Here is a 120,597-nt window from a genome sequence, read left to right as displayed (position 1 = left end):
TTCACAGCAGGCGCGGGTGAGAGGCCTCTGTGGGACACTCGCCCCGGGCACCCCCCCCCCCTCCCCGCAGTGGTGTGACCCCGTGGGAAAGTGCCCTCCCCGCTGAGGGGTCCCGCCCGCGGGGGCTTTTCCGCAGGGCTTGAGGCGTTGCCTAGCGCCCCGGGGCTGGAGAGGCACTTGGCCTCCACGCACCGCCTATAGCCCAAACACCAGAAAAAAACTATTTGTAACCCATGCACCCTTCCTGTCCCCTCTCTGTACTGGGGAAGTTGTGGGGCCCGGACCCCGAAGGGCAGCTCTGGGGCCCCTGGCGGAGGCATCGTCCGCATTAGGAGGCACTCCTGGGCGTTGCTCTGCAGCAAAGACGAATCTTTCCATTTCCGGGATTCGGCCTTCTGAGGAGACTCATTCCTGCACCTGTGTTTAGTGCTTGGAATCAGGAGGGACTTTGTTTGTTTGTTTGTTGGCTTTTTGGGTCACACCCGGTGGGTTACTACTGGATCTGCACTCAGGAATTACTCCTGGCTCGGGGCACCGTATGGGATGCCAGGAATCGAACCTGGGTTGGCCATGTGCCAGGCAAATGTCCTACCTGCTGTGCTATCATCATTCTGGCCCCCAGGGACTTCAGTTTTAATCAATTTATTTTCTCTATTTTCTTTTCTCTTTCTTTCTTTCTTTCTTTCTTTCTTTCTTTCTTTCTTTCTTTCTTTCTTTCTTTCTTTCTTTCTTTCTTTCTTTCTTTCTTTCTTTCTTTCTTCCTTTCTTTTTTTTTTTGCTTTTTGGGTCACACCCAGCGATGCACAGGGGTCACTCCTGGCTCTGCACTCAGGAATTACCCCTGGCAGTGCTCAGGGGACCATATGGAATGCTGATAATTGAACCTGGGTCGGCAGCGTGCAAGGCAAACACCCTACCCGCTGTGCTATCACTCCAGCCCCTCATTCTATAAGTTTTAAGTAAAATATATATTTTTGATGGTGGGGAGTGTTCCTAAGGAGTGCTCAGAAGTCTGGGGCCCCAGCAGCAATATTCAGCCAATTGGGCTGACAGTTCAGCGTGAGGGTCAGCAGATTCGGAGCTGCTTGGACCCCCACAGTGTTGAATATTACCTGGGATACCCCAGTGGTGCTAGAGGGATCAGGTAGTGCCAGGAATTGAACCCAGGCCGGGCATGTGGCAGGCATCAGCTCTCACCACCGAGTCAGCTCCCGACTTCTACATGATTTTTTTTTTTTGGCTTTTTTGGGTCACACCCAGCGATGCTCAGGGGTTACTCCTGACTCTGCACTCAGGAATTTCTCCTGGCGGTGCTTGGGGGACCCTATGGGATGCTGGGAATTGAACCTGGGTTGGCCGTGTGCAAGGCAGATGCCCTCTCCGCTGTGCTATCACTCCAGCCCCTTCTACATGATTTTTTTTTTTTTTTTTTTTTTTTTTGCTTTTTGGGTCACACCTGGCGATGCACAGGGGTTACTCCTGGCTCTGCACTCAGGAATTACCCCTGGCCGTGCTCAGGGGACCATATGGGATGCTGGGATTTGAACCCGGGTCGGCCGCGTGCAAGGCAAACGCCCTACCCGCTGTGCTATCTCTCCAGCCCCCTCTACATGATTTTTAACAAAAACATTTCATCACTCTGACACACACACGTGACAGTTCCTAGGTAAACTGCTATGAGGGCAGGATTCGGGGCTGGGAAGCCCCGGCGTGCACACCTGCCGCCACTGTCCATTGCTGGTGTTTTCTCGTCACCCCAAAGAAGCTGTGTCCTCAGCAGGTATGAGTTCCTGTTCTCCTCCCGTGCCCGGGCACCGCCCTCCGCCCTCTGGCTCTGTGGGTCTGACCGTGGGTGCCTCGTGAGGGCCACCAGACCAAGCCTCCACGTCTGGGCTTTCGTGTCTGGCTTATTGCATTTAGCAAGCACGTTCAAGTACTTTTAAATGTTTAGAAAGAACATTTAAAAATCTTTTTATAGTTGGCCTGCCCAACCCGGAGGGGTGAGCTAGAGGACACGCCCCCCTGGCGGTCAACCCAGCCCCATCCTCCGCCTTCCCAGTAACACTTGCTTGTTGTTTGGGGACCACACTCAGGGCTGCTCAGGGGTCACCCCTGGCAGGGCTGGGGGACCATACAGTTCTAGGGGCCGAACCCGGGTCTCCTGTAGGCAGAGGTCTCCTGCACGCCAGCCTGTTCAGCCACCTCTCCAGCCCCTTGATTTTTCCTTTTTGGGTCACACCCAGCGATGCTCAGGGGTCACTCCTTGCTCTGCACTCAGAAATTACTCCTGGCGGTGCTCAGGGGACCTCACGGGATGCTGGGCCCTACCCACTGTACTGTCGCTCCAGCCCCTTTTTTTTACTTTTCAGGAGAAAATGCACCAACCAGGTTTCAGGAAGTACAAAGCACCTGGCCTATGTTCTCACTGACCCCTGCAGCCTGGAGCCAGAGTCTCCTCAGGGGCAGATGCGGGCAGGGGTGAGGCGGTCCATCCAGCAGCCAGCAGGGAAGGGCCCGGAGCGCTCACACCTGGGCAGCTTTGGGGTCTCCATAGGCAGTGGGCAGGAGACAGCAGGAAGGGCCAGGAGGGTCCAGCAGCCAGGGACAGCTGTGCAGGGCAGGATGAGGCGGGCTGCCGTGGGCCTCCCAAGCCCCTGGCTGTGCCTCCTGGCCCTCAGGGACATCTGCGAACGCCAGAGACCCTTCCAGAACAGGCTTGCATTGGGGTGACAGTGATGAGCAGAGTGACATTCCATGGGAAATAGTCCCGTCACAGCTGCCGGGCTGCTGGGCGCATTCTCTGAGCGATTTGAGTGGGGCCAGGGCAGGGCACAGGGGTTAAGCACTTGTTCTGCTGGCAGCTGACCCCAGTTCAATCCCCAGCATCACATAGGGACCCCCTATCCCACCAGGAGTCACCCCTGAGCTCGGAGCCCCGAGCATAGCTGGCTGTGGCCCCCAGACAAAACAAGACCGAGAGAACTGGGGAGCCGGGAGAGAGGCCTCTGGTCTGAACCCGAAGTTCCTGCAAACCAGAACCAGGAGCATCAATGTCCAGGGACAGGAGGAGGACGGCAGGGCGCAGGGTGAGACGCCACCTGGGCCGCGGGTTTGCTCTGCGCAGGCTCTCCTCGGCCGCCCCTCGAACCCGATTCCTCCCGGAAAGGCTGACTCCTCAGCTCCGGGCCTCCCCTGGCCCGGTCAAGCCGACGCGGGCAGTGACCCTCCCATCCTCCCCTTTTCCCTTGAAGGCGCTGACTCCGGCTTCCCCCGTGGATGGCTGTCCTGGTTCCAGATGGGGCTGTCACCCGCTGTCCCAAACAGGCCCCCAGGGCTGTCTCACTGCGCGTCTGCGTCTTGGAGGACTCGCCGAGGACAAGGCACAAACATCAGGCTGGAGGGAAAACTGCGGAAAGCCAGAGAAGGTGGGAACAAAGCTGAGGTCTCTGGTGAAGACTCTAGGTCATCGAGGAGGCACGGGGAGGGCGAGGGGGCCCCAGGTCCCGGCAGAGGGCCCCGGAGGGGATGACGCTGTGGCGTGCTGGTATAGAACCGTACTGCAAATGATTGCTACGGCGCAACGAAAAGAACCGATGATGTTTTCCAAAAGCCGTGTCCTAAGGCCAGGATGCAGCCAGGGAGAGAGCACAGCCCCCACCCTCCGAAGGAGTGATACGGAGACACAGAGGAAGCCCCCCCCCCCCCCCCCCCCGCCTCCCCAGACTGCCTTCCCCCCCCAGAGCTGCCTTCCCTGCTCGAGCATTCCGGGAGGCTTCAGCCCTGCTGCTCCAGGTTGGCGAACAAAGCGGCTTCGCGCACAAAGAGAACAATAGGACGGTGCCGGCAGCCGGCTGGGTGGCGGGCCGGGAGCAGGAGGGAGCCGGCGGCGGGCGCCCGCCCTGCAGGGCTGGTCCTGTCGGGGCAGCGCTGCTGGCCGGCGGGGGTCTTCTCCCAGCTGCAGGGGACCGCGCTGACCCCTTGCACCATCTGCCACCGGCCTGGCACCGCGGCATGTGGCCGCGGCGTCACCTGGGTGGGCGCAGTTTGAATCTCTCGCTTGCCTTAACTGGGGGGAGCTCCTGGCCAGACCCTGCACCAGGGACCCCGGCCGGGGTGGGGGGGGGGCGGCTTGCTCATTACACTTCCCTGGGGAGGCAGGAATTTAGCTCCTGGGTAACCTGAAGTGACGAGGCGAGAGGAAGATAGAATGTCCCGAGCGAAGAGCTGGGATTCTTAATATATTTTTGAAGTGTTTGGGTCCCGCCAGGCAGTGTGAGGGGCTACTCCTGGCTCTGTGCCCAGCAGTCAGCCCTGGCAGTGCTTGAGGGAGCTCGTGGTGCTGGGGATCAAAGCTGGGTCGTCAGTACGTGCTCAGACTGTTGGATTCTCTCCCCAACCCCCTAGGCACTTCTTTTTACTTTGTTTTATTTTATTTATTTTTGGCGACACCTGGAGATGCTCGGGGGTGACTCCTGACTTTGCACTCAGGAATTATTCCTGCCGGTGCTCAGGGGACCATATGGGATGCCGGGGGATCGAACTCAGGTCAGCCACGTGCAAAGTAAGTGCCCGACCCGCTGTATTATCGCTCCGACCTCTCTTATTTATTTTAGTCTGGGCCACACCTGGTGGTGCTCAGAGCTTACTCCTGGCGGCACTCAGGGCCCTTACGCGATGCTGGGGACAGGACCCAGGTGAGCTGCGTGCGAGGCAGGTGTCTCATCTGCTGTGCTATCTCTCTGGCCCCGGATTCCTTGCTGGCAGGGGCCACTGCTAGTGACGCACCTGTGGGTTCAAGGCTGGGGGACAGGACGTTCAGCGGATTGAAGTCACCTCTCTGCCGCCCGAGTTATCGTCTGTCCTCAGGCGTTTCTGTTTGGGGGGAGCACCCCCAGCAGTGCTCAGGGGCTGCTCCTGGTTTGTGTTCAGGGGTCACTCCTGACGGTGCTTGGGGGTCCACAGGCAGTGCTAGCCGGAAGCGCCTTATCCCTGGACCATCTCTCCAGCCCTCGGGCGCTTCTAGAGAAGTTGCCCAGCAGTGCTGGGGGGGCCACAAGGGGGCCAAGGCCTGGGGCCATCTCCCCCCCTGAAAATTCTGACCTTCCAGGGACCGAGCTGCTCCCGTGACAGCCACCCTGGTCCAGGCTCAAGCTCCCCAGTCACCACGCACAGAGGAAGATCCCAAGCCGTGCGCCTGGAGTCCCACAGGGAAACAGTCTTCTTTGGAAAACAGCACCAGCACTGCAAAGACAGAGCCGACCTCCCCAGGGCACGCTCGAGGCGCAGCCCTGCACCCCCTTGCCCCCAGCAAGCGCTGCCTGTGGCCCCCAAACACAGATTCCTCCCTCCCACCCCCCTCCGCCCCCAGCTTTCCATTTTCCAGCCCTGGCTGCTGAGGACAGACGGAAGGGAACCGACAGTTCCCGGACACTGCTGGAGGGCGAGGGGTGTAGCAGGTGCCGGGCGGAGGGGGGGTGAGGTGCCAGTGGTGACTCAGGACACCCCACCTCTGCTTCTTCCAAGGTCCCGTCCTGGGGCTGGGGGGGCGGGCGAAGCTCTCACAGAAGACGTCCCGGGCGGCAGCAAGAGCAGGGGGGAGTGGGTGGAGCGATAGCACAGCGGGGAGGGCGTTTGCCTTGCACACGGCCGACCCGGGTTCGATTCCCAGCATCCCATATAGTCCCCCGAGCACCGCCAGGGGTAATTCCTGAGTGTAGAGCCAGGAGTAACCCTGTGCATTGCTGGGTGTGAACTAAAAAGCTTAAAAAAAAAAAAGAGCAAAGAGGGGGCAGTGGACTGGGGTGTCCGGAACAGGCTCAGCCCCGCCCAGGCCCCCCAGACACCCTTGAGGGTCCCCCCCCACAGGCCCCACAGGCGGGTGGTGCAGGAAAAGGAGCGGGATTGGGGGGGGAGGGAGCAATGGCCCCGGGGCGGCCTCAGTGGCCGAGTCACAGCTGGGGCCGAGGGGAAGGTGCAGGACCCAGGGCAGAGTTTGAGGAGGCAGCCTGGGACCAGTGAGTGTCCTGACGCTCACGCGTGCACGTCAGGAGCCGAGTTTGTCTGGGCCGGGCGAGCTGAGGCCTGCGCGGTGACCGCCCTCCAGTGTCCCTGCCCGCTGACGCCCTGTGGGCGAGGGGAGGCGGGTTCTCCATGCGCGGGGAGCGGCCCGTGGCCTGGCACCCTCACAGCTCTCCTGCCAACTCACCTGCTGTGCGGAGAAAGGCGAGTTGGGGGCACCTGGCAGCCCCTCGGTGAGTCACTGTCTCCTGGGGAATGTTCCAGAAACCACAGTGGGGATGACTTTGAAACTCCTCCTGGCCCAGAAAGAAAGGCAGAGGGGCCCGAGAGACAGCACAGCAGGGAGGACGCTAGCCTCGCAGGCAGCCGGCCTGGGTTCGATCCCCGGCATCTCATAGGGTTCCCTGAACCCCACCAGGAGGGATCCCGGAGCACAGACCGGGAATCGGGCCCGAGCACTGCCAGGTGTGCTCCAAAACAAACAGAATTACCCCAGTGGGACAGGAAGATAACATGTGGGAGGCATGTGGGAGGCATGTGGGAGGCCCGGATTCTGTCCCCGGCACCGCATGCCCCGGGAGCACTGCTGGTGTAGCCTGGAGGCGCCCCAGGCTGAGCTAAGCGCTGGGCTAAACAGGCTAGAGTGCCCCCCGCCGTTAGTGGGGGCTGCATATCCAACACTATGCCTGGGGATGGGCAGCAGGGGCAGAGGCCAGGCCAGGCCTGCGTGAGTCCCGGCCCTGAGCACGGCAACAGCAGGAACCGCCCTGAGACTCCTCAGAGGCAAAACTCCCAGCATGGGAGACTGTCCCGGGGGCCGGCCTGCCGTGCCGCCCCCCTGCAGGTCACCCTCAGAAAGACCAAGTGGAGGGTGCAGAAGATTTGCAAGAAGAAGGAGGTGCCGCCCCCCACAGAGACGCGTGAGCGTGGAGGTGCAGCTGCCCACAGCAGGAGCGCCTGGTCCGAAGCTCCTTTCCTTCCTCGGACCCCACAGCCGGCCCTTTCCCACACCTGCTGCATCCCGAGCGCATCCACCGCAGAGTGGCGAGAGACGGCCCCTTCTCTGCAATGCCGAGGAAGCCCTTCCCACTCCTTCTTTTGAGGTGAGGCTCAATATTAATCCCTTTTTTTTTTTTTTGCTTTCTAGGTCACACCTGGTGATGTTCAGGTGTTTATCCTGGCTCTGCACTCAGGAATTATCCCTGGTGGTGCTTGGGGGCCCATATGGGATGCTGGGGATCGAACCCCGGTCGGCCGCGTGCAAGGCAAATGCCCTCCCCTACATGTTCACATAGTTTTTTTTTTTTTTTTTCTTTTTGGGTCACACCTGGCGATGCACAGGGGTTACTCCTGGCTCTGCACTCAGGAATCACTCCTGGCGGTGCTCAGGGGACCATATGGGATGCTGGGAATCGAACCCGGGTCAGCCGCGTGCAAGGCAAACGCCCTACCCGCTGTGCTATTGCTCCAGCCCCTCACATAGTGTATTTATGTGTTTTGTGTGCAAAGTTACTATACTGTCGCTCTATCACTCCGGTCAATCACTTTGTTTGTTTGGGTTCTTGAGTCGCCTCCTTGCTGTTCAGGGATCACAGCTGGCTCTGGGCCCCAGGACCCCTCCTGGTCGCTCTGCAGGGAGGTGTGGGAGGGCTTTCTAGTCCCCTGCTACGCCAGGCATGCACACCCGCCCTCCAGCTATCTCCCAGTTTCATTTTTTTGGCAGTGCTTGGGGCTTACTCTTGGCTCGAGGCTCGGGGATCACTCCTGGCCGAGCGGCGGGGACTATGTGGGATGCTGGGGAACGGACGTGGATGGGTCACGTGCAAGCCCTACCCACGTTTCTCTACTGTGACTCAGTGGTCCTGCACACGCGCACGAAGTTGGGCAACACGGCCTCTGGATGTGCATGTCTGGGAACTTGTAGAACTGGGATCATGTGTTCGATCTTTTGCAACTCGCTTTCTGCTCCACTGCCGCCCACGCGGTTCATCTGGGTCGAAGGTTGCCCGCACGTAACCCGGTTCACTGGTTTCGCCGCTGCATCGCATGCCACTGCAGTTCCCAAGTGATCCTTTCTCCTGGCAGGAACTGGCCAGGCACCCGAAGCCCGTCTCCTTGTGCTTCTCATGCAGCTTCTCCGGGACAGCAGCCCGTCACAGGCCGAGCACTGTCCTGGGCGGAGAGTGGACTTCAGCGACCGAGACACCATGAGGTAGCTAGGGGCATCTGTTAACCAGCCGCTAAGGCACCCGAGCCTCAGTCTGGATCATGGTGCTGATTACTGTCTATTTTCATTTTTATTTATTTCTTTTTGGGTCACACCCAGCAATGCATAGGGGTTACCTCCTGGCTTTGCACTCAGGAATTACTCCTGGCGGTGCTTAAGGGACCACATGGGATACTGGGAATCGAACCCGGGCTTGCTGTATGCAAGGCAAACGTCCTACCCATTGTGCTATTGCTCCAGCCTCTACTTTTTATTATTTATTTACTTATTTATTTGCTTTTTTGGGTCACACCCGGCAATGCTCAGGGGTTACTCCTGGCTTTGCACTGAGGAATCACTCCTGGCAGTGCTAGGGGACCATATGGGATGCTGGGAATTGAACCCGGTTGGCCGCATGCAAGGCAAACGTCCTACCCGCTGTGCTATCGCTCCAGCCCCTTCTTTTTATTTTTTGAGGGGGGCTGTCACACTGGCAGTCCCTAGGGACCACTCCTGTGGGACCAGGTGGTATCAGGGACTGAACCCTGAGCTCCCACATGCAAAACACGGGCCGCAGGTCTTTGAGGCACCTCCCTGCCCCACGCTGCTGATTCCTGCCTCAATGTCCCTGCTACGCTCTCCCCACACGAACGCCCTCGCCCCAGGCCAGCCCCTTGTGTCTGACACGGGAGCAAAGATCTGCCGGCCTGTCTGAGGCCACAGAGACACAAGCTCACGGCCAGCAGGGCTGAGGCTGGTGTTGGGTCACCGGGCAGCCACGCTCCAGGTGTCCTTGTAGTAATGAGTCTGTGCACAAAAAATTGCATCTGACAGTAATTTTGGATCTGCGTTGCCTACGAAAAACATGTTACAGCTGGAAAAAAAACCAAGCAAACCAAACACCCAAAAGAAGACTTTGCAGAAAGGTCTGAGTCAGGAGCCCTGAGCTCTCCGGTAAGCATGCGTGCGTGCATGCGTGCATGTGTGTGTGTGTGTGTGTGTATGTGTGTGTGTGTCACTGGAACCTCCTCCCTCGCGCCTTGAAATCAGGCTTAATCTCAAAGAGGGAGGGGACACAGCCCACGCGGCACCACCTCATCGCCAGGCCTGTTGGAACAAGGCTGAGGGGGTTGAGGTGAGGCCGGCCCCTCCCTGCCCCTCACAGGGGCAAGGCCATTTCGGGGCCAGGGTGCCACTGCTGTTCTCTGTGGCGACCGCAGGCAGCTTTGCTTCCGTCCCCCTCCCCCCGCCCTGTGCCACTGTCCTTGCCAGGGTGATCCTCTCACACAGTCGGGGGGCCTGGAAGGGGCCCCAGTCTGGCTCCACCCGCAGGCACGCTCCTCCACTGAAGGGAGAAGGGGCCGAGGAGACGCCCCCCGGGAGCCCAGCAGCCGGCTCTCCCTGTACCCGTCTGAGGACGCAGCAAGAGCTGCTGCCTTTGGCCGCGCCCAGCGATGCTCCGGGCTGACTCCTGGCCCTGAGCTCCGGGATCACGCCTGGCAGTGCTGGGACTGGACCTGGGTTGGTCGCGGGCAAGGAAAGCGCCTCGCCCGTTGTTCTCTGGCTCCAGTCCCCCAGCTAAGGGCTTCTGACGCCCACCGGGAGTCCCTGTCTGGAGCCCCGCCCCCTGGTCCTCGCGGTGTCAGCCCGCTTAGAAAGGCCAGGGGTGAGGCCCGAGCACAGCACCTGCGAGGCCTTGGGGTCGGTCCGTGGCACCAGGAAGAAGAAACAAAACCAACACCCCCCACCAAAGAAAAATAAAACCCAAACTAAGCCCCCCCAACCCCAACCCAGTTGCCAGGCTGGATGACGACGGGCTGAATCAGCTGCAGCACTGCGTGGCCGAGTGGGTGACCAGCGCCCCCAGCACCCACAGCAGACGGTCCCCCCAACAAGGCCGAGCCACTGCAGGGAGCCGAGGACCCGACGCCGGGGCTGCTCCAACCCCCCCAGCTCCTCATCCCGTCCTGGCCAGCCCGTTCGACTTGGGGCCTCCAGGGCCTCAGGCCACTGAGCTACCCACTGACCCTTTGTCATCTGGGGTACTGGCCTCGTCCTCCTCGGTGGCTGACGGGGTGGGGGGGGGGCCTGCCCCGAGACTCGACGCGGGGCTCCTGAGGAGGGGAGCTCGCGAGGAGACACGGAGCAGCTGGCCTCCTGCCCTGCCCGACGCTCAGCCCCGTTTTCTTTTCGGTAATGAGAAGGGAACAGATGCCCTGGAAATCCGACACAGCCCTCTGGGACAAGGAAGACAAAGACGGATGGACGGCAGGGGCAAGGCCAGGAAACCCCTCACTCCATCCCACCTCGGCAGGGCACCAGGAAGCCCCTGGGCCACCCTTCCTGTCCCTTGGGGTGTTGGGGCCACGGGAGTAGGAGCTACATGGTTTTTTTTGGCTACTCCCAGGGGTGCTCAAGGCTGACTCCTGGCCCTTGCTCAGGGAATATTATTGTGCATGCTGGGGGACCCCAGGGGGTGCTGGGGATGGCACCCGGGTCAGCCATGTGCAAGGCGAGTGCTCTGCCTGCTGTCCTACTGCACGCCCCAGCGGCTCCTGTTTCTGGGAGTGTGTGCTTGATGAGGCTCATGTGAAGGTGCTGCTGCTTTTCTTTTCTTTTCTTTTCTTTTCTTTTTTTTTAAATTTTTTGGGTCACGTCTGGTGCTCAGGGTCCTTGGATTACTGTCAGTGCTCTGGAGACCACATGGGATGCTGGGGACCGACCTCAGTTAGCCACATGCAAGGCAGCCGCCCTCCCCACTGTACACGCCCTCCCCTCCGGCCCCAGAAGGTGGGTCGGTCTCCTGTGACTCCCCCGCATCGCAGCCCAGCCCAGCCCGGCGGCTCTGGGGGCAATCCCGAGGCTTTCCCGAGGCAGGCCAGACTGGCTGAGAGCAGGTCTCCGAGGGCACAAACAGGAGGCAGGGCCGGGGGCGGGTCACACTTGCCCCAGTGCCCCAGGCTGCCCCTTTGCTAAACATCGGGTCTCCGCATTGGGGGTGCTGCCCTTTCCCCCATCCTTGGCAGCTGGTGGGGGGGCCCCAAGCACCTCCGGGCCTCTGAAAGTGGCCACCGACGGGGAGCCCAGCAGCTTGTGCCCAGAATGTCTCCCACCGGCTCCTTGGTCTGACCAGAAGTGAGGAGGCCAGAGGCGGCGTGTCCTGCCGTCAGGGACGCCGTTCAGTCCACACCCATCCAGCACCTTCTGGACTGTGGAAGCAGGAGCCGGGGGCAGCAGAACCCGACAGTGGTCCCGCGACCTCCCTGGCTGCTGCCAGATCTCCGGGGCAGGAGTGAGGCCGAGTGAGGCCCCTCGACTCCCTCGCTCCCGCCTGCAGCACCTGCGTGCCCCTCACTGGGCGACTCGCCAACACGCGGCCTCCAGCCCCATCTCAACCGCCCCTTCCCTCTGGGGTCGTTTTATTATTTTTTAAATTTTTGCTTTTTGGGTCACACCCAGCGATGCACAGGGGTCACTCCTGGCTCTGCACTCAAGAATTACCCCTGGTGGTGCTCAGGGTACCATATGGGATGCTGGGAATCAACCCAGGCCGGCCGCTTGCAAGGCAAACGCCCTACCTGCTGTGCTATCACTCCAGCCCCCCCTCTGGGGTCATTTTAAAAAATGGAAGCTCTTGCTGGGCTGGAACTGCTGGCTGGTGGGCAGAGCAATGCCAGGCCGCCTCCTGCCCTGCCAGGGAGGGGCGGTCAGCAGGGAGAGGACGCGTGGGCGTGCACATGTATGCACACACGTGCAAAGGTCGGAGACAGGGGAAGCTGCTTCAGCAGGAAGAGGGACTTAGTTCAACACGGGGGGGGGGGGGCTGGTTTGTTTCCGGGCTGCACTGGGGGTCCTCAGGGGCGCTGCCTGGCCCAGGGCTGGGAGGGTCAAGCCCTGCTGGGAACCAAACAGGTTCCCACAGGCAAGGCCTGTGCCCCAGCCCTTTGGACCTGCCCCCTAACACGAGACTTCTGTATCACTCTGGGGGTCCCCCGAGCCCTGCCGACCATACGGAGTGCCGGGGATCAATCCCAGGTTGGTTGCGTGCACGGCCAGCGCCTTGCCCGCTGTGGTATCTCCTCAGCCCTATTTAAACATGTCGGTGAAGGAAGCAGAAGTCAGGACAAATGCCAGTGGAACACGCCACGGACTGGGGGCATGGAGGGCGACCAGTGACGAGGATGGGGGCACGCTGTCCGTCCATCCTGTGGGTGGGGCCCAATGAGGTTTTTCTCAGCGTGTGGTGGCCGGCCAAGCCCAGGGCCTCCTAAGTCAAGCGACAGGCCCTTAGGCGAGAGCCGGCGGCTCCTCAGGCTGGACAGGCGAGAGCGGAGCCCTGAGCTTCCGCGAGGCAGCGGGAGGCAGGGCTGTGGAAGGGGGAGCTGGGGCCAGAGGAACCTGCCACACTCGGGCAGCCAACAACGGACGAGGGGCCCAGAGCCCCCACGGCGCGGCTGGCCTCATGCCCGGGGGCCTGGGGCCTTGGTCCCTTAGCACCTGGCCGGCGAGGCTGAAGAATGAGTCACCGCAGCACCCGGCCACTGTCCTGGGGCCGACGGCCAGAATCCCGTCAGCGCGTGTGGGCGAGGCGCGAGGGGAGCTCCTGTACTACTGCTCTGGGCGACCAGAAACAGGCAGGTGATGACCGGGACGCGGCGGCCATGAACTTCTGACCATTCTCAGGGGCTGCCCTGACCGAGCGTCTGTCATTAGCTCAGCTCAACCCCGAGGCGCTGGTGTCACACAGCAAGTGACCGTGCTGGACGTGACCTCAGTCAAGGTCAGGCGAGCGGCACACTGGGTCCCAGCCTTCAGGACCTGCTTTCCCTAAACCCGCTGCTGCTGCCTCGGGACACGACCTCACACATATTGGGAATAGTTCCTGCTCCAACAGCCTGAAGGTTTGTAAACTTGCTTTTTTTGCGGGGAGAGGTGGTGGGGGTCCGTTAGGCAGTGCTCGGGGATGACTCCCGGCGGACTCACTACAGCCTTCCCTGCTTTACTGTCCCCTGGTAAATGTTCTTAAGGGGTATCAATAGAAAAGTGCCCTTCAGTGCCACCTCAAAGTGCAGGAGATGTGCGACAGCACCTCAAGCTGCTTTGAATGTGCTGAAGAGGAAGGAGGAGGAAGGGCGAATAGCCCTTCAGCGGGGAGCTGACTCTCCCTTCCAGGGCCCTTAGGACCCTGGGCAGGAGGTTCCCACAGGACTGCGCCCCAGACAGGCTGCCTGGGCCGGTGTACCAGCAGAAATGCTGTGAGTGACGCCCGCCCCTCTAAGAACCAAACTTTTGGTTTTTATTTATTTTTGCTTTTTTTTTTTGTCACACCCAGTGATGCTCAGGGGTTACTCCTGGCTCTACACTCAGGAATTACTCCTGGCAGTGCTGGGGACCGTATGGGATGCCGGGGATTGAACCTGGGTTGGCCGCGTGCAAGGCAAACACCTTCCCCGCTGTACTATCGCTCCAGCCCAACTTTTGGTTTTTACATTTTTTAATTTTTTTAAGGACAAACTTGTACAGTAAAATGAACAATGAACAAAATCAAGTAGAATCAAGATAAAAAGACAGAAATCCAACGTAGAAAACAAAGACCTTGCTGGGCAAGAGCTGGACACCTGCAGCTCCCACCGTCGGCAGGACGGACCCTGGCCGTCGCCTGCTCGCCGCGTCTCCGTCAGGGCTTCATCTTGCTCAGCCTGAGGTCGCGCTCGATTTCAAACTGCCTGTGATCCACCCGGTCGAGGAAAGCTTTCCGCTCAATGTACCTGAGGGAAAACGGAATCGGGGTTTGCAGGACCCAGCGTGAGAGAGCCTTCCCGCTTCCGGACCAGGAGTGACGGGCAGATGGGGAAGGCGAGGACCCAACAGCCGTGAGCACTGGAAACGCCGGTGGAGGACGGTGCCCCAAGCCCCTGGGGAAGGAGGCAGCACTAGACAGCTCCCGGCCAGCTGTGCCACACCCCGCCAGCTCTGGCCTCCTCTGCGGCACGGCAGTGCTGCCAGGCCCCCCGTCTCAGGTGTGCACCGGAGGTGGGGGAACGCTGCCCCCGCAAGCGGAAAACGAGGCCGGAAATCCTCCTTCAGAGCTAAGCGAGCAGGAGGTGACCCCTCCCAAGGGACCCGGGAGCCTTCAGCCCCTTCCGCCCCCACAGTCTCAGGACCCCTGAGGGACCCTGCTCCGCTCCCAAGGTTTCCCAGCGGCCTCTGAACCCTCTGCTCCCCAGGAAGCGGCCCCCATCTGCCGGGGGGCGGCATCTCTGCCGCTAATTAACCCACTGAGTGAGCAGCGCTGAACCTCGGCAGAAACCTTTCCTCTGCTGCCCGCGGGCGACGGGCACCTGCAGACAGGCAGAGCCCGTGCCCCTGCTGAGCTCAGGTCGGCCTTTCCCAGCGGCGTCCCATGGACGCAGGCCCCTCTCCCACACTGGAAGGGACCTTGGCTCTCCACCTTGCCGGGCGTGTGATAAGAGACACAGTGGGGAGCACGGGCCGCCCCGAGCCTGGCCCCAGAACCATCCCGCCCCGGATGGCGGGGGCAAGTGGGGGGAGCTCCCCGGAGCTTTGGATATCAGACGCCTTGGAGAACTGCGAAGTCCAAGCACCCAGAACCCCCTTTGCCGAGGAGCAGACACTGCCGTGGGGTGTGCACACGTGACACCCCGCCATGCTACCAGCTGAGTGCTGGGGTCTGTGAGGCGCTCTAGTGGCCCCTCGGTCCCAGGAGGCTTCCTGCGCTGTCCCCTGCTGCCGGGAGAGAGGAGTTAGGGTGTACTGCAAGGGCTATGGTGTTCCCCAGGTGGCAGGTTCCCGAAACTGGCCTCTGTGTGCAGCTGACCCGCAGACTAACGAGGTCAGGCCCGGGACGGCCGCAGGCAGCAAGGGACGCAGGTGCAGACTGGTGCGCTGGCCACGGCAGCCCAGACAAAGGCTGTCAGGACAGGTCTGGTGCTGCCCACCCGCTGCAGCTGCTGCACGGAGCCCGAGGAGAGCTGACCGGGCCTGGGCTGCTGCTGGACACCAGGGCCCCCACCACTGGGAGACGGTGGCCCCGACACTGGCTACGTGAGTGGCATGGAACGGGGGAATTTTCCATGCCTTTCCCTACAAAGCAGGAAGATCCAACGACACAACTGAGAGCTTTGCAAACAAGACCAGCAGTGAGGGGCACGGGAGGGGCTCTGCCTCTCAGGCCTGACCGACCGGGTCACTCAGAAGCCAGAGTCCGGGAGGGCTGCAGGAGAGGCCAGGACAAGCGCTCCGGCCCAAGGAGGTGCCTGTCACTGCCTGAGCAGGGGGCTTTCAGGCCGGAGCAGCCCCTCTGGGACCCAGCCTGATTCAGCCCAGTCCCCGGGGCGGGCAGGGCAGCTGCTTCTCACTCTCATTAATAAACCCTCTAACAGCCTCCGGGCCCAAGGGGCGGCTCCAGGCCTCCTTTCAGATCCAGGTTAAACACAACAGGCCGTGACATCTTTTTTGATCGTTCAACCCAAATTACTGCTCGGCCGGCCAGGAAGAAAGTGCTTTTCTCCGGACTCGCCTCACCTGGCGCCCGACTGCCGAGCAGCAGCCCAGAGCCAGGCCCTTCTCCCAGCACCCGGGGGCCTGGGACCCTGCAGCCCGGGGTGCCAAGGCACAGTGGTCAGGGGGAGCTTCCTGAGGGGCAGACTGACAAGAGATGGTGGCCAGGTGCAGGGAGGAGGGCTTGGCCGCAGCCTGGAAGAGTGGGCAGGGAGCCACCAGGAAGGGTGGAAGGAAAACCGCCACAAGCGAGTCAGTAAGGGCAGACGGTCAGCAAGGGCAGATGGAGCAACGTCTGTTACAAACGTGTGGGGCACGCGGCTCCTTGAATTCCCACAATGTCCGGGAGGGGCAGAGGAGAGGCAGCGTCCAGAGCGCGGGAGGGCGAGAGGGCAGGGCAGGGCAGGGCAGGTCAGGGCAGGATTGGCACCCACTGAGGGAGGATGCAGGCGACCAGGCAGGCGACCAGACAAGGCAAGCACCAAGCACGATGAAGGCAGCCACGTCGGCAGCTACGGTGGGGACCCTGCCTTGGCCGTGCCCACAGGCCCTGGCTCGCCCCTCCTGGCCTTTCAAGGTGCTGGTCCCACCTTAGTCTGCTCGGGCCGATTCCCGACCAGGACATATTCCATCTGTGCTGGGTGTAACCCCGACATTCACTTCTTTCACAAACCGACCTAACCGATACACAGGTCCTTTCGGTTTGTTTTTTTCCTTACATTTTTTTTTTGGTTTTTGGGCCACAACAGCTAAGAGTCAAGGCTTACTCCTGGCCCTGCTGAGGGGGACCATATGTGGTGCCAGAGATCGAGCCAGGGTTGGCCGAGTACCTTAACCCCATCCTATCTTTCGTGACCCTTAAGATCCCCCACCCCCAATCTTTTGTCACCAGGGATGTGTCCCAGTGATAGAGCACATGCTAAGTACATGCTAGGTCCTGGGACGTGTCATTTCTGACACTGTGAGGGCCCCCAGGCACTGTTGGTTACAGGCCGGGCGACAGTAGAGAGGAGACCCTTGGTTGTGGCGCCCCTGCAGGTGCCTGTTGGACCCCCAGGAATCCCGAAGGCTCTGAGAGTGACTGGCAGCTCCGCTCCTCAGACCCTGGTCCTGCAGGTCATTTCAAAAACGGGTCAATAGGACAGCGGGTACTACAGGGCGCTTAGTACCTGCACAGGGCCGACCCAGGTCAATGCCCTGGACCCCATATGGTCCCCTGAAGACTGTCAGGATGATTCCTGAGCAGAGGCAGGCGTTAACCGTGAGCAACGTGGGCGTGACCTCTTCTCTGTCACTCCCCCCATAAGTACAAAGGGTCGACCTCTGACCTGACACGTGTGCAGCACCACTGCGTGTAGCGCCAGGGAGCGGGGCCGCGGTAATTCCTCATCATTGCAGCCATGTGCCCACCGCAGGGAAGGGAGGGGGGAGAATGGAAGAGCCGGACAGGGGGCACCGTGGGAAGGTGCACGCCCGTACCTGAGCACGGCAGGGTGTGGCCAAGGAAAAGCAAAAGCTCGGAGAGGAAACCGCAGCCTCGGCCCCGCAGCAAGCCGCCACACTGCAGAGCGCTGCTGGAGGCACCGCCTGGCTTCTCAGAGGCGCTCTCCCCGCGCGGATGCCCGCGCCCTCTGGAGTCCCCTGCCCCAAGCAGAGCATCCAGACAGCGGCTCGCTCCCGCCAGGAAGTTTTTCTTTTTTTTTTCTTTTTCTTTTTGGGTCACACCTGGCGATGCACAGGGGTTACTCCTGGCTCTGCACTCAGGAATTACCCCTGGCGGTGCTCAGGGGACCATATGGGATGCTGGGGATCGAACCCGGTCGGCCACGTGCAAGGCAAACGCCCTACCCCCCGTGCTTTGCTCCAGCCCCGGCCCCGCCCAGAAGTGATGCCGGGGCAAACTGGACAGGTCACTGCTCCCAGCTCCCCGCAGGGTCAGGCCCATTCTATGTGAGGGCGTGTTTCCGCGCAGCTCACACCGCAGGGGCGGCGCTCTCATGCGCACTCCGGGTGAGACCCGAAGGCCTTCCCTGGGCTCGGCCGGACCTTAGACCTGTGCAGTGCGCTGTGGGGGGCCGGTGAGCAGGGCGAGCACAGAGCCCGGACCCTGCGGCCCTGCGGGGGCGTCCGCCAGAGGGAGGCGGAGTGGCGGGAAGCCCCTCCAAGGTGCCCCAGCCCAGCTGTGAGGCGTCCTCTGTCTGCAGATGGCCTTTCTGCCTTGTCTTCCCGGGACACCGTCTGGCCGCGCCCCGAGCGCCAACAGTACCACTCCTGTTCTAATCTCTTCTCCCCGGCAGAGCAAACACTGTCCAGCCCGTATAATCAACCCTCAGAGAAGCAGCCCGGCACAGAGAGGAGCGGTCGGGAGGCGGGGGTGACTCAGAGACTCGGGAGGTTTGGGGCCCAAGTTGGGGGCCCTGGAGATAACGCCAACCCCTGCCTGGCTCCCCACAGGGCTGCAGTGCTTCCGCCTCGCTCCTGGGCTGGGAGAGCCGGGAGAGCCTCAGCCAGAAGGCTGCTGAGCAAGCTCATAAAGTCATTTATCTATTGACTTTCGAGCACATCACAGCTGAGCCGAGGACTCTGACCCTGCAGGCGAGTCCCTCCCTCCGAGCGGCTGTGCTGAGGGGCTCGCGGGGGCCGGGCACTGCGCTCACGGGCACACACACAGGCCTGAGGCTTGGGGGCCTCACAGCCCGAGGGGGGGACCAGCCCCAGCTCCCCACGAAGGCGCTGAACCTCAGAAAGGCCTGTCTGTCAGCCGACCACAGACTTCCTGGCAGCCTGAGGGGAGGGGAGTGGCGGCCACCTCTGCAGCTAAGTCAGGCCTTCCTCCCCCGAGGCTTCCCTGCACCGCACCGTCTCTGGTGTCCCCAAAAAAGTTCAGGAACATCCTCTTTGCAGCCCCGGCGAGGAGGAAGGGGAGCAGGCCAGGACCCGGCAGCCAAGGGCCGGTGTGTCACGCAGCCCCACCCCGGGTTGATGACGGGACTGAAAACCCCAGCACGATGCCGAGAGTCTAGTGGGCTCTGTGTTTAAGTGCTTCGGCATGTCTGCCAAGGAACTGGCTGACACGGACAGCCAGAGGCGACACGTGGATTAACAAGGTGACTTGGAGTTCACGAGGCGTGTGTGTTCTGCTGGCATGAACCAGTGCCCGAGAGAAGGGCCGCGGCTGCCCCCGTCCTGCACCCCCGGCAGCTTCTCTGACAATTGATGGCCCAGTTTCCCTGTCACCAGGAAACGTGCCCCTGGTAGAGCGGGTGGCCTGTTCTGTGGCAAATGACTCCTGAGTCGCTCGGAGAGTTTTTGCAGGAAAGACATCGATTTCTTTCTTGGGTTTGTCCTTGGGCACGCCCAGGGGCCTCAGGGGCTACTCCCTGCAGAGTCGGGAGGGACCCGCCTCCCCGCACCCCTCCCCAGCTGGAGCCCGGCCCCTCTTACCCTTCCTTGCCCCGGTTGTGGATGGCCAGCTCTTCCCCGATGCCCTCTTCCTCCTTGAAGCTCTCCCAGTCCAGCTTGGACTTCTCTAGGGTGCTCAGCTTCTGCTTCTTGGCTCCAATTTTCCCCAGAAGGCTGCTCATGCCACTCGGTCTTTTCAATCTAGAAAAGGGAAAAACATGCCATGTGTGAAAATGATGATCTGACTGGCAGGGGGGCTCTTTAGATCACAGCCACTTATCTTAATGGGGATCTTGTTCCTATCAAGGGTCTTTCCTGCCTGGGGTGGCAAACACTGTAAGGAAATCAGAATTCGGTTCCACTTTTTCCTGCTTAGCAAAGCTCTCCAACGGTGGCGGCCCCGGGGGCAGGAAATCCTGAGACCTCGGTGGGCTGGAGGAGAGGCCAGTACCTGTGAGGCCCTGCGGACTGCAGGCCCGCCCTTATACTGGGTCTCCGGGTCAGCAGAGCCCATAGTGCCCGGCCGGGGAGAGGAGGGGTGGGGGGTGGGCGGTGAGCAGCGGCTGAATCACGGCCACCAGTGTGAAGGAAAGCCCCAGGGAGTCTCTGCAGAGAAACTGGATCCCAGCGCGGACGAGCGAGGAGTCACGGTCTCTTGGCGGGATCGGAACATCAGTTCCCTTTCAAGCCCTGTTGAGTCAGGGCCCTGGTTTTTCCCAGGAGGCGGCAATCCTCGCCCTGGAGGCAGGGAATGTACAGCCTGTGTCCGACTTGCCGATGATGCTATCGTGAGCTGGGGAGAAACCCTGAGAGACCAAGTTCAAGTCTAGGCAGGTCGACCGTTTCCAGAAAAGGCTGAAGGCAGGAGAGAAAGTAAGAGCCACTGGACGCAGTTCATCAGGCGAAGGTGGTACTCGGGGGAAAAACTGGGCAGGAAGCCGGCGGCTCTGGGTCTCTTGAAGATACTAAGTTCTATCAGCACACAGGAAGTGCTTGACTTTCTGTGTCATGGGTCAGGCAAGAGAGTGTCCCCTGAGCAGACACCACAGGCCTGCCCACGCGCTCCACGTGCACAGGTGCTGCTAGTTCCCAAGTGCTTGCAGAGCACTCTCGGCTTACTGTGGCCATGGGAAGGACCCACGCGCCTCAGGACAAAAGAGGAGGAACCTTCTAGTGCCTAGTCATACCAGTCCCTGGAGTCTCCCCGAGCACAGCGTCCTTCTGGCTGCGCTCCAGACCAACCCCCAGTCTGGGCAGGCATCGCCTCGCTTTGGTTGGACAAATAAACAGGTTTAGAAAGGTTAAGAGATACAACAAAGGCTGAAAATAGAAAATGCAGCGAGGATAAGACGCGGTTCCTCCAAATGCTAGCGGGGCCCGGGCTGGCTGTCTCCCATCCACAGCCAGACCGGACTTGAGGCAGTTCCTGGGAAATGTCACCTGCCAAGCTGGTATGGTATGGCTTTCTTTTGGGGGAATGTGTGAGTGTGTGTCTCTCTCTCTCTCTCTCTCTCTCTCTCTCTCTCTCTCTCTCGTGTGTGTGTGTGTGTGCGCGCGCGCGCCCCGCCACACCGAGCAGCGCTAAGGGCTGACTCCTGGCTCTGTGCTTAGGGGACCATTTGTGGTGCTGGGGTTTGAATCCAGGTTGGCAAATGCTTTAAGCTTCAAGCAATCTCTCCGGCCCCCCACGGCTTTCTAAGAGCTTCCAATTCACATCTCAAATTTTTCTTCCAGAAGACTCAATTCCTAGGACAGTTCCCCAACAACCCATCTGCCCACAATTTCACGAGGAGTGGAGTATGAGAGGAGAAAACAGAACGTTGTCTTTTCGCTTCTCAACTTCCTCACGGCCCGCTTCTCCTCATCCGGCTCATTCTCGTCTCCTCGTTCTGTCCACTCACTGGTCCCGTGGGCGTCTAGGGGGTCTTCTCTGAAGCACCAGGCCGCCCCAGCTTCCTGCTAAGACTCTGCTCCCCGACCTGCATGCTGCCTCCTGCCCTGGCGCCACCCTCCCCTGAGCACTGGGCTCTGTCCACCCTGGTCTCCACTTAGAAATCCCTCCCGGCCAGGGCCACTTGCCCTGGTTCTATCACAGCAGCTGCCTGAGGACGGGAACTGAAGCTGCTGCCACATTGGACAGTTCTATGCAAGCGCAGGGGTGCAGCCGCCACCCCGTGTCCTGTTTCTGGCTGCAGGGCCTGCTCTGACCAGGGGTGGGTCCTCTGAAGCGCCTCAGCAGTTCGGGGCGTGAGAAGTCTAAGGTGTTTCGGAGGAAACGATGCTCCTCGTGAATGAAGTCCCCTACGGACACGTAAGCCCCGTCTTCCTCCAGCACAGGGCACAGTGCCAGCCCCGCCCCCTCCGGCACTGTGTAGACACTGTGTAGAAAGACTCGGTTCCAGCAGACCACTCCCAGACGCTCTGGGTCCCGCTGCTTGTGCCTCAGAGGTCGACATTCTCTCCCTCGGCCCCCCGCGAGGCAGGGCTTGCTCACTCGCACCCAGTGCCCGCTGGGTGCCACTCCTTCGGTTGTGCCCACGCAGTCTCGTTCCAGTGCCCACTGTGTCACACTGCTAGCTGCTGGGGAATCACATGGACCCACGGCCCTTGAGAGGCAGCGGAGGCCGAGCTCGTGCCCTCGCGCGCCTGCACAACAGGAGGTCAGCCGACACAGCTCTGGGTTCGGGGAAAGTGCCTCTCCCTGGCTTGGTTCTGGGAATGCAACCCGGGGCTGCAGCACAGACGAGCCTGCTCGGCACTCGCTGAAGGTCTCCCTGCCTGAGAGGAGGGGAGGACGCAACAATCAGCCGAGAGAGGGCCTTAAGATCAGCCTCAGAAGCCAGAGAGCTGCCGGTCTGTGAGCACAATCATTTGCCCATAGTGCCTGTCCAACAGCGATGACACGGGAGTCACTGAGATGCCGTGACAGGAAGCGCAGACATGGGAGATGTGCACACCTCTGACCACACTCTCGCGGGCACAGAGGGGAGGGAGTGGCCGAGGGTTTGACATGACCTCCTTACTTCAGAGATGACTCAACCAAAGCCGCAGATGGCTCCAGCAGCAGGCCCGGGACTTGTGTGAGCTCTTTCACACGCTCCTGTCACCCTGCTGATGGTAACGGGGACATCAACACTGAGGGTGTGTGCGTGCACTTAATTTTCTCTACAGTCCAGTTCACGGTATGCGGGTGAGTCCTGCTTCACCCCCAGTGCAGCCCAAAGCCTTGCTGTCCACTTGCTCCGTGAACGCAATCCCTCTGATCTGGCAAGGAATCGGTCCCAGTGGCTTCCTCCTCCTAACTACAGATTCAACGCTACATCGGAACTGCCGGGCCAGGACGGGGCGCTGCCGAAGCGGAGCAAGTGTAGGTCCACATGCACGCCCAGAGCAGCACAGCCTTCCGCAGGGCTCCGCGCACACACCCTGGCCTGCACACGCTACGAACTTGCAGAACCACTAAAATGCAAATTATCTGGAACAAAGCTTCTTTGGCAAAGGCGTGTAGCTTCCTTAGCACTTGTCATTTGTTTACAGGGCAAGAGCGGGCTCTCTGGGCATGCAGAGTCACGGGATGGAGCTGAGGAACCGAAAACGGTCAGGGTGATTCTGCTGCCTGTCTGGGCGTTCTTTCCAGGAAATCTTTAGACTAGGCTGAAATTCGTAAAGAAGGAAGAGTAAAGCCCCAAACCTAGGGCCAGTTTCATAACTCCCCCTCGGCCCACAGATCTCGGAACTTGTCCAGACTACGAACTATGAGGAGCGTCTACACCCCAGCCATGGCCCCGCGCTGGCCCTATGCTACTCTAGGAACTACAGGACCCAGGAAGGTAGAAGAGCAGAAGATGAGAAGAGCCAGATAATCTTAAACATCTGTGGCCTGAAAAACTGTCAGTACTCTTACATTACTGAGGCTGACACAATCCCAGCAACATCAGCAACGACGACAACAACAAAGTGGCAACCATCAGCTAAAGGTGAAATAGAGGTGGGCTGACCCGGGTTTGATCCCGGCATGCCATATGGTCCGTGAGCCTGCCAGGAGTAATTCCTGAGCAAACTAAGTGTAGCCCAAAAACCAAATAAAATAAAATTTAGTTTAAAAAATAAAATGACGTGCTTGCTTCTCTGTCCACTGTTCTCACCCAGCAGTGTTCAAAGGGGGCAGCTGCATTTCTCCCTCACTTTCTAGCCCTGCCCTACACCTTTATACCACGGCTAGAAATCAGGCTAATTATTCCGGAGTGAAAGTCCTGAATCCCAATCTCTCTCTTTTTTTTTGCTTTTTGGGTCACACCTGGCAATGAACAGGGGTTACTCCTGGCTCTGCACTCAGAAATCACCGCTGGCGGTGCTCAAGGTACCATATGGGATGCTGGGAATCGAACCCGGGTCAGCCGCGTGCAAGGCAAACACCCTACCTGCTGTGCTATTGCTCCAGCCCCCCAATCTCTTCCGAAACAATAAATCTTGAAGAGCCCCTGGCAATGCCCGCTGCATCTCAAAAAGGTGCGAGGTCCTCTGAGAGAGACCAGGCAGGCTGCAAGCAGGATGCTTGCTTTGAAAGAAGGATCCAGGGTAAGGGGCTTTCAAACGTCTTTGGGAAAACTGGCTTGCTCTCTGGCACGAGATAACTGATGCTCGAGCGTCACTCTGGTCACCGCCTGGAGAAAGTTCACACCGTCTTCCACTGCCGTGCTGCTGTGCCGAACCAGTCACCCCGAGAACCCAGTCCCCTAGCACAAAGGGGAACTTTTGTCTATAACTGCTGTTCGTTTTTACTGATCTGCCTAGCTCTGAGCTTTCAGAGAGGTGTCTAAGTCAGACAAGGTGCAGACGAACAGGCCCACTAACGGGTAAGCAGCAGAGAGAAACGCTGTTGAAGATGCGAGGGCGTGTGCTGCTGTCTGGCCACGGAAGGTGAGGGTCCGAGCATTCATCTCACCCCTGCCTGAGGAATGTAACAGAACTGCAGAAGGGGACCATGGTGGGCTGGTGAGAAATTTCCCCCAGGTTTGGAGAAAACTCCTGGGTTTGGAGAAAAGCCAGAATGATAACAAATCTGAAAGCAGAGAACAACCATTATCTGAGTATTTTTTACTCTGATCCACCAACTGTTAACGTTTTGTTACATTCATAAATTTTCTTCTTTTAAGGGGTGTGGAGACATTTTCAATAAGCTGCAAGTATCTTGCCACTTTATGCCGAAATACGCTCTGAGAACATTCTCCTCCATCCACACATTCATGATTCCCAAGAACTGGGACACGATCTCGTGACGCAAGCTGCCATCCAATTCACACGCCAACACCCTCAGGGTCCCCCCGCACGGCCCAGATGTTGCTCCACTTCTTTGCCTCATGCACGTGTGACATTTCTCTAGTCTCCTTGAACCGTTTAATGGCGTGCGGTCTCCTGCCTCTTGTTTTGTTTTCTTTGTTTAGATCTGAGTCTTTGATGTCACTGCCAACTTCTGTCAGAGTCCAGGCTGGTTACACCGCTGTGAGAGCCCGTCTGTTTCTGACACAAGAGGCCTGGCACAAAGTTACGTGGGCCCACGACTCCGGGTGCCAAGTGTGGTCCCTGGGGAGTCCGGGTGGCTGCCACCAGCGCACCCTCCTCTCTGCAGTTAAAGCCTGTCACCCACTCTCCTGGCATCTCGCTCTTTAACGCCCTGGCTAAGAGCAGACTAGCGTGAATGAACAATACGGAATCTGACTTGGAGGACAAACATTCAGAAAACCCCAAGGGGACCATAAAGTTCTGAGTGGAAGACAATGTCTGAGTGAAAACAGTCCCTGGAGAAAGGCAACGTGGGAGTGGGGGCCCCAGAGCCCTGAGCTGCACAGGCCTCTGTGGCCTGCAAGAAACCCTCAGTCTCTTGCCAGGGCCCACGGCGTGGCATACAGAGGGCTGAGCGATCCCTCCGGCCTGCCCACCAGCCCACGGAAATGACTGCTCAGTTTCCCTCCGCCTGTGCCCATTCCCAGGAGGCTCCATCTCAGGCCCTGGGAAAGAGATAATGCCACATCCCTTCCCGCCGCCGCTCAGCAACTTCCTTCCTCCTCATGCCGGGGCGGCAGGGCAGGGCAGGGCAGGGCAGGGCGCGCCGCCGCTTCCCAGCAGCTGGGGCACGAAGGAGGCCGGGGGCGCTCTGGGCAGGAAATGTTTAGTTTAATGGGAAGGGGCCGGGGCGCTGCTCCCCCGAGGTGCAAACTGCTGCTGCTTTAATTTGGATGATCAGGCACAGCTGGGGAGAATAATTTATTGACCACACAAACAGACCATTTACACTTCTGAGACAGAATTTTAAAGGCATTAATGAATACTGCTTCTCACAAAGCCCATGACATTTTTCTTTATGCAGAACCCTGGGAGTTCAACTGAGCAGAGCACAGCTTGTTTTCCAGATACTGGTTCCATATGGGCTCCCAACCAGCCCCAGCTACAGACGCAAGTCAGAGCAGCGGCTGCCCCGGGCCCTGGCAGCTGACCCGCCAATGGCTCCGCTCCAGACGGCGAGGCTGGCTCCTCCCGTGACAGTGCCCAGCCAGTCCAGTGAGGGCAGCCTCGCCCTCGCACCCCCAGGAAGCATGGAGCATAAACAGCACATCTCCAGCTAGCCAGTGAGAGTGGGAGGCCAGAGCGCAGGAGAGCGCGTGCCAGGCTGGGGTTGGCATGAGTTCTTAACCCCAGCATCCCGCCGTCAAACGACTGCCCGCGCACCTCCTCAGCCAGACCTGGAATATCCACGCTGGCTCCAGCACAGACCCGGCCCTGCTGGTGGCAAGGAGGCTCTCAGTGGCATCTGTCTGAGCTGGCACAGCACCCACTGGGGAACAGCTCCCCTGGCCTCCTGAGCGTCTCACCGCTTCTGACGAAGGCTGAGAAATTCCAAAGTGGAAGGATGTGGACGCTCACCACAGCTGCCACTTCTCACACCCCCGAGCTGTCTCAGGCGGTTGTGTGCCTTATGGTCCCTCCGTCAGCTGAGCCGGGTGGGGTGGGAAAGGGCAGTTCTCGGCACTCGGTGCACGCCCGGGCCCGCCTCCCAGCCACAGCACAGCTAGCTCGCTCAGGCACCAGGATTCCTCTCTGGCATCCTGAAGGGTTCTGTCTGTCCACCTCAATGGACAATCCCAGGAGACACAGGCACTCCTTCCCCCAAGGCTCGGCCACATCACAATCAGCAATGCCAAATTCCCCAGCACCAAGCCCGTGCACAAGCGTGGTCAAAGCGGGTTTACTTCAGCTCAAACTCAGATGCTGCTACCTTGCGAAGGCATGACAATGGGTTTAAGCAAAGAAGTTATCAATTCCCAGGCAGTTTGGAGAGAAAACAGATTTTTTTTTAATTGCATGCAGGAAATGGCTTTCATAGATGCTAACCACAGCTGGGCAATCTGTATAACCACAACATAGTTTCTCTCTAATAAATGGAGGATTTTTACCCATTGCATCACTGGCCACAAAAGAAAAAAAGAAGAAAGAAAGAAAGAAAGAAAGAAAGAAAGAAAGAAAGAAAGAAAGAAAGAAAGAAAGGAAAAAGAGAAAGAAAAAAAGAACCCACTCTATCTCAAAAGGGCGCTGCTCTTCTGTTCCGAGCGGCCTCAAGCCCTGCAGTCGCGTGTCCTGGCCAGCACGGCGGCATGACCACCACCAGGGCTGATGCCAGGAGAAGGTCTCGCCGAAACAAAGCTGCCAGCCTGCCAGGTGAAGAGGAGCGTGTCTGGGGAGGAAGAAAAGGAGCCACTGCAGAACAAACGGCAGCCCGTGGGCTCTGGCCAACTCCGGGGACCCTGGCACCCTGCTCTCCCCGGCTCTGCAGCTGGCGCCGTGAGCCCGTGACTGCCCTGGGGCGGGGGCTTCAGGCCCTTCCAGCCCGGCAGACTCAGCTGGGAGCCGGCAGACTCAGCTGGGAGCCGGCAGACTCAGCTGGGAGCCGGCATGTTTGTGACTCCCTGCAGAGGTGCAAGGAGGAAACTCAGAGTTTAGGATCACAAACGGTTTTCCTGAATGATGTGAGTGAAAGGAGGAGCCCAACCCCCAACAAACCCCCAAAACTACTTAGTCAAACTGAAGTGTGAAGATGATGGAAACAATAACCAAACATGAATTCATGAAAGAATATTTGGAAACCTCTTAGCGCTTTCTTGGGGGCAAGGGGGGCGGGGATACAGGACATGGTCACCACAATCATTTTGGCTTACTCCTGACTGTGCCCAGGGGACCGAACCCTGTACTATCTCTCTAGCCTAAGCTTCGTTTTATTCTGTAGCGCTGAGGCTGAAGGCAGGGCCACACGCAGGCGATGCAGATGTCCTGCTGGGGCACTCCATTTCCAGCTCTGCAGCAGCTTCCAGCCAGGGCACACACTTGCCCCTGTCCTTGAAAGTCTTTTCTAAAAACCCCTGGGCGAGGTTTTTCTTTGAGCCTCAAGTAACCAATTAGCAAAAGAGGACAATAATCCTCAAAACGAGGGCGCTGCGGAAAGGAGGTGGGACTCGGCCCATTTACTCCAGGCCTTCACTGTGCGCTCCTGCCGGTCACGGGGGAGACACAGCCGTGCCAGGCAGCGCTCCCTGGCGAGGGCAGGAGGCCCCGGGTGTGAGCTGGTGGAGGCTTCAGAGGGGCAGGAGAGGCTGAGGCCTGGGGGGAGGGGGACTGCCAGGGGAAGTGAGGGCTGTCCCGGTGACAATGATGAGAGCCCATCAAGCTGCTCCCCAGCCCGGCCTTGCTTTAGCCAGTTATAACAGTACTGTTAGAGACACGGGGCTTCCAAGGGGTGCTGCCTGCTCTTTTTTGGGAAGGCTGATAAATCAAATCTTTTAGTTTTTATTTTATGTATTGAATGTTTGCAGTGCCAGGCCTCGACTGGATCAAGCATGTGCTCGGCTGCTGAGCCACACTGCCAGCCCAAAGTACCAAGTACATTTTAGCTTTGTTCCCCAGACAAGCATTTGCATTTTGAAAAATCCCAAACCAAGAAAAGGTGCCAGGTGCCCCTTCCCCCTTTGCTGGAGCCCAGCCTCTCTGCCTGCAGACTGGGACTTCCCCAGTGACTCTGCGGGGGCCCAAGGCTTCGATGTCGTAGCCTATGGCCCTGGACTCTGTTTATCTGTTTCAGGGCCACACGCGTTGGTGTTTGGAGGCTATTCTCAGTTCAGTGTGTGGGGGTGAAACTTCCCTGGCCAAGGTCCCTGAAATCATACCTTCCCAACCTTCCACATTAGGCGGGTGACAAGCCCGTTGGCACTGGCCTCTCAGAACACTCCTCACTCACTGCCTCAGGCAGCGCTTTGTCTCAAATCCCCAGAACCGTCCCACAAGCCTGCTTAGATCTTGGGATCCTAACGAGCCCTCTATCCACCCTGGATCCTGTCTGCTTTGCCCCACACCAATTAGCATTTTATTTATTCATTCTTTGTTTTGGGGTCACACTTGGTGACGCTCAGGGGTGACTCTTGGCTCTGCACTCAGGAGTTACTGTGGGTGGTGCTTGGGTGACCATACGGAATTCCGGGGATCAAACCCAGTTCGGCCAGGCGCAAGGCAAGCGCCCTCCCCGCTGTCCCCACCACCGCCTTCAGGACCCGCCCTGTAGTTCACTTATTATGCTTATTACGTGTCTCTCTACATGTGGACATTCCACAAGGACTGGAACCAAAGCTTTGCTCCTGGGTCTCCCCACCACCCGGGCACTTAGGTGAACACTGAACAGGCACTTGCTGAAAAGATGCTGGGATGTACCTGAGAGACAATTCGGGGATTAAGGCAGTTGGTTTGCAGGTAGTGACACACAGCTAGAACGCGGCACAGAGACAAAGTGAGTGTATGGCTGACGGGAAAATAGAACTTGCAGACGTGTTCCCCATAGGATTGCCCCAACCTTCCAGGTAGCATCACCCGCCAACCAAATCAGGGTCTAGGATTACAAAACTGAGATGAGCAAGTGCGCTGGGGGTTGGGGAAAGACGAAGAAGCTGACTGGAAGCAACGGTCCTGGCACCGTGTGGTGGGGAGGTGCAGTGACTGTACATCCAAGCCATAATTAACAGTGGCTAAACTCATACCCAAATTACAAGAGAAAAGCAGCACTTATGACGAGTACCACGTCAGAGCTCAGAGAAAGTCAGCGTGCCTGTGCTCACCTCAGCCCGGCTCGGTAATTGCAGAGGGAGGCCGGGCTCGCAGGGGTTCAGGCGCCCCCTCGCTTTCCCCAGGAGCCCACCTGCCTCTGTCCCTCAGGGCGCACATGCTGTCCGGAGCACCCGAGTCTGCTAGCAGGGAGCGCGGCCCCCCTCTGGAGAGCAGTCGCCCGCGCCAGAGACCCTGGCTCCTTCCTCCCCAGAACCGGGAGCGGGTAGGGGCGGCGAGAAAGAAGACGAATAATCCCTTTTCTTTGCCTCCCAAACAGACAAACAAATAATAAAGCTTCCTGTCATTTATGATGATTTACAGGTACTGGTTCTTAGTAGGACAACTCTGCTAGTTACTAAAATAGAATCCTAAGTCAATAAAGATACTGATACTCACTTTATGGGCATAACTGTCATGAATCAATTATTCAGAATCTAATCAACTGATAAAATCACATTTCAAGATCTGCAGACCTGAGAAATGACCCTTAAAAGAGGTAGTCTAACAACTCCGAGCCCTGCTCCAAATCACGGGACTCACCAAGAGAAAAATTATTTGAGAGAAGAAATAATTTCTGGTTAGTGAGGGATAATCTGATTTAGAGGAGACTGTTTCTTTCTCTTGGAAGTCAAAGAGAAGTCAGCTTCCTTTAATCAATGCTGGTTTAGTAACAGAAGAAAATATTCCTTTTCTCCGAACTCTAAAATGCTTACATTAGGCTTAAGTACTTGTGTTGTTTTTCTGTCCTGGGCCATGCCCAGTGGGGGTTAGCGCTTACCTCTGGCTCTGCACCCAGGGATCAGTCCTGGCAGGAGGCAGGGGTTCACATGTGGTGCTGGAGACCCAATTTGGGTCGGCTGCAAGGCAAGCACCCTGCCCCTGTACTATCTCTGGCCCTCAAATACTTATTTTGGTATTTGGGCCTGCGCTCAGGGATCACTCCTGGCAGGCTCAAGGGAACCTATGGGGTGCTAGGAATCGAACCTGCATCAGCCACATGCAAGGCAAATGCCCACCTGCCGTACTATGGCTCGGGCCTTGATAAATACTGTCTACTGAGAAGTCTTCATTACAAAACCCCATTGCCGTGAGGGTAAGCCACAAAAAGGCAATGTCACAAATATAAGGCTAATTTTATTAAGGCTCTGCAGTGGGAAGAAAATGCTTTCTGGATAAAATTTCTGTCTGCAAGTGATGTTAACAAGTTAAAAATTAAATATAAGCTCTCGGTAGACTCTGCTGCTCATCTCGCGCCTTTCGCTTCTCACCTGCTAGGCACGAGAGCGTTAACTCATAAACGAGAGGAACACTGGTTCAGCTCCACGGAAAGCTTTTAAGGAGAGGGTCAATGCAAGCCCCAGACTCTTCGTTAAGGCATTAAGAGACAGGTCACGGCGGCCTCGGGGCCCATTTATCAGCAGGAAAGCCTCGGCGGGTAATGGCTGGCTGCTTCCTGCGCGACCCACAACTCAGAATGGAGCCGTCCGTGGCATTGTGAGTCTGTTTCCTGACTTGAACGGAAAGAAAATATTTTCCTGATGACTCTTCTTCTCTCAGGCTGGTGTTACACTTGGCCCAGAGGCCCAGCGGGCAGGCGTGGAGCATCTCCTCTCGGAGCACTTTCTAGCTCTCCTGTTTTCCGTTAATTATGCTCTTAACGATCCTGAGCACTGTGCTGAGTTACCGGCAAGGCATTAGCTTTAAAATAAATTTTAACGTAAATGCGAGCAGCGGCCTCTCAAGCCTGCCACAGCGCTGCCTGCTGTTCCTGACTGCGAATTCCCCCTCAGAACCCAAACTGGAACCCAAGGCCCTTGCTGACCCGTGCGAACCCAGGCAGCTCTGCTGGACTGTTTGGGAAGGTTTTCTTTTATCCCTTTGGGCCACACCTGGTGGTGCTCAGGGATCTTGTGAGCACTGGAACCGGGGCTCAGGCGCAACTGCATGCTAAGCAAGCACTGCAACCTTAGGACCCCCCAAATACCTGACTGGGGAGATGAGGAGAGCAGAGCTCCCGGAACAAGCCCTCAGCAGGGCAATTAGAGGCAGAGTTCCTGTGTCTTTGCCATCCCCCCTGGGAAAGTTTCTTTGGCCTTACTGAAAACCGCAGGTTTTAGCAATGTTGAAGGACAAAGAGAGAGAGAGAGAGAGAGAGAGAGAAAGAGAGCGCAATTTTCCACTCTTCTCTCCCAGCCCTTACCCAGCAGTGCTGACACACTTTCCACAGTTCCAAGAAAAGAAAGGCAGCCAATATGTTTCTGGAAGAGGCAACGCTGCTTCGTGATTTCTTTCCTTCTGCACGTTTATTTGAGACTAAGTGCTCTAGGAGGGCGGGATCACAAGGTCTTCGGACTCTCTGGCCTTCTGCCTCTGAGCTTCCCCTAGTCTCTTTCACCGTAATACTCTGGTGGCATTTTTTCGCTTTTTCACATTTTACTAGCCCACACAGCAACTTAAACAAGCTGCGAGCTTACTACCTCAAACCCACCGCCAGGACCCATGTGCTGAGGCTCTGCTAGGGGTTTTACCTCTGCACATGCTTTTAGGAAGCCTCGGATTATTTTTCCAGGGAGGGGATACACCCAGCAGTGCTCAGGGGCTATTTGTGGCTCTATGAGCCCTGGAGTCAGTGTTTAGGAGACCATGTGTAGAAATAAGGATCCAAATTGGGGGGAGCTGCATGCAAGGCAAGTGTCTTCCCTTCTGCTGTCGTAACTCAGGCCCAGATTTTTGTTTTGCTTTTAAATGAACCCCCTGGTGGAGCTGGGGGGGGAGGGTAATACAGTGCCAGAGACCCAACCCAAGCCCCCAACAATGTGAAGGAAGCACCTCAGTCCCTTGGGGTCTCTCCCTGAACCTTTACTACATCCTTTTTTTTTTTTTGTGGGGGGAGTGGCGGGCAGGGGCAGGGTTGACTCCTGTCTCTGTGCTCAGGGATCACTCCTGGCAGTGCTGAGAGATTCCATGTGGGATGCCGGGGATAGAACCCAGCTGGCCCCATATCCCTGTTCCTGTACGGTTCCTCTGGCCCCTGTTCTGGTTTTTACTTCCTGTTTGGGTTGTTCAGGGGACCAATGTCTGCACGGGAACTGAAGCAGGGTGGGCCGCAAGCAGGGCAAGTACTATCTTGCCGGCATGCCCCTCCGCCCCCACAATGGTTTTGAAAAACTGTTGTTCACTAGTCATAAATGTTCGCTGCCACTCCCATGTCACTGGTGTCCCCTGCCCTCCAGGAGAAGAGCCGCACCAAGACCCCAGTGCACAAGACTCACGGTGTCTCTGCTTCTGAACAGCTTTGGTAAGACCGTTCTCACTAGCAGACTTTCAGGAATGACAGCAGCAGTTCACTGGGGTAAGAGGAGCGTGGGTGGGGTGGGGGCCGCTGGCTCTCTACCTCCCAGCCCCAAGCTGCCCAAACTACACCCAGTTCTCTTCTGATGGTCTCACGTCTATTGATACGCCAATGCCCGACCTGTCCTCGAGACAGACTAGGAATCCTTTCTTTAGGCCTTTTCCTGGGAGGAGATATAAGTACTTGGCAGTTAGTGGCTGGGTTCCTTCTGCTCAAAGGCTTGGAGCACACAGTCTGCAGGTGGGAGGCTCGAGTTTGATCCTACACGCTCCCCTGAGCACCACCAAGGAGTCACCTCCATGTACAGGGCTAGGGACAGCTCCAACACCAACAGGTGAGGCCTCACTGCCCCTCCCCCCCAAGGGACCCTCATGCTTTGTTTGGGGGATATCCAGTGACTGTCACCTTTTGGAGATTGACCCCAAAGGAACCTTTGCCATTAGCTGAGACACTTCTGGTTGTTAGAACTTAGGAGGGTTGAGGGTCTGACCAGCATCTGAACATCCTGTGACACACGGCCACGCCCCTCCAGGACAGTGAGCCACACAGGTCAAAGGCGCGGGCTGCAGAGGCTGAGAAGCCCGCCCTGAGCAAGACAGGCTCTGTGCCAAGGGGGCACCTGCAGAGCCCCCGGGGAGTAAAACAGCCAGATGGAAGTCAGGTCCACCTGGGAAGAACCCCCCAAAACTGGCTTGGTCCCTGAGAGAGAGGCAGTCATCTCAGCAGCCGGTTAATAAGAGAGTCAGAAAGTGACATGAAATACTTTTCAGCAAAAACCCTTGAACACATAAAACTGAAAGCAGGAGGTTCAAACTACAACAACAAAACTTAAAAATATGCCTGCCGAGGAGGCAGGCTGGGGGCGGGAGGGAAGCTGGGGACACGGGCGGGGGACTGCCCGAAACTCAACCACGAATAACTTCGTGAATCAGTGCCTTAAAAACAAAAACATACAAATGCTGCCCATGTCTGCTGGCCACAGAGCGGGTGTTTCCAGACGCAGCCGCCCCGTTGCGGACTGCCTTGCTCTCGTGTGTCGACTCTGTTCTGATCCAGCAAAATGAAAAAGAGCCGCTCTGCCTCAGGAAGCCGAGAAATAAATGCTCAGCAACTGTTTCCAAGGCGAAAAGATCTGAGAGAAAACCCATACGGATGGGAAATAGCTGATGCAATGCCCAGACTCCTCAGGGAGCAGGCGCCCGAGCACGCGAGGGAAGCCTGGGGAGGGCGTAGTTCCATCACTGCTTCGATTATCAGCGTTCTCTTTGGGGTCACACCTGGTTTACTTCTGCCCATGCTCAGGGGATCCAGCTAGGCTCAGCCACATGCATGGGAAGCACCTTTCCTCGCTGTGCTAGCTCTCTGGCTTCTGAGCACAGAACTAGGAGTAGTCTTTGAGCACTATTGTATGTGGCTGAACCCCTCCCCCCATCAATTTATGTATGTATACTCTTAAATGTGATAGAGAAAGAGAATATCGTGACTTAAAACTTTTTTTTTCTTTTTGGGTCACACCCGGCAATGCATAGGGGTTACTCCTGGCTCTGCACTCAGGAATTACTCCTGGCGGTGCTCAGGGGACCATATGGGATGCTGGGAATCGAACTCGGGTGGGCTGTGTGCAAGGCAAACATCCTACCTGCTATACTATCGCTCCAGCCCCTGTTGTGATTTAAAAACTTGCTACTGAAATGAAACTTTGCTTTGATTTCAACTCTGAAACAGAAAATAGACACTCACGAGAAAATAGGGAAAAATCAAATCAAGGTGAAAGAGAATCCTTTTCCTACTGCTGATTTCTAAACTTTGACAAAGTTGTCTCACAGCCATGGAAGGGGTTAATGTTAGAGGAAGCTTAGGACTAGAGAGACAGGGCAGCGGGTAGGGCACTTGCCTTACAAGCAGCCAATGTGGGTTTGATCCCTGGCATCCCATACAGTTCCTGGGTACCACCAGGAATAATCTGAATGCAGAGCCAGGAGTAATCCCTGAGCACTGCCAAGTATAGCCCCCAAACAAAAAACAAGCAAGGGAAGTTAGATTAAAGACATCTGGGAATTTTCTATCATTTTATTTTTTGGTTTCTGAGCCACACTGGATGGTGCTCCATACTTACTCTTGGCTCTTTGTGCAGGGATCACTTCTGGTGAGTTTGGGGGACCATATGGTGTGCCGAGGATCAAATTCAGATGTGACACATGCAAGGAAAATAACCTACCCACAGTACGATCACTTTGGCCTCTTCTCTATCATTTCTTGAATTACTCTATTCTGATTATTCAATGCAAAGTTATTCTCAGAATTTAGCTTCTATTGAAAAATAAGGCAGAGGGGCTAGAGCTATTGCACAGCGGGTAGGGCGTTTGCCTTGCACGTGGCCAACCCAGGTTCGATTCCCAGCATCCCATATGGTCCTCCGAGCACCGCCAGGAGTAATTCCTGAGTGCAGAGCCAGGAGTAACCCCTGAGGATCGCTGGGAGTGACCCAAAAAGAGAGAGAGAAAAAAAAGCAGAATCAACAGCTAAATGGGATTCATAACATAACTGTGTTTATATGAAGTGAAAATAATTTTATCTGAAATGGACTTATTAAATCTTGATTCTTAAATAGGTATCTTTTAATATTATTTATTAGATGGGAAATAAAGTACTCCTGCCAAGAGTGGTGGTCTCCAGGAAAAGCATTTGTGCAACTGAGCTGCAAGCAAAATTATCTGCTTTTTCCAGATAAACCATAGTTATTCATGTTTGAGTACTTGGCAGACATTTTCTCACTGCTCAAAAAAAATGAACCAAGTAATAAGTCTGTCACTTCAAGGAGAACAACTGACAGTATTTACTGCCAATGTTAAATTTCAGGCTCCAGAACTCTGGAAAACTTCTGTGTATCACCATTGTGAGCGGGACAGTCTTCCAACCCTTTGAAGACTTTCTGACATGATGTGTGGTGATATTAATGAAGGTGACTTCTTAATACTCTATACCAAAACCAGTCAGGTTTAAAAGAGATTTGTGTAATTCAGTGAACTGAATTAATTAGTGTTTTCCAAATGACTAACAGGTTCTACAAATCATACATATTGCTAAAAACAAAATTAATTCAACGTGCATGTGATAATGCACAAAAGGAAAAAGAGAGAGAGCAAGAAGGAAACTGCCTCCCATAGAAGGAAGCTGGGGGTAGGGAGTGGGGTGTTGGGAGGGAAACAGGGGACACTGGTGGTGGGAAATGTACTGGAGGAGGGATGGGTGTTGGATCATTGTATGACTGAAACCCAATTATGAACAGCTTTGTGATGGTCTATCTCACGGATATTCAATTAAAAAGGTTAAAAAAAAAGAAGTAACACGGGGTTCATGTCTAGTTCAATGAGCTTAATCAGTGGCTGAAAAAACAGCAGCACTCCTACATCAAAATAACAAGAAGGTGCATGTGAGACCCAATACCTTGTTGATATGGTTTCAAAGTCCATATTATAAACTAAAGATGGACCTAAGCAGGGCACGAGCGGCAGGGCGGGGATGGCGGAAGGCCGGCGTGCACACTTTGTCTGCAGGAGCCAGGCTCCATCCCTGACACCTCATGGTACCTGGGCACCACCAGAAGCAACCCCCTGAGCACTGCTAGATGTGGCCCAAAACCAAACCGTACCACAGAAAGAAAGAAACTGCCACCAGGGACCAGGAAGAAAACACAAAGAACTGGAGTGCATGAGTGGCACGCCTAAGGCGCCCTGAATTCTGTCCCCGAACAGTCCCCTTGAGCAGCACGGGGAGCGGCACTTTGCTCCCTTGACTACTGCTTGGCAGCCCCCTCCCCTGAAAGAAACCACCATCATTTATATTTTAGTGTTTTATCACAAAATTATATGAAAAATTATCCAAACAAAATTATTCTATAGAAAGAATTCTCTCTCCCATCTATGTATATAAGCGAGATTGAATTTTCTCCACATAATTCCACTAAAACAACCTGTCAGCAGCCAGAGCGATAGTACAGCAGGTAGGACGCTTGCCTTGCATGCAGCAGACTCTGGTTCGATCCCAGCGCTCCACATGGTTCCCCAAGCACTGCTGGGAATGATCCCTGAGCACAGAGATGGGTAAACCCTGAGCACCGCCAGGTGTGGCTCCCAAACCAAACAAAAATGCAGTTTGTCAGAACAGGAAGAAGAGAGCAGCAGAGAAATCCAGTTACCTTCAATTAAGCCAGATTTCAGAACAGATAAATTCATGCTATTCTTTTTTTTTTTTAAATACAATATACATATTATGATAATACATAATCGACTCATTTTGCTATTTGAAAATAAGTATTCTAACCTCTTGGTTTCGATTTGTTACACTATAAATGACAATTATAACCCAATCAAAAATTCTGAAAAGCACAGAGGTCTTGAGAGCAGCTCCAGAGCTGCTGAAGCAAACAGTGGAGATACTGTGCATAGGGGCTTTTGTCCAATGGGGGTTGGGGGGGAAACGCTTCTTATTAACAGGGAATAATTTACACCACTGGCTCCAAAATAGCAAAGCTCTGCAGAGCCTGAGAAGCTGTGAAATGGAGTAAGTGTTGAATTTTCAGTCTGTGCACTGATTTTTTTCCTCTCCAGCAAAGACACTGAATGAGCAAAAGCTAAGGCAGAATAAACCCCACGTGACCTCAAGCCTCTGCCTGCCAAACCATGAGGCAAAACCGCTGAGCTTCAGCCTGGAATGCCACAGCCGCCCCCATCACACCCCTGCGCCAGCACTACCCCCAGCCCCCCACCCATCACTGGCTCCATGGCGCACCAGCGAGCTGCTCGCCTAAGCCAGCAAGACTCACCATCCCAAGCTGGTGCCAGTATTTCCTAAGGGCCAGCTGAAGCTTTCAAGGTTTTGTTTGTGTGTCAAAACTCACATTTGCATTGCTGATATGATGCCCCAAAGAAAGATGAAAATGGAGAGACAAGTGAAATCCTGTATACTTTCTACCTTTTCAAATACCGATCTTTGAATAAAGTTTGGAGTACCCGTTTTGTGGCTGACCCATACGTAAAAACTGACATCTGGAAGACTGAGAATTAAGTATCAGGGTCCTCATGGTAGATACAAGACGGCATGAGACCCTAGGCTGGAAGGCAGGGAATGGGTGGTGACATGTCTTCAACAGTTCCTTGGGGCCTACGGCAGGGGGCAGGTGGGTGGGTGTGTTTGAGAGGAGTGAAAATCTAAATCCTGCCCAGGGAACAAGAGAAAAAAAATTCTATGACAATGGGGGCTGGAGAGATAGCACAGCGGGTAGGGCGTTTGCCTTGCACGCGGCCGACCCGGGTTCAAATCCCAGTATCCCATATGGTCCCCTGAGCACGGCCAGGGGTAATTCCTGAGTGCAGAGCTAGGAGTAACCCCTGTGTATCGCCAGGTGTGACCCAAAAAGCAAAAAAAAAAGAAAGAAAAAAAATTCTATGACAATGGAGATACAGAAGGCATAAACAATTTCTATTAACTTTTGCTTTATAGAAAAAATTAACTGGGCCAGAGACAATGCGTGGGGAAGCAGCGGCCCCAGGCCTGCACGCACAGCTCCAGCCCCCTGAGCTACCTCTCTGGCCTGCTCCTTAAGAGCAATTTACACATGCAGAATTATACCCAGCGACTATCAGTGGCATAACCAAACTATGTTCATCATAAGCACGGCCCATGAATCGCATCAGTTACCCAAGCACCCAAGAGTGTATAAGAAAAAAGTAAAAGGTGGGGAGGTGTGTGCAGGGCTGGCGGATGGCTAAAGCCTCCTGTTTTGCAAGCATGAGGTCCTAAATTGGATTCCCTTTTTTAAAAAAATTTTTTTATTTATTTATTTTTTTAAATGGTTGGCTTATCAATAGTTTTTTTATGTGATAAAGGGACTTTCCAGATATGACAAAGTCAAAGATCTTGAGGTGGGGATATTTGCCTGTCCTATCCAAATGGCCCGATCAAATCTTTCTATGATAGAGGCAGAAAATCAGAAAAAAAGAATTAAGTGTAACAACAGAAGTAAAAGGGGTGGTGTGACCATAAGCCAAGAATCCCAGCAGTAGCCTGAAGCTAGAAGCAAAATGAGATTCTCCTGGGTGTCCACAGAAGAAACTAGCTCTGTTCAAACAGTGGTTTTAGCTCCATGAGCTCTGACCTTTGTGTAGATGTTTGATGCCACATTGTGACAATCTGTTACAACAGTAATGGGAAATTAATAACCACTTTTTTTTTTAAAGTCAGCAGAGTCAAGCTATTTAGTGGAATTAGCCTGGAACAATGATTAATGTTACATAATAATAGGGATGAATAATTAGAATCCATTGAACAACATTCAAAAAGTGTTACTCTATACTTTATAATGTGACTTTGTAAAGTCCTTTTAAATGCTGCAGTGATGAACTTATTCAATCGTAACTGTCATAATATTATTTTGGATATTTATAATATTAATGTAGACATCACTGTTTTTATGTGTCTCACTATATTTTGGGCTTAATCTTGCATATGATCAATTCTCTGCCAGTTAAAAAATTTTTTAATTGAATCATAGTTAAGAGTTGTTCATGACTGATTTCAGCCATATCATGTCCAACACCCATCCTTTCACCCTTCACCAGTGTACATTCCCACCACCAATGTCCACAGTGGGCCCCCCCCATGACAGGCACTTTTCTTCTCTCCCTCTCCCTCCCTCCCCTCCCTCATCCCATCTTCTTTTTTTTGGGCATTATGGTTTACAACACAGATACTGAGGTTATCATATATATCCCTTTACCTACTTCCAACACACAGTTCTTGTCCAGCGCGATCATTTCCGACTACTGCTGTACTGGTCCCTCCTCTCCCCTGCTGCCCTGGACCCTGGGACAGGCAGCTCAATTGTCTGCGGGCCCAGGCATCACAGGAGAGAGCCACTCCCTGTGGCATGTGTGCAACCATCACAAGTCAAGTGTTCGAGCCTGGCGCACACCAAACAAAATATGTGCAAGCCCATCACTGTAACAATAGCAACAACCAAAAGGGAAGTGGGGAAAAGAGAAAAGACGGGGCTGGAGCATGGGGGGCACCTGCCTTGAAACCCTGTAACCCAGCACCACATACGGTCCCCTGCACCCTGCCGGGAGTGATGGCTGGGTGCGAGCCAGGAGTCAGCCCTGAGCACCCAAAACCAAAGCACTGCTGGGACCAACAATGACCTTAAAATATTTTTTATTTACCTTCTCATACAAAGAAAATAAACATCCCACTCCCTCCCTTCTTGAATATTCTTTTATTTTCAGTACGACGATCAAGCGCAGGCCTGAAACAGGCAAAGCACACGTCTGACTACAGAGGCACGCTGCACCCCCACTGCGCCCCCATTGCACCCTCCCCGTGTGCTCTGGGTGTATCTGCACACTTGGCGGCAGCGCCCACGGGGGTGCCGCCCTGCTTCTAGGGCTGCGAACTCCACCCTGCCTGCTTCCACGCTTGCTGGCAGCACCTTTGGCCATGGGTTTCATACATTTCACGCTGCGGTGCCAGCCAGGGGCACACACTTCAGCTGCAGTGTCTGCACACAACTGGCTGTGCACCAGAGGTCACAACAGTGCTGTGGCCCCAGGGATCCAGCCAGCAGGGACTGGGACCAGCCACTGGGCGAGGGCGAGTGGCAACGGGAATCCACTCTCAGAAGCAGAGCTTTCTGTCACTGAGCCATCCTGGGACGAGTTTTAGGAATTTCTGTTTCTGCGCCACAGCTGGCATGCAGTGCTCAGGGTAACATGTGCCAAAGACTGAACCTGGGCCTCCCACATGCAAAGCCAGTGCTCCGGCTCTCCACCAACCATCTCCCTGACCTCGCCTGCACATCCTGTTTCTGTGCCAGCTGTCAGTCTTCAGGGCAGCAAACCCGGGACCCTGCACACAGAGCACACACTCGTCTGCTGAGCCATCTCTCTGGCCCTCTTGACATTCTCCAGTGTTTATCAGATGTGTCCTTCCAGTTTCGTTTCTTCTGATTTCATAGAATACATACTCTGTACTCTGTCACATATCTTTAGCACATATTCTATACATAGAGGTATCTTGATGTACGGTAACTGATTTTGATAATTCTGCCACAAATGCAAGGCTGTAGGTCACACCAAAGTTTACCAAAGGTTGTGGAGAGAAGTGAGAGAAGAGGAGTCTCACCAAGAGAGCGGGTTAATTAGCTGTTCCTTCTATTGAGAAGTCCTCCTGAACCTTCTCACCAGCTATGCCCTCCCCAGACAACCCCAAATGGTTATAAACTCTGAAATCAAACGTATGCACATGCTTATGTGTAATTTATCTAAGGAAGAGGGCTCCTAATTCATCCCAGACTTTCAAAGTTTGAAGATCCAAGGAAAGTTCATTATATTTTATATTCAGATAAACATCTGAATATACTTTCTATTTAGATAAACTACTTTATATTTAGATAAACATCAAAATGCACTATAACACTAGACAAAACCAGCAACCCTGCCAGATAATCCAATCAGTGAGGGGGAAGTACAGGTGAGAGCTAGAGCCCAGGGCATATCACACGCACCAGCCTGGAGACTCTGAGATCAACAGGACTCTAAGCCTGCTCAATTCTGAAGATAAAGCAACATATTCCCAAAATGACATTTAAGCATACTCAAGATCCTGCAAACTCATGCTTCATTTTACAAAGCGCTCATTATAACCCAGTGCAGCATGAATCAATTTAGTGAGTCACAACTAGTATTTTTTTTTTTTTACAAAACAATGAAATGGAGTATTATACTTTCATCTCGTTACACCAAAGTATCACGTTTGACTTCATACACTGGTGAAACTCTTGTTGTAGCTGCATGTGCATACTGGCAACAGAGTGATAACATAGTCTTATCATGTGATCATGGCTAAAACACCCCCTAAAACAGTACCCTGGAGAGGGCAATCCCTTACACATGTACACAAGGAAATGTTCACAGCAACATTTTTCCAATAGAAAAAACTAGAAATAATACAGGAAAACACAAAGTTCATGAAATATTCATGAACACCAATGAAATACTCATAAATTGGAATAGTGAATTTGAATGAACTAAAGCTATTGCATCACCATGAATCAGAGCTTGTTAAGTGAAAAAAAGTCACAGAAAAGTGTACATAAGAGTATTTAATTCAAATTAAAAAACAATCAAAACTAAACAAGGACTGCTTATTGGCATTCAAGTATATGGGCATTTTTTTTATATATGAAATATTTTTTTTCTAAGAAGTATCTTGGGGCTGGGGTGATAGGACAGCGGGTAAGGCAGTTGTCTTGCACATGGCTGATCTGGGTTCAATCCCCGGCACCCCATATGGTCCCCTAAGACCAGAGAACTAATTCCTGAGAGTAGAGCCAGGAGTGACCCCTGAGCATTACTGGGTGTGACCCAAAAAATTGAAAAAAAAAAAAATTAAAAGAAATATCTTGTAATGAACAGGAAAACCAAGCTCCATTATAAAGTAAGCAGCACTTTTGCTGGTTGGCCCCACTCATGAGTTCCCCGAGTTCAGATCTAGCCCTCCAGTAGTATTCTGCCTGACAAGGAACTGGGGTTCCTCGGACGGGAGAGGACTCCCGTCGGTTGAGAGAGTAGCGGTGCTCCCTGAGGCAGCGCAGCCAGGCTGGCAGGCACTTTAAGACTGTCAGAACCGAAAGGACCAAGAGCTGCTCATACAGACAATAACCTTGGTCAGAAGGGAACAATTTGAACATCAAAAAAAAAAAAAATCACAGTGAACTGACATCTCCCCCCCTCAAAACAAAAACAAACAAAAAAAACAACCCTAATTTTTCACCCCCCAGGGCTGGGAGCGAGGTCCAGCATAGGCCCAACACTTCCGTGCATGTTTGAGGCTCTGGGCGCCATTCCTGGCACTACACAAATAAGACAGCAATTTAGCATCGTGAGCGCTATGCTCGGAGTCTAAAATGGCTCTGCTCGCATGGAAAGGAACAGCAGCCCTCCTCCCCATCTGCGCAATCCCAACTCGAGCATAAGGGAAAGATAGAAATGACATGTGTGGGCTGCGGAGCAAGCTCAAAGCGCTGGAACACATGTGTAGCACGTGGGGGGCCCTGTCCAATCCCTGTCACCACATGGCGCCCCGAGCACTACATTGGGGAATAGCTTCTGAGCATCACTGGGTGTGGCCCCAAAGCAAAGGAGACAGCAGCAACAAAACTGCAAGTCATGTGACAACAACCTCCAGAGCATAATTAAAATCCCATCTAGCTTCCTATTAACTGCGAAAAGCCACCGATTCATCCCCAAACCAGAGAGTAATAAGCTTTATAATAATATTCAGAAAGGGCAAGTCTCAGTAAATGCTAACGTGTGTTAAACATTGTGATCTGTGGAGTCGGGAGGGCACACTTCTGACCGCATCAGGGCCAGCTCCGGCGGGAGCCCTACCTGCTGGACTTTCACCCTGGCCCCCCAACATTAATTTCTTACAGACAAAAACTCAACTTCTTCAATTCTGGACGACATTTTCCTGCTTGTTTTGATTTAGGTGTGGTGGTGCTCAGGATCAGTCCTGGCTCGGGGCTCAGGGGACCATATGGGATGCCAGGGATCAAACCCAGGTTTGGTCACGTGCAAGGCCAGCACCCCCCTCGCCCCCCCACTGTATTATTGATCCAGCCCACTGGATCAAACTACTTACATTGTCAAACTACTTACAGTCCCAGAGATGCAGTTTCGAGACCAAATGCATACTGAGCATGGCCTTGAGCCTGACTCAACCACAAGCTCCCCCCACCACACCACCGGGAGTGGGCCGTGACCCTGAGCACCACCCTATGACAAAGAAATAATAAAACAACCATTGCTAGTTTTCTTTCTATAGCTGCTATTAATTTAGCGTTAATGTGGGTGCCTACTGGGGGGGAGGGGACAACACATCTGGTAGTGCTCAGGGCTGACCCCTGGCTCTGTGCTCAGAGCTCACTTCAGGTGGGTTTGGGGGCCATACGGGGTGCTAAGGTTTGAACCTGGGTCAGTCATGTGCAAGGTGACTGCCTTACCTGCCAAACTCTCCAGCCCCATTTTTTTGACACACATATTTTTTTAGGGGGGGAGGGCTTTGGGGGTCACTCCTGGCTCTGCATTCAGGAATCACTTGTGGTGGTGCTCAGGGACCATATGCGATGCCATGGCTCAAACTTGGGTCAGCTGTACGCAAGGCACCACTCTGTACTATCCCTCCAGCCCCTGGACACACTCTTGAAGGTTAGTAAAGAAAGGCTGGACTCCCTCTGTACCGAGCCTCTACCCGTACTCTGTAAGTGCAGTCCTGTACACAGCACACACCTCTACCCGGAGATGCGCACTTTCAGAGAGACTCTGGCTTTCCTCCAGACTCAAAGTCCCATCAACACCTCCCAGAATGCTCTTGCTATCAGCGTTACAGAACTGGTGGCTGAGAACAGAGGAGGTTCTCACCTCAAGACAGGACGCCAGGCAGCAAGGGCAAAGGGGAAGCTTTTCCCCATGGGGAAATAGAGGGGCCTGGGCCCGTGCTGGAGGGAAGTGGGTATCCTGGTGATGGGTGCGGTGTCAGAATGATTGTGCATTAGCAGTTTCGTAATTCTCAATTTCTTTCTTTTTTTAAATTTGGGAGTGAGGGCTGGAGTGATGTGCAGCAGTTAGGTGCTTGTCCCAGGTTGGATCCCTGAGCGCCACCAGCAATGATTTCTGAGCCCAGTCAGAATAAGCCCGAAGCACAGCTGGCGTGGCCCGTCCCACCCCCAAATTACTTTTAAGAGGAGGAAAAACAACCCAGAATTTTAGGCCATTGGTTATAAAAACTCAGAAAGGAATAATAATTTGAACGACTCTGAGAATGGGAAGAGCTTACAATGCACAATAGACGGGCCCCGGCCCCGCTCCCGGCGCTGCACAAAAGGACTCGCGGCACACAGCATGTTCTCTGCCTGTCTGGCTGCTTTCGCAGTTGCTCAATGTCTGTTTCCTATTTGGTCCCCCTAGTTTCCTAGTATTTGCTTTCAGGACTTTTGTGACTGCTTTGTGCTCTTCCTTCTGCTATTCTGCAGCGTGTCACTATGTCATGAGCTGAAAGTGTGGCCGAGGAAAAACAAGTCAAAGAACCTGTCCCTGACCAGTAATCCCGTATCGACAGGAAGCTGTTTGTGTGAGGCAGAGATGCAGGCACTACACAAACGCCAGTGCCTTTCCCGGAGGTGCCGAGGCCACACACAGCAGGTAAGGATGGGGCACGACAATCTTCTATTTCCACTTCTCAGTCAGACAGTGACCAGGGCCAACATGTCCCCAACACAATACAAAGTCTCCATTCAGACAAATGGTTTTGCTTAGTCTACAGCAGTGGTTTTCAGCAGCCAGTCTTGGCCTGCAGAAGAAGTACTGCTGACAGTGATTTCTGACCGCGCGTGTTAAAGGGCTGGAAACCACCACTCTCGGGGGCAGGCTGCAGGCCAAGAGCACTGCTGTCCACACAGCTCCGCGAGGCCAGGCCTGAGGTGAGAACTCAGCCCACTGCTCTTTCGGCCAGCCGGCTCCGGGGCCCGGGAGCCGCGGGCAGGGGGCTTGCCTCGCATGCGGCTCACTAAGTTCAATCCCCACTGGGCCCCCTGAGCACTGCCAGAGTGACTCCTCAGCACAGAGCCAGGAATAAGCCCCGAGCACTGCTGGGTGTGTCTGTCCCCTGCTTAAAACCAACCCACCCCAAGCTCTAAGAGCCACCTCCCACCTTCCTTCCATGTAAGGCAACAATAAAGTTCTGGGTTTTCCATGATGGTCCCAGCATTTTTGCTTTACTCCTAAACATATCACATTTGATTCTTCTGGTTAATGAACCCACAAATTAAAAAAACATCTGTCTGAACAGGTGTGCTGGGGTTTTGGTCTGGAAAATATGCTTAGCATGGCTCAAACCCACACAGCCCAATAAAGAAGCCAACTTCAGTCTACAATACAAGCTGTGAGTGGAGGTACCTCCCTGAAGACCCTCTGTTCTTCATCCCACGCATAGCAAAACTATGCTCAAGGTCTGCTTATAAAAGGGACAAGATTTACGGTGCTATGAAACATTTACGGTGGGCCCACCTACCAGGCACTATGAACCTTCTCCACGAACTGTCTGCCGAGATAAGGTACCGAGACCTTAAACAACGGTACTGTACAGAATCAAAGGCAAAGGCAGGCGGCCTCGGTGCCCGCCGCAGGAGTTCCAGGAGCTTGGTTTAATGGCAGGGGCAGTCCTGTGTCAATAGGGGATTCCTGCAGCTGTGTGAGCCAAGGGTTGGCTCCGAGTCCAGCCGCTTGCCTGTGTCAAATCAGCAGGAGTGAGCCGAGAATACACAAGGAAACAGATGTAAGCTCTGGGTGAACTTCACTCAGGCACAAGGAGGTGCTTGGTGCAATGCTCTTTATTCTGACGGTGGAGTTAGGTTTGGTACCAATTCAAGTCCTTTTTTTTTTTTTTTATTTCAATGTTTGTTTTATTTAGAGAAAAGGATAAATAATGAGAAAGAAATATTTCAAATAGTAAAGAGACTTCTGGTTTGAAGGTCTGAGCACAAAAAAATCTTTTGTGGCCCCTTTTTGTGACACTCACCTACAACTCTGCTTACCCCTACTAGCTGCTCACATCATGCAGCTCTGGGAAACCAGAACAAATGCAGGAAGCTCTTAAGCCATGTGAAATGGTGCTTGGGCAGGATATCTGACTCACGGCAACTGTCCAGAACTGCTCCACACAAATGGGAACCTCACATGAGCTCCCCAGAGATCCCCTTTCATTCCAACAAGCTACTAAGAAACTAGTGCTAGATGGAAAATAGTGAACAGACTGGATTTATGCCCACAGGAACCAAGACTGGGGGAAAAAAAAGAGGTGAAAGAGGAAAGTATATACAAAAACCACACTTAAAAGCCACGGAAAAGTTAGAAAAGAAAGGAATGGGGCTGTGAGAGAGAATGATGGAGGAAACCATCTGACTAGAGTAGTTTGGGAAACATCTATTACTACGGCACCTGTCTCCCAAAAAAAGGGATTTATTTAATGATGCATCTTTTAAAAATTATGATTAAAGGCACAGAATATAAATGGGATTCTGAAAATAAGCCTCCCATCTCTGAACAAATTTTCTTTTCCCCCAAGATAAGCAATCCTGGTTGCTTAAGTATCTTTCCAGAAGTACACTAAGCCTTAAGTTCTCTCAAAGTAAGTCCCAGGAACCCTGAGATTTGTATTATTAACGTAGTATTTGTAGTAGTAACACAGGGAGTTACTCTAAATCCATAAAGAACTTACAATCAGAAAGTAACTGTAACTTAGTGTGCTTTCTGAAGTTCAATGATGGGAGAGCAACAGATAACAATGATTAACTCTGGACAAAAGAAAAACAAGTATTTGAAGGTGTTAGAAAGTGATTGATAACATGCAGAGGGAGAGGTCGAGTCAGCCCTCAGAAGAAGGGAAACCATATGGCAGCTGAGAGAGAGAGCAAGCTGCCCGGGCACGGAGCGGCCCCGAGACGAGAACTCATGTGGAATACTGCATCCTTGTCAGCTGATGAAATAAGAATACCAAGTCTGCAGCTGGATAATGAGGCCAGAAATCCCTTGCAGTAAGAAGATACAAGAGAGGGCCAGAGCGACAGTACAGCAGGTAGGACATTTGCCTTGCATGTGGCCAACCTGAGTTCTAATCCCCAGCATCCCATGTGGTCCCCGAAGTATTGCCAGGAGTAATTCCTGTGTGCAGAGCCAGGAGTAACCCCTGAGCATTGCTGAGTGTGACCCCAAAAAGCAAACAAAAAAAATATGAAGATACAAGAGAAACAAAATGTAAATAATATACAGAATCAATGAGGATACACAAATCAAGTACAAGGAAGTCCCACTGCACCCCACAGCATCAAAAATTTGCACTGCCACCAGCAAGGCTGGGAGAAGCAAGAAGCACAGAATCTCACAGTGCTGGTGCACTCACTTTGGAAAAATTTATCAAGCTTTTAAAATTTATTTTCTTGATTTCTGGGCCACATCCGGCAATGCTCAGGGGTTACTCCTGACTATTCACTCAGGAATTACTCCTTGCAGTGGTGGGAGTGGGGTGGGGGGGTGGCACAAGGGAAGCCAGGGATCAAACCCAGGCTGACTGTGTGCAAGGCGAGTGCCTCATTCACCCGCTGCACTATCTCTCCAGCCGCTTACATTTTCTTTAAATAGAAATTTACCCTACTTTACATTCGACTCTTAGGTATCAATCCAAGAGAAATGAAAGCAAATGGTCACACAAAGACGGCACTAAAATGTACGGCAACATTATTCAGAAGAGCCAAGATGTGGAAACAATCCAAATGTTTATGAAATGGTGAAAAGATGTACAAAAAAGCTTCGAGCTATACAAGAGTACATTATTCAGAAAAAAAAAAAAAACTACTGATATATTCTACACCATGAATGAATCTCAAAAGCATCATGCTAAATAAAAGGCAACAGACAGGATGAGATCATATCAAAAACCTTTTAAAAAGTATGACTCTGTTCATATGAAATTCCCAGAAGGGGCAATACATGAGGCTCGAAAACAGATTAGTGGTTGTCTGGTGCTGAAGGGGGAGCAGGATTAATTGCAAATGATCAGGAGGGAACTTTCTGGGTGATGGAAATATATTAAAGGTAAACTGTGGGGGCTGGAGCAATAGCACAGTGGGTAGAGCGCTTGCCTTGCATGCAGACAACCAGGGTTCAATTCCTAGCATCCCATATGGTCCCCTGAGCACTGCCAGAAGTAATTCCTGAGTGCAGAGCCAGGAGTAACCCCTGTGCATCACCGGGTGTGACCAAAAAGCAAAAAAAAAAAAAGCAAAAAAAAAAAAAAAAGACAGAAAGAGGGCTAGAGAAACAGTACAGTACAGTGGGTAGGGCATGCAGTTAACCTGGATTTGATTCCCGCATCCCATATGGTCCCCTGAGCATCACCAGGAGTAATTTCTGAGTGCAGAACCAGGAATAAGCCCGAGTATCAATGGGTATTGTGCCCTCCCCCCAAAAAAAACCCCCACCAAAATAAATAAATGAATAGAAAGAGGCAGGAAGCCAGTTCAGAGGGCTGGAGTTCTGCTCTGCACCCTGGATTCAATCGGTGGCGCCTCTATGAACATTCCCGAGCACTGCTAACAGTGACCCTGAGCACCATACCAGGTATGGCTTCAAAACCAACCAATCAGGCGCATATTCTGCCAGGGCCATGTGCTGCTTGTGCCCATGTGGCCGAGCACGTGGCTGAGCACAATGTGTCGCAGGCATCTCCCCTCGAGATGTGTACTTTCATGCTTTCGAGTCTAATGCTGGGATGTGTGTAGGGGCTCTCTCCGCCCTTGGACAACCCCGAGTTCTCTCTTGAATAAGTTACTCTCCCCCCTACCCACATACCTTCAAAAACCTCCAAATAAAGTCTATTTTACTTCAAAAACAAACAAACAAACAAAAAAACCACAAACAAACAACCACCATCAAAAACCCAAATCTGTTTTAAAAGAAATGAAATAGAGAGGCAGAGTAGGTCAGATGCTTGCCTTGCACAAGTCTGTTCCGGGGATCAACTGCACAGTCAGAGTAAGCCCCAAGCACTTCTGGGTATGGCCTCATACCCAAAGCAAAAGAGAAAAACGAGAACAGAAAGAACTGCTAGAGGGAAAAGGACAGAAAAATAAGATTTCAAAGATTCATCAGCCAAAGGCGGGAAAGGACCCGTGCCTCTCTCCACATTCAAAAACTAGCTGAAAGAATCCTTAAGATACACTAAGAAAATAAGTTTACAAAACATATCTTATCTTGTAGCATCAAGGAATTCTTATATTTTACAATAGCACTGTAGCACTGTCGTCCCATTGCTCATCGATTTGCTCCAGCGGGCCCCAGTATTGCCTCCATTGTGAGACTTGTTACTGTTTTTGGCATATTGAATACGCCACAGGATGCTTGCCAGGCTCTGCCGTGCGGTTGGGATACGCGGGTGGGATACTCTCGATAGCTGGAAATAATTTCTAAAGAACACTCCCACTTTTAAGAAACAAAAATATTTATAGTTGAAATGGCATATATTAAATAAAGTCTTCAAAGCCCAGCTTGGGAGTTTTGGTAGTGGAGTGGTTACGGCTATTTTTTTAGATAATATGTATGACACACAGGTAAGTTTGAAGCTGGGTGGTATATGTACAGAGATTTAAATTTTCTTTTCTGGGGGTAGGGGTGGGGTGGGGGTTTGGATCATACCTGGCTGTTTGGGCTTATTCATGGCTCTGCACTCAGCAATTACTCCTGGCAGTGCTCAAGGGACCATATGGGATGTCAAAGAGCCATCCAGGTCAGCATGCACAAAGCAAGTGCCCTATCCTCAGTATTATCTCTCTAGCCCCGCAAATAAAATATAAAAAGAATTAAAAAGATCTACCTCATAAAGTTACCTTGAGTACAGAATTTGACAATACAAAGAAAGGGTTCAACATCAACTTGGGCAGAAATTCATCCTCCTTCCCTATTCGCTTTCATAGCTGTCCTAAGTTTTTAATAAGAAAATGATTAATTTAATTTTATTTACTTTGGTTGTGGGGCTACAATGGGCTGTGCTCAGTGCACGAGTGACCACTGGAGGTGTTCAAGAAACCATGATGTGCCGGGACCAACTCGGGTCAGTGACACGCAAGGCAACTGTCCTGACCCCCGAGCTCTCTGAGAGTTCTAGGTCTCATTACAGATATCAGCACTTTCACTTTCCCATTTCCCCCCAGTAACTGAAGGAAGAACAAAACACAGAGTCTGGCTTTACAAAGATCAATAACAACACACAGAAATCAGTTAATGTCTTAAATTAAGATTTGGCTAAAGTATGTAGATGAAAAATCTAAGTATAACATATAGAAACAGGAATTGTTCATAAGTCAAATGCAATTATTAGCATTCATTTGTATAGTTCTTAAATGTTACACTGGTTTCATTAGGCATGGGAGTATATGTTTAAATTTGGGGAGTAACAATAATATAATTAAACATTATTGCTATGTCAAAGTCTTAGAGGTGGGTTTCTGCTTTACCTACTTTGTATAAATTTAGACACAAGGTGTTTCAGTCAGTAGTCAAGTTACTTTGCCAGATTGCTAGAGATACATTGTCAACACGCTTGCTTTCCTCGGAAAAGCAGAGAAGAACCCAGACACAGCCACAGGACTGGGAGCAGGGGAAAACGTGGGTTCTCATCCTCCCTCTCAGTCCCCTCTGCTGCTCAAGCATGGACTAAGAAGCCAGATCAGTTCCCAAATTAGCCTGCTTGTTTGACCTGTATGTTGTTTTAAAAATAGGAAAGGGGGTGCCAAAGAGATAGGAAAAAGGCTAAAGCTCTTGCCTTGCATGAAGCTGAACCCCAATTTTATTCCTGGCACTAAACCCCAACCACCACCAAGTGTGACCCCTGAGCAAAGATCCAGGAGTAAGCCCTGAGCACAAAACAAAACAAAAACCAACCTCCCAAATCCCCCAAACAGGAAAGAGGCTAGTGATACAGCTCAGTGTCGGGGCATTTGCCTTGCACGTTCAATTCCCAGCACCCACTGACCCCTGGCAAAAAAAAAAAAACAAAAAAAAACGGGGGTGGGGTGGGGAATAATCGACACAGATGCACATAAATCCAGAACTCCAACATCTCTTGAAAAACCCTAGGACCTGGTAATGCCTTCAAGAGGCAACAAATTGAATGTGTATGTGTTTTCCTCAACTATTTTTCTCTTTGGAACGCGTCTTTATTTGTAGTATGATAAAATACATGCCCCTTCAATAAGGTTATCAGATACATAATTTTTATTTCTGAGGACCTCTGATTGGCACTAGACTCACAGCAACAGTTCACTAATCTTACTAAATAAAATTAAAGATCCATTTTCAGAAATAAATTCATTTGCGAAAGAACCTGCCTGCAGCAAAATTCAAGATGGGACCTGCCTTTGCTTATTCTTTCATCAGATATGTCTAACATGAACACACACCATGCCAAGCACAGGAAAAGGCCAATTTCAAACTGGAAAGAACGAGCTGTTAAATATTCACGCAGCTTTATACTCGAGCCACACAGGATTTCTGAGTCCAGACTACTAATACTTTGAACTGGACAGCCCTTGGCTGAGGGAAACACTTCAGTATATTTCAGAGGTTCAGCAACACCTCTAATTGTTATTGACTAAATATCAGTAACATGTGCTCATCCTCCTCCTCAGGTTACAGCAACTGCAAATGTCTCCACATATGCTAAATGTCCCTAAGGACATGCTAAGAACTGACATTTAGAGTAGTAACAGTTGAAATGTACACAATTTCATTATCTCTCTACATATGTGTATATGTAAAAATATTTATAACATGATAATATACTAATTTCAATATCCTATATGAGGAGTGAATTTTTTGGGGGGAGAGGAGGCCACACCAAGCAGTGCTCAGGGCTTACTCCTGGTGGGGTTCAGGGAACTCTATGTGGTATTAGGGACTGAACCTGGGTCAGACGCATGCAAGGCAAGTGCCTTACCCACTGTACTATTTTTCTGGTACTTAATTTTTCTTTTTAATAAAAAAACAAATATATTTAGCAGCAAATATTTTAAAACATAGCAATATCAAGGCTAAGTAATAAACTTGAACAGTATTTCTATAAACTCACTTTTTATTTTTTGGTGAGAGGGTTGTTGGTCATATCTAATTGTGCTCACAACTTACTCCTGGCTTTGCACTCAGAGATCACTCCTGGCAGGGCTTGGAGGACCTTATAGGATGCTGGGGATTGAAACTGGGTCAGCTGCATGCAACGAAAAAGCCCTACGTGCCATACTATCACTCACACTCTGTAAACTCAAGATTTTTTTTTTTTCTTTTTGGGTCAAACCCGGTGATGCTCAGGGGTTACTCGTGGCTCTGTACTCAGGAATGACTCCTGGCAGTGCTCAGGGGACCATATGGGATGCTGGGAATCAAACCTGCATCAGCTGTGTGCAAGGCAAACACCTTACTCGCTGTGCTATTGCTCCAGCCCCAAACTCAAGTTTTAAATAACTATTATCGGGGGGGGGGGGGGGGGGCTGGAGCAATAGCACAGCGGGTAGGGCGTTTGCCTTGCACGCGGCCGACCCGGGTTCGATTCCCAGCATCCCATATGGTCCCCTGAGCACCGCCAGGAGTGATTCCTGAGTGCAGAGCCACGAGTAACCCCTGTGCATCGCCAGGTGTGACCCAAAAGGAAAAAAAAACAAAAACAAAAAACAAAAAAACAAAACAAAACAAAACAAAAAACCCCTATTATCTTGATCTGGAAGTCTTATGGTTGAGACTCCTCTGCAGACCAGGGAGGTAACTCAAGTGCTCAGCATATGAGAAGCTGAGTTCAATTGCTGGCACATGTTTTCAACATCACTGGAAGCCTTTATGTGATAAAGAACCCTCTAAGCTAGAGGATGCAGGGGGGAAAAGGGCAGAGCATGCAAAGGTTCATTAAGCAAAAAGAAGAATAAAATACTAATTAAACCTATACAAGTTTTCTTTTAACTAGTTTTTTTTTTTTTCTTTTTGGGTCACATCCAGCGATGCTCAGGGGTTACTCCTGGCTTTGCACTCAGGAATTACTCCTGGCAGTGCTTGGGGGACCATATGGGATGCCGGGGATCGAACCCGGGTCGGCCTTGTGCAAGGCAAACGCCCTACCCGCTGTGCTATCGCTCCGGTCCCTTTTAACTAGTTTTTATTTGTTGGGGCTGGAGGCAAGCTACCGAGAGTTTCGTGCCCACACGGCAGAGCCTGGCAAGCTACCCGTGGTGTATTCGATATGCCAAAAACAGTAACAAGTCTCAAAATGGAGACTTACTGGTGCCTGCTCGACGAGCAATGGAGTGATAGCACATCGGTTAGGACATTTGCCTTTCATGTGGTCAACCCAGGTTTAATCCCCAGCATCCCATCTGGGCCCCTGAGCACTGCCAGGAGCAATTCCTGAGTGCAGAGACAGGAGTAACTTCTGAGCATCGCCAGGTGTGACCCCAAAGCAATAAATAAATAAATAAATAAATAAATAAGTGTTCATTTATTTCACATTTTCCCAATCATTTTATAAATTAGTCTAACATTAATGAATAACACCATAATTTTGATAAATTATTTAGGAGGGAAAAGAGAAGAAATTTTAATTGAATTTGTTGTGCCAATAACTGTAGAAAAATTTCTTTGTTTTGGGGCTGGAGCGATAGCACAGCGGGTAGGGCGTTTGCTTTGCACACGGCCGACCCAGGTTCGAATCCCAGCATCCCATATGGTCCCCTGAGCACCGCCAGGAGTAATTCCTGAGTGTAGAGCCAGGAGTAACCCCTGTGCATCGCCGGGTGTGACCCAAAAAGCAAAAAAAAAAAAAAAAAAAAAAAAAAATTCTTTGTTTTGTTCTCTGAACACTTCTATAAGAATTATGACCCCCATTTATAGCTAAAAGAACTCCACAAAACTGAGGCTGGAGCCGCGCAGGACTGTCCAAGCCATAAGCACATATGATTATCCTCTATCTGCTTCAAAGATGGAGCAGGCAATAATACTCACAACAGTACTCTTCCCTCTACTGTAAAATACTAGAGGTTCAAGAGAATAACCTCTAGTTACAATAGCTCTAAAAAGCTTTTAGTCTAAAAACCTTTTCAGAGTCTGACAAAGAGCTAAGATGCCTCAAATAAGAAAAAGTTAATCTGGGGGGCCGGAGCGATAGCACATTGGGTAGGGCGTTTGCCTTGCACGCGGCCGACCCGGGTTCGATCCCCGGCATCCCATATGGTCCCCCAAGCACTGCCAGGAGTAATTCCTGAGTGCAAAGCCAGGAGTAACCCCTGAGCATCGCTGGGTGTGACCCAAAAAGCAAAAAAAAAAAAAAAAAAAAAAAAAAGTTAATCTGGCAGGAAACAAAATTCAGATATTTATACTTTTCGTATCAGTTCACAAATTCACAGCAATTCAACATCAGGCAGAGAGCAGAGGAATAAACCCTTACTTTAAGGCTCTAGCCAGAAGCGCTACTCTGCCTCACCAAAAAAAATTAAATAAATAAATAACATTAAAAAAAAAAAAAAAAGCTATCGATAGGGTCTGGAGAGAGAGTACAGCCAGTAAGTGCTCGCCTTGCACAGGGCCAACTTGAGTTTGATCCTGGCACCCTATATGGGCCCAAGTCAGACCAGGAATGATGCCTGAGCACAGAGGTAGGAGTAGGCCCTGACCACTGCCAGGTGTGGCCCAAAAAACAAAAGAACAGTTCACATCAACAGAACTTTCCATTTCTCGAAGGAAGCAATGCAGTTGCCTGCAAACTGGAATGGAATCAAAACAAAACAACCAAACCTCCCGAAACCTCAGACTGGGCTCTGAGCATCAAATATCTTTTCTGTGGCCCAGATCTATGAAAAGGCCAGAGAGGACCCAAGGACAGGCGCGCCGGGAGCAGCCCCCTGCGCTGTGGGTGCCCTTTTCAAGTGCTTGCAAATGTTCAATCTATTTCCCCTTCCAAGTTTAGTTTCATGGAAGAAAATAATACCAACTTTTTCCCCTTAAACCTGTCAGAAGACAATTTTTTTCAAGTAATAAAAATACATGTCTATAAAAAAATAGTCTAGTTCATATAAGAGTAGGTCCAGAGTGAATATAAACAAAAACAAAAAGGAAAAAGAGGAAAGGAGCTATAAAGAGTAATTCCAGCCTTAAAAGAGTTTGGCTTTGGGACAGAAGAGATAGTGCAGGAGATAAGGAGCCAACTGGGGGCTGACCCCAGCCAGCACACGTGATCCTCCAAGACTAGGGTGCAGGACCTGGCCCAAACACCAAACAAACAAAAATGTCAAACTTGGGAAGAAAACTCATAGGGCTAGAGGGATAGCAGAGCAGGCAGGGCACTTGCCTTACACATGGTCGAACAGAGTTCGACTCCAGCTCCATGTACCATTCCCCGAGGCCCTCTCCCCAGACCGCAGGGGTGAATCCCTGAGCAATGATGATGGGGCCCAAAAACAAAGAAGGAAAAACAACCAGTCCCACTTTAGAGAAACAAGGTGGCGTTACTCAACAAAACTCGCTTAGGAAGATGTGAGAGGAGAGAAAGAGGGGCAATGTATTTAAGGGAGAACCCAGGCTTCTCCAGAATGAAAACAAGCCAGCAAAGAGAACCAAGTTCAAGCGCGTTCAGGGAGAACATGGGCTTACAGGCCCCAAGGCCCCAAGTTCATATGCAAATTTTAAAGACATATAATTTAATAAAGTTTATAAACACAATTCATTTACTGCTCCTTACATGCAGCATACATTTATTTGTTTTGAGGCCACACCCAGTAGTACTCAGAGATTACTCCAAGCCCCTGGGGATCATAAATGTGAGGGAAGAGTGTGTGCAAGGCGAACGCCCTTCCCATTGTACTCTCTCTCCCACCTCTAAATTATCTTTTTGCTTTGTTTTGGGGTCACACCTGACCATGCTCAGGGCTTACCCCGAGTTTTGTGCTGAGGGACCCATCTGTGGCGCAGAGGCAGACCTGGGCTGGCTGTGAGCACGGAAAATGCTGCACCTGCTGCGCTGTCTGGCCCCCAGACGCAGCTTCCGGCTGAGCTCGTATACCTACTACCCTTGAGCATCTGGGTGTGCTAAGCTTTCCTCTTAGCTCCCATCTCCACATATACAAAAAACAAAACAAAACAAAACAAAAACACCAAAAACCAAGCGTGCATATCCCCTTCAAATGCTTGCTTGAGGTTCAAAGCCCAGCATCCCATATGGTCCCCTGAGCACCGCCAGGGGTGATTCCTGAGTGCAGAGCCAGGAGTAACCCCTGTGCATCGCCGGGTGTGACCCAAAAAGCAAAAAACAAACAAACAAACAAATGCTTGCTTGAATCTAAGTAAATCTGAGCACATGTGCAAGGGAAGGGAAAGTAAAGTCTCAGCAAGGAAAACTTATTTCAAAATTCTAAATGCAAACTGCTAACCCAAAGGGAGGTAAATTTTACAAACTAAGATTTTTAAAGGGCTGATGACTAAACTCCCAGACATGGACGCTGGGTTGAGGGACTGAACCAATTGCAGCCTGAAGATAATCCTCACCTCGCACACCTCGGCCGGAGCAGCTGCTCCCAGCTGTCCGAGACCCTCCCCTCTTCACCAAGCCACTCTGAAGTCGGTCACATGTGCTAATTGAGCAGGAGGCACATTTCCCTATCCACACTTATGGAAATGGCGTGATGACCCATTTCAACCCTCACAAACAGATGTTAAATTGACTAGAATTTATTTAAACAATCCCATTCATTCCAGCTGAATGCTCGGATTTTTTCCCCTCTCCCACCTTCTACCCCCGAGATGGCTAGTAAGATACGTTTTATAAATACTAAGAAGTTTATTTTATTTACGTTTGCCTTGCACGCAGCTGACCTGGGTTCGATTCCTCCATCCCTATCTGGGAGCCCGGCAAGCTACCGAGAGTATCCTGCCCGCACGGCAGAGCCTGGCAAGCTACCCATGGCGTATTTGATATTCCAAAAACAATAACAACAAGTCTCACAATGGAGACGTTACTAGTGCCCTCTCGAGCAAATAGATGAGCAACGGGATGATAGTGATGACAGTGATACAGTGATTTTTTTTTTAAACAAAAATAAATACAAGGGGTCATTTAGGAATTACTTCTCGGTCTGCCAGGGAGCGAACCTGGATCGGCTATGTGCAAGGCAAGTGCCCTAGCCACTGTACTACTGCTCCAGTCCCAGAAGCTTATTTTATTCTTAAAAAGGATGCGGGCTTTCCACAAGGTGATTCAATAAAAAAATAAAATTTAAAAAAAAAAAAGGATGCGGGTGTCGCCTTCCGCTCAGATATGATCGAGAGCTGCGGCGTGAGAAACGGACCCTCTGCTCCTAAAGACTTTGATCGAGAGGTCTTCTAACCCATTTTGGCACCAAGAGCGGCTTCTTGCAGCTATGCATCTAGACTGTAAACTGAGCTAAAATATCAGAAACCCAAAACCGTGCGGCCACACTCAGTCTCAGCAATGAAGAGAAATTACTAAATGATGCCTTTTCAGCAGGCCTGATTGTTGGGGGAAAATTCCAAACAATAATAGTGAGTTCTCTATTGAAATATTGAATGTTGTCAAAGTATAGAGAGAATAAAGGGAAGATTATTAGCTACTTAGGTGGGGGGTGGGTGGGAGGGGGGTATATTGTGGTTCTTGGTGGTGGAACATGTGCACTGGTGAAGGGATGGGGGTTTAAGTCTCAGTATATGACTGAGACTTAAACCTGAAAGCTTTGTAATTTTTTTCACGGTGATTCAATAAAATAAAAACTTAAAAAAAAAATTGTACTAAAAAAAAAAGATACCTTTTAGACTGAAAAAAAAAAAAAGGAGGCGGGTGCTGGTGTAAGTGTGTGGGGGATAATCAGAGAGAGAAGCGTCTTAAAAAAACGTTCACACAGTAGATATTATAATCTCTCCCGTCACCCTAGTGAGCATCACACATCATACTGTGTGACCCAGCAACCGTGAAGCCAAAATGTGTGGTAGCACCACAACCAATCCCCTCCCCAGTCACTCAACAGGACAAACATCAAAAATAAAGTCAAAATTTTATGCTGCAAGAAACTGGACAAAAGAGTTTGTGTCCAAAATTTGATTTTCATAAAAAGTATTGAAAAGGGAAACCAATGCATCACAACACACTCATAAAAGCACTGAAAAGGGAAACTAAAGCATCACAACTGGAGCAGTCTGGGGGCCATTCCGACCCCGGCGCCAACCAGCACTGTAGGGTGTGTCAGAGGCACTGTCGCTTGATACTGTGCCACAAGTGCAACCTCTTGTGCATTACAACCAAGGGTGGTTGCACTCAAGGGAACTCAGGGATTGGATCAAAAATAGAATAAAAACTAAACAAGTACAAAGAACAGCTGCTTAGGACTAAAGGTGCAGGAGGCTGGTAAGGGAACTTACAGCCGCCGCTATTGACTGGAGGGAACTTCCCTGCATCAGGGAATCGCTTCACATCTTCTTCTGGGTGGCGGCCACACAGATACAGATACCCAAATCTCTCCACTGTCTTTTTCTCTTGTTTTCCTATTTACATATGAGATGAAGATGAAATCTAGTTTTACTTATATCTCACCCTGCTTGTTTTCAATGAACATCCATATACCAAGATGTCTAAATTTTAAAAAAAGATGATGACAAAGAGAAGCTACAAAGTATGAAAGCAAACAGAGAAACTATTTCCCATGTTCGAGTGCAATCCGGTTAATTTAGTTCCAAAGGAGGAAAAACACAAAGTTCTTAAATGTGCTCCTAACCGGAAATCGGGGAAGTGACTGCCTGCCCGCTGCCCCTGCCCCCTGGCTCAGGTCCCCACAGTTCCAGTTGTCTTTGTAGTAAGCGCTCTAAGAAAGCAACAGATGCAGTCAGTCACCACAAACTGCCTTCACAACAACAAAAATATTGTGTCCAGAGACAGAATGTTTTACTGCCCTCTCCGAACCTTTCCTATCAGGATGCAGATCAACTTAGGAGTCACCAGCCACAGCCCAGCCACGTAGGTAATGGAGCGCATTCAATACACCTAATCCCTGGGACATTTTATCCAACTCCTATCCACAGGGAGAAGCCACAGGAAGGATTACCTATAAAGACATTCAAAGTCAAAAGCAGAAAAGGCTGAGGGAATAACAGCACATATTTCCTGACTAGAAAACAAGGCACACTTCAGAGAACGTGTCTCCTCTCACCAAGACATATACTGTGACATGTACTGCCACAGAAACACTTCCACAAGGAGACAAGCTCACGTAAAGGCAATAGCGGCGGCTGTAAAATCAATCACAAGGAACTACCCATGTGTCTAGGCTTGAACTAGGACCAACTGAACTGAAATAAATTGTCATTCCATGGTAACAGACACTGTATAGCCTGAGGTCAGTTACTTGCTTAACCAAAATTACTTTGCTTTTAAGATTAAAACTGATAAAGGACAAGAAAGACATCTGAGGTCATAGTTTATCCAGCTCTTTGTAAAAATGTAATCACTTATGAAAGATATTCACTTACTCCATGATACCCCGTGAATTATTCAGAATGTGACAGACTGCACATACAAAGGAGGGCTCTGCCTTCTGCTCGCAGAGTGGTGGTGGGAACCAGCGTGAAAGGACAGTATGGTATGGGCTCAAGAGGGCTGTGAGGAAAGGAGCGGAAGAGTGTTGCATGACACAGATGCTCAAAGGAAATCTCCTTGATAATGGGAAAATAAAGGAAACGGCTTCCCAAGTGTCCACAGCCAAGACATTACAGCAAAAGTCAACAGGTTTCAGTGTTGAGGCCTACAATGAACTTCATTCAGGGTTCAGAGAGACGGCAGAGTGGGCTGCACATGGCCGACCCAGGTTCAATTCCCAGCATCCCCTCTGGTCACCCGAGCACTGTGAGGAGTGATGATTCCTCAGTGCAGAGCCACAAGTAACCCCTAAGCATTGCCGGGTATGGCCCAAAAACCACAGAAAAAAAGAAGAAAAAAATTAGTGGTAGAATGCTATTTTGCATGTTTTAAGGGCCTGGGCTCAACCCCCAACTCCACACAAAAAACAAATAAGCAAATAAGTAAACAAAATTTAAGAACCAAAATCACAAGAGACCCCAAAAATTAAAAGCAAAATTTAAAAACCGCAACAAATCAGAGAGCATATTCTATCATCTACAGCAATGGAATCTAGCCAGAAGTCAGCAACAGAGACGGGACACCAGGAGAACCCCCAAACACTGGGAAACGGAACAATCCATTTCCAAGAACAGCGCACGGGCTCCGCAGTAACAAACACACACGCTCCAGGGCCCTGGAGGCTGCACAGGGCGGGCCAGGCCACAGCAGCCCGTGGCCCCCGAGCACAGTCAGAGGCAACCCCCAGAGCAGAGCTGGAAGCAGCACCCCACGCCCCCACCACACTGCCAAATGAAGCCCCCAAACTCTAAACACACATCAGAAAGAAAAAAATCAAGTCAATAATCTAAACATTCACCTTAAAAACGGATACTCAAATAAAATTAATTTAGGGATTACTGAGACGCTGATAAACTGAAAATAAATAGACCGAAAAAAATACTGGGGAAAAAAGAAAACCAATACAGGAACTGGAGTGATAGTCCAGTGGGTAGTGCGGTTTGCCTTGTATGCGACTGATCCAGATTCGATCCCCGGCATCTCATATGGTTCCCCCAAGCACTGCCAGGCGTAATTCCGAGTACAGAGCCAGGAGGAACCCCTGACTGTGGCTGGGTGTGACCCAAAAAAGCAAAAACATAAAAATAAAAAACAATACAGGGGCTGGAGCGATAGCACAGCGGGTAGGGCGTTTGCCTTGCATGCGGCCAACCCGGGTTTGATTCCCAGCATCCGATATGATTCCCTGGGCACCGCCAAGGGTAATTCCTGAGTGCAGAGCCAGGAGTGACCTCTGTGCATTGCCGGGTGTGATCCAAAAAGCAAAAAAACAAAACAAAACAAAAATACAACTACACAAATTACCAGTATCAAGGATGAAATGGTTATCACCACAAACCGCACCAATACCTAAGGAATTAGAGAAAAGAACTTTGCCCACATAATTTAACGTTAGACAAAAAGATAATTCCTCAAAAAAACTACTACAGCACACCCACTCTGAAATAAATAGACAATCTTATGAGCCTTGTAACTGTTAGAAAAGTCTGCAACTGATATATAAGCACACAAGGTTCATCCTTTAACAACATATTAGTGATCTCTTACAGAAGGGCTTAGTGGCCTGAATACAACAATCTTCACACGCTCTCCTCTAAGGAGACTTTTTTGGTAGCATTTTCAGTGGTTTTTCATTAAAAAAAAAAAAAAAAAAAAAAACCCAAAAACCAACATAAATTATTTTGGTTCTGCTTTGGGGCAAGGGTTGGGGTTTAGGATGGACACAAACATCCGAAATATGGTGGTGGGATTGGTGTTTGAATACTAAATGTAATCAGCTATTGTGAACTATTTTATTAAAAAAAAAAGAGGGGTCTGGAGTGATAGCACAGTGGGCAGGGCGTTTGCCTTGCACGCGCTCAACCCGGGTCCGATTCCCAGCATCCCATATGGTCCCCTGAGCACCACCAGGAGTAATTCTTGAGTGCAAAGCCAGAGGTAACCCCGGTGCATCGCCAGGTGTGACCCAAAAAGCAAAAAAGAGAAAAAACCAAAACAGAAAAGTCAAGTCTGTAACTTAACGATCTGACACATAGATTGGAGAGATAGCCAGAGGGTAGGGAGGGCGCGTGTCTTCGTGTCTTGCATGCTGCCAACCAGGGCTTGATCGAATATGATCCCCGAATATGATCCCCAAGCACTACCAGGAGTAATTTCTGAGCACAGAGCTAGGAGTAACCCCTGAGCATTGCCAGGTGCAGACCAAAAACAAAGTAACAATTCCCACACAGGGAGCTGGTGAAGTGGTGCTAAAGCATCTATTTCCCATGGATGAGCCCCGGGGAAGGAGTCTAAGAGATATCTTCAGGCCTAGAAGCTTTCAGTAAAGAATCTACAAACTTTAAAAGACAGAACTCACATTAATTTAAAGAGTATCTTACAGAAAACAGAAGAGACAGGAATGCTTCCTTATTCATCGCACCAAGTTGGCACTTCTTGATACTAACACCAAAGCTACTACAAAAAGGAAAGAAAGGGAGCCAGAGAGACAGCCTTGCCTTGCACACAGCGGAATCTGGCTTAATCCCCAGAACCCTGCTACCCATTATGATCCCTTTCTTTTCTTTTTTTGCTTTGGAGGTCACACCCGACACTGCACAGGGGTTACCCCTGGCTCATGCACTCAGGATTACTCCTGGCAGTGCTCAGGGGACCATATGGGATGCTGGGAATCGGACCCGGGTCGGCCCCGTGCAAGGCAAACACCCTACCAGCTGTGCTATTGCTCCAGCCCCTATTTATTTATTTGAAACAGAACCACGTGAGGCAGTAACAAAGCTTTCATGTCTGAGTTTCAGCCATACAATGATCGAGCACCCCTAGCTCTACCACTGCACATTTCCCACCACCAATGTCCCCAGTATCCCTCCCTGCCTCTATGGCAGACAATTTCCTTCTTTCTCTCTACTTTGGGCATTATGGTTTTCAATACAGAAACTAAGAGGCCATCATGTTTGGTCCTTTATCTACTTTCAGCACACATCTCTGAGCGATTCCTCCAACCATCCTGACTTAGTGATCCCTTCTCTATCCTAGCTGCCTTCTTCTCAGCTCATGAGACAGGCTTCCAACCATGGAGCAATCTTCCTGGCCCTTTTCTCTGCTGTCCTTGGGTTTGATACTATGTTATTTCATATTCTACAAATGAGTGCGGTCATTTGATTATGGTCCCTTTAGCACCGCCAGGAGTGATTCCTAAGTACTGCTGGGTGTGTTAAAAAATTTCCCAAAAATTTAAAAAAAAAAAAAAAAGCATTAAGTTAACTCAAAAAAATCTAGGGGGACTGAGAGAACTAGTTCAGAGGCCAAAAACGATATATCCAGGTCACACTGAGAAGGAGGACAGGAGGGTGCCCTAAATGCTGCAGCCGGCCCTGCCCTGAGGGCACATGAAGAGGGCCGTGCTGCTCATTCCCGCAGTAGCCACACCTCACTAGCCTCGGACTCACAATCCTGGCAGATGTGTGATCTCTGAAGCCATGGTTTCTGACTGAACATAGGCCGCAGAGGAGTTTAGGAAACCCAGGGTCTGACTCTCCAGCAACCGATTCCCTTGAAAGGAGACGTCAATCAGCTCTGATGAAGATTGCTAAAGAGCTCAGATACTAGAAGGCAGCAATATTAGGGGGTAAAGATGTTAAAAGTTGAAATTAAGATGAAGCTGAAAAGGGGTTTACAAATCAACAGATATGACAGATATTCACCTAAGAAAGTTATCAAGTATTCTGAGATCCAAAAAAGGGGAAAATCTCATCTTGAACACATTGTGGAAAACCAACAAGGAGAACAATGTAAATATTTGAAAGAGAGAAGAAAGGCATCAGAAAAAGCACAGTATTTTTGCTTTTGTATATTTGTTTGGTTTTGGGTCACACAATGCTTACTCAGGTCTTTTTCCTGACTCTGTGCTCATAGATTGCTCCCAGCAGGACCCTGGGGTTCAGTTTGGGTGGCAAACCCAGGCCAGTCTCAGGCAAAGCAAATGCCTTCCGCACTAAGTTACACTGTATTTTCATAAAGAAAATCAGAAGGATAGCAGAAGCAGCAGCTTGTATCTGATATGGAAAATGATTAACATTTATAAAACCTATTTTAAAAAGGTATTGAATATTCCTTTTCACAATGCTTCAAAGTGATCAGAAATACGTTTAAGTCACTTCAAACTCATCAAATCCAATGAGCAACTTTGTATAACTTTCAGGGAAACAAGAAAACAAAAGTAATACAAGACACCTTCCCTTAAAAAATACTGCCCAGGCAAGTTGCTTAGTTAACTAGCAACCACCCTGAAAATTTGGTTACGTATATAGGTATATGTATAGGTACACGTATAGGTACCTATATATAGGTATATACCTATATAGGTATAGGTATAGGTACAAAGCTGGTTCATCAATTACTGCTGGTGGTGCTGGGGACAGAACTGGGTTGGCCTTATGCAAAGCAAGCACCCTACCTACTATATTAACTCTCTAGTGTCCCCAAACATTTTCTTAACTGCCGTTGAGTATCTATATTTGCATGTTAGCTCTCTTCTATAGCCTGAATTCTCACCAGAATGGCCTTCACATAGCTCATTGACATTCTTAATAGCGTTTGTGATGGTTTCATTATGTTCATTATGTATCTGGTATTTAACGAGCTTTTTGGCATCTGGAATATTTTCAATCACAGAATTAAGTATGGTTAGTGCTTCTTTTGAGCCTTTCTCGTTCATCAGGTTGAGAGACTCAGAGGATATCTTGTTTGCTTTTCCAACAGTCTTTGTTCATCTTCTGCCATGGTAATCTAAAAGGAGCTTTTTTTGCATCTTGTCCTGTATGTAAAAAAAAAAAAATACTGCCCAGGGCCAGGGAGATGCTCAACGGATTAATGCACATGGTCTACATTCCTGAGAGCCTGGGTTTGATCAGACCCCCGTGCCCTTTGGTGTGTCCTCCGAGTAATGGACCAGCAGTTGCGCAACAGCAAAATCAAGAGCTCTGTATAGCTAAACGCAAAGAAAGAAGGGGAAACCCCTGGTACAGGACCAAAGGAGGAACTGAAAACCACAGGAGTAGCACATGAGCTGGAACTGGCAAAGTGGGGTGAGCAGGGCGGGGGAAGAAGTTTTAATAGCTTCCGGTCTGGGTTTTAGTATCCACAGGGCTCTAGAAGGTGAAGGCCTGGAATGCCCTCCAGTTAGGGGAAAACCTTTCCCTAACGGCCCAGAAAGCAGCAAAGCTCACTCCTCTGCTTAGGCAGAGTGACGGGGAACCAGTGTCTCCCTGGAACTGGAATCCCAGAACGACCATCACATGGATGTAGATCCACAACTCTAACTTCAACTAGAATATCGAAGGGCTTTCTTCTTTTTTTCTTTTTCACTCCAATCCCTAATATCTGAGCTTTAAGACTCTAACATATGGGGCTGGAGGGAGGATTCAATGGGCTAAGAGTGTGCTCTGCATGTGAGGTCTGGGTCTGACCCCCAGCACTGTCTGGTTCCCTGAGCACTATGGGGACCTACCCTTGACAGCCAAACTACTAAGTGTGGCCCAAAAACCAAAAAGGAAAAAAACAGCCCAAAGGGGAGGGGGCAGAGAGTTCAACCGGCTGAGCACATCCTCTGAATGCGTGAGGCTCTGCATGGTCACCCCAGCACCTCAGGGAATCACCCACCCTGAGGAGCTTTGGGTATGGTCCGAATGTGTCTTGAAAAATGGGCAGGACTCCCAAAGATGAGAGATGAGGGCAGCTGGGGCCGACAGGAGACCAGCATGAGCAGAGCCGAGAGAAGAGATGGGGTCCGAGATGGACTCCTCCTTTCTGGCTGACAAAGTGACTGGGAAAAAGATCTGGCTAGCTGGGGCTAAGGCAGGGCTCACTATTATCGGGCTGGAGAATGTGAACTTCAGTATGCAACAGGACCAAATTTTTTAACTACACAATCCCTCTGCCAAAATATTATGCAGTGGCACATAGGGTAAATGTAAGAAATGCTGTGTGGGTCAGGTATGGCCCCCAATAAAAACAATTCAGAACTCCTATTTCATAAAGATAGATATTTCTAGGAAAATCTAGTTAAATATCTAGTTAAGTCCTGCAGAACTGACATTCGCCTGGCTCATTCTAGTATGTTACTGTAAAACTCGGTGGGCCTCAGAGAAGCAGCAGGCATTCTGGTGAGCAACGCGGCCTGGAAAATGCTCCGGACCCGAGTCGGGGCCAGCAACACCGGGGGGCCGGAAGGAGGAGGTGCCGCCAGCACACCTTCTCCAGATGGAACCCTGGCGCCACTGAGCAGCAACTAACACGGCTCCAGGATTCGGGACTGGGACAGATCCGAGCCGCGCGGCCGCTGATGCGGCCGCGCGACCTTTTCTAACACCTGAGAACATACAATCTTTGAATGGAAAACTAATTATCAATTGTCTCCTTATTAGGGTTATCTTTTTTGGGGATATAACTTCCACAACAATAGTGAGTTTTGTGTTGAAATATGGAACTTAATCAAGGTGAAGAGAAAATAAAGTGAGGTTCTTCAGTTATACAGTTGGGGTGGAGGGGGGGGGGTATACCGGGGATTTTGGTGGTGGAATATGGGCACTGGTGAAGGGATGGTGTTTGAATACGGTATAAATGAGACATAAACCTGAGAACTCTGTAACTTTCCACATGGTGATAAAATTAAAAAAATAAATAAATTAAAAAAAAAAAAAAAAAAAAACTCGGTGGGCCCAAGTTAACCCAGTAGAAAAGCTGACCTTCAATTCAGACCAAAAAGCTGAGGCTGAGACTGTCAAGGTATGCTTTTTTTTTTTTCTTTTTGGGTCAGACCTGGCGGTGCACAGGGTTACTCCTGGCTCTGCACTCAAGAATTACTCCTGACGGTGTTCAGGGAACCATATGGGATGCTGGGAATCGAACCCTGGACGGCTGCGTGCAAGCCAAATGCCCTACCCGCTGTGCTATCGCTCCAGCCCTGAGGTAAACCTTTTTAGAATGGCTTTCAGAAAGGCCATCAAAACCAGATTCCGGGGCCAGAGTACATCGGATAAGGAGCTTGCTTTGCATTCAGCCAATCCAGGTTTGATCCCTGGCAACCTATATGGTGCCCTGAAGAGACTAAGTCCTGAGCACTGCCTGGTGTGGCCCCAAAACAAAAACCAAAAGAAAACAACAACAACAAAATCAAATTCAAAATCACAGACTCCTCTCAGGAGTACAGCACAGGCCGGCTGGGAAGCCAACAAGATGCTGTAGCGGCTGTTTTAAAGAAAACTCAACTCTGGGGAGCAAGCTACTAAAGATAAGAGACCAAGATGGAGGGGCTGGAGCACAGCGGGTAGGGCGTTTGCCTTGCACGCGGCTGACCCGGGTTCAATTCCCAGCATCCCATATGGTCCCCCGAGCGCTGCCAGGAGTAATTCCTGAGTGCAGAGCCAGGAATAACCCCTGAGCAATGCTAGGTGTGACCCAAAAAAGGGGGAAAAATTAATTAAATAAATAAATTAATTAAAAAAAAAGAAAGAAAAGAGACCAAGATGGAGTGCTTCGCACATAATGCTGCCTGGGTTGTTCCGATTCTCATTCAGGTCTGACAGTGCTGGTCATACACTACCTAGCCTGACAGAAAACTCTTTTTCTCCTTTGCTTTCTTCCACCTCACAAGCAGCTGGGGCTAAAGGACCCCAGCAATTTAAAGCGGAAGCAAACGCAATGCAGGGGTTTCCCCTTTCCATTCTCCAATAAGCAGCTATTGAAACTGAACAGTTCAAGGTCTGGCTAACAATCAGAAAGCTCTGACTTTTTAATAGTCTTACACACCCAGGATTACTATATCTAGAACTGAATACGTGTTCAGAATCTTTCATTTTCTCAATGAGAGAGAAGTACTAGTGCCCCCCACTTTGCATGCTCTCTCTCTCCCCTCCTTCTCTCTCTCTCACACACACAGACACAGTTTAGTCTAGTTTTAAATTATTTCAGTTTAAATGCACCATAGTTTCTCTTAGACAGCAGATTTTGGCAAAAATCAGAGGATGAAACTGAATATATTAAGTATTAAACTTCAGCCTGGATTTGGTCCCTGAAACTGGACACAGCTGCTCAGAAAAATTCCCTAGAGGCCAGAGAGAGATAGCACACTGGGCAGGGCACTTGCCTCATGGAGCTGACCATCTCTGGTATCCTATAAGGTCCTCTGAGCCTCAACAGGAGAGATCCCTGAGCACCGTGAGGACTAAGTCCTGAGCACCACGAGGTGTGGCGCAAACACCAAAGACCAAAAGAAAGGAGAAGAAAGAAGAAAGAAGGAGGAGGAGGAGGAGAATGAGAAGGAGAAGGAGGATTTATTTTAACCCAAACTAAGTAAAATAGTTATATGATATAAATCCTTCCATATAATTTTAGCCTTACATGAAATGGCAATAATATGGCAGTATCAGAATCTGATCAGAACAAAAAAAAAACATGGATTGGTATGCTTAGAACAAATGATATTCTTCATCGATGCTAAACTTTAGCAAAAGTAACTTCCAATATTAAGAAGCTAAGAGAAATGTAGTGTGCAGTGCTTTAAACTATTTGTAATAGTCTAAATTGACTGTCAGTTTCTCTTAGTATTTCAAAACTCAGATTTTTGCCTTAACTTCTAAATGACTGTGAATTAGCTTTTGTGTGTGAGGGGGGAGTGGGCGCACACCAGTAGTACTCAAGGCTCACTCCAGGCTCTGCACTCAGGGATCACTCCTGGGGGGGACTGGGGGACAATACAGGTGCCAAGGAGTGAGCCCAGGTCAGCTGCATGCAAGGCAAGTGGCTACCTGCTGTATTATCTCTCTGGCCCTGAGAGTTCCCTAACTTTGAGGACCTCATGCAGTGAGAAGAATATCTCTGTGACACTCAAACCTTGGTCTGTGCTTATATGTGGAGCGCGTGTGTGGGCAGGTGTAGCTGGGGTCTGAACTCTGACTTGTTCTTTCGGCAACATTGACAAATGCACAAACGTGTACAAGTTTCATTCTTGAGTGGAGGAAGGTCTTTTTCATAAAAATTTTCAAGGGCAGGAAAAAAGTATTTCTATTTTGCTTCCCCCCCTCTTGCACTTCCCTCTCCAGATCTCCAGCAGGGCGGAGTCCCAGCACAGCCTGTCAGTCCCTGCCACATTCCCCAGAGGAGGGAAATTTTCTGCAGGTTATGAAGACCCAGTAAACATCGTGACAGAGGGGAAATCCCCGGTGACTGCTGGGAACGGCGTGGAAGTGCGCCCCACCTCCCTGGCAGTGCCAGCAGGATTCCCTGTATCTGCTTTATTACCCAGCACTCACACTTCCAATTTGCACAAATTATGTGCAAAGGATTATGTAGAATTCTAACTAAAATTTGGGGAAAAAACCTTCATCACTAAAGAAATCATTATTCAAATTAAAGAATAAAAACCATATAGGTTTCTACTGGACCTGGAAAGATGCCTTAGAGAGATTTTGAAGTAAAAATACAAGTTGTAGATTAACACAGTAGGGCCAATTTTTCATTCTGCTGTATACAGGATTATGATATATTAACAGAATATAGGAAGGATTAGCAGAGTTGATACTTAATTAACAACAAACTGCCACTGGGCTTGGGGATGAAGAAACAGGGAGGTGGCAAGACAATGTTCTCCTTTTTTACAGAGAAAAATTAGTGGCAGGGCTAGAGTTGTGCTTGCCCTGTCCAACGCTTCTGGCACCATAGATGCTGGCTTGAGCATTGCCAGGAGTGGGCCATGAACACAGCTGGGTGTGGCCAAAACCAAACAATTATGTGGCAGGACTGCAGGTCAATTTACTTTCCTATTTGCAATAAATAAAGCTTTTGCATCTCAAGGAAAAAAATACAAAGAAAGTATCTTTCGCTTTTTAAGTTCAGTGGTAGACCTGAAAACAAAACGAATTCTAGTAATATACAAGTGTAGAGGCTATAAAATGCACAGAGAAATTTTATACCAAGAGACAAATCGAACCAAGCAAAGAAGAACGGGACGTACTAAAGTACCAGCCCAAGCACTCTAGGTTCCTGGGAGCCTGCCAGGCTAGCAGGAATCTTCCCCGGTGAGTAGCTGCCCTCTTGTGTACATCAGAAGAGTTTAACGTGCACAAAACAATTCATCAATAAGTTAGCACCATAAAGTTAACCAAAACAGTTCTGCTTCATTTTAGAGTGGTTGCGATTCTATTATTAACTGAAGGCCCCCATGTCCTTGTTCCCAAATCAATTTCCTATTATGAATTTCAATAAACCTTATGAATGCCAGAACCTGACCTAGCTATTCTCTTCCCTACAGTTCCAAGAAGCAATTTCCTATTTTACACCCAAAGGGATCTGACAGGAGGGAGGTTTAGGAATATAACAACATAAACCTTTCAAAGTTTGTAATACACGCAGGTGCCCTGCTCTTAAATTCATATATATTTTTTTTGAGCTCACTGGCACTTTAACTCAAGGCCGAGAGCAAAAGGCTGCTCTGCGAAAAGAAGTTCACCTCCTCACGGGATTGTCTAAAAACACTAGAATTAGTTCAACTCCGAGCAATCCTGAAAGCCACTAGGGACACTGCCTACTTTTGTTACAGTATTGTCAAATCTGAATCACGGCAGTTGTTCTATCCTGGTAACTGGAAATGAAAAAAGCTCTTGCTTTGGAAGCAGTATGATATAATAGCAGAATTTGGTTTCTTGATCCAAATGTCAAATATCCCCCAAAGGCCCATCCTCTCCTTCTCCTCAAAAAAAAAAAAAATCTACCTTTGGAGCCAGAGCAATAGTATAGTGTGTTGGGTGTTTACCTTGCATTCAGATGACCTGGGTTTGATCCCCAGCATCCTATATGGTCCCCTGAGCACTGCCAGAAGTGATTCCCGAGTGCAGAGCAGGAATAATCCCTGAGCATCACCTGGTATGACCCAAAAAGTTCTCCCTACCCCTGTTCCCCCCCAACATTTGTACAAATTCTCACCATACAAGGGAAATCTTTAAATAAAGACTTAATTGCAAATCCATTTATTCTGGACCTGTAACTATATACTTAAAAATCAGTTAAGTTTGGGCCAGGAGAAATAGCATCATAGATAAGAAGTTTGCCTTGCACATTGGCTGACCTGGTGGGTTTAAAACATGCTCTCCGGATTCTTGCAGCCATGCATTTTGACTGTGAACTGAGCTACAACCTCGTGCAGCCCGGGGAGAGATTTTTCCCTCTCCACCCCATTTTTCTGAGCGAAAATGGCAGCAGCGGCAGCAACCACGTGGTGAGAACCACCCTCTAAGACCCCTCAACCCGGAGGTAGGACTCTCTTTAGTGACGTAGCCTGTAGGTGGTCCTGGGAGGGGGGGCGTTCCCGGCGTGCCTTCCGCCCAGAGATGACCCGGAGCCATAGCACGAGAAGCAGACCCTCCGCGCCTAAAGACTGTGATCCTGAGGTCTCCTAACCCATTTTGGCACCAGAGCGGATTCTTGCAGCCATCCATTTTGACTGTGAACTGAGCTAAAATATTAGAAACCCAAAACCGTGCGGCCGCACTCAAAGTCTTCACTCTCAGCAATGAAGAGAAATTATTAGATGATGCCTATTCAGCAGGCCTGATTGTTGGGGAAAATTTCCAATCAATAATAGTGAGTTCTGTATGGAAATATGGAATGTACTCAAAGTATATAGAGAATAAAGGGAATATCATTAGCTACTTAGATGGGGGGTGGGGTGGGAGGGGGTGTATTGGGGTTCTTGGTGGTGGAACATGTGCACTGGTGAAGGGATGGGGGTTTAATCAGTATTTGACTGTGACTAAAACCTGAAAGCTTTGTAATTTTTTTCTTTCTTTTTTTCAAAGTGATTCAATAAAATATTTCTTTTAAAAAAAATTTAAAAAAAAGAAAGAAAAAAAAATAAAACATACATGCTCTCATCACTACCAAGAGTGATCCCTGAGCACTGCAGGTGTGGCCCCAAGACAAAAGCAACTAGTATGTGGTAAGATAAAATCAAATAAAACAGAGTACTAACGTCCAGTCTAGGGTTTTCTTGCCCTGGCACAAAGTACATCTCCTGAAGCCGATCAGTAGCAGCAGTTCCACCCTGAAGAGCCTCTTAAACACTATTTCTACATAGGCCTATCCTGGCTCACAGGGCAGCCTGAATACAAGCTGGGCAAGAGTGTCTCCTACTGTCATCCCGAGGGACAGGTAGGATTCACACCTTGCCTAGATTATCTACAGAAACAGCAACAGTTATTATTCCACAGCTCACAGATCACCACCTGTTCACACCTTCACAGCTGACTGATCAACAATTCACAAACATACCTTGAATCATATTCAAAGCGCAGGGGCCAGGAATGTGCTCAAGTGGCAGAACACACCTTGCATGTGCTTGTGAGGTTCTGGGTTCAATTACACACACACACACACACACACACACACACACACACACACACACACACACACACACACGGGGGGGGGGGGCGCGTCATCTTATTTATCTCTTATTTCCATCAAAAGTAATCAAATGGGGGCTGGAGCGATAGCACAGCGGGTAGGGCGTTTGCCTTGCACGTGGCTGACCCAGGTTGATTCCCAGCATCCCATATGGTCCCCTGAGCACCGCCAGCAGTAATAATTCCTGAGTGAAGAGCCAGGAGTAACCCCTGTGCATTGCCGGGTGTGACCCAAAAAGAAAAAAAAAAAAGTAATCAAATGCAGGGCTGGAGAGCTAATACAGCAGGTAAGGTGCTTGCCTAGTGTGCAGCTGACCTGAGTTCAATCCCTGTATGGGCCTCCAAACACCACCAGGAGTGATCCCTGAGTGCAGAGCCAGAAATAAGCCTTGAGCACAAAGTATGATGCAAAAACCAAAAAAGGAAACAAAAACAATGCAAAACAGCTCTCAAAAGTTTTTCCTAAGTTATAAAGTAGAAAGAATACTGAAAAGAACACCACCAGGCCAGGGCTGGCTGGGGGGTAGGAGGCACACCTCCAAATCCCAGTCTCACCACTCAGAAACCCTGGGGCTTCGAGGAGCTCATGGCCCCCCTCTAAGCATCAGCTTCCTGGTCTCGAAGGTGTACAAGGGCAGTGGCTACCTTTTCAAGCGCCTACATGGAGTAAATAAAATCCTGCACATAAAGCACCACTGGTACTTAAACTTGGCAGATAGCCAACAAATAAGAGCGATTTTTTTTTTTATACAGGGTAATAATTGGCCTGGAGTCATAGTACATTGGGTAGGACAATGACCCGGATTCAACCCCTGGCACCCCATATGATCCCTGAGCAATGCCAGGAGTAAGCCCTGAGCCACCAGGTGTGACCCAAAAGCCAAATAAATAATTTTTAAAAATAAAATAAAAGGGAAATAGAGAGATAGTACAGCAGGTAGGGTTCTTGCACCGCACTCAGCCAACCCGGGTTCAATCCCCAGCATCCCATATGGAACCCTGAAAACTACGTGGAGTGAATCGCGAGTACAGAGCCAGGACATCACTGGGTGTGGCCCCCAAACAAAACCAAACCAAAGAGAGGGCAACGTGACTGGGAATGCAGCTCAGGGGAAAGAACGTGCGCCCCCTGCGTGGGGCCCTAGGTGCAAATCCCGACACTAAGCCACCAAGGCCCAGACCTAAGTGGGGGTGTGGGGTCGTCTACTGTGGTCTAGAGTCCAGGCTGTTCACTCAGAGAACAAACCAGTGCAGCAGGAAACGAGGGCGGAGAAGGGGAGCCGGAAACACCTGAGCAGAAGGCCAGGCCGGACACCCAGGACAGGCCCCTGAGCAGGAAGCAGGAGGCCCAGCCGCCCGCCCCGCCCAGTCAGCACTGCTGCGGGGCCAAAGTACAGCAAGCAGCGGGCAGCCTCTCATTTGTAAAGAAAGAGCCATAATCCTGGTGCCTGTTTCAACTCTCCTGATTATAGAAACCGGCCAAATCAAAACAGCAAAGGGCAGATTTGGCCACACACAGTGTGTGTGAGTGCCTGCCTTGGAGGACCCGAAGGGAAGGGAAGGGAAGGGAAGCACCAAGGTTCTGCAACTGAGGGGACCCAGTGCTTTGTAACATGGTGTCAGGAGGAGGACAAAGCTGGCATCACGGAATTTTTTTTCTCCACTATACAAGCTGTCCTATGAAACGCAGGATCCTTAATATCCCTCATCCCGTCCACTACGGGCTGGGGACTCCCCGAGTCACATGGCCACAGAAAGCACTCTCACCACAAATTCTGCGACACCTCCGACGGGCAGCACCACAACCATTGAGAATAACCAAGTTAAATTCAGACATTAGTGGGAAGACCAAGACCGTCTATTTACAAACAGCAGTGAAGCAAGGCCAGGGCAGCCAGCCCAGAAACACGTCCCAAATTACCAGCAAACAGGAAATTTCACTAAGTAGAAAGCTTTAAGCTTAAATTAAAAGGCCAAATTTCTTCTCCTGAATCAAAGAGTTATAAAGGAAAAAAATGCCTTTGCTTTCTTTTTTCAGCTGTGGCTTTTCCTGTGTTCCTGGGCATTACAGTTTCCCACTGACGTCTCTCCCTAGAGCGGGCGCTTACCCAGAGAACTACATACACGCACTTCAAATCCAAACTGTGATGGAAGAAACCCAGGCCCGCAGCCCCCCACTGCTCGCTCCCACGCCAGGATTTCCTTAACAGCTTACTCTCCCACTCGAGAACAGACTGGAGCTGCCGCCGGACCCCACAAGCTCACACCCAGGTGAGTACTTAAGCAAAACAAAAACACAGGCCCACACCCACACCAACATTCGTTCATGACTGTTCACAGAAGCATTATGGTGAAAATGTGGAAACCATCCAGTGAATAGAAACACAAAAAATACAGTCCTAGTATGGACTACTATTGGGTATAAGAGAAATGAAATAGTTATGGATGAACCTGAAGACATGAGAAGTCAAAGAAGCCAGACATGAAGGACAGAGACATGCTTTCAGACACCTGAAGTGTCTACCGAGGCAGAGCTGGGGTGGAGGAAAGGCGGGAATGGAGACTGATGATATTTTAGCAGTGTAATGCAATGAGGAAGTGACTAGTTCCAACTCTGGCAAAGTGTGAGATGCCAACAAATGGTGTAATTTAAATTACTGAATAAATAAAAATAGCTCAATAAAATTTTTTCGTAAGAGAGGGTGAAAGCACAAGCACTTGAAAATTATTAAATTGCCAACATGCCATTCATGTATTCCGTCAAAGAGCTTCACTCAGCCAGAAAACACACAGCCCTGTCTGCCATGCTTACCCACTTTCTTCTAATTATCTAAATGAGTATAATTATTCCCTAAAAATACTACTCCCGAGACTGAATCTTGAAACGGGCTGACTTCCCTCTTTCTCGAAAGCTCACCCCACCCAACAGCCCGACAGGCAGCTCGGACGGGGAAGCCAAGCAGGCACCTCACGAGCTCAGTTTCTTAAGCTTTTTCTGACCATGGGCCTCGCTTTATTCCTGGGTGTGCCCCCACCCCGTTCTGCTGGCTGACCCCTGGAATCGTGCCACACGCCCACCATCCCTTTCTGTCTTTTACACCAGAGGCAGCCTTGGGGTACCCTGAAGGCCCACGGGCAGCCACCTGGCCTCTGGCTGAGCAATGCTGCTCCAGTGCAGCAAACCAGGAGGGGCAAGGGACGCAAGGTCGTGTGTCACATGTCCAAGGCCCTACGTGAAAATCCCAACAAACCGGAGTCGGACTCCTGCCTTCTGGGCTGTGGCGTGGGGTCTCTCTCACTGGATGGCGCTGAGAAAGCCTGTCCCTTCTCCCTGGGGGGCACACAGCAACCTGTTCTATCAATCTGCTCTTCTATCTGCCAAACACACGTCTATGAGGTTTAAGTCTTAACAAAAAGGTTTTTCTGGGGATACCTGAGGGTCCAAGATAACAAAACAACCCTGGAAAAAGTTTTGGTTTTGGCGGTCACATGGTTTTTCTTTTTTTTGGGGGGATAGGACTAGGCCTGGTGGTACTGAGGGCTCACTCCTGGCTCTGTGGTCAGTGATCACTTGCAGCGGGGCTCAGGGGACCACATGGCGTGCCAGGGATCAAACTCGGTCAGTCTCATGCAAGGCGAGTGCCCTCCCCGCCCAGCCCTCCAAGCTCTGGATGGTAATGTTTTGGTGTTTTTCACTGTTATGCTTGATTTCTATGGGATTATTTTCAATCAAGAGGCAACTTAATTGTTAGCTTTAAACAACCTAGGCCAGTGCTGGAGTAAGTAATATATGAATATATGTTGGCTGAACCGAACACAAGAGTAAATTCGGGGTGGAAAGCTAAGCGTCCCTTTACCCACACACACCGGTAGAAGCTGGATGCAAGTGAACTATAGTACAATAGTTTATTTCAAATAAACTGTTTATCTGAAAAGTTTATTTCAGATAAACTATTATACTAAACTTAAAGATGATCTTCTAGGTTTGTTCAGGAATTCAAACTACACGGTACGATACTCTTTCACATACAATTCTGAGGACTTTTACTCAGCAGTAGTGAGGTGAGAGTCGGGTGGGGAACACGAGTGAGAGAGGGTGTGGCCACAGGTGAGAGGAGGACCAAGAGCTGAGAAATCAAAACTAAAGTAATTTACACAATTAGGATAAGCATTGGGCTTCCTACCAGATGCACAGAGTGCTTCTTATCATCTCTGAACCAGGCCTCTAATTAAAACTGGGTGCCTGTGCATCCATTCCCAAAGTACAAACTCTGGCTTTTTATAGCTTAAGCACTGCGCTATTTTAAACATGGAGAGGAAATGCATTTTCAGCTACAAACATTTGCTCCTGTGAATCTGTTCTTATTTGCTAGCAAAGGATGTGGGACAGGATGTTTTACTCTCTTGCTCTGTTTTCCTGAATTGCTTAAATCTGTTTAGAAAGAAGCAAAATAAACAAATAGAGTTTCTGCTGGACAATTTCTATAAACTGAAGCAACTACAAAAATGGCAAAAGTGTGCAAAACTTTTTTACAGTATTAAAATACTTTTCCTAGAATATAAACTGATATCCTGCATATTTTTCTTTGAAAAGACTTCCCACACCATGAACAAACAGCCGGTAGCAGATACTGTCTGTACTGATAAACTATGGCCACTGAGGCCCCCAGAGCAGCTGAATCCCTCTTGGTCACATTTCCCCAAACACACTAACAACTGTAGGAGCCTTTTGGGCTGCATTTCAAATAAACCATTATATGAAACTTAAAGATGATTTTCTAGGTTTGTTCAGAAATTCAAAGCACACAGTACGATACTCTTTTTCTTTTTTTTTTTTTTCTGGCTTTTTGGGTCATACCCGGCGATGCACAGGGGTTACTCCTTGCTCTGCACTCAGGAATTACCCCTGGCAGTGCTCAGGGGACCATATGGGATGCTGGGAATAGAACCCGGGTCGGCCGCATGCAAGGCAAAGGCCCTCCCCGCTGTGCTATCGCTCCAGTCCCCAGTACGATACTCTTTCACATACAACTCTGAGGACTTTTACTCAAGAACTCGACAAACGTAGAGTCCCTTTTACACACATACAGTTATCTTATACATTACACTCAGCTTTCAAAGAAACTGATTTGGATCAAATTTCACTTTATCCCTTTATAAAGGACTGAGTTCTTTAATCCCACTGAAAGATAATTCACTTGAACAGGATTGTCTCTAAGCTACCAGATGTCGCTGGTTAGGAACAGACCGCAGAATCTTCTTCACTCCAGGAGGTGGGATGGCAGTGGAAGAGCAGGGTCAAGCCAGGGCGTCACACAGACGAAGAGCATGTTCTACCCCTGAGCCACTTCTGGGCCCAAGACTCTCTTCCCCATGGCCACTTAACCGGCTCCTTTGAGCATTCTAGGTCCCGACCCTGACTGCAGGCCAGGCCAGCCCAGCCTCGCCTCATCCATGTCAGTTTAGAGAAAATTCCCAGCCCCTGATATCAGTTCACCTGTGCATAGGGACAAAATTCCAAATATCAGTCTTTCTTTGATGAGTATCTGGTCGCAAGAATCTTGGGACTCCAACTTATCAAGGATCCCCAACCCCGGCGTCTTCTCTTAGAGATGTTCCAAGCTCTGGTCCCCACCCCTTCAATGTGCTCCCTAGCTATTAGGGTGCCTGTGCATCCAGGGGGTTTTTTTTGGAGTGGGGGAGTGTGGGGGATTGATGGGCCACACACAGCAGCGTTCAGGGCTTGGTTCTAGGTGCAGAGGTCACTACTAGTGGTGCTCAGACAATCACACGTGGTATCGGGAATTGAAGCCAGTTGCTGCACACAAGGCAAGTACCTTACCCACTGTACTATCTCTCCGACCCCTTCCTGGCATTTTTTTTTACCTTTCTGCATTTAGAGTTGATTAGAGTTGAGCCAAATCTCTCTCCCCTACTGCAACAGTCTATTCCAGTACGCGTCGCAGTTTGAACAAGGGACAGGTGTCTTTTCACCTGCATGCCTTAGTGGTCAATGGAGGGCAATGGCGAGAGAAGGGCAGGGGAGGAAGGGAAATCTGAGTGTTTATTCCCCTGGCAGGCCCCGGGAAGGGTCCACTGCTCAAGGGACAGTCCCAACTGCTGTCTGGAGGCCCATCCAGAGTTTTCTCCACCTGGCTCCGGGGAGCCAGGAGTCCAGCACCAGGACCCCGACCCTGTGCTATGTTTCCCCACTACTCTGAGGAATCAGACTCTCCTCAAAGGGCCTGCCGTGCGGCTGCTGTGAGGCTGCTGTGTGCCTCCTGCAGGATCTCCCTGATACGGATACTGGGTTTGGTTCTTCCTAAGAAAAGCGCGGACACAGAACATACACTGAGATTTCTAGTGATTTTAAGGACCTTGTGAAGCTGGCACTTTCCCCTGCTGTTTCATAATTATAGAAACAGGATTTGTTTCCAAATAATATCTCTAAGAATCAATAAGGGATTATTTTAAGAAGAAATACCCATGGAGAACAGAAGTAGAAATTGTACTGGCTGAAACTAAATATGCTAGAAACCTAAGATAGAGGAAATCTTGCTTTTATTTCCATCTTGTAATTACCCAGAGATCATTTTTATAGCAGCTAAAAAAAAAAACAACCCAAAAAAATAAACTTTTTTTTTTGTGGAGCCACACCCAGCAGTGCCCAGAGTTTACTCTCAGCCCATGCGCTGGGGGATCCCTCCTGGCAGAGCTCAGAAGACCATATGGGGCGCTTGGGATCAGACTCAAGTCTACTGCTTGCCAGGCAGGTGCCTTACCTGCTGTCCTAACTCTGCAGCCTCATAACAAGGGAAGAAATCTTTATTTTCTTCAAAGAAAAGGAACTCTAGTTTTCACCTAAAAAGAATTCAAATAATAGGGGGCTGGAGCAATAGCACAGTGGGTAAAGTGTTTGACTTGCACTCGGCCAACCCGGGTTCGATTCTCAGCATCCCATATGGTCCCCTGAGCACCGCCAAGAGTAATTCCTGAGTGTATAGCCATGAGTAACCCCTGAACATCACCGGGTGTGACCCAAAAAACAAACAAACAAAAAAAGAAATCAAATAATAGAGAAAGGGTAACTGCTTAAGTCCCAGTAAGATGTTAGAAGTGTTTGTAAATCAGCTTTCACCTTTTTATGGTCCTCTGAGGTCACTGCAGGTGGAAATACTCAGTCCAAACCACATTAGACGTTCTGATAAACTGCTGATATTCTCGTTCAAAAAAGTACTTTTTAAATATAGAGACTACTACACATACAGATCCATGGTCAACAATGCAAACCAAGACTTGCTTCAGACTAGAATCAAAATTAAAACCTATGGCTAATTTTCCTTTTCAGCTTCCACTTGGGCAAACACTCGTGAAAAGCAGCAGGGCAGAGCATCTCGTACTGCAACAGCTCCTACTGGGCCAACATGCCAGGCCTGAAGCTTACTCACCCTGACCCAGCGGGCAGCGACGACAGGGCTGAAGGGACAGCAGCCTGTGGCTTTTCTTTCTCATTTTGCTTGAAGAAGGACTTGGCTTCTTTAGAAGTGGCATCCACTTCCTTCGTCACCCTGTGTTAAGGAAGGAGACATGTCAAGGAATGAAGAGAGAGAAATAAGATCCAAGAATACGGAAGAAATGGTAACAAGAATCAATGTGCTTTTTTCAGATTCTGGCTGCAAAGCTTTATGATTAAAATGGACAACAGTTCAGGATAGCATTTATTTCCCTTACAAAATGAAACAACAACGAACGGATGGGCTGGAGTGATAGGAAAGAGGTAAGGTGCTTGCTTTGCATGTGGCCAACAGAAATTTGATCCTCAACATCCCATATGGTTCCCAGGGCCTGCCAGGAGGAACTCCTGAGTGCAGAGCCAGGAGTACCGCCCCCCCAGTATTGTCAGGTGTGGCCCCAAACCAAAAACAAATTAACAAAAACTCAACCACAACAATGAATGTAACATCCCGCTTTCTGAACTCCTGTCCCCTACTCAGTCACAATGAAATGCTCTCTAGAACACATGGCTGAATCACAGCTCACTTCTGGTGGCCAGAAGAAAGGCTGAAAAAGTTTCTCCCTCTGTACCCCACAAAGATCCAAAAGTGGGAATGGGAGAGGGAATATTTGAAGAAAACACTGGCACTATTTCAAGGAGAAAAACAACACACATAAACAACTGGAAATACCCTGCAGAAAGCTCCTCTTTATATTCCCATTTAGACAAGCCAAAAATGAAACACAGCTCCTTGAAATTAGATAAAATGGCATTAAAGTGAAAGTAGGAAAGCTGTATGACCGGAAACCCTTTCAATAACAGGACTGTAAATCACAGTGCCTCAATATAAAAAAGAAAAAAAAATAGAAAAAAATTAGAATTAGACTTAGAATTATCCAGTTTCAAACCTGGAAAGACTACCAAAAACTGATCCTAATAAAGCAAGTAAGAAAATGGATGGTGTCTGAAAATTCAGATAAAGAGTAGAGAATGCCTAATGCTTGCCTCGGCTTGTAAATCAACAACATATAAGGAATCGTGTTTAAATTCCAAGGGCAGGAGTCATAGTACAGCGGGTAGGGCACTTGCCTTGCACTCGGTCGAACTGAGTTCAATCCCCAGCATCACCTATGTTCTCCCAAGCCTGCCAGAAGAAAGCCCTGAGCACCAACAGGTGTGGTCCAGAAACAAAACAAATAAATGATTCACTTGTGTTGCATGCAGCCAACCAGGTTGGGCGCCATCCCTGACACCATATATTGTCCCTGAGTCCCAAGTGCAGGATCAGCTGGCGCCTGAACAACAACAATACAGTAAAAATGGCAGACAAATGATAGGTGAATATCACAAATGTTGTGTGTGTGTGTGTGTGTGTGTGTGTGTGTAGCTTTTGGGCCACAGCTGGTAATGCTCAGGGCTTACTCGTGGTCCAGTGCTCAGGGATCACTCCCGGAGGTGCTCAGCTCTGTGCTCCAGCTCTTTCAACTATCTCCTAGGCCTAGACAATTTGCGTGTGTGTTGGCAGGGTGAGTGGGGGCCACACCTGGCACGGCTTAAGGCTCACTTCCGGCTCTAAACTCAGGGATCACTCCTGGCTGGCTGGAGGGCGGCCAGGAGGACAGGATGACCACATGTGGTGCCAGGGACCAAACCCAAAAAGTGCCTTACTTTGTGTACCATCTCTCCGGCCCGGAAACCAATTTTCTTGTAAGAGCCATCTCACCCGTTACCTCAACCGTCATCCACAAGGGGCTGGAGTGATAATACAGCAGGGAAGGCATCTGCTTTGTATACGGCCAACCCAGACTCAATCCCCGGCACCTAATAAGGTCTCCCAAGCCCCACTAGGAGTGATCCCTGAACTCTACTTTTAATGAACAGGAAGGAAAAATCCAGCTATTAAAAATAAAGGTTGGCTAGTCCGAAAGTAGTGAGTGGTCGCAAGGTCAACCTAAAGTCAACCTGCAGCAAACTATAAACTAAATTAAAAATAAAGGTTGGGGGGCTGGAGCAGTAGCACAGCGGGGAGGGCATTTGACTTGCACGCGGCCAACCAGGTTCAATTCCCAGCATCCCATATGGTCCCCTGAGCACTGCCAGGGGTAATTCCCGAGTGCAGAGCCAGGAGTGACCCCTGTGCATTGCCGGGTGTGACCCAAAAAGCAAATAAATAAATAAAAAAAATAAAATAAAAAATAACTAAAGGTTGGGAGTTGGAACAATGTGTGACTAAAACCTAATCATGAACAACTTTGTAGTTGTGTATCTCATGGTGATATCAATTAAAAAGAAAATCTTCAAAGAGAACTAGTCATTATAATTTACTTCTACTATATCAAGTGGGGCCCCTTACAGGAAAAGGTCCACTATTAATAAACATTAATTCAAGTATTATCATTTTAACTTCATTTTCACTTACTCAAAACTTCCTGAGAAATCTTTATTTAGCCACAAAATTTCCATGACTTGTCTTTTCCATTTAGGAAAGGTTTAGCTAACTGACTGGACTGGTTATGTGATGATGAAGAAGGAAAAAAACCTTTTTTTCCCCTCATTCCCCCAAGACTATTAAGCTACATAAGCTACATATTTTTCAATGAAGAAAAAAAATAAAGCAATAAGATCCTTCTTGTTTGTTTTGCTTTTGTTTCTGGGCCACAACTGGCAGTGTCAGGGCTTACTCCTGGCTCTGCACTCAGAGACCGCTTCTGGAGGGCTCGGGGAACTCTATAGGATGCTGGCGGTTGAAGCCGGGTGCCCACATGCAAGGCAAACACCCTCCCAACTGTACTATCACTCCACACCAGCAATAAGGTCTTTCAACACAGAAAACTGGGCACTGATGGGGTAGCATAGCCAGTAAGGCCTTGTCTTGCACAGAGCAGACAGGAATTGGATCCCTAGAACCACACTTGGCCCCTAAGCCCCCAGCAGTGATCCCCATGCACTACCAGGGTGACCCCAAAACAAACAAAAAGAGAAATCACAAATACCTCATGTTAACATTATCTTACAAATTTATCCCACTCATCAATAGCTCTTTCTCATGTTTCTTTACTATTGTTTTTTGTTTTGGGGCTATATCCCGTGATGCTAACCAGTTCCTCCTGGCTTGGCACTACTCAGGAATCACTCCTGGCAGTGCTCAGGGGTCCATATTAAAACCTGGGTAGGTTGCATGCAAGGGAAGCATCCTGTACTAGCTCTGGCTCATCCTTCTCACATTTCTTAAGATGTAGCAATGCTCATAACTTGATGGGGGAAAAGAAAGAGAAAAACCACAACAGAATGACATCAAAAGAATAAAAATATTTTCAATTCACACACTGATGGTCCATCAAAAGGTAGTTCTCCCTGACAATGCCGGAGAGATACCACAGTGAACAGGACGCTGATAACCTGGGCTTGATCCCGAGAACTACATAATGATCCCCCAAGTACCACCAGGAGTTTAAGTACAAAGAAATTAAATCAGACATCAAACATTTTCAATTTTCCTTTAGGAGGAAGGCATTCTAGGGAACTTCTGCTTGTCCTATTAAGAGATCTCTGCAATGTATTTTTTTTTTTTAAGTTATAAGCATATCTTACTTCTGAATACAAAATAGGAAACAAATGGTGTTTGGCCACTTGCAACTTGTATTTCTTGATTTGTGTTAGACTCGGTGCTGCCCTCTTGTGACAAATGGTAAAAATTTCAGGCTCCAAGAAGACTCACCCAGTTATTTTCCAGTCCCTTGGCTTAGAGAAAACAACTAGGGCGGCACAGTGGGCAGGGCTTTTACCTTGCATGCTGCCAACCCGGGGTCGATGCCTGGCACTCCCTATGGCTCCCCCAGTCCTCCAGGGGTAAGCTCTGAGTACCACTAGGTGGCTGGCCAGCGCTTTCCTCTCCGAAGTTTTTACAAGTGCAAAGGAGGGCTTGAATATACCAAGGCAGAAGCGCCCGCCTGCCAGGGAGCAGCTCCAGCTAATCCCCGGCGCTCACCCACAGCACCAGTCTCTAGGCTCTGAATTCTGGAGCCCGCTAGCCCCCAAAGCCTCCAGGGTGTGCCGTCCTGGTGACAACTCTCGATGTGGGAGTGCCACAGCCAGAGGACAAGCCACAGCCAGCATGGATGAGAGGACTACAAGGGAAATGCGAACTCCTGGCAAGCAGCACAGCCAAAAGTGTGCGACAACCCACCCCCAGTCATGAAACAATAACGAAGGGGAGAAAATAAAAAGATAAACTGTTTAGTTATTCAGCCAACTATGTTTCTAACAGCAACAAGTTCACTAATTTAACTTTACCGGGAAATATGATTGCCCGTTTTATGGGAAGTTAATTAGTTTAACTTTTTCTGTAGCAAGAATGCTAAACTTATAAAGCATCTTTCATATATATGGGAAATAATGCAAACAAAGACAGGCTTAATTTTAAACATGAGGGCCAGAGAGATAGTACTGAAGTGAGGGCACCTGCTTTGGACATAGCCAACCCTGATTTGATCCCCTGCAAAACTTCCCCTAAGTACCGTGGAACGGTCCCAGAACACTGCCAGGTGTGACCTCTCTGGGAGTCCTATTAGTGTATCAATATTTTTAGTACTGTATCCTAGAATTTCTAAACTATGAAGATATGCCATCTGTGCTCTGCTGCCCTTTATTAACAATTCAGTAGTTTACAGTGTGATTTCTGGTAGCACTAAATACATAACCAAGGGGCCAGAGATATAGTTTGCAAGGCTGAGGACTCTATATGTTAGGCCAAACTGGATCCCTAACACCTCAAGGACCCCAAACTACTGCTGGAGTAACCCCTAGAGTAGGCTTGGGAGAGAATGACAAAATCATGTAACCAATTCACATTATAAAGAGGTACTTAACAAAACACCAAGATAACTAATTACAATCGTATTGGAGGGGTGGGGGTGGAGGGCACACCTGGCTATGCTCAGGGCTTACTCCTGGCTCTGTGCTCAGGGATCACTCCTGGCAGTGCTCAGGGAACCATATAGAGTGCTAGGGATCAAACCCAAGTCAGCCAGCAAGTTCCTTACCTGCTGTACTATCTCTGTGGTCCCGATTTTTTGGGTTTGGGGCCATCCCTGACAGTGCTCTACTGCTAATTGCTTGGGGGTCACTCCTGGTGGTAGTCGGAGGAACAAATCTAGTGCTAGAGGATGTACCTGGGCCTTCTCCAGGCAAAGCATGCACTAGGCTGGAGATCTCCGAAAGAGTGCCTCAGTTTAATCACCACTAACAGTGTTTTGATAGGAAGCACCAAGGAAGGCAAAGTATTACCTACTTTGCTCCAGAGTTGTCTAAAGTGATTAGTATGAAGAAACAAAGCAACAATCCAAACTGAGGGACTTTCTGAGATGCAAATGAATTTAAAAATATACATATATCAAGGAAATATTTAAAAGGCTTTAAAAAAAAACTAAGGAGCTGGAGAGAAGGTACAGAGGTTATGGCACTTGCCTTGCATGAGACCATCTTAGGTTCAATCCCTGACACCACACACAGTCCCCCAAATACTACCCAAAATGATCCCTGAGCACCACAGGGTATGGGCCCCTTCACCAAAAACAAAAAACGAAACAAAACAAAAACAACAAAAACCAAAAAATGAAAACAAAAACAACCTGAAACAAAAAAAGATTCTAATTTCAAGGAGACTAAAACTAAGAGCAGAATAATCTTGGCTTGAATACTGGATTAAATATTGGACCAATGTGATCAAATATAAGCATCTATCTTTATGAATTTTTTAAAATGGTCATTTTAGTTAAACAAGTGAGACTGAAAATGTACAGCTTGGGCTGGAGCAATAGCACAGCGGGTAGGGCGTTTGCCTTGCACGCGGCTGACCCGGGTTCGATTCCCAGCATCCCATATGGTCCCCTGAGCACCGCCAGGGGTAATTCCTGAGTGCAGAGCCAGGAATAACCCCTGTGCATCGCTGGGTATGATCCAAAAAGAAAAAAAAAAAGAAAATGTACAGCTTAAAACTAGCAACCAAATTAAGGGCTGGAGAGATAGTACAATGGGCGGGGCACTTGCCTTACATGTGGCTGATCTGAGTCCCCAGCAGCCCCTATGGTCCCCCAAGCACCGCCAGATGTAATTTAGGAGCAATTTCTGAGCTCAGAGTCAGGAGTAAACTCTGAACATCGTCAAGTGTAACCTGCAAGCAGAAAAACCCCTAGTCTTTTCTTTTTTGAGGGGAGGGGGCAGGGGAAAGCTTGAAACCATATCCAGGGTAGTCAGAGATCAATCACTCCTGGCAGGCTTGGGAGGCCGGAGATTGAACCCGGGTCAGCCACATGCAAGGCAAGCACCTTACCTGCTGTACTATCTCTCCAATCCAGAAAATCTTTTCCAAATGCAGCAATAGCAAACCACAGCATAACAGAAGTGATTCCAAAGAAACGAAGGCCAACTCAGGTTAACAGCCTTCATTCTGATTCCTCAGGACTCGGTTTCATTTTTGGTCATGCAGTGCTAAAAACAGCAAGTTGTCTGCAGGTGTCTAGGCAAACAAAGTAATGAATCCCTCAAAACTCTGGTGGTAATTATACATAAAGCAACTTAAGTTCAGTATCAGAAGAATTCTTTGAAAGAGTAATACTAGGGGGCTGGAGCGATAGCACAGCAGGTAGGGAGGGCGTTTGCCTTGCATGCGGCCGACCCGGGTTCGAATCCCAGCATCCCATACGGTCCCCTGAGCACCGCCAGGAGTAATTCCTGAGTGTAGAACCAGGAGTAAGCCCTGTGCATCGCCGGTGTGACCCAAAAAGCAAAAAAAAAAAAAAAAAAAAAAGAGAGAGAGAGTGAAAGAGTAATACTAAACTTAAAGACAAATAAAAACCCAACATATTAAAATTAGTGTACTGTGGCCTTAGAATGCAGAAAAAGCAGAACTTCTGTCTTCCTTTTTCTTTAGGGGCTGGGGCTGCACTGAGCAACACTCAGGGCTTACTCCTGGCGGTTGGTTGAGGTACCACATGCAGTGCCAGTTGTTGACCACATGAAAGGCAAGTGCCTAACCTCTATACTATCTCTGACACCTCTATACTATCTCTGACCCCAGAATCTATAACTGTTACCTGGCAAAGGAGCTATTGACATTAAAGAGTAGGAGAATAGACTGCAAAGGGGCATGAAGAAACTTTTAGGATGATGGATATTTACTCTCTTCATTTGGAGTGATAGTTTCACAGGCACGCGGCTTACTTGGGTTGATTCTTCTACCCCTCTCAGAGAGCCCGGCAAGCTACCGAGTATCCCGCCCGCACAGCAGAGCCTGGCAAGCTACCCGTGGCTTATTTGATATGCCAAAACAGTAACAACAAGTCTCACAATGGAGATGTTACTGGTGCCCGCTCCAGCAAATCAACGAGCAATGGGAAGACAGTGACAGTGACTTAAAAAAAAAAAAAAGAACCTAACAAGGCATAAATAAAAGACTATCAAAGAAGTCTACTGGAAAATACTGGCAAATCTATACCCACAGAGGGTGGTTAAGTATATTCAACTTGAAGAATTCAGGATCAGGCTTACGACCATGAAAACCATAGTATAGTATAGTACAAAAGCTTGTTTAATGCAGCTGGAAGAATGCCAAATATTGCGAACATAATTATTTTTGTATATGAGTGAATTCAACAAGAGGGCAACACGTGGGTCAGTTTCTTGATGACAAACATAACTGACATTGATCTCTATAGTATCACACTGACAACAAATGTGATTAAATACTGCAGTAGTATTTCCAATGATGCAGCTACAAAGCATATTAAAAAGTTTGGGCTAAGATACAAACTGCTTCCTTCAACAAAATAACCTTGATACCGAAAAATTTTTTTAAAACACTGTCCTTAGTGTAGTAATAAAAACCATGGGGGCCTGGAGCAATAGTACAGCAGTTAAGGCCCTTGCCTGCACACGGCCAACATGGTTCGATCCCTGGCCTCCAATATGGTCTCCGAGCACTGCCAGGAGTGATTCCCGAGGGCAGAGACAGGAGTAACCCCTAAGGATCATCAGATGTGGCCCCGAAACCAAAAGGCTAATAGTAATAGTGAATCATGCAAAGATGATTTTGGGAAGGGGAACAACTCCTAAGCAGTGCTCTGGAGGCCTCAGGAGCACCAGGGACAATTCTCAGGCAACCAGAGGCCCAGGCCACCATACTGATGCTAAGTGTCTCTGGTGCTGCATCCTGGAGGCCTGGGAGACCATGTGGCATCAGGACTTGAAACCAGGCCAGGCACGTACAAAACACGCAACCTAATCGCTGTGCAAGCTCCTGGCCTACACTCTACTTACATTTGATTTCTTTGGTTTTGGGGTAGTGCTCAAAAACTACAGTGCTTAGGGCTTATTCCCATCTCTGCGCTCAAGATATCAAGCTCGGTGAGTTCAGGGAACTATACGGGATATGGAGATCAAACCCGGGTCGACCGCATGCAAGACAAGCACCCGACCTTCAGTACTATCTCTCTAGCCTCCAAGAAAAATCCTAATGTTTTTTTCAACTCTTTTGTGAGAATTTTAGGGTTTTGGGGGGCCACTCCCGGCTATGCTCAAGGATCGATGCTGGTGGTGCTCGGGACTGAAGCAGGGTCGGCTGTGTGCAGGGCAAGCCCCTTCACCTCTGTACTCTCTCCAGTCCAGGCCACGATTCTTTTTTTTTTTTTTGCTTTTTTTGGGTCACACCCGGAAATGCACAGGGGTTACTCCTGGCTCTGCACTCAGGAATCACCCCTGGCAGTGCTCAGGGGGGACCATATGGGATGCTGGGATTCGAACCTGGGTTGGCCGCGTGCAAGGCAAACGCCCTACCCGCTGTGCTATTCCTTCAGCCCCCAGCCCACGAGTCTTACTTGACTTCAGAGGTTTCAACAGCGTTCACACTTTCTGGGGAAGGTAAGCAGAAAGCATGGCAATGCATTGAAGCAAATACTCCGCCTTACACTCACTCATTTCTCTTTGGCTAATCACTTCATCGTACTCTCAACTACAGTAACCCGGGAAAGGACTTTCTCATGTTCCCTGATAATTCACAGAGCCAATGTATTCCTCGAGCTCAAGTATAATCTTGTAAAATTATAGGCTGGGATGAGGACAGAAGCGTAGAGCCATTCAGGGAGAAATATTCTAAAACAATACTCTATTTTCTTGAATAACTAGTATCGAATTGTGCAGAAGCCATCTTACCTCACTTCTTCCCCAGCAAAATCAAACACCTTGGTGATTTTAACTTTTTCTGTTTCTTTAGGTTTCTCTAGGTCTTCTGCTTTGACCAACACTTTGCCTGAACTTGTCTCTTCAGTCTCATTTTCTCTCTATAAAAGAAAGAATTAGAGGCTTAAGTGATAACACAGCAGGTAAGCACTTGCCTTACATGCAGCTGACGCAGGTTCCATCTTCCGGCAACCCATGTGGTCCACCCCTGCCCCCAGCTCTGCCAGGACTAAGCCCTGAGCACTGCCCAGTGTGCTCCCCTACCTCCCCAACAAAAACAAAACAAAAAAGTTACTCTTCGGGCCAGAGACATGGTACAGTGGGTAAGGAAACTACCTTGCATGCAGCTGACCTGGGTTCTGTCCCCAGCACCACATACAGTCTCCTGAGCACTGCCAGGAGTAATTCTTGAGTATAGAGCCAGGAATAATCCTTGAGCATCGCCAGATCTGTTCCCCCCGCCCCCACCCCCTTAAAAAAAAAAAAAGAATTATAACGATGAATCCTATAAGGTGCTTGCCTTGCAGGCAACCAACCCATATTCACTCCCCAGTACTGCATGGTCCTGTCATTGACAGAGTGACTCCCTAAGCATTGTGTGACCACCCCCCAAAAGTACCAAACCACCACAGTGTTTGAAGTGTTTGGGGTGGGTTAGGGTCAGGCATGGAGGATAAACCAATCAGTACTCAGGGCTTTCTCCTGGGTCAGCAGCCACAACTGGCAGAGCTTGGGGACCATGTGTGGTGTCAGAGATGGAACCCTGACCGGCTACATACAAAGCAAGAGCCCCCTTGGGGCTGGAGCGATAGTACAGTGGGTAGGGTTTTCCCTTGCACAAGGCCGATCCAGGTTCGATCCTTGGCATCCCATAGGTTCCTCCAAGCACTGCCAGGATGATTCCTGAGTGCAGAGCCAGGAGTAACCCCTGTGCATAGCTGGGTATGACCCAAAAAAAAAAAAAAAAAAACATAAACAAACAAAAAACCCAAAGCAAGTGCCCCACCTGCTTACTTTGCCTCTGGTCCCAAGGGCCATTTCTAAATACTGCATCTCCAAACAGTTAAAGATCTATTTTAGTAATAAAGACTTAGTTCTCCCACCAGAAAGAATACTTTGCTTTTCATTTGGTAAAGTTATCATCAAAAACATCTAGTCTGGTAGCTGGAGAGTACAGTGGGTAGGGCTTATGCCCCATATACAGCTGACCCTGGTTCGATCCCTGGCATCCCATTTGGTTCCCCAAGCCAAGCCAGAAGTAATCCCTGAGTGCAAAGCCAGAAGTAATCCCTGAGTACTACGAGGTATAGCCCAACAAGAAAAGGGGGGGAAAAAAGGGCATCAAGTCTCTCTCTGCTGTGAGATACAGATCTCAGATTCTAAGAAAATCTACCTAGGGCCCAAAGTAATAATAGCACAGTGGTTTTGAATGCCTTGGCCTGCAGTACATAGTTAAGTTCGATTCCGGGGGCCACCACATGCACCAAAATCAATGTTGGCAGCTCTGCTATCCCTGAGTCCCACCACTGCAAGCGATTTCCAGTCACACATGAACTCAGACTAAGTACCACAACACAGAGATCCCCACACCTGTACAGTGCCGCTCTACAGGCAGTGACTGTGACCACTCAAGAGTGGTGGACACCAAGGCTCAGGGCCGGGGTAGAGCTCAGTGGGCTGGACGGCAGGCTTGGCACGCAGGAGTCCCAGGTTCATCCCAGGCACCCATGCTTCCCTGATCACCAAGTGATCCCCAAGAACTCGGGGTGTGCCCCAAACAACAACAAAAATCAAACATTGGGTATTTCTGGAGACATACCCCTCACAATCCTCTATCAACTTACTTGACCTTGTGTGCTGGGGGTCACCTTTGGTTTGGGTCCGACATCGTTGAGGAAGCTGGCCCACAGTTCATCCTCCTTCTTCTTTCTTGCATCCTCTGACCCCGTGCCCTTCTCCTGCTCTTCAACTGTCTCTTCCTCCTCACTGCTGCTTCCTTCCGATTCCTCATTGGCATCTTCCTCTTCCTCCTCCAGCAAGAGTCCACCTTGTTTTCTCTTTCTAATCACCAAAGGCCACAAGGAAACCAGGAAAAACCACGCAGACATGATTTCAGTTATCCCTTCAATTCCCAACAAAATGCTGAAGCCCTCATTAAATCTGGGGTTAACTGATTAATACATACATGGGGGGGGGGGGAACAGGCTGTGGCAGGGGAGGATGGGGTGGGGAGACGGGGAAATTGGGAGGGAGGAACTGAGTCCTTCTAGTTAACATTCCTCCCATTAGAATCAAGATAGTGCTGGGGCTGGAGAGTTAGTACAGGGACTAAGGCACTTGAGTCCCGGCACCACGTATGCTATCCCAAGCACAGAGCAGCATGAAGGAGACCGCACGTTTGAGATCGGCACTGCAAGTTCCCCCAAGAAAGTCAGGAGTGACCCCACAAACACAAAGTCAAGAATAGCCTCAGAGGCAGGGAAAGCAACCCTGACCCCTTCCGAGGTCCCGAGGGTGGCATCACCTGGCCGGAATGCTCTGAGCTTTCCTTTTTTTCCCTTTGGTTTTTTGTGTCTGTTCTTCACTGTCCACTTCATCTTCCTTCACTAATTCATTTACATCATCTTCACTATACTCTCCACCTGAAATCACAAAATAAGGTGGTCATACAAGAGGCATAAAGCTTTTTTACAACAAGGTAAGACATTTTCATTATGAAAAAGGATTTTATGGGGCCAGAGCGACAGCACAGCAGGTAAAGTGCTTGCCTTGTATGCAGTACAGTTTGATCCCTGGCATCCCACACGGTCCCCCGAGCACTGCCAGAAGTGATTCCTGAGTGCAGACCTGGAATAACTCCTGAGCAATGCCTGGTGTGACCCCAAAACAAAACACACCAAAAAATTTTGTTTGTTTAAAAGAATTTTACATAAGAGAATATTTTCTTTAAAAATCTAGGACCAGAGAAACAGTACGTTAAGTAGGTGTTTCCCTTGCACTGGCCCATCAAGCTCAACCCCTGACAATGCATATTGTCAGTCTCATGCATGAAGGAACCGGCAGAAGAACCCAGGTGTGTGGGACCTGGGGCCGAGACCTCCAAACCTGTTCGGATCAGGACTGGGCCTCTTCTGCCCAGATTCCTCATTTTTCAGTAGCTAGGCGGTCACACCCAGGGACTGCCCCCACCCCCAATCCCATCAACGGCCAACAACCAAAGACTTTAAAACCAAGCTCCCGGAAGCACACAGCCTCAAAGCAGCCACTCGGTATCTTATAACCTCGTTTTCCCTCTGGAAGAACCTGGCAAGTTACCGAGAGTTTCCTGCCCCCATAGGAGAGCTTCGCAAACTCCCCATGGCGTATTTAAATGCCAAAAAAGTAACAGTGATGGGTCTCATTCCCCTGACCCTGAAAGAGCCTCCAATGCAGCATCCTTGGGAAGGACAAGTAAAGAGAGGCTTCTAAAATCTCAGGGCTAGGACAAATGGAGACGTTACTGAGACCGCTTGAGAAATTCAACAATCAACCGGATGATGATGATGATGATGATGATGATGATGATGATGATGATAAAGCCCTGGGCAGAACCAGGGGACCCAATTCCCCACTCCCCAGAAAGAAAAGTTTGGAGTACTTTTCTTCCAAGAAAAATATGATAAATGAAAATACATATAACATCATGAAAAACAAGAAAGCATCAGGAATAAAGACTCTACCAACTTCCAGAGACAGATATCATATAAATGAGCAGATATGAACAACAAAACAGGCGTCTTAAAAAACAACAACAGGGGCTGGAGTGATAGCACAGCAGATAGGGCGTGTGCAGACCCAGGTTCGATTCCCAGCATCCCATATGGTCCCCCAAGCATTGCCAGGAGTAATTCCTGAGAGCAGAGCCAGGAGTAATCCCTGAGCATCACCAGGTATGACCCAAAAAGAAAAAAAAAAAAAAGATACATGGTTGTAGAAAGTGATAAGCAAAACCCTTTAAGTTCATATAGAAAAGTTTGCCTAGGGGCTGGAGCGATAGCACAGCGGGTAGGGCATTTGCCTTGCACCGGCTGACCCAGGTTCGATTCCCAGCATCCCATATGGTCCCCTGAGCACCGCCAGGGGTAATTCCTGAGTGCAGAGCCAGGAGTAACCCCTGTGCATCGCTGGGCGTGTCCCAAAAAGCAAAAATTAAAAAAAAAAGTATTGCCTATTACCATAGATTCTGGAATGATTATAGAATATTGACAGGACAGAATTATGGACCTAAGAAATTATCAATCACATCTCAGGGCAATGTGGCTTTTAGACATTCAAGTGCTCAATAAAGTGTTATTCCCATCTTCTACAGGAGATACTTTTTACTCATTTTACTCTCATTTTGGCGACACTCAAGGCCAGGGGTAACTGAGTACTAGCTTTCTTGTCTTGTGTATGTGAGATCCTGAATTTGACCAGTGGCATCACAAAGAGAAGGGAAAAAATTATCTCAAGTATTGATAATGCGTTGTTTTGCCAGGGACAGAGCTCAGTAGCAGAACCTTTGGCGTCCATGTTTGACACCCTGGGTTAAAGAGGCACCACCAAATTCAGAAAAAAAGGATCATCTTGGTGGAATCCAAGAGATACAAATAAAAAATCCAACAAAGAAGACAGAGAAAGGGTGTAATCTGTTTAAAGGGTGTATTAAACAGATGGTAAGGCTTTAGGGATATCACTAGTAAAATCAAGACAAACCTGAGCAGACCAGAAGCACTTGGACTTAGAGCCCAAAGGGAGAATTCTTGCAATTAGACTGAGTGCAGAGGGATTAAGACACTTGCCTGACCTGGGGTGGGAGTGAGGAGTGACCCTAGCACCTCTGAATGTGATCTAACAACCAGCCCCTGCCACCACACACGGAAAATAAACCCAAAGTGGGAGCACTTGATAACCTTTGTATGCCTACAGACCTTGAAAGTCACTGAGATAGTTCAGAGATTTCAGGTCAAATTAGATGTATGTAGCTACTAAACAATAAAATGGAAATCAGTAAATACATTTCAAAGATTCGGCTTTGAACAGTGTTCACATATTCATTATAAAATATGTGATCCGGGGCTGGAGCAATAGCACAGTGGGTACGGCGTTTGCCTTGCACGCGGCCGACCCAGGTTCAATTCCCAGCATCCCAGATGGTCCCCCGAGCACCACCAAGGGTGATTTCTGAGTGCAGAGCCAAGAGTAACCCCTGAGCACTTGTAGGTGTGACCCAAAAAGCAAAAAAAAAAAAAAAAAAGTAATCATGGGTCTGGTTCGATAGTCCAGCAGGTAGGGCATGTACCTTGCATGCGGCTAACCCGGGTTTAATCCCCAGCATCCCATGTGGTGCCCTAGCACTGCCAGGAGTGATTCCTGAGTGCAGAGTCAGGAATAAACCTCTGATTATCACTGGGTGTAACCCTTAAACCAAAACAAACAAAAAATACTGATCTTAACAGAGATTAAGACACTTGCTGTGGCCATCACCATGGTTTGAATCCTGAGACCATACATGGTCTCTGGAGCACAGAGTCAGATGCGGGACCCCTCCCCACAAAAGATACTGATCTAAAAGTGGAACAGGGATCACTCTGGACAAGAACTGAGTGCTGGAAGGAGGTAAAGTGATGTACACGATAACCTTTCAGTACGTGTACTGCAAACCACAAAGTTGAAAGGAGAGAGGAAGAGGGGAGAGAGAGAGAAAAGAGAGGAAAAATCAGAGAGGGGGAGAGAAGAGAAGGAGAGGGTGAGGGGAGGAAGGGAGAGATAGAGAAAGGGGAGGGAGAGAGACATATCAGAGAGACAAAGAGAGTGTGTCTGCCATACGGTCGGGCTGAGGTGGTGGGAGGCAACCAGGGACATTGGTGGTGGGAGATGTACACTGGTGAAGGCTTGGGTGTTGGAACACTGTGTGACTGAAACTCTATCATGAACAACTTTGTTACTGTGTATCATGGTGATTGATATAACAAACAGGACAAAGGCAGGCAAGGAAGTTAAGAAAGGTCTGAAGAATGGGGTGCCCTGGGGGGGGAGGAGGCAAGGGGGTATTAAAATTAGGTCTACTAGGAATAGGTTAAATAAATAGATAAAACACCAAATTGTGAGGGACCAGGAAAATAGTGCAAAGGGTCGTTTGCCTGCACGTGACCAAAAAGGGTTCGGTCCCCGGCATCACATACGGTCTCCCACAGCACCACAAGGAGTGATCCCTGAGCACAGTTGTGGCCCCCAAACAAAAACAAACCAATAAAAGTCCCCATCAAATTCTGAAAGAGGGGAGCACTCTCATCCGTGGGGAGGACTGCAAACGGGTAGTTGGGCCATGGGAACTACTCAATTTTTCAAGTAATCTTCAGAGAAGTACTCTACTCTCCTCAGATACATGGATGCAGTTTTTATGGCTTTTGTTTCTGCTTTTTGGGCTGCACCCAGTAGAATTCAGGGGTAACTCCTGTCTCCACTCAGGAATCACTCCCGGCAGTGCACGGGGAGATGACTGCCTGCAAGGCAAACACCCTACCTCGCTACCCGCTGTGCTATCACTCCCGCCCCAGTTTTTATTTTTTCTTTCAGATAAAAACTCTGGTTGCGGGGCCGGAGCGATAGCACAGCGGGTAGGGCGTTTGCCTTGCAGGTGGCGGACCCGGGTTCGATCCCCAGCATCCCATATGGTCCCCCAAGCACCGCCAGGAGTAATTCCTGAGTGCAAAGCCAGGAGTAACCCCTGAGCATCGCTGGGTGTGACCCAAAAAGCAAAAAAAAAAAAAAAAAAAAAACTCTGGTTGCAAATGACGATTCTGGTAAACTCCTTCTAACCAGTGTTGGACAAGAGTGCAGACCTCGGCAGGGATGTTCTGAAGATAATTTTCCACTCAGGACATAGTTCCCAGGCTGGCTGGGCCAAACCGAAATATGAGTCCTCACACGGTGCTCAGGGTACAGTCCTGGAGCCCTCCCGGCGGTGCTGTGGGTGGGGGTGATTCTTTGCAGTGCCGGGACAGAAACCAGGTCGCCGCTCTAGCACACACCTTCCCACAGTTACTACTTATTCCCCAAGCGACATTTCGGGAGACACTCCCAATGAGTGCTAAGGGCTGGCCTGGGTGGCCTCCCACGAAAGGGATTTATAGTTGTTTTTTTTTTTTGGGGGGGGGGTCACACCCGACGACGCACAGAGGTTACTCCTGGCTCTGCACTCAGGAATTACCCCTGGCGGTGCTCAGGGGACCATATGGGATGCTGGGAATCGAACCTGGGTCAGCCGGTGCAAGGCAAACGCCCTACCCGCTGTGCTATCGCTCCAGCCCCGATTTCTAGTTTGTTTGAGGGGGGCTGCACCCAGCATTCCTGGCGGTGCTGCGGGGACCATATGGGATGCTGGGGACTGAACCCGGGTCGGCCTCATGCAAGGCACGTGCCCTACCTGCTGTACTATGGAACCACACGGGATGCCGTGTGCAAGGCAAGAGCCCCGCCCGCTGTTCCCTCCCCAGGCCCCCGAAGGGTCTCAGGCGGCTCCTCCCAACCCCCCGCCTCCCCCCCCCATTCACTGGCGGGGCCCTGGGCTGGCCTGGGCTGCGGGCCATGATCCCGCAAGCAGCGCCAGGCGTCCTGGGTGCCTGAGCACGGCGCTGGGAGGAAGCCCTGAGCACCGCTGGGTGGGACGCCCCCTGCCCTCCCCCCCAAAAAAAGATAAAGAAAATAAGAAAATTCCGCTGCAAGCGGTGTGTGCCGAGGCCTCGCGCCAGGGGTCGGCTCCGGCGCCCACCCCCCGGACCCCTCAGCACCGCCAGGGCCACACACGGGGTGTGACCTAAAAAAAAAAACCCACGCCCCCCCCACAACAACAATAGCAGCAACAACAACAACGACGACGACCACGACGACGAAACCCGCGTCTGCAGGGAGGAAGCGCGCGGCCCCGGGTGCGGGCGGGCCACGTGCCGGGCCCGCGCTCCTCGAAGCCCGGGACACGCGGGTCGCGGCCTCGCCGGGCCCGACGCGCCTCACGTGAGGCGAGGCGCGGGGCGGAGCGGCTCACCCGACGGCACGTAGTCCTCGTCCTCCTCCGACGTGGAGAAGTCCTCGGAGTCGAATTCCTCCATGGCGCTGTCCCGCGCGGCGCCCGGGCCTCGGCGGCCCCCCCAGCAGCAAGGCTCGAGGCAGCGACCCCGGAGCAGCGGCGGCGGCGGGGGCGGCGGCGGCAGCGGCGGCGGCGAAGCCCCGCGGCGTGCGCGCAGGCGCAGAGGCGTCTGCGTGGTGGCTCGCGACACTTCCGGGCTCGGCGGGGGGCGCGGTGCATGCTGGGACTTGTAGTCTGGCCCAGCCCTGGGCGCCGCTGTGATGGAGCAGGAGGGGTTCGAGGAACTTAACCTCCCTCCCGTGGGACTGCGGGCCACCCCTCGTTCTTCATGAGTTGGCATTTTCGTGTTTTCTTGCTTGCTCAAATTACCTGTAACCCCCAAATCAATATTCCCGATGCTTTCTGAGGCTTACTCGCGGGCATGCGCAGAGGGTGAGAAAGTGGAGCCCGTGGAGCTGAGATTGAGCTGAACAGAAGAAATGCTTCCTTATTTCAGCACGCATAGTAAAATAAGTGAGCTCCGTGCAGTTTATTTAGTGATGCGTTGTGTGTATGTGCATTTTTGTGGATCATTGTTGTTGTTGTTTTTGGCGGGGGCGGGGGGATGTTTGCTTAAACTGACCCCCAAGCTCAGTACTTACGTGTTGTCTAGCGTTCTTAAGTGCAGGAAAGCTGTGATGCGCCATATGGAGAACACTCACGTTAGGCAAGCTTATCAGGCAGGAGAGGCAGCGCTGTTGTCCGTGAGTTCAACGTTAGTGAATTTACAATCCCACACATCAGGAAAATGGGGAAGCAAATTCGAGGACCTGTGTGTTAGGATCTGCTCCGGAATGTGCTAAAGCAAAGTCCATAGTGCGTGAGAAAGCTATGGAGAAGGGAAAAAAGCAGCTGAATTTATGGATTCGTGAGATGATGACTAAGGAAAGGGGGAAAAAAGAAGTGCGGTGAATGGCATTGGTGTGAGGCTGAAAACTAGAGGAAATATATGGTCACGTTACATAGAGGGGCAGGAAATGTTAAGTCCTTGGCTAGTACTGGCTGGCTTGCAAGGTTCAAAAGTTGGTATAGGGGCACATATGCTGCCTGAACCCATGTGCTGCTTGCGCCCACGTGGCCAAGCACATGCGGTGCCTGAGCACATGTGTCGCCCGCATCTCCCCTCTTGAGATGTGTACTTTCATGCTTTCGTGTCTAGTGCTTGGATGTGTGTAGAGCTCTCTCCCCCCTTGGAAAAGCCCGCGTTCTCTCTTGAGCGCGATACTCTTACTCTTCTCTCTCCCTCTTATCCCTTCCTCCTTCCCTCAAAAACCTCTAGATAAAATCTGTTAACTTCAGAGGGCTAGAGTGATAGCACAGCAGGTAGGGCGTTTGCCTTGCACGCAGCCCACCCGGGTTCGATTCCCAGCATCCCATATGGTACCCTGAGTACCACCAAGAGTAATTCCTGAGTGCAAAGCCAGGAATAACCCCTGTGCATTGCTGGGTGCGACCCAAAAAGCAAAAAAAAAAAAAAAAATCTATTAACTTTAAAAAAAAGTTGGTATAGGGTGAAAAATGTTCAACTTAAGGCACGGGGTGAAAAAATGTTCAATTTACAGCTACGAGGTGAAAAAATATTCAACTTATAAGTGAGGTGTTCTGTAGACCAGAAGACTGCAAATTGTTTTGTTTTTTTTTTTAAAAAATACTTGCTACGTGTTATGTTGGAAAAGGGATTTGTGGAAAAGCAGTCTTTCCATGTGGATGAAACTGGCTTGACAGGGTGTTGACAGATGAACCTATGGTCACCAGGTTCTATTTCACTCCAAATAGCAAGGTTGTGTGGAAGTCGATGTGGAGGTCTCGTTCTGTTCAGCAGGGAGAACCCTTTGTAGGGCGCAGCTGAAAGAACAGACGCAGAGCCCAGAGGAGGGAGAAAAGGCATTTATTCTATGGCAGTTACAGTATTTATACCTCCCTGTTGGGAGGAGGTGGTGCCAGGACCCCCAATAGAAATGCAGGGTGTGGCACGGGATTTAGCTAGTAATAAACAAATGCTGATAGGATAAGATCAGTAAGATTAGGAGTGGCAACCTTTGCTAGGTGTGGCATGGGGTTAGCTAGTGATTAAACAAATAGTGACAGGATAAGATCAGTAAGGTAAAATGGCTCCCTACAAGGTTGACTGCTTTTGTGCACCAATGCTAAGGGTAACTTTAAGTGCAAACCCTAATGGTACCTAGAACCCCAGATCCACAGCTCTTAATGGAAAAAGTGTGAAAAATATGCCAGTTTACTGAAGGTGGAGCAAAAAACTATGGATGACCTTGGCTGGGTTTCATAACTGCTTCATACCAGAAGCTGAATGCCATCACTAGGGAAGAGTCCTTGCCTTCAAGGTTCTATTACTTTTGGATAGTGCCCCACTCCACTGCTGTGAAGAACAGAAAAATGCCCACCTCAACATCAAAGTTCTTTTCATACCCCCCAACACTCTATCTCTCATCCAACCCCTTCATCAGGGCATCGTAAATGCTTTCAAAGCCCAGTGCACCAGGAAACTTCGTAGCATGCTGTTGAGCTCTGAAGGCCAATGAAGAAACTATTATGACGGACTACTGGAAGCCAGTCATTCTCCCCAACATGATTGATTACACTGGCACAGCTTGGGACAGCAACCATCAATCACTATTGGAAAAATGTCTGGCCAGCCTGCGAAATTCCAAAGGCTCCAAGGGAGTTACCAGAAATATCAAGAACAGTATCAAAAACATAAAGGCAGGGGCTCTAGAACAGTGGGGGGAGCATTTGCCTTGTACATGTCTGACCCAGGTTCTATCCCTGGCACCCCATAGGGTCCCTGGAGCACTGCCTAGAGCAATCTCTGAGGATAAAGCCAAGAGAAAGCCCTGAGCAACAGCAAGTGTTGGCCCAAAACTAAACATGCCACATACGAATATAATGCCAATTGCATGGTAAAGAAGGGAAGAGGGCTTTGAGGACATGAAGGAAAATGACATGGAGGCAATTTTGATAGAGAAGGTGATAGAAAGACCTTGATAAGATGGCAAAGCAAGACATTAGAGTGAGCCAGGGCCAGACTAGTGATGAAAGTCAGTCACTAAGACTTAGTCTCACCATGGCCAAAGTCTCAGATTGGAGTTCTGCCTTGGAAACATCTTCGAGGACATTTCAGTCAAGCATAGGGTCACACGCTGAGGTTCAAGCACCTCAGCCCCACATGCTGTGATGCTTCAGGACCTGAGGCATAAAGCCAAGCAGGAAAGGCTGACTCAGTGTTTGAGCCCGGGGTGGGGAGGTGACATTGTCTGCTCCGTCTACAAGTCACGAGAGCCAAATGCCACCTTGATGTTCTTCTGCAGAGTAAGATCCACTGCCCTGTCTCTTGGTTTTCCTGGGGCGAACCAAGGTTAAGAGATTTAACTGCACTGGGAACGGCCTGTGTGATGTATTCCTGTGGTTAAGATTTAACCACACAGGTCTACATCACCTCCTGCAGCCCATCGCAGCGAGATGTTAGTGAATGTTTTAATGGGACTGTAAATGCTCCCCTTTATTATTGCTTTAGGGGGCACTGGTGTGGACAGCATCTAGCGTATATGCACCGTACTGCTTACTGTGGGCGAACAGTGTACAGTAGGTTAGACTGGATTCTGCATCTGTGCTGCCTGTGTATGAAACATACATATGACTGAGGGAAAGCGTTGATGCAGTGCAATCTCAGTACCTGGGGAGCATTGTGCAAGAATGCTGTAATTCAAAGTGTTTTGTTGTAAATATTAAATCAGGTGTTTAATGTTTTCTTCTAAGAGTTTCATAGTTTTTTGTTTGTGTTTTGGAGCCATACTGGCATTGTCCAGGGCTCACTCCTGACTCTGTACTGAGATTATTCCTAGTGGCGCTCAGGGAGACCATATGGGATGCTGGGGATAGAGCCTGGGTCGGCTGGTGCAAGACAAGAGTCCTACCCGCTCTGCATCACGCCAGCCTGAGTTTCATAGCTTAATTCTTACATTTTGGTCTGTGAGCGAAAGAGATCTGTTATTTTGTTTTTTAAAGTTTTGAGCTATACCCAGCTGTGCTCAGGGACTATTCCTGGCTCCATGCTCAGGGGTCACTCCTGGCAGTGCTCAGAGGATCATAAACAGTGCTGGGGTGGGGATTGTTTGTTACCTTTTTTTTTTTGTTACTTTTTTTGTTTTGTTTTTGGGTCACACCTGGCGATGCACAGGGGTTACTCCTGGCTCTTCACTCAGGAATTACTCCTGGCGGTGCTCAGGGGACCATATGGGATGCTGGGATTAGAACCCGGGTTGGCCGCATGCAAGGCAAACGCCCTACCTGCTGTGCTATCACTATAGCCCCCGTGGGGTGGGGATTGAACCAGGCTCAACTGTGTGCAAATCAAGCACCTTACCCCCACTACTATCACTCCAGCCCCTGAAATAATTATATATATATGTATATACATATATATAATCTTTTAACACTTTCAGTGTAGAATTGTACAAAATTCTTCTTTTTTTCCCCAAAATTCTTGATGTTAACAGAGAATACACAAAGTAGAGTTAATATAAGACTCAGGTTAACATGAAGTACTTTTTTAATCACATCTTTGAACAAAAATTTTATCATAAATTAGTAAGAAGTTAATTTTTAACATAATAGAAATACAATTAAATATATACTTTAAGTACTAAGTTACAGAAATGTATATATATATATTTAAAAAAACAAAACTTGGACAACGGTTGCAAAATATTAAAATTCTTTGGCCACTTAAAAAATATAACAGTTCACAGAATTGAAAGTAATTCTTTATTGATAAACATTTATACCAGAATTAGAAATGTCAGTAGAAAAATAAAATTTAAATATTTTTTCTATTGTACAAAGGTTTGATCATTTTGACTGTAGCATTAGTGAAATAATCTAATACAAAAAGTTAGGCTGATTTTAGTCACAACCAGCCTAACAGTGCACAAAAAAAAAAAAATCATGCGTTCACAAGTATACACACACACACACACACACACACACACACACACACACACACACACACACACACACCATCCCCCTCTTTCTGTGGACAGAAAATGGCACCAGTGTTTCCTGCTATAGGAAACGGTTTCTTAGGGAAGGTTTGTGAGTATTGCATTGTGCATATGATCTAACCTTGGATGAAGAAGAACGGTCAAGAGGACCTTGAAATCAAAGCCACCATATATTTGAAACACTTAAAAATCTAAGAAAGGATTCAAAGGTTATCCTTTGCATGAACTTCTTTTTTTCACTAGCATAAATATTTCCTAAGAAGTGTTTTGTTGCCAAAAACAACAGCACACAAAATGCATCATGAACATTTTCTTAGAATGTTCATCATATGTCGTATGTGGACTTCCACGTTTTGATTAAATGTCTGTACCCAGAAATGCTGTGTTTGTTTTTAAGCTCTACCTGGCTGTGCTCAGGGGACCAGCAGATGCCAGGGCTCCAACACTGGATCCCCGCATGCAGAGCATGCACTCAGCCCACTGAACTCTCTTTCCAGCCGCCCAAATTTCCATATTTAGGGGCCAGGGCATGGCCCAGCACTGCAGCACTTGCCTGGCATCTGTGAGGTCCTGGGTTCGATTCCCAGTACTGTAAAACTTAATAAGCAAAACATGCTTTCCATATTAAATACTCAAGAAATCAAAGCTTTTCTTTTTCTTCTGGGGGCAAGGTTTGGGCCACACCTCAGTGCCACTGAGGGGCTACTCTCAGCTCTGTACTTAGGGGTCTCTCCAGAGAGTTCCCAGAGAACCAGATGTGGTGCCGGGAATGTGACCAGGTGCGGTCAGAAGGGAGGCAAGTGCCTTACCTGTACTATATTTCAGAAATCAACTTGGGGCTGCCTCTCTCCCCAACCAACCGAAAAAAAACAAAGTGGGAAAGCCGATAGACAGTTGGGAGAAGGGTACCTGCATCTGTCTCTGGGAAAGACAGCTGCAGGAAAAAAACACCCCCAAAAAATAGGCGGGAGAAAAGAAGACGTTCAATACAAATGCCAGGATACTATGTCTGAGCAGCCACCCCCAAATAATTGTGCATTTAGATAAGGAAATAAAAATCAAAAGAAAACCAAAACCCAGGGGGTGGGGGTGTGTGGATATTCTTTATCATTTAAAGAATTTCTCCCTGAAAATATCTTGAACTACCAAACTCAAGCTATACATATATATATAACGTATATACAGTTATTCACAGGATAAAGTTCACATACTGGGATGGATGAAGATACATTTTGTACTTGTTTTGTTTTTTGCTTTTTGAGTCACACCCGGTGATGCTCAGGGGTCACTCCTGGCTCTGCACACAGGAATTACTCCTGGCGGTGCTTGGGGGACCATATGGGATGCCGGGGATTGAACCCGGGTCGGTTGTGTGCAAGGCAAATGACCTACCGGCTGTTTACTATCGATCCAGCCCCTACATTTTGTATTTGAAAAAATAACTTTTTAAGTGGATAATCAAAATAGAGCAAACAAGATGAAAACAAAACAACTTTTAAAACGCATTCCTGCATGGCTCCAAGAGAAAAACAAGCAAACACTGAAATCATGGGTCAATATGCTAAAAAATTAATATACACGTGCTATTTGTGAGGTTCATTTCAAAAGAATGTTTTAGATGTGAACATTATTCAACAGAGACATCCTTAAACAGGATGTTTAAGGGTGATTAAAATAAATTTCCTGAAATAATGGTTGCAACATCCCCCAATATTTTAGCCATTAAAGATCACAGCTCCTTGATGTAAAAATGGAGCCTTTAACTAAAGACTTGAAATTGCCTTGAAAGATAAATTTGGGCTTTAGCGCATAATCTCAAACTTGTGAAAATATTTGCTATACTTCAATTGACAATTTTCCACCTTATCTGAATATATACTTCTGTAACATGTCTGTAATTTGTAATTTTTGTTTTGTTTTGTTTTGTTTGGGAGCCACAAGCGGCTTACTCTGGCTCCTGTAATTATTTTCTATGACTTTTCCTGATAAATCAGTTGTCCTGGCTATTTTCAACTGAACCCAGAGTTCATATTGCTTTAAAGGGAATAAAATATTTTTGTGTGCCCATGAGTTACTGGGCTGCTAGCCTTAGTCTCACAATAAAAACTTTCCTTTAAAAACATCAGATTTAGTTACCAAAAGGTACTGTGAAAACAGGTAACAGCATCCACTGTAGTCCAAGCAAAACAGTGTTAAGTAATAAGATACTTAACTGTCTGCAATCCTTTCTCTTTAGGAGGTCACAGTTTTCAGGGCTTTTAATTAGAAAAATAAAAGCAATAGGATAAAAATCAAAATCGCTAAAATTTGGTTTAAAAATTCATAGTAGTTCATTATCTTTCAGATGATAAATTCTCATAAGGGAAAATATAATGGGGACATGGAAGACAACCTGATAATCAAACTTCTGGCACTGAGATTGAGACCCCATGCTCTTTAAGGGGGCTGAAGATGCACCATGAGGCAGTCCCCCCAAACTCAGAGACCAGTACCCACTAACTCTAGGTAAAGATACATCTCAATATGTTTTCAAGTCATTAATAAGCACTGGGCACTAAGGAAAACTAACAGTGTTCAAAGTATCTTTCATAAGTGCATTACTGCCCAAAGAGGGTCAAAACCAATTTCTCTTAAAAATTTCAATGCAAGATACTTAATAAGTTATGTTCCTAATTAAATCCAAATAAAATGAACAAGATAACAGTGATAGAAAAAGGCCGTACATAAATTTTTTTTTGGGGGGGAGGAATCTCACTTTAGTTAGCTTATTTTGATAAAATGTATAAAACAACAAATTCACATCTCTTAAAATAATCAGAGGTCAAAAAGTTATCCATAAAAAAGTCTCATCATTCAGTAGTTAGTCTTTTTTTTTCTTTTCTTTTTTTTTTTTAGTCTTTTCTTTTAATAGTGGAATCATAGCCACTCTTAGTAGATTTTTATTCCTGTTACCTTCCCCCAAGTTTGTTCTCGGAGCTGTACTTAACTAAAACTTACTTTGGCATGAAGAAGTCTGCCAAATCTTGATCAGGATCAGATCAAGTGAGATGTTCATACAGTGTACTGTGCTCAGAAATCCATCACCATATCTCATAGTTCCTCTGAAATAAGGACACAGCACTGGTTCTGCTAACAAAACAGTACAGATTTCAGTAGCGGGTGCCAACCCAGAAGTACTGTTGGCCTGGGCTGGACAGAGGCGCACCTGTGTAACTGCTCACAGTAAAATCTAGCCAGGGAAGATTTCACTTGCTTTTGGTCGGGAAATCAGTTCCAAAAGACCTTCAATTCTGGGAGCTCCGTACTGAAGGGAGAGCTGGGAAGTTGTTCTTCACACACTTTTTCATTCAAGCCGCTGCCACGGGAAGAAGTAGGAAGACACCACATTCCACATATTTTCTTTTTGAGGATTCTAGAAAAGGCAGGCTCCACATCAGAGCCTGTGAGTGTGTGCTAGAGGGTGGCTAGGACACGGAGAAAGGAGACCACCACCACACAGAACGTCTGTCCCGTGCCTAAGATGAGGGCTTCAAACGGAATCATTTCCTTGCCCGCTGCTCGGTAGACCCCTGCGATGGCCGCACCTAAGAAAAAGTTCGAGTATGAAAAAAAAAAATCAAGGTTAGTATAGTTAGAGTATTAGCACTAGAACCCCACTGTCACATAGAGTATTCCAGATGTTTTTGTTTTTATTTGGGGGCCGCACCTGGGTATGCTCGGCGCTGATTCCTGGCTCTGCACTCAGGGATCACTCCTGGTGGAGCTCGGGAGACCATATGGGGTTGCCAGGGATTGACCCTGGGTCAGCTGCATGCAAGGAAAGTGCCCTGCACACTGTACTGTCTCTCTGGTCCTGTTCCAGATTTTTTCTTTTTGTGGGAGGCACACCCTGCAGGGTTCAGGAATCTCTCCTGGCAGTGCTCGGGGGACCAGATGGGATGCTCGGGATTGAACCCAGTTGGCCACATGCAAGGTAAATGCTCTCACCATTGTACTATATACCTCCAGCTCCCTGTTTCAAATTTCTTAATGTTAAAATTTCATTTGCGAGAAATCTTCTGTTTTCCCTGTTCTTCCTGCTACCTTAAGCTTTAAGCATTTCCTAGATGCCTTGCAAATCACGGATCTCCACTTTCCAGCATTAAAAAGGGGGCTTCTTAAAAGTGAGAGTCTCTAAGACTTACTGAGTAATATCACCTGCAAGTCAAGACTAAACTCCACAAAGACTACATTTTTTTTTCTTTTTGGGTCACACCTGGCGATGCACAGGGGTTACTCCTGGCTCTGCACTCAGGAATTACCCCTGGCAGCACTCAGGGGACCATATGGGATGCTGGGATTTGAACCTGGGTCGGCCGAGTGCAAGGCAAACGCCCTACCTGCTGTGCTGTTGCTCCAGCCCCAAGACTACGATTTTTATGTGGCCTGATTGCAAACTCAAGAACAATTTCTTTTCTTGCAGAAGTGATAATCTTCTGTGTGAGACTGAGCAAGAAACATTCCATGAGAACCCGGAGGGCCACCCCGTCCACCTTTGACTGTAGATGCACCGTTGCGTTCCGGAAACGGAGGAAACGGGTGGGCTGAGGATTCGGAAGGGGACTCGTCTACAGAGCTGGGAGGAGGTCAAAGGGCGTGCGAGAGCAGACTGGATTCCTGCCTGCTTTTCACCAAGGGTGCTTACCGTGTGGCTCACTTCCTTTCTGGAACGTGAGTGAACGAACACAGGCATCCGTAGTATCTCCCCCGAGACCCATCTCCACCCCAGTTGAGACTCGGCACGTGCCCAGAAAGTCAAAACTGAGCTAGTTTGGAGAGAACAAACCCGACACTTCCGGACGACCCTCCCTGCCAAACGGCTCCCTGGTGACAGCTCGATCATCTTTCAAATATTCACTGATTTCTCTGTTTAGGTATTTTAGAAAGTGTGGTTTCTGGTCCCATAGTCAGAATCCAGCTGGAGACACAAGACAGCCAGTGGAAACGTGGACACAGATTTGGAACAATGCGAAACAACACATGGTGTCTTGGTCAAAAAACGGTTTTATAACCGAGACAGGGAAGCACAGCAGTCTCCTTTAAGAAGAAAGAGCAATACTGACCATTGCCTGTGTGGCTTGCCTGCAACGGGGGACCCTGAAGTGCCCACCTCCAGGGGCCGTGAGACAGACAGTCAGCTCACGACGGAGAGACGAGTGGGGACGAGTGCCGTGGCACCCTTTGTAACTAAGTCCACAGTGGTGGGTTGAGTAGAAATTTTGCTAGGGTTGGGGTTGGAGCAATAGCACAGCAGGTAGGGTGTTTGCCTTGCGGCCGACCCGGGTTCGATTCCCAGCATCCCATATGGTCCCCTGAGCACCGCCAGGGGTAATTTCTGAGTGCAGAGCCAGAAGTAACCCCTGTGCATCACTGGGTATGACCCAAAAAGCAAAAAAAAAAAGAAAAGAAAAGAAAAGAAAAGAAACTTTGCTGGGGTCTACAGTAGGTTTGGATGGTGAGGAAAGCAGGAAAGGAAAAAGTGAACAGGAAGAGCAACAAAATGGGGGTCAGTGGGCTCTATGGTCCATGTACCACTGCGTTCTCTTCTCGCCTGGCCGAGACATAGACCGCAGGCAGGGGAGTCACCTTGGCACACGCGCAGCATGAGGGCAGACGTGACAATCACCATAACGTGACTGTGTGTTAGGGATGCTGCGAAGTTCCTAATAGGTAATTCCATTTACCGACTCATCGGCCACCATATGCAGTGTGGGGTATTATCCCTATCTTACTAAAATCTAAAGCAAGTGCAAGAAGTCAGTAATCCAGGCAGGGGACTAGAGCACTGGGTTGTTAAAGATAGCCATAGCGGGTGGAGTTAAAAATATTGCCAGAAAGCTAACAATAGGACAGCGGCCAGAGAAACATACAGGGGCTGCAGCACTGGCCTTGTAGGCAATGATCCAGGTTCAATCCCCAGTGGCACATAAAGCCCTGGAGCCAGGAGGGATGTCTGAGCACAGGGAGGGGGAAGCCCGAGCCACAGCAGGGTGTGGGCCAAAAAAAAAAAAATCTTCCAAAATATTACACTCAGGCTGGAGCAATAGTACAGCGGGTAGGGCGTTTGCCTTGCATGTGGCTGACCCAGGTTTGATCCCCGGCATCCCATATGGTCCCCTGAGCACCGCCAGTAGTAACCCCTGAGCATCACTGGGTGTGACCCCAAAATCAAAAAACAAAACAAAATATTATATTCAATTGCAGAGATGCCTATGGGCTCCTATGCTTGTTATTACTGTTTTCATTATCTACAGAACACAGGAACATGAGGCCACTCTGCTCCCCCAAGCCCCTCAAGCTCGAGGGACATGCTGTAAGCCAACAGGCTAGGCCAACGCACTGCACGTGGGAGGGAGGCCCAGGTTCAGTCCCCAGCACTACAGTGTCCCCCAAATGCCGCTGAGAGTGACCCTGGGGCACAGGTGCTGTGGCTCTAAGCCAAAAAGGTAGGTAAGTTTGCAGCAAGAAAAGCAGGTGCAAATGCGCTGGAACTCCCCGCCGCGTTTCTGGATTGGGAGGCCCCCCTCCTCCCGATCATGCGCACACGTGGGAAAGTGCCGGAAAGCGGACACCGAAACACAAACCGTGACTCTCGCTCAGCGGCGGGGGGACTTCTATTTTTCACCATTTCAGCATATATAAATGAGACATTTATAGCTGATGATAAATTTAAAATTATTTAAGCTTATCATTCTCACTCCTATGACATGGACAAAGTCAAAACCGAGACAGAACCCCTGGGAGAAAACTTATAGAGAAACATCTCCCAGTCCAGAGAGCGAGTACAGCGGGTAAGGAACTTGCTTTGCATGTGGCCAATCGGGATTCGATCCCTGGCATCCTACATGGCCCCCAAGTACGCGCCAGGAATAGCCCTGAAGCACTTCCATATGTGGCCCCCAAATCCAACCCCTCCCCCCAAAAGAATTTTGTTATCTGAGTGATTCTTCCATCCTTAGAGTAAGCACATCCACGAGTGGGAGTTTATCCCACAGGGCGGGGCTCATTCAACAACCCTGCGAGCAAGTCAACTGTTTGCAAAGGTCCCGGGGCAGGGACAGTAGCTTCCAGAAAGACAAATCTGTTCCTTCGCCTCGTGACCACACACACAAGCTGTATCTCAGAAAGCTGGACAGGAGCTTCTCTTTCACCCACCCTGATAAGGTGTGCAATTAATGGGAGCTGGGTGGGGCGGGGTGGCGGACAGGACAAAACATGAAAAAGAAGGACCCCGTGGTTAAGCCCTCGCCCTCCCCCCACCCCCTCCCTTGAACATGTGTCTAAAACTGGCCCTGAAATGAAGCGACTCATCATGGGAAACGTTCCGACTGGTATTTGAACGGCTGACATACTTGTCAAGACTCCAGCAGTGATTGGTCCCGCGATGCCCATCAACAGGATGCTTACAGACATGAACCTACCATATTTGTGATGTCTGAGGGTGAAGAGGGCCAGCAGTCCTGCAGGGACATGGAAGGAGAGCGAGGACACCAGTGCCCACAGGAACACACCGTACCACATCTCTGCAAGGAAGAGCAAAGGGGCGGCGGTCACGGGAGCCCCTGTCCGCCGGCGGCGGTGGGGTGGGCGCGATCAACAAACTCGGGCCTGCCGCAACGCTCGTTCCCGTACTCGTTCCCACCAGCACCCAGCCACGTCTGCTCACGTCAGACTCAGGAAGGCTGGAAGGCAGATCTCAAGCCGCTGGGGCAGAACTGAAGCAAACGAGACCAGCCCTGGACAGCAGGAAAGGGTCAGCCCCTCTAGCCTGGACACGGAACACACAGCACCCAAATTTTCAAGCTGCCGACAGTGGAAGTTACACAATGATGTCCTTCCCCAAATCATTTTCTTGGGGCTGGAGTGACAGCACAGAGGGGAGGCCACTTGCCCTGCACGGAGCTGAGCCGGGTTCGATCCCTGGCATCCCTTATGGTCCCCTGAGCATGACTAGAAATGATCCCTGAGCACAGAGCCGAGAGTGACCACTCAGCATCGCTGGGTCTGCCCTGCTTACCCCTCCCTGAAAAGAAATCATTTTCAAGGCAATGGAGTAAATATAAAGCCGGTGCCTCCTCTTAGAATACTCAAAACACAGCAAAGTTGGGCTTAAAGACCAACAGCACGGAAACGAGGGGGCAGCGGAGAGACGGAGCTGCCTCCTGCCCTGCGCGTCTCAGCGCTGGTCCTGCTGCCCAAAGAGCTTATCTGGGGAGCCGGGGGTGAGTGCGGGTCCTGCCTCTGAAAGGGACGGGCCTCTCGGTGGCGGGGGCGGAGGTTGTACTGATGCAGGTGCTGGTGGGGCAGTGGACCCACTGCATCACCGGCCAGCGATCTCCTCGTCTGTGATGTGGATGGGGCGGGTAGTGCCGTGCCGGGATGCCAAGTGCACATTTATGCACGCAGGCCTCGTGACACATGGTCTGATGCATCCACATCATGGAGCACGAAACAGTCACAGAAAGTCTGAGGGACCAGTAATGCGTGAGTGGCAGAACACACGTCTCCCATGTATGAGAGAGAGACAGAGACAGAGAGAGACACAGAGAAAGAGAGAGAGGGCAAGGGGGATGAGACATATTTAAAGTATAATCATATCACATGGTCCATATACAACTAAGTATACTGATACACTGATAAGTATACTGATGTGGTCAGATGCCCAAACCACAGTGAAAAGGAAGAAAGAAAGGATGGGCCGGAGCGATAATACAGCAGGTAAGGCATTTGCCTTGCACGCAGCTGACCCAAGTTCAACTCCCGGCATCTCATCTGGTCCCCCAAGCACCACCAGGAGTAATTCCTGAGTGCGGAGCCAGGAGTAACCCCTGAGCATCGCTGGGTGTGAAGGAAGGAAGGAAGGAAGGAAGGAAGGAAGGAAGGAAGGAAGGAAGGAAGGAAGGAAGGAAGGAAGGAAGGAAGGAAGGAAGGAAGGAAGGGAGGGAGGGAGGGAGGGAGGGAGGGAGGGAGGGAGGGAGGGAGGGAGGGAGGGAGGGAGGGAGGGAGGGAGGGAGGGAGGGAGGGAGGGAGAAAGAAAAGGAAGGAAGGAAGAAAGAAAGGAAGGAAGGGAGGGAGGGAGGGAGAAAGAAAAAGAAAGAGAAAGAAAGAAGGAAAAAGAAAGAGAAGGAAGAGAGAAAAGAAAGAATAAATGCATCTATGAACTTGGAGCGAAATCTGGGGAAATGTTTAATAAACATTCGCGATGTGCCGAGGTTTTGTTCTCTGAATTCTGCGCAGACTGGCTCGTAGATTCCCGACACGTGATGAACGCCCCGTGGGAGCCAGGCAGCCACGCCCTCGTCCCCAGGCTGCCTCTGGTGTATCACTACAGGAGACGGTTATTTCTGGATCCTGGACAGGGTTGCTGAGAATTCCCTTTCCATTTTGGCTTTTTCCGGCTTGCCTGCTCTGTTTAGCGTCTGTTTGGGGGCTACACCCGGCAGTGCTGAGGAACCATATGGCAGAATCTGGCCTCCTGCATGCCAAGTAGGGCTCCGTCTGTTGGGCGCTCTCTCCCTTTTCTTTGATTTTTTTTTTAAATGAGTTAAAATTAGGGCAGAGCAACAGGGCAGCGGGTAGGGTGCTTGCCCTGCACACAGCTGATCCGGGTTCACTCCTCAGGTCCTCTGAGCACCGCCAGCTGTGAGCCCTGAGTGCAGAGCTAGGAGTAACCCCTGAGCACTGCCAGGCGCATCCCTGAGTGCAGAGCTAGGAGTAACCCCTGAGCACTGCCAGGCGCATCCCTGAATGCAGAGCTAGGAGTAACCCCTGAGCACTGCCAGGCGCATCCCTGAACGCAGAGCTAGGAGTAACTCCTGAGCACTGCCAGGCGCATCCCTGAGTGCAGAGCTAGGAGTAACCCCTGAGCACTGCCAGGCGTATCCCTGAGTGCAGAGCTAGGAGTAACTCCTGAGCACTGCCAGGTGCATCCCTGAGTGCAGAGCTAGGAGTAACCCCTGAGCACTGCCAGGCGCATCCCTGAGTGCAGAGCTAGGAGTAACCCCTGAGCACTGCCAGGCGTATCCCTGAGTGCAGAGCTAGGAGTAACTCCTGAGCACTGCCAGGTGCATCCCTGAGTGCAGAGCTAGGAGTAACTCCTGAGCACTGCCAGGTGCATCCCTGAGTGCAGAGCTAGGAGTAACCCCTGAGCACTGCCAGGCGCATCCCTGAGTGCAGAGCTAGGAGTAACTCCTGAGCACTGCCAGGCGCATCCCTGAGTGCAGAGCCAGGAGGGACCCCTGAGCACTGCCAGGTGCATCCCTGAGCACTGCCAGGTGTGCTCCCCTCCCCCATGTAATAAGGGGCTGGAGAAACAGTGCTGGGGCTGAGGCCCTGATCTGCATACGGCCGACTCTGGCTCAGTCCTGACACCACATAAGCTTCCCCGAGCACCCTAACACTGGCCCCTGAGCACCGCCAGGTGAGGGCCCGCTCCCCCGCAAAATCATATAATATGAAGTATATGGTGATTAAATAGTAACATCCCAAGTTTAAACATTAAGTATAATTTTAAAAAACCTTACATAGTATGTGGAAAAGGTGCAAGCGCGAGCACACCTCTCTCTACTAGTGGAAAATTTCCTCTCCACTCTGCCGTGTCCTTTAGAAATTCCAGGCCGGGGTCAGGAGCAATGGCACAGTGGGGAGGGCGCTTGTCTTGCCTGTGGCCAACCCAGGTTGGATCTCTGGCATCCCATATGGTCCCCCGAGCCCACCAGGAGAAGCCCCTGAGCATCACTGGGTGTGCCCCTCCCCCAAACAGAAAGAAACACTGGCCCGGTCGTCCTCTGGGCCTCGGCTGTTTGGGAACCAGGTGGCCTCCTTTCCTTCCTGCTCCACTGCCCGGAACACCTGCCCTGTCGTCTCCTGGGCAGCCTGTGTCCAGGAAGTGCGCCTCGGTCAGTGCTGTGGCCCCCGCAAATCTCTCCCGTGTAGCGGAGCACTGTGGTGAGGGCAGCCCACACAGGGGCACAGCCCCCAAACACTGCCCGGGTCACGGGGAGCCTCGAACCTCCACATCTCCCCCAAGCGCAGAAGTCCTGTGACGCACCAGGCCTGTCCATGCCCTGAAGTGGACAAACAGGATGCAAATCTGTCCCTGCCCTGGGGTCACGGCTGCCCCTGGAGTCGCAGCCGGAAGCGGCTCCCTCCAGGCACCCAGAGAAGCCCTGGCCGTGAACCGGGAGGGCAGGTGAACTTCAGCTGACAGAGGCACGACCCAGTTCAGGACTCTCATCAAAGTGGGTCCAGACGGGGTGTGTCTAAGCGCGGCCAAACCGGTTCTCTCCCCAGAACATGTGCCCTGACCCGGCCAAAAGCGATCCCCTCCCATCAGAGCCAGGAGTGAGCGCTGGGCACGGCCGGGTGTGGCCCCTACCTCCTGGCTCTGCACTCAGGAAGAGGGAGAGCTCATCCGCATGCCCGGCCCAGCCACTGCAGGACTGAGACGGTGCCCAGGGCACCCGCCGCCTTCCCATACCCACCCTGCGACACTCTGCTCTTCTGCCTCCCGAACCTCGAGAAACGAAGTAAGTGTCTGATGCTGACGCCAGCCAGCTCCGAGAGAGACACCAGCACGCACTTGTTTCCGCCTGCCCTGGAGCCAGCTGGGCCACCCACCTAGCTGCCCGGTTTGCTAAAGACCAGACGGGCCCTTTGCACACAAGGCAGCCGGCGCCCCGAGAGCTGCTGAGAGGCAGAGGGGCACAGCCACAGGTAACCCTCAGTGTAGCCAGGAGCTACTCCACAGCCTGCATGTTTCTTACAGCGTCACTTTAAGTGGGAGTGGGGGGAAGCTTGATTATACTGGATGAGCAGGACAGTATATAAAGCACTTTGAGATACTTACAGGATTAAAATCACCATGGCATACCCGAATCAATAAGACACTGCTTACAGTGGATTTTCTTTAGCCTAATGTACCTTGATTTTTAACAAGTCACATATAAAAGATAACATTGTACTGGTGTCAGTTACAATGTAATGAACTGGTATTTGTGTCATTGCAAAATGATCATCACAGTAACATCACTGTGATATCAACACCATTTGGGGGGCGGGGGGCTTCGTGTCACAGCCAGCAGTGTTCAGCGGTGCTGAGCTTACTCCTGGCATGCAGGATCCGGCCCAGGTAAGCTGTGTGAAGCGAACACTGCACCTGCCGTGCTGTCTCTCTGGCCCCATCACCATGCAAATTTACAAAAGCTTTTTTACTGTGAGAAACTTTTAAGATTTACTTGCTTGGCAACTTTCAAATATGCACCGCTTATTGATTACGGTCCCCATTCCGTACATTACCTCCTCATGACTTATTTATTTGATAAGTGGAAGTTTATTGCACTTTAATTTGCCATCTATTTAATAGCCATGTATTGATCATCTTTTCATTTCCTTGGCTCACACCACGTCAAACAAAAAAAATTTTTTTCCAAATGTTTAAAATTTTTCTGGGCCACATCCTGGGGTGCTCGGAGCTTACTCGATGGCTCTGTGCTCAGGAATCACTCCTGATGGTGCTCAGGGGACAATACCAGGTGTCGGGGATTGAATCCAGCTTGGCTGCAGGTAAGGCAAGAGAGCCTTCCTGGCTATACTATTGCACTGACCCCATGTCAAAAAGTCTTTGTCTATACCTCTCACAGTATTTCTAGTCACTCTTTCAAAGCAGGTGCATTATTTTCCAATTTCTTTCCATCGGCATCACCTGCTGATGTTGCAGTATCAATGGGACAACACATAATAAAAGATACTAATTTCCGAGCAAGGCCTCAAGACAAGCCCGCCCCGCCCCCCCATGGGCCTCCCCTCAGCATCTTCAGTGGACTCCACGCTTCCGCCCGCACTACTGGACAAGCCGTTCCTCTGAGGCCAGGGTTCTCAGGAAAAACCACGTCAGTCCTCCTGAGAACTGCGGCTCAATGCCGGGCCACAGGGATGTCAGCCATGATAGCCTGTGTCACTGCCACGAGACGCCCCTCTCGCACCAAACGCCACGTGCTCTACGAGCCCATCTGTCGGGTATCCCACGAACCGCCTGATCCTGACACAGTGCTGGGCCACATCCTGCTTCCAAAACCCTCGCCCAGGGGAGGCCCAGGTACATCTTCTGTCCTTGCCGTTAGTCTCTGAACCCTGTTCCTGAAGCAGCACTGAGTCCTTCAAATTTCCAGGTGCCTCTGAGGGGTTCTTGGGTGAGGCTGGTCACTAGAGAGAACCATTGCGAGCATAAGCTTGGAGCTTTCAAGCCCACCCCAAGCTCCCCAGAGGGTCTGGGACTCCGAGTGGCGTTAATGTCTGACCCTGGGCCAGGGGGACGGCTTCACAGGCTGAGTGTGATCTCTGCACGTGGGAGGCCTGGTGTGACCCCGCCATGGACGCCTGCAGCTCAGCGTGGCCCTCCTCCCCCTAATGCAAATAACTGGTCCGCACCCCTATGAGGAAGCCACCTCAGAAATCCCCACAGTGTGGAGCTGAGGGGGCTTCCGGGCGGGGGAGCACCTCGGTGCAGAGGCTGGCAGAAGTGTGCGCCTGGCCACACCCTGACGGGGTCCAACCTCCCATCTACTCGCCACACGAAGCCGATCCAAGTACAAGACTTATGGCTGGGATGATGAAAATATACTAGAATTGATGCTGGCCTCAAATTCTGCAGATATGCTAACCCACCCCCCTGAATTGTACACAGTTTAAAAAAAAAAGTCAGCTCAGCCTTCACCTGCTCCAAACTCCCCAATATCGTCATGCCCATGGCAACCCCTCCCCGTGGCCACATGCCCCATCCCCCTGCTGGCATCCTTTGTTTCTTAAGCAAGTTGCTTTGCCCAGACACTTGTGTGGTCCATTTCTCATCTCCCCCAGTGTCCAGTACACAGCACTTGGGCTTCCTCGTGACCAGAAGCTAAACGGCATTCCACCCACACACATGACCACCACCACTCCCACCACCAGTCATATATGGATCCTTTCTCCACATGCTGACTTGACTTCTCCTCCCCACCAGAATGAAATTGCATTTTTCTGTTCATCGCCACATCTTTACTTGGTGCCTATAAAATAATGGGTCTGCAACACACTGAACAAATGTATGTAGAGTGAATAAACTGATAACTCGACTCCAGCAACAAGTGACATAACAAAAATAACAGTGGTGGGGCCGGAGCGATAGCACAGCAGGTAGGGCGTTTGCCTTGCATGCAGCTGACCTGGGTTCAATCCCCGGCATCCCATATGGTCCCCCAAGCACTGCCAGAAGTAATTCCTGAGTGCAAAGCCAGGAGTAACCCCTGAGCATCGCTGGGTGTGACCCAAAAAGCAAAAAAAAAAAAACCAGTGGTTTGGTAACTGCCTCCAAGATAACACTTCGACGTGGATTGTAATAAAATTCGTATCTACAGAAAGTTCAGGTCATCCTGATGCACATTTTAAGACTGTCTTTATTGACATTCAGAGTTATTTGAAAGGAAGATGACACCAACAGAAGAGATCTGCACAACTTGGAATAAAGAGGGTTAGGTCAACATTTAAATGCCTAATCCGCAAACGCAGGTTTTTAAAAAATCAATTCAAAGCATCCTGCTCCTGATAAACCACAGGATATTTCAGCGCGATGATTCGGCCACAGTGTGTTGGCACAATGTGTAGGTAACCTCTTCTACGGAGACAAAACAGAGCTATTCTAGATTCGGAACAATGAACAGGGCCCACTGTCAGGAACTTTGGGTGCTCGATCGTCCTCACCCCATTACAGATGGGACACCGCAGGCGAGTAAGTGTTCACTCACAGTGGCTTATCCCTCAGACCAGAGCTACCCTCGGTCCAGTTCATGCTTGTTGAATGAATAATCTACAACCCCCGACCCCAGGTTTATAAACCTGCGCTCGGGAGGCCTTAAGGTCTGAGAGGCAGATGAGACAACCAAAAGCCAGAAAGAACAGAATATCTGCACAAAAGACCACCCCGTGGGGCCATAGCAATAGTACCAACACCACCAAAAGTAATTCCGGAATGCAGGGCCCAGAGTTACCCCTGAGCATTTGCCAGGTGTGGCTCAAAAACAAACTAAAAAAGATCCCACTTGTGATTTATTACTTGCTTTAGGGTCACAGTCCTTTGGAGAGGTGAGATCAGATAAACAGCCACTGGGCTGACTGGCTGACTGACCGTGAGCTTAAAGGGACAAGACATTCTCAGACCTCGCCTGCTGAGACGCACTGGCCCATGGACATAGCCTGCAGGGGAGCGTTCTGTCCAAATGCATTTAATCAGATCTAATCGTGAAGGAAACACCAGCTTGACTTAGATTGTGGGGCAGTGTATGGAAAAATCAGCTCAGAATCTTCAAAAACCTCAAGAAAATGAAGCAGTGATTTTTTTAAATTTGGTCTATGGGCCACACCTGGCGGTGCTCAGGGCTCCTATGCTTAGGGCTAACTCCTGGCTCTGTTCTCAGGGGCCACTCCTGGAGATTCTTGGGGGACCATAAGCAGTGCTGGAATCAAACTGTCTGTGTGCAAGGCAAGCACCTTATCCCCTGTACTAGCTCACTTAACCTCCGTACTAGTTCACCAGCTCAAGAAAAAGAAGCAACATTGGAGAAGAAAGGATGTTTGAGAATAAACAAGACTAAAGACTTGACAACGAAATGCAATGTAGGTTATTTGATTAGATCCTGGAGTTGTTTTCTAAAAGGAAAAAAAAAAAGCTGTAGACAATTGTCAGCTAGGGAAGTCTAAGTAAGGCAAACTTATTAGATAATGCCCCGTCAAGATAAAATTATTGGGTGTGATATGGTTTTCTAGCTATGACAGAAAGTGCTGACTACTATTAAGCACCTAGCACCATAGCACCATCACTTCGACAAATTTCTTTCAAACAGCTCTGCAGAAAGAATGAAAATGTCATGTGCATGCACATAAACACGTTTATGTACATACCTGTACTTCTTTCTCTATACATTTACATAGTTATTAAGAGCTAGACATAAGATACACATACACGATAAGGCTTAGCTAAGAATCAAAATTAGCACTAAGGATACACGAGTCTTTGTCATACTATTCCGGTTTTTCAGGTTTGAAATTTTTCCAAACTGGGGTGGGGAGAGGTGCAAGGGAAAAAGAAGCCATCTGGTCCGTGCCCCTAGACTGCAGGAACATTTCATTTCTTTAGACAGTGTCTCCAGAACCAAATGTCACTGTCCAGAGCGGTGCCTTTGCAATGAGCCACGCGCCTCCCGCCCAGATGGTCAGGCGCGTCCGGAGCAAACACCTGCACCTCCCACCCCTAGCCTGTGTGTCCTCAGCCCTTCCGCCAAGCTATCGCGGGGAGCCCGGGGTAGGTGAGGAAGTGAGGGCGGGGCGGCGGCCGCGGGTTCTAGGTGCAGCCGGGGACCCAGACGTCGCGCCCGGCCCGCACTCAATCACGCCGCACTCAACCTGGTGCACCGGGCCAGGCCCGCCGTGCAGCTGCTTCTGCTCATTCCCGCGCCCCACCCCGCGAAAACTGTGCGCCCCCCCCTCCACGCCTCCGTGCCGACCCCTCGCCGCTTTCAGAGTCCGGGGCGGGAGCAGCCGAGTCCGGGTCCCGCACCGGTTCGGGACAGGCAGCAACAGGTCGGCGCAAGCGATTCCTCCCGAGAGGAGCAGGGGCAGCAGCGGGGCCGGGGGTGCAGGGCGCGGGGGGGCGGGGGAGTCCGCGATCGGGCGCGGAGGGCTGGGCACGCGCCCGGCAGGGACCCGCGCGACAGCCCGCCCCTGGCACGGAGGGACCGCGGGCTGCGGCGCCCGGCCGCGGCGGTCCATCCCGGGCCCGGGCCCAAGAGCACCAGAAGGGGGTGCTGACCGCGCGCGCCCCGCCGACCGGGGCAGCGGCCGGCTCGACGGGGCAGGGGCGGGCCGGGTCGGTACCTGGGAAGGCGCAGAGCGCGGTGGAGTTGGGGCACAGGGTCCCGTTTTCCACCCGCGGCACGAGCTTCAGGCTAAGGATCTGCTGCAGGAGCCCGGCCGACCCTCCGCTGCCGCCGCTCCCCTCGAGCTCCATCCCGCCGCCATCCACCGCCCGGGCGCGGCCACGGCCGCTCGGCTCCGCCGCGCCGTCCACGTCGCGGCCGCTCACCATCGACCACGGCCCTCTTCCTCCCACCCGACGCCGCTGCCAAGTGACGGCTCCCCCGGCCAATCGCGGGGCGCCGCGGCGGGCAGGGGGCGGGGCGACGGCCGCGGCCGCCCCTGACGTTGCGTAAGGCTCGCCGAGGCCCGGCTCCCACGCGCTGCGCCGCCTAGTGGGGCCCACTCGCTCTTTCGTGTCCGTGGGCGCTTCTCTGCAGCGCCACCCGGAGGAGAGCGCTGGAACTGCATGCGCTCCCGCGACCACTGGTCTCTGATCAAAGAGGCAGGAAGGGAGCATCACCAGCGCCAAGGCCCGCAGCACCGTCAGGGGACCCTGACGTCACCCGCCCTTGCACTGAACGGCGCGCCTAGTCGGCGGAGAACGACCAATGGGTCTCCTCGACCTCCAGAGCATCACTAGGCACCCCCGCCCCTTAGGAGGTATTTAAGAAAGTCATGGGCTGGAGAGGACATGGGGTTAAGGCGCTTGCCTTGCCCGCAGGCTGCCCGCTCCATCCCCCCGCCCACCATCTGGGCCCCCCCCAGGTGGACCCACGTGGCCTCCGAGCCCCAGCAGAGCATAGAGGTGATCCCAGGTAGCGTCACATTCCAAGGCCCTTGGTGGAACTAAGAATCGCTGGGAGGACCTCCAGGTCCCATAGCTCAGTGGCACAGCGCATGGTTTGCACCTGTGAGGCCCGAGGAGCCATCCCGGGAACCCCACAAGGTATGTTTCAGTTGCGCTTTCTGGGGAAGCTAAGTATGTACCCAGACGAAGCTTGAGTGGTAACAGAGAAAGATATGCGGTGCTAGAAATGGTTGTTTTCAGCGAAGTGTTCTCAGGAAGAATAATAATTGGTCTCCAACTATAGAGAAAATGGTTAGGACGTCTGAAAGTTTTTTTTTCGGTTTTTCGGGGGTCACATCTGGCAGTGCTCAGGGATTACTCTTGGCTCTGTACTCAGTGATCACTCCTGACAGGGCCTAGGGACTATATGGAGGCTTAGGCTAGAATCCGGATTGGCTGTGTGCAAGGCAATCATCTTACCTGCTGTACTATCTTTCTGGCCTTTGGAAGTCCAAAAGTTATTTTATTTTTTTGTTTGTTTGTTTAGTTGGTTTTTGAACA

General features: G+C 50.1%; 2 protein-coding genes across 3 annotated transcripts; both read right to left on the bottom strand.

The window, feature by feature from the left end:
- Positions 1-13,674: 13,674 nt before the first annotated feature.
- Positions 13,675-97,420, bottom strand: CFDP1 (craniofacial development protein 1). The gene is made up of 7 exons (XM_055146376.1): positions 97,225-97,420; positions 91,684-91,801; positions 91,004-91,220; positions 89,133-89,260; positions 79,879-79,998; positions 19,190-19,348; positions 13,675-13,992 (listed from the first exon to the last, which is right to left on the bottom strand). Exons 1-7 carry the CDS (start codon positions 97,286-97,288, stop codon positions 13,902-13,904), a joined length of 897 nt encoding a protein of 298 aa, XP_055002351.1. The 5' UTR covers positions 97,289-97,420; the 3' UTR covers positions 13,675-13,901.
- Positions 97,421-101,843: 4,423 nt separating this feature from the next.
- On the bottom strand, positions 101,844-119,490 carry TMEM170A (transmembrane protein 170A). 2 transcript variants are annotated; one of them, XM_004600518.2, is made up of 3 exons: positions 119,268-119,490; positions 109,715-109,885; positions 101,844-105,907 (listed from the first exon to the last, which is right to left on the bottom strand). In XM_004600518.2, the coding sequence occupies exons 1-3, from the start codon at positions 119,476-119,478 to the stop codon at positions 105,777-105,779; spliced, it is 513 nt and encodes a 170-aa protein (XP_004600575.2). In that variant the 5' UTR covers positions 119,479-119,490; the 3' UTR covers positions 101,844-105,776. The 2 variants fall into 2 exon arrangements, with proteins under 2 accessions (XP_004600575.2, XP_004600576.2); XM_004600519.2 differs by having other exon boundaries at positions 109,784-109,885.
- Between the last annotated feature and the right edge of the window lie 1,107 nt (positions 119,491-120,597).

Source organism: Sorex araneus, chromosome 8 (genome assembly GCF_027595985.1).
Source record: "Sorex araneus isolate mSorAra2 chromosome 8, mSorAra2.pri, whole genome shotgun sequence".
In the NCBI taxonomy this organism is placed as follows: domain Eukaryota; kingdom Metazoa; phylum Chordata; class Mammalia; order Eulipotyphla; family Soricidae; genus Sorex; species Sorex araneus.
The sequence above is the reverse complement of the archived record's forward strand: the minus strand, read 5'-3'. Positions and strand labels throughout refer to the sequence as shown.

What these genes read in the sequence shown, in the direction of transcription:
- CFDP1 (XM_055146376.1), bottom strand. Translation starts at nt 97,288, where the DNA reads ATGGAGGAATTCGACTCCGAGGACTTCTCCACGTCGGAGGAGGACGAG. An exon ending in CCCCCAGCACACAAGGTCAA is followed by an intron (nt 89,261 to 91,003) that starts GTAAGTTGATAG and finishes TTTCTTTTATAG; the next exon opens with AGAGAAAATGAGACTGAAGA. An exon ending in TCGCTGCCCGCTGGGTCAGG is followed by an intron (nt 19,349 to 79,878) that starts GTGAGTAAGCTT and finishes TCCCTTTTCTAG; the next exon opens with ATTGAAAAGACCGAGTGGCA.
- TMEM170A (XM_004600518.2), bottom strand. Translation starts at nt 119,478, where the DNA reads ATGGTGAGCGGCCGCGACGTGGACGGCGCGGCGGAGCCGAGCGGCCGT. An exon ending in CGCGCTCTGCGCCTTCCCAG is followed by an intron (nt 109,886 to 119,267) that starts GTACCGACCCGG and finishes TCTTCCTTGCAG; the next exon opens with AGATGTGGTACGGTGTGTTC. An exon ending in CACTGCTGGAGTCTTGACAA is followed by an intron (nt 105,908 to 109,714) that starts GTATGTCAGCCG and finishes ACTTTTTCTTAG; the next exon opens with GTGCGGCCATCGCAGGGGTC.